This window comes from Pipistrellus kuhlii, unplaced genomic scaffold (assembly GCF_014108245.1).
Source record: "Pipistrellus kuhlii isolate mPipKuh1 unplaced genomic scaffold, mPipKuh1.p scaffold_m20_p_21, whole genome shotgun sequence".
In the NCBI taxonomy this organism is placed as follows: domain Eukaryota; kingdom Metazoa; phylum Chordata; class Mammalia; order Chiroptera; family Vespertilionidae; genus Pipistrellus; species Pipistrellus kuhlii.
Window position 1 is genome coordinate 12,363,222 of NW_023425520.1, and position 114,174 is coordinate 12,477,395.

A 114,174-nucleotide genomic window follows, 5' to 3' on the forward strand; every position below is an offset into this window, starting at 1 on the left:
AAACCCGGGACCCTTCTGTCTACAGGCCGCTGCTCTGTCTACCAGCCGCGCTGGCCAGACCTGTATTTTATCTTCTTGTCCGAATCTGCCTTTGGCCTCAGTCTTATGAAATTGGCATCAGCAATGCTTACTTTTCCCCATTCTGATGCTTGGAAACAGTAAGGAATAGCGTCTGAGAGTAACAGCCTCCCCCAACCCAGAAGCTCAGTGAGTTTCCCCTTCCTCACAAAACAGGTGAAGGCAAGAACGCCACAGAGAATTCTAAGCCAACAGGGACCTCACAGTCATGTCCCAGCTCCAGGCATCGGCCGAGGGGAATCCTCGGGGCTCCATCAGCTTGCTGGCCTCCGCATTCCCTCAGGTGTTTAGCGGGGCTCGAAGGCTGTCATCCCTATAGGGCACAGTTATCACTCAGGCCAGCTCTCCCCATGCCACGCGCCCTGACAGGCCTGCCCTTTGAAGAAGTGGCTTTTGCAGTTTTTCTCCAGATGTTTGGGCTGCAGGGAGGCCGGCAGCGGTGACTGGGCGCTCTCCAAGGCGCCAGGCAGATTCCTGAGGCAAAGGGAGGGAGCAGGGCCGGGTGTGCAGGGACGCAGACGGCCTAGCAGGCCTGGGCCAGGAGCCATCCCGTTCGCTCAGTCCTCACTCGATCCCCAAGGACAACAGCCATTTCACAGATAGGAAACCACTGCCCAAGGTCAGTGCTGCCCAAGGCTGGGCTCCTGCTCGCAGGCCTGTGCCCTTCTCTAGAGCAGCGTGTCGGTCGCCCTTCTGAAAAGGAAGACTCCGTGGCCCCTCGGTGCAGAGGCCACAATTGTTCCCTGAGACGTGAGACATGAGCGTGGTGTGAGCGCCTGTGCCTCTCTCTCGGGCAGCCACGAACACCAACAAAACGCACATGAACACAAACACACTTCGTATGAAGGCAATTCCATCCAAACGGATATGACCTCAAGGGGTAGGTCATACACACACGCAGGCACATCTGTTCTAAATATCTGAGACACTCATGGCTGGGCCCCGCACGTCACGGCATGGTGTGGCGGCCGCCAGCGCTTTGCTGTCAGATGCTGAGAAATCTAGTGTCACTGGCTGTCATCAAGTGTCAACAAAGGACGTACATACCCTGTTTCCTTCTTACTGGCTTTTAAGTCACCACTTTCAGTCGTGATCAGAAACGTTAAGTGCACACAGGTCACAAGTACCTCCCGTGACCAGTGGCCACAGAGACCCCATGTCCTCGCAGACTCCTATGCTCAGGCCCAGGGTCCACACACTCTGGGAACGCCCTGAAATGATGGAAATACCTCGCCCGAGTCCAAAGCATCCCAGGAAATGGTTTTCTCCTGACAGGACTGAATGGGGCCCCTCGGAGGACACAGCGAGGTTGAGCCGTCCCTTTCCCTACAGGATGGGCCCAGCTGCCAGTGGGGTGCCTCCCGCTCCCGTCCTGCAGCCAGTTCTGACAATGAGATGGAACAGAAGTGGTCTATGCAATTGCAGTCGTTTTTGTTTGTTTTTAAAATTAACTAGATTAGGGGGACATTGGTTAGTAAAATTATGTAAGTCTTATGTAAACATGTCTATGATACATGCCCTGTATACTGCATGGTGTGCCTCCACCCAGTCAGATCACCTGTCACCATATAGTTGGCCCACAGTCACACACACACACACACACAGTCACACACACCTTCACTTGGGGAAGTAGGACCAGCGTTGTCTGGTCAGAAAGGCCCGCACGGAGAATCAGAGATTAGGAGAGGTGCTCCAGACGCCGCCTCCCTCGTGCTTCAAGAGGAGCTCGGGGTGGCAGAGGCGCTGGGTGGTGCCCCTTCACTTTAGAATGATGGCGAGCTGACCTAAACCAAAGCACAAATACAGTTCACTCAGGACTAGTTACAAAGCAGGCTTCTCAAATCAGCGTGAGCTAACGTTTTTAGAACAGTTATTTAATTTTCAGGATCCAATATCTGTCAAGTAAACCGCCGATTTCCGTTTAGTTCGTGTTGAATGGGAAGATTGGGTCAGCACCAGCTGCTCGCAGCTGCCTTCCGCCGGCGGCAGAGGGCGGCTGTGGTCTCCAGCTAACCTCTGCTCAGACAATGAACTCCCAAGCTTACGTTTTATTATGAGGTTAGGTTCCATCTCGGACTGTAAGCTGATTTTTCACAAGTAACTCCAAAGCTGAAATGCCTGTCCATGAGAAGTTGGCTGAGCTGAGAAACTTATTTCCCAATGGACTGTTGATGTGAAAAGAATCGCCAGCTTAGCTAACACATTTGTTATCAGTTTTTCTCACAATAACTAGCAAACCGGATCTTCTCACAGAAAACGCAGACCTGACCACATCCGAAGGGAAGTCATAATGCTGCTTCTCCAGTGAAGTCCATGGCAGGAAGTGGGGGGGGGGGGGGGGGGTCAGGAACTGAGGACGATGGACAGACAGGCTGGTGGTGAGGGAACGGTGGGAGGCCTGGCGTGGGGCACTGCATGCTCACCTCCAGGTGCAGGTGGCGGGCGAGCTGCCAGCTGCTCTCCTGGCAGGTCAGGTGGGTCTCGCTTCGATGTCTGACCTTGGCCTCATCGGTTATAGCGGGAAAGTGCTGTCCTCCGCTCTCCAGGAGAAGGCCTGGCCCCAACCTCTCTGTCTCCCCCATTCACCCACACACTCGCCTCGGCCTCTCCTGCAGGGCCTATGTGGCCAGCACAGCCGGCATGGCAGCCCAGAGCGATCCTGGCCATCAACGCTGTCCTGTCCATCAGGCCTTAGCACACTGGTACGCTAGAGCTCGCTCGCCATAAATCACACAGCTCACGCCCATGTCACTGCAGCATCCGGTCCGGAGCCTGGCCGGAGTAGGCCAGGTGTCTGCCAATGGGTGAGTGAATTAAGATGTGCATCTGCATCATATTTGTACACACACAACGGACTATCACTCAGCTATAAAACAGAATGAAATCTTGCCATTTGCGACATGGATGAACCGTGAGGGCATTATAAAGTGAAGTAAGTCAGAGGAGACAAACCCGTTTGGCCTCACTTATGTGTGGAATCCAAAACAATAACTAGCAAAACAAGACAAGCACAGACACACACAGAACGGGCTGGTGGTTGCCAGGGCTGGGGTAGAAATGGGTGAAGGGAAGGGATCAAAGGGTAAAAAGAAAAAAACAACACCTGAACATCAACTTATCAAAAAAGAAAAAAAAGATTTTGCCTTAAAGAAAAAATAAGTACGTATTCTAAAAATAGAAAAGTAGTTGTCATAAGACAGAGCCACTCCAGGCCTAAACAGTCTGTCCGCCACCGAGCCTTTCCACGCCACATCGGACCATCCTGTTCTGGGCAGGAGCATCGCTGAGGAGCGAGAGTGCTCTCGGAGGCCAGGCGTCCTATGCGGAGGCGGCCCTCGCACGCCTGCGCACCGGCGATTGTGCGGCTCAGAGCTGGCGCCCGCAAGGCGCCAGGAACCGAGGACAGGCCCCCTGCCCTGTGGGGCCAAAGCCCTCTGGGTGCAGCTGCCTCTCTGGAAACAGGTGGGAGGCTGGGCCCGGCTACTCAGGACACTCGGCAACGTCTGGGACATTTCTAGGTATCACAACGTGGGCAAGTACGATGGCATCTAGTGGGCAGAGGCAGAGGTGCGGAGGCCCAGGGCAGCTGCCCAGAGCTCTCCCGCCCGGTGTCGGACAGGACATAGCACCTCCCCTCGCGGCAGAGAGCACTCTTCTTGGAAACTGGGGCAAGGAGGCCCGTGGGTGAACTGATGCCAGCACACCGGTGTCACCAGACTGGACTCTGTCATCCAGCTGCACCTGAGAAGGGGCTCGAGTGTCATGAGATGTCAGGTGTGGCCAGGGACTCCCAGGGGGCCCTCAGGCTGCTTCCTGTGATGGCGTGCAGACTGAAGGGTCACAGGCTGTGTCCCCGGCCCTGGTCGGGTACATGCAGCAACCAATTGATCTGTCTCTCTCACATCCATGTTTCTTTCGTCTCTCCCCCTCCCTTCCACTCTCCCTAAAAACCAATGGAAAACATATTCTTAGGTGAAGATTAACAGAAAATAAATAAATAATAGCTCTAGCCAGTTTGGCTCCGGGACTGGGTTCGATTCCAGTCAATGGCACGTATCTCAGTTGGGCTCTATGCCTGGCCCTGGTCAGGGTGCATGCAGGAGGCAACCAACCAACGTGGTCTCTCTTGCATTGTTTCTCTCACTCCGTCTCCCTTCCCCTTTCTCTAAAAATCAATGGAGAAATTAATACTCTGGTGAGGATTAACATAAACAATAAATCACGACAAATTGTTTAATTTACTCTCACACACACAAACATAGAACATAGCATAGAAAAAGGATGGAGACATTAAGTTAGCAATGGTTTTCTGTAAGCAGGTGAATTCTAAATTTTTATAATATTAAAAAAAAATCGATTATATACTATTAATATATACACCAATAACTATTGCATTGGGCAAATAAACGCATAGGAAAAGGCCCAAGGCAGGCAGTTCTTCCATCACTGTCCACCAGGGGCCGCCCGGCCCGGCCTGGGCGCTGCCTCTCCACCAGTGAGCTCCATGCTTCTCCTCGGGGCAGGTGGGCCTCAGCGAGAGCCCTGCTTGCTACTGTGGCAGGCGACGGGCCCAAGCTGATGGAGCCACGGCTCGGGAGGCGCCGGCAGAGCCGGGCCCCGCTCACAGGTGAGCTGAGAGACTGGCTCACTTTTGAAGCAAGTGAAAAGCCATAAAGGCTGACCCTGCCCCTAGTGTAAAACCTACTTTTTAAGCAAATTCTTAATTTTTAGAAAAAAATATTTATTATAAGCTTTTATGTCACCATCAACAGCTTATCTCAGTGTAAGTAATGTGGACTCTTGCAGAGAGTTTATGTGCATTTATCTGGTGTGACTGACACAGCACGAGTCTTTTTTGAGAATGGGTCTGGGGTAATAGAAACAGTGAGTGTGAGGGTGCCTGTGCCCCTAACACAGAGGCCCTATTCCAGGCCCATTCGTTTGCGAACGAGACGCATCTTGATGTCTGTCTCTCCCACTGGCTTTCCTCTGCTTTTCTTCGGCGAGCTTCTCGGCGGCGTGCTCCTCCAGGAGCCGCATCAGCTGCGGCTCACACTGGCTGGCCTGCTGCAGTCCGTCCTCTCTCCCTACAAGGCACGCGTGAGGCAGGTTACAGCCGCCCCGGCCTCAGCCACTCCCACGAGGCAGGCGAGCTGCTCTCCCCAAACCCGTCAAGCTCCAACCCCGAGGCCAGATTTCACTCCAAGGGCTCAGGTGACCCGTCCCAGCACCCTGGAGGCGCAGCACCTACCTTGGCAGTGCTGGATCGCGCGGCCCCACAGCCGGTTCCTCCGCAGGCAGGCCAGGTGTCCCACGATCAGCAGGTGCCGCCTCCCTCGGGTCAGGGCCACGTTCACGCGCTGCTCTGAGTCGATGAAGCCCACCTGCCTGGTGCGCACGCAGGACAGCACGACCACCTCCTTCTCGGCCCCCTGGAAGGCGTCCACGGTGGACACCTGCACGGTCGCGAGGTGTGGGCGGTCCAGGTCCACGGCCCCGAGCAGCTGGCACAGCTGTGGGGAGAGACGGGTCTCGCATGTAGGAGCCGTGGGGAAGCGGCCGAGCCCTCACAGCACGTTTTAATCCGAGTGGAAAGTTCACTGTCTTCTGGGGCGCCACGGATCTGCCTGGTTCTAAAGTAAGTACGTAACTAGATGACAACATAAATCAAACAATGAATAATGATTTATCTGTTGCAGGGAGCTCATTTATATATGCTAATTTTGGGTTGATAAAATAATGAAACATGGAAAGTACTAAAAAATTAAAAATTAACAAAAATGTTATAATAATGGACTCATATATACATGAATATCGGGTATCTATCTTTTGTTTACTGGTAAAAGGTAGGGATAGTTTGGGAAACAGAGATCCAATCCCATCTTCTCAAAACACAAAGCACACGCCACATTTCCTTCCAATAATGAGGGATAGTTTGGGAAACAGATCCAATCCCATCTTCTCAAAACACAAAGCACACACCACATTTCCTTCCCTCTAATTTGTTTATTTGCATTTTTGCCCCAACAGCTGTAAATGGAATTTCATTAAACCTTGTTAGGTTTACATTTAATTATACAGAAAAAAGCCAGACAGCCAAAACTCAGAATGCTTTTTTCTGAATGCATTCATTATGGTCCCAAAAGATTTTCAAGCACCAAGTCAAACTCTTACAAATATAATGTCAAACACTGCGATAGAAAACGAGAACGTTTGGTACAGGATGGGACGCAAACCTTGCCCAGCTGGGACTTGTACAGCGTTATCACCCCGATCATGGTGCCTGGGACTCCGCCTGCAACCAGAGCGCGAATCAGCATCAGGGTGAAAGCGGCTTCCGCCTCATTGTGAAAGCTGTTACCTCCTTCCATCTGGAATGAAAAACAGACCCAAAATTACATTTCCCAGAAAGGCAAGCAAGGCTGAGACAGTCACACCACAACCACAGACAACGGGCGGGCTGCGGGCCCGCGGACACACGCGCCTGCTCCTGCCCCGGGACGTTGTAGAAGCACAGCGTGGGCAGCCAGGCGAGCAGCGGGCCCCTCTCGGCCGGCGAGACGCCGTTCCTGAGGCCACCGCCGTAGAACAGGTCGTTAGCCACAGCAGCGATGGCCGGGTGGCAGCGGTACTGGGTTCTCAGCAGGACCGGCTTGTGGCCCTAAGAAGTTTAAATGAAGAAAAGTAAAAACTTAAAACAGCACCTTTTTCTTAAGGGAAAAAATATAATATTTTCAAAGTTAAAAGTATTGCCCTATTGTGCTCTGACTAAATGAATTAGAACCATAATAGAGTAGACCACTGGTCGGCAAACTGCGGCTCGTAATCCACATGCAGCTCTTTGGCCCCTTGAGTGTGGCTCTTCCACAAACACCACGTATAGGCACGCGATTGAAACTTCGTGGCCCATGCGCAGAAGTTGGTTTTCGGCCTGGGTGAGTCTATTTTGAAGAAGTGGCATTAAAAGAATTATAAGTTTAAAAAATTTTGCTCTCAAAAGAAATTTCAATCGTTGTACTGTTGATATTTGGCTCTGTTGACTAATGAGTTTGCCGACCACTGGAGTAGACAGTAAATAAAATTTTTAATTACTAAAAGTATTCTCGTGGTAAATGATTACCATACCACAAAATCATAAAATATAAAACACGTCAAACCTGAGACTCATGATCTAACAAGCAGCGTGAGGAAATCTTCACCTCCGATCTGCCCCGCCCGCCACGAACCAGCCCTTCGCTCAGCGCGTCCCCCTGCGGACACCACCCGCCCACGAGTCACTCAGCCTGTTACCCAATGGGCTGCCACAGTGCATGGGGCTTGTGCTCACGTCACCCCGACTTCCTAATAATGGCCCCAAAGCACTTTTGAAGCAACCAATTGATCATGCTGGCAATCTGCATATGCCACGGAGCCATAAGGTGCATGTGTGCAGGAAAAAACACGGAGTGTGTAGGGCTCGGATCGCAGTGGCAGGCATCCCTGGGGACTTGGGGGGTACCCCCTCGGATAAGGAGACCATAATGTAACAGTACGACGTGTGCTACAATGTGGAGGGGCCTCAAGGACGTGCTGAGTGGAAGCCAGGCACAGGAAGTCACAGGTGCATGGTTCAAGCTGCCTGGTGTGAGCGTGGTGAGCGTGAAACATGAAGCACCCAGAGTGGACAAGCCCACAGACAGAGCAGACTGAAGGGGCTGGGCAGGAGGGAGGGAATGTGTTTGGGATCAGACAGAGGACTGGGAATGTAGTGAATGCCACCTAAGTTAACGTGGCTAATTCTATGTTATGTGAACGTCACCTCAGTTACAAATAGATAAATGATTCATTTGTTAAATTTTTAATGTGAAGTAGAGCTCTAAAACAGAGCATGGGTAATAGAACATAGGTGTTTATTTTTATTTTAGAGCAAAAGCAATATGCTTTCTTGCAACTACTAAAATATACATAAAAACGGTTCATTTTATAAAGGAACACTTAAATTATGGGGTTCTGCTTTTCTTTAGAATGAGTGCTTTATTTTTATTTCTAAAAACTTTTTATTGATTTCAGAGAGGAAGGGAGAGGAAGAGAGAGATAGAAGCATCAATGATGAGAGAGAATCATGGATCGGCTGCCTCCTGCACGCCCCACACTGGGGATCAAGCCTGAAACCCGGGCCTGTGTCCTGACGAGGAATCGAACCCTGACCTCCTGGTTCATAGGTCGACGCTCAACCACTGAGCTATGCCAGCTGGGCGAGATGAGCACTTTCTAAACGACTCCAATCACAACTGTTTTAGGACAGGACTCGGTCTTCTTTCCTACCAGCCTACACAGTTAGACCAGGACGTGATCATGCTGTGAGACTGGCGGCAGTGCCTACCATTAAGCAGAGTCGATCAAACAGAGTTTGCTCCAACCCGTTTTCATGAGCCGCGTCCGATCCCTGGATAGTGGGGGGAAGCTGCTTGGGATCCCCAACGAGAACCAGCTTTTCACACTCAAACCTAAACACAGATCCAAAAGTTAAATGGAGCGACAGAAAGCATGACATATACTGTTTTCTAAAATGCATTTCAAAGAATCTGAGGACTGTTCTGTTCGTGGTGTGAAGTGTATTCCAAGGGCCCGAGGCGATGAGTGAAGAAACCCACATAAGCCCTACGTAGTGTCCACTCCTCTGCACAGAAGCAGCCTTTCCCAGAACGCACTCTGAGAAACAGTGACTTCAGAATTTATAACTGTAGACTTAGGAGCTTGTCCTGGGAAAAATCTAGTTTAAACTACTGCAAGGAGATGTTAGGCACTCAGGCTTAATGTCCTTCCAAATAGGAGCAAAGTGGGGAGACGAGGGAGGGGGGATGCCTGTGTTTGGTGGAAAACCTGAGGATTTGTGAGCACCAGAACTGTATGTGGTCACTCAGATGACCAGTCTGCCGTACGTACTTGGTCTCGCCCACAATTCCTGCTCGCACCCTGGAAACCCTGGAGTTTCCCAAGAGGTGAAAGGGATCAGGTCCTTTGTTCTGTGGAGAAGGCGACCTCAGCACAGCACCCAAGGCGAGCTGGTTGCCAAGGGACTCTGGGATTGAGGGATGGGGCTTCCAGTCCCAGCCCCAACCCCCGACCTCCAGAAAGCTGACTTGGCTCAACAGTGGTCAGCGAGCTAATCCATCACATGCAGGTATGAGCCTCCATGGGAACAGGAGGGTTTGGAGCTGGGGGTGAGGGTGAGGAGTGGGGAGGCAAAAGAGGGTGAACTGGGGATCAGGAGATAACATGTTTCTCCAAGTTCTGCAAATGCTCTGGCAAATTAATGGAACCCAAGAAAATCAAGGGAACCTCTGGTTTATGGCCAGTCTGTCAGAAGTCCAGGTACCAGCCTAGACCTGGCACCGGCACTGAGTTGGAACCTCCGTCTGCACCCAGTAGGTCAGCAGCCTAGGCCTCGCCCTGGCGTCGGAAGTGGGTCTGGAGGACAGCCCTCACCATGCGGCTCTGCGGGTGACCATGTCAGAGCTGAGGGCAGGTTTTGGTCCCTGCTGATGTCGGAGGGCTGCTTGTTGGAGGGGTGGGGAACCCTCCCCCGTCCCACACCAGGAACTGGGTCTGAGAACCCCCATTTCAAACACCTACGTTCACATCCCAGCTCTATGACCCTCTATGAACACGTAGGTTATCTATGTGAGCATGAGCACTCAGCAGTGACCTGGATGTGACCATGCCTGTATGGCCGTGGTGAGGACGTAATAAAGCACACGGACAATGTGTCAGTATGCAATGGGTGCTCCAGAGAGTGACTCCTCTGTCCCTGGCTCCTGGGCGGGGAGACTAATCCTCCTCCTCCTCCGTCCAGGATAGGAACCTGCCATCCTGACCAAGTGCGACAACTGGGACCAACGCCCCTTCACCTGGGGACAGGCCTCCTCCCGCCACCTCGGGATTCATGAGTGAGAGGTGCTTTAAAAGCACCATGTTTCAGTGGCGGAGATAGCTTAGAAAATGTCAGTCTTCTACATTTTACGACAAATTGTCATTTTTATTTATTTTTATCTCCTTGATATCCTTTCATAATCTAAAAGCTATTTTTAGAAGTTGAGCAGGGGAATGAGATGCAGGGAGGTAACTGAAGCAGAGCCTAGAGCTGGGTCCTCAGATGGCGGCTAGAGGCACCTTCCACAGTGAGCAGCCCGGAAGTGCAGGGCCACCTGCTCGAGGGCCATCCTCCGGGGGCCTACATGGCCCCTAACAAAACACTGGTACATTAGCCCTCCAAATCCCTCCCCCCCGCCCTGGGGTTCTTTAAGACATCAGTGTAGCACTTGAATTGCCAAGGATTTCCACCAGAGCTGAGCGTGCCTGCGGTTACCTGGCGATGGGGAGGAGGGAGGCAGGCTCTGTCATCTGGCTGCTCTCATCCAGCACCACCACGGGGAACCGCAGGCCGGCCATGCAGGGGAACAGGCAGGCTGCGCAGGTGGCGCCCACCACGCGGACCTGGGCACAGGGATGTGAGCGTCAGCAGCTACTTAGAAAACAAGAGGGCATATCTACCAAAGAGCCTGCAGGTGGGATCAGAACTGCAGGTGGGAATCCCTGCACTCAGGGACACAGCCTCTCTGTCCACTGCCCTCTGTGCCACCTGAGAAATGGGAACAGGCACAGCTCCCAAAGCACCGCCTACTGGCAGGACACAGGCACTCAGACACTCAGGGAATCTGTTACAATCCAGGGTGTTACATGTCAGGGTCCACACACACTTCATCCTCCAGCTGAGGCTGAACACTCAGCACAGCCGCGTTCTCCGCGGACGCACTGGACACGCAGGCGGACGGGCCTGCTCACAGTCAAGCACACCCCTAACCTGACTCGCTAAGAAGGAATTCCAACAAAACATTCCACGCACTGGAAGTTCTAAGTATATTTGCATCTCACAGACTTAGACATTACACAGAATACCATTATTCCCAAGGCAAAATGCCCAGTAAAAGCTGATACTTAATCTCTGGATTTAAATATAAAAAAGAGGAAAATCAATGAATTTTCTAATTGGATGTGGTCACTGGCCTTCATCAGCAGGAATACGAGGAACCTGAGATTTCTGTAAACTCAAGACCAAAGTGAGGCAGCAGTTCCCTCCCCTCCGCCCAGTAGTCATGTCCACCCCCTCCTCCCCCAGCAGTTCCCTAACCTGCCCCAAGAGGGTCCTGTTGGTCCCCAGTTTATGCTGCTCGATGCTTCTTCTCACATAGACTCTTTCCATGGGGGTCAGGTCTTCTTTCATCAGTGCGTGAAGTTCCTTCAATTGCTCACTGGCATTTTCTGAGCCAGCATGCAAGCTAAGAAAGAATAAAATACCCTTCTTCATTCCATTTCCAAAACATTACAAAAAAGTGAAAAACAGATTTCCTAAGTTAACCAAGAAAAAGATAAAGCTCTCTCTCTTCTTCCTCAAAAGACATTTAAGGTAAGAGTTATATAAAATGACTGTGTTTCTGTGAGCACGCTGTGACTTTGGAATTATGATTTCTTACCTGTAAGGTAGGACCGGCTTGGCTATCTTCCTAACACACCCCACTCTGACAAACTTTTCAAATCCGAGACTGAGAAGCCTTTAAACAAAACAGTAAAAGAGAATCTGGTTATTTAAAAAGCAGAGTACAAAACAAAGTTCCATGTAATATTTATTAAAATTAGTTGGTGTAACAGCATCTTTTAGTTTTGTAGTCAATGTGAAATGCTTAAGCTCAATGTGAATGCAATATGGCTGAACAAGTTTTAATATAACACATTCTACAGAGGACTTAAAACATGTACTCTTACCTTTACTCAGAAAGTCTGGATAAAGTGTAAGCTTACACAGTATATTCCTATCTTTTATTCTAGGCTGAGGACTTTTTCCAAAGAGAAAATCAGAATAGGAGAAAAAAACTTATGTTTGAGGATCTTTGTCACCATGATATGTATAACTAGAGGCCCAGTGCACAAAATTCGTGCATGGTGTGTATCCCTCAGCCCAGCCTACACCCTCTCCAATCTGGGACCCCTTGAGGGATGTCTGACTGCCAGAGCCTAAACGGGAAGTCAGATATCCCTCTCACAATCCAGGACTGCTATCTCTCAACCACTTACCTGCCTGCCTGACTTCCCTAACCACTTTTGCCTGCCAGCCTGATCACCTACTAACCACTCCCCTGCCAGCCTGATCGACACCTAACTGCTCCCCTGCCAGCCCAATTGCCCCTAACTGCCCTCCTCTGCCAGCCTGGTTGCCTACAACTGCCCTTCCATGCTGGCCATCTTGTGACAGTCAATTTGCACATTACCTCTTTATTATATAGGAGGATGGGGAACACTTGGAAAGAAGGGCTGACTTAAAGTGTGATATAAGCAAATCACTGCATATACTAGAGCTATCAAAAGTATGTTTTCTAAGAATTAAAAGCAAGACACAAACATATACTGATCATACCAAGTTGGAAAACAAAGTATATGTATAAAACATTTGTGAAGAAATATAATATCTGTACAGATGGTATATTTTCACCATAAAGTTGAGTTTTTTTAAGTCTACATCCTACCTAATAAAAGAATGATATGCAAATTAACCACCACTCTGCTCAAGCCACACCCACCAGCCAATCAGAGTGAGTATGCAAATTAACCCCAACCAATATGGCTACAGCCACAGAGAGCAGTTGAGAGGCTTGGGTTTCCCTGGTAACAGAAGCCAAGCTTTCCACACACCCTGGCCAGCCTAGGCCTCGACTCAAGGATACAAAGTTTTAATTATAAAAGATACATAAAACCAAACAAAATGGCAGCAGCTGGAGCGAGCAGGTTTGGCTCCGCTCCAGGCTACAGTTTCAATTGTAGAAGGTAAATAAATTCCAGATATCAGGGCCTCGGCTTGGGTCGCCAGGGGGCGTGGCTGGCCTGCAAACCACCACAGGCCCCTCGCCCAGGCAATCCCATGCCCCGAGGGAACCCCCACCCTGATCTGGGACACCCTTCAGGGCAAACCAACTGACCTCCATCCACGTACCAGGCCTCTATCCTGTTCAACAAGAGTAACATACAATATGGCTGCCCCCATGTGGACACAAGGTGGCCAGCAGAGGAGGGCAGTTGGGAGGCACCTAGCCTGCAAGGGAGGGCAGTTGAGAGGGACCAGGTCTACAAGGGAAGGCAGTTGGAGGCAATCAACCCTATAGGGGAGGGCAGTTAGAGGTGGCCAGGCTGGCAGAGGAAGGAAGTTGGGGGCAAACAGGCTGGCAGGGGAGCAGTTAGGTGTCGATCAGGCTGGCATGGGAGTGATTAGGGGGTTATCAGGCTGGCAGGCAGAAGCGGTTAGAGGCAATCAGGAAGGCAGGCAGGTGAGCAGTTTGGGAGCCAGCAATCATGAATTGTGAGAGAGATGTCCGACTGCCCATTTTAACATCCCTCAAGGGGTCCCAGATTGGAGAGGGTGCAGGCTGGGCTGCGGGACACCCCCACCCCCACCCCATGCACAAATTTCATGCACCGGGCCTCTAGTTTATACATAAAGATTTCTCCTAATCAAATTTTTCATTTATGTTGAAATTCAGATCATTAAACATGGGTGAATGCGTATGTAATCTTTGTTTGGGTTTGCAATAGAATCTTAAACAACCACAAGCACTTTGCATAACAGGCCGTGCTATTGCTTCCTCAGAGCCTCTCACTGAGTCAGAGGCGCAACTCAAGCTGTTCACCTCTGCACTGTGCAGTTCCTGCACCTGCACTTCAGCTCCTTCCGGGCATAGACCCCACGGCACAGGCACGGCCTCCGAGTCGTCCAAAGGGAGCCCGCACATGCAACAGCCTGGGCGGCCAGAGGAACAGGAGCGTGGGGACCCAGGAGTTTAGATGTGACAAGCAGTGGGCAGACTCTCTGTCCTGGAGGAAGGCTCCAGCTCCTCTGTGGGCGGCTGCCACGACCCTGAGCAGAGGCCTATCTGGGGTTAGGAGATCAGGGCCCCGAGTCCATCTCTCAGCCCATGTGCTTCCTGCTATATTCAACTTTTGTCACGGGCGGACAGCCTATCCTTGTGCCACGGCTGTCAGGTCTTAAATCTGATTTCCTACGACTTACAAACGAGCAAGTAGCCTGTTACTATCTCATGGATATGGCTCAAGTCAGAGACAGAGGTATCACATCTGGGCCCAAGGTAGATGGCCCCTCTCAACAACAGACCTCCACCACCAGCTCCTCACGCTCACTTGACATACCCACCCGAGGAGCACTCTGTCCACAGCTACGTTAGTGGAAGAAGAAATCAGCACTTTCCACGGCTGTGCACTTCCCACGGTGGGAGCGTCACTCTTTTCAAACAGCTGCACCAAAAACAGAATCACCACTGCCAGCAAGTAGCTCTTTCCTGCTCCAAAAACTCCTACTTGTTTGGAAGGAAGAGGAAAATAAAGGCAGAATCATAAGTAATTTTTGAAAGCACAAGAAATAATGTCCCCATCTCCCTCTCCTTCATTTAACTAATTCATTAAGAAAAACATGAACAGCTGAAACCAGTTTGGCTCAATGGATAGAGCATCGGCCTTGGGATTGAAAAGTCCCAGGTTCAACTCTGGTCAAGGGCATGTACCTTGGTTGCAGGCACACCCTCAGTCCCATTTCAACCAATAGGATTGAGGCTCTCCCTATCCAATCAGAGCCAGTAGGGGGTGTGCAAGAGGCAACTGATCGATGCTTCTCTCTTATCAATGTTTCTAACTCTCTATCACTCTCTCTTCCTCTCTGTAAAAAAAAAATCAATAAAATATATATTTTTAAAAACCATAAACTTAATAATATAAATAAAAAAGTAGAGTTTAAATTTGCCTCAGAAAAAATCTAGAGGACAGAATTGAAACTCTAAATTGATTATGTCTTGTATTTTTCTTAGAAATATAAAGTGTTATTAATCTAGGAAATGCAAAATATATTTGACTTGCGAGCTTTAAAAGTTCAAAGTGCAAATTAAATGGGGAGAAAATTATATAGTTAAAATGTATTTTCTCCAATAATTAAGAATTCAAAATAAGTTGCTTATTATTGGTCAAATTAAAAAAGAGGATTAATTCTGTGATCTCAACCAAAAATTTTCTATGCAAAAACTAGTCTAAATCTAATTGATATTTTAAGATAATAATAAAAGGGATTATAATATTTAAATCATATATGGATATATTGTAGATTAGTGCTCAGCACCAGGATAAACAGATGAGTAATCCAAAGGCCTCTTAGTGAGACCACAGTGTACTTAGGAAGACAGCCAGGGAAGGAACAGTAATGACATGACATGTGGGGGAAGAAGTGGCCAGAGGGGTCAGATGAGTGTGATGGGAGGAAACTGGACTCGGCACACAGATGTCAAGTGACAACCTGTACACCTGAACCTTATGTCATGCTCTGAGTGTTGTCCCATGTGTTTAATAAAAAGTAGTAACCTGGGAGGTAACACCGTGACTGCATCAGAGCAGGAACACCTTTCTAATCTGGCGGAGATGGGAACGCTTCCCACAAACATGCAGAACTGAGTCGCCCGGAGTAGGACACACAAACCCCGGAAGCCAAGGTCCTTCCAGCAGAGGCTGGAGAAGCTCACAGGCCAGAGGCGAGGCTGAGAGGGAGGTGAGGGGCAAGTCCCAGAGCTCTGCTTGCTGTGGGTAAAAATAAATTTTGTACTGAAGACTGGGGAGTCCCTGAAGCATCTTAAGCAGGAAACTGACTTACTTAGTGTTTAGGTAAAACTAGTTGAGTGGAGATATGAAGTGTGAATCCTGAGAAAGAAAACAGCTACTAAGAAGTGCTCCTGGCGGCTAACTGGTTCAATAAAAGAAAAGGAAGGGAAAAAAAAAGCTTTGCAGCCATTTCTACAGGGGCTTTCCTAAGCACTGCCCTTCAGGGAGCAAGCCCTTATAAAGCACTTCCTGGCGTCCGATTTCAACCAATAGGACTAAGGCTCTCCCCATCCAATCAGAGCTGAGCAGCTCTGACCAACCAGTGTGGCTCTATTCTGACCAATCAGGGCAGTGCCTTTTGGACCAATCACACTTTGAGGATTTGGAGTCCTCATTTGCATGAGAACAAAGCAATTGGGGGCCAGGGGTGGGGGTTCTTTCCACAGAAGTCACTCCCCTCTGGCTCTGGGAGCCCTTGCCCTTTCCAGCCGCACTGACCAGCGGCTCCCTGGCTGAGCCAGGACGGCTCAGGGGGCAGAGCAGAGCTGCTGAGCCAGAGGGCTGGCTAGGGCTGCCCCGAGTCACTGTCCTCACAGCCCTGCTGTCACCATGGAGCTGTTTTCCCTGAAGGAAGTCTCCTCCACCGCGTCCCAGAGTGGGGGTTCCTGTTGGTGTTGGATTGACACCAGTGACCATGAGCTCAATTAGAGCAGTGTGAGGGGATCATGATGATAACACATGCCCACTTTACCAGGTGCCTCCCACGTCAGGACGAACCCAAGCCTTTACCTAAGTCAATACGTCAATCCTCAACTCGAGGAGACAGAAGCTCTTATTAACCTGTGTAACTAGCCACACAATAAAGTAGGAATTAAAGCTACGAGGTGAGTAACCTGCCCAAGATCGCAGCACTAATAGGTGATGGAGCTGGGACGGAGTCCAGGATTCCAGCGCCAGGGCCCAGTCTCACTCACTAGGAATGTGGAGGTAGGTGAAGGCTTGGATTGAGGGGTGCAGGTGACCTGATGGGAATCATCATAAAAGACAGAAACAACACATCTCAGTGACTCATCTGATGGGGAGGGATGAACGGAAAGGAGGGTTGAGAGAAAGTCACTTCATCAGCGAGAGAAAGACTCACTGAGGATGGAAACCTAGTGTCCAGCTTGGTCCACAGGGTGATGTGAAACAAACCTTCAGAACAGGACAGAGTGGGATCACTTTGGGGTGCAGGTCTGAGAGGAAAGGGTTGAGGGGGGACAGAATCCAGCTGGAGTGTTATCTCTGCGGCAGAAAAAGTCAAACTCCTCATGGAGACGAAGCCCAGAGATAAGAATAGGGCAAAGGTAGGTGCGGAGGAGTCTGCTTTGAGCTGCACACCCTGTCTCAGGGCTGGGGCAGGGGCCAGCATGGCCAGGACGGAGGAAGATTTGGGACAGCTGCTGGGAGGATGGGGAGTGAGCTGACTAGGAGTTCATAATGGCTTTGCTCGTCAAAACTGATGCCCCCCATGACAGCCACACGCTGGCATCGCTGTGACCGCTCTAGGCCGATGTCTGGGTCAAACCTGAATACGCCAGTGATGGGCGCAGCACTACTCATGCCCACGCTGCTCTGGCAACTTCTAAAGTGGGTCCAAACATCTCTTAGAGACCTTTGGGATCGCATTTGACTAGGAAGGGGCAAAGGAGCAGACCAAGTCACAGAGACTTATATATGATCAAGTGCTGGTTGCAGGGGGTTCCACACAGCCAGGTATTGCCTGGCACCCTCCACTGACCCTTACCGTGGATGATGGTGATGGGCAGGGTGCTGGCGGGCAGCCCCTTCCCTTCCTCGGCAGGCCCGCGCGATGCCACCATGCCTGCTATCTGGGTGAGAGCTGAAGCTTGGTCCTCGTTCAACTGGTGTGCCTGGATGAACTCCCTGGCTAGCTGCAGGGCTGCTCCTGGGCTGGGCAGCTCACAGTTTGTCTTGGTGTTGGAGAAGGCTGGTGGGACAAATGTTCTTTTATCCACTCTCTTACTGCTAACTGTGGTTGACGAAGGCCTAGTAAAAAGGAGCAATAAAATCAAGGAAAAAGGAGGGGCTTTTGACACTCTTTATAACTTAACTTTCACTTTACCAGCACCTCAGAGAACGTCCTTTTGTGAGCACAAAAGAGAAAAAAGCGAACATTTATTGAATACCTACTACGTGCAGACACTATGGGATCTTCACAACACTAGGAAGCAGTTAATCTACCCAAATAGAGAGACACAAATAGTAAATGTTTCTTGCCACAAGTACCAGCTACCACGTGGTGTGCTGACATGGAGCCCAGGCTTCATTATGCAGGCTGGCTCAGAAATTCATACAGCCTCTCCTTCAAGTAAAACTGTCAGAAATTAGTTGGCTTTAGTACTATAAAGACAGAGTTCATTTCAAAGCAGAAAAATAAAATATTAAAAGTACATGGATTTTTTTTAAACCCAAGACATCACTGTGGTAAGAAGAATGAAACCAAATAGACGATCACATTCCAAATTCAAAACTAGTTTTGTCACTTTAAGTAATTTAATATCACTTCCCATTTTTTTAAAGGCATGATACTTGAGAAATTAAAAATGAGATAAAGATTATGTCAAAGACAAAACTAGTACCAATGTACATGCTAGATTCAAACTGTAAATAATTATTTAAAAGTTTAGTCCAGCTGGTGTAGCTCAGTGGTTGAGTCGATTCCGGGTCAGGGCACAGGCCCTGGTTGTGGGCTCATACCTAGTGTGGGGCGTGCAGAAGGCAGCCAATCTATGTTTCTCTCTCATCATTGATGTTTCTCTCTCTCTCCCACCTCCATCTCCTCTCTGATAATATATATATATATATATTATAAAAGATTTTTTTAAAAATATATTTTATTGATTTTTTTACAGAGAGGGAGGGAGAGAGATAGAGAGCTAGAAACGTCGATGAGAGAGAAACATTGACCAGCTGCCTCTTGCACATGCCCCACAACCAACGTACATGCCCTTGACTGGAATCGAACCCGGGACCTTTCAGTCCGCAGACAGACGCTCTACCGCTGAGCCAAATCGGTTTCAGCATAAAAAAGATTTTTAATTGAATAAATCTGACATATAACATAGTAAATAAATTTAAGGTGTGTAATATGATACTTTGATAATGTAAAATTATTCTTTTAAATGTTACATAATTTATGGAATAAAAATACACAAGAATAAAAAAAAATACTCAAATGATCTTAAGAAGTTATCCTGACATGGGAAAATAATTTGCAGTGGCCTCTATTAGCCCAACCAAAACGGGGCTAGAGGAACGGATGGTGATGGGAACAGTGTGTGCCTCCCGCAGTCCTCTCACACCAGTAGTCTCGGAGAGACGATGACATTTTGTTGCCAAATGTACGGGATGTACTTTTCCTGGAGACCCACGCCCCCAGGAAGAACTTACATGGCCAACAGGTGCTGTGTCAGAGGCAGGGTCGAGGGGTTGAAGTGCTCCCGCATGTTTCTCAGGGTGGTCAGCTCGGTGCTGGCGTTGCAGACCCACAGCGCATGGACGACTGCTGCGGAGAGGGCGTGGAGAGGGGCGTCAGTGCACACAACAAGACCGTCAGCACCTCAGTGTCCACGCAGCTCAGAGCCGTGCTAAACCAGTCCCAGGCTGCAGCAAGCCCTCGGCACACGCGCTCCGTGCTGCCGTCTGCACAGGCACACTGTGGGTGGGTCTGTGACTGTACCCTGAGGGGCGCGGGCCACACACAGCAGTCGATGGACAGACGAACAGATACTGTGGAGTCACATGGTTGACATGCGTAGCTACTCAGCATCCCGCCCTGTCCCTGCAGCATCTGTGTCATTTCTGAGCACTTGGCTGCATTTCTTCAGTTACTTCATAGAGCGATATGGGAAGCAGGAAATTAGTGAGATTGCTAAGGACTCTGAAGTGACCGATGTTCACTTCACTAGACAACTCCAGCTGTCCACTCCGTTCCCACAGGAAATATGGAGTTAGCCTGGCCGACAGCTTAGTGCCTGCGCACCAGAGCATCTTGGGTTCCATTCCCAGGCAAGGGCATGTACCTGGGTTGCAGGTTCCATCACATCCCAGTGGGGTGGGTGCAGGCTGCAACCAATCGATGTGTCCCCTCACATTGATGTTTCTCTCTCACTTTCCATCCCCCCTTCCATTCTCTCCTCGGGTGAGGATTCACACACACTCTCTCACACACACACAAGTTAAAACTTATATGAAATACGTGAATGAGTCACTAAATGTTATGTCTTTAATTAGTCATGGGCCAAATCCTGGACGTCAGAAATCCCAGAGCTGCCAATGCGGGAGACCCAGGTTCACCAACGGTGGCACTGGCCCTCCAGTGAATGCGGCTGATGGCCCGGCCTCACCAGGAGCTCCCAGGGCTAAAGGCAACATCCCTCCACATAAAACACCCTCCACTCACCTGCTCTCCAAATTCCTTGCAAAATCTGAAGACTACTTCCGATGTGAAAGTAAATTATTTGTTTATAATGTGCCTGACTAGAATAAGGAACCAAGGAAATTAAGTATACCAAGAGAATAAAACTTAAAATACAAGAAATTATTTGACAAAATTCTTATTTAAAAATCAGGTATATGCCGGGACTGGTTTGGCTCAGTGGATAGAGCGTCGGCCTGCGGACTGAAAGGTCCCGGGTTTGATTCCGGTCAAGGGCATGTACCTTGTTGCAGGCACATCCCCAGTGGGGGGTGTGCAAGAGGCAGCTGATCGATGATTCTCTCTCATCGATGTTTCTAACTCTCTCTCTCTCTCCCTTCCTCTCTGAACAAAATCAATAAAATATATTTAAAAATAAATAAATAAAAAATAAAAAATAAAAAAATAAAAATCAGGTATATACCCTGTAAATGCAACCTCAACAAAGTACCTCAGCGAGGGTCAGGGGGTTTGGGCGTTGATAGCACTCTGGGGCTTGAACTGCAGGAACATTTACAGCGTCACCTGTCACACACGTTTCTAGGGACACAATACAGGAGGCAGAAGTGGGTGCTTTTTCTCAGCTCTAATCAAAGAACCCCACGATGAGCACTCCAGCTCGCAGCGCCTCACGCCTGTCCTCTCTGGTAAACGAGGCGTGGCCATACTCACTGTCTGTGGGCCACCGGGAGGGGAAGTAGCCTTTCAGAGGAAGCAGCTCCACCTCATTGGCGGACGAGGGTCCGAAGAAAGCGCTGCAGGCAATGAACGTGTCCAGCTGGAAGTCCAAGGTTTTGGAGACCACCCACAGATCGTCTGAAAACAGACATGGAAAGGACTCGGGACTATGCTCAATCCAGAGCTACTTAGATTTCTTAGGTGCCTAGTCCGACACTATTTTCAAAAAACAAAATTGGTATTGTCATCTGCAAGATTCCACCCAAATGAGGACCTGAACATATACCACTTTATGTTTTTAATTAGATTACTTTCATGGTTTTAAAGTTATCATAAAAAAGTGTAATTAAAGCAGACAACATCTGACTCCTCTCTTCTAGAACAGCCTTATAGCTACATCAGACTTTCCCCATGTATACTATTAGTCTAGAGCAGCTATTTTCATCTCATGGCACACAAACTAATTACTAAGATTCGGTGTGGCACACACAAAATATTAAAAAAAAATAGGTTACAATTTTAAATCACTCACACCGGATGGCTATTGTTGGTGGGCTATTGTCAATTTTTATCTGACAATCTGAGGGAAAAGAGGTCAGTGCCCCTGACTCAATAGGCAGGAACTGCAGGTTTTAAACATTCTGCGGCACACAGGTTAAAACCGCTGGTCTAGAGATGCTCTGCGGTATAGTGGTTTCCATGCTCAGAAAAGGTTGGCAGTCCATGGATGGAATGCAGTCTCTTCCCAGACTTCTGCTAGCTGCAGAGAATGAACAGTTTGCCTTCTCTCTGTAGAGCCTGCCCACCCATCCCCAGCGCACACTGTGACCCCGCGGCCAGCAGGCCACTGCACGAACATCTAAGCACAGTTTCTACCACCGCCAGAATTAACGCTTGCAAAGAGTCAACTCTAGCCCTGGCTGGTGGCTCAGTTAGTTAAGCATCACCATGTGCACTGAAAGGGCACCTATTCGATTCCTGGTCTGGGCACACATCCAGGTAGTGGGTTTGATCCACAACTGAAGTGTGCATGAGAAGCAATCAATAAATGTTTCTCTCTCACACTGATGTTTTTTTCCTCGCTCTCTATCTCAAATCAATAAAAACATATTTTTTTTAAAGAAAGTTAAAAAAGAGTCAACTGTATTTGTCTTTTTTAAAACTGTGTTAGTTCTAAAACTTATTTATACCATTTGTTTCTGTTATTATAATCATATAACTTAATCCTGTATTATTTCAGCCATTATGAACATGAAGAAAAAAACTGTTTTAAGAAAATCTAAGCAAACAATTTAGAAAGACTTAATTTAAAGGATTTGCTAAAGAAAGGGACCCAGAGAGAAACCAAGATGGCAGCAAAGGTAAACAACTAATCTGCCACCTCGCACAACGATTTCAAAACTATAACTAAAAGACAAAACGTCATCACCCAGAACCACAGGAAAGCTGGCTGAATGGAAGTCTTACAACTAGAAGGAAAGAGAAAGGAGCACAAGCGCTGAAAAGCTGAGGTACAGAGGCACACAACTCGGGCTGGTGGCGAGCAACTGGGCACACAGCTTTTTTTTAACCTGAAGGGAAACAAGCTCCCCATCACTTTGAAATCCAGTTTCTGGGGACACGCGGGGTATACAGACATCTACGGGGAGAAGCTGGTCTGTCGGCCAGTGGGTCCCAAAGTGAGGGTGACTCTTTTGCAGAGGTGCGTGCAGCAATCATTGTTTACTGCATTGGAGCACCAGGACGCGGGGACTTGGACACGCAGAAAGGCAGAGACAGCTGCTGGCAGCCATTGCTTAGTGACACCCGGAGACCCCACCATGCCCCGCCCTAAGGCCTCACCCCGCACATTCTACAAACTCGCCCAGGCTCCACACAGCGCTTTTGCATATAAATGGCCTGCACTGTGGCAGCTTAAAGAAATAAACTGCAGCTCCAAACCCGCCAAGTCCCAAGCAAAGAGAAGAAAACTGTAGTTCCTGCTGGATGGCCTAGACAGTAACTGACCTGTACCCCATTGGAGACCCAGAAGCTAGTGTATCTAGTGGTCAGTGTGAGACGACACCAGATTTCAACTCCTCTCATAAGGGACACATTCAAGAGGCAGACTCAGTGAGCACAAAGCCCTACTGGAACAAGTCCTGCCCCATAAACATGTCTCCAGCACAGCAATTATTCCATTATAGACACAGCAGGTCCTCACAGCCAATTGGCCTGGAGGTCAATTCCTCCCAGTGACACCAACAGCAATCAAGACTTAACTACAACAAGGCTGTACACACAGTCCACAAAGGAGTGCACCAAGAGTGTCCACATCAGGTAACTGGGAGGCTGACCCATTGAACCATATAGGACACCAAGCACACAAAGCTACCCTACCAACTCAGGGAAGCAGCGAAAATGAGGAGACAAGGAAACAGATCACAAATGAAAGAAATGGAGGATAAGAAATGACTGGACATAGAGTTCAAAACCTATAAGGTTTTTCAAGAATTTCCTAGAAAAGGCCAATAAATTTAGCGAGACCCTCAAGGATTTGAAAGAGACCCTTGAGGAAATGGAAAAGGACCAACTAGAAATTAAGCATACACTGACTGAAATAAAAAATATTATACAGAGACCCAACAGCAGACTAGAAGAATGCAAGAATCAAGTCAAAGATTTGGAATACAAAGAGGCAAAGGACACTTCTCCAGAGAAGCAAGAAGAGAAGAGGATCCAGAAAGTTGAAGATAGTGTAAGAAGCCTCTGGGACAACTTCAAGTGTACCAACATCAGAATTACGAAGGGGGGGGGGGGGGGGGGGCGCTAGAAAAAGAGAGAGAGCAAGGCACTGAAAACCTATTTGAAGAAATAATGACCAAAAACTTCCCCCACCTGGTGAAAGAAATAGACTTAAAGTCCAGGAAGCACACAGAACCCCAAACAAAAGGGATCCAAAGAGGACCACACCAAGACACATCATAATTAAAGTGCCAAGAGCAAAAGACAAAGAGAGAATCTTACAAGCAACAAAAGAAAAACAGTTAGCTATCTACAAGGAGCACCCATACGATTATCAGCTGATTTCTCAACAGAAACTATGCAGGCCAGACAGGAGTGGCAAAAAATATTCAAAGTGATGAATAGCAAGAACCTACAATCAAGATTACTCTACCCAGCAAAGCTATCATTCAGAATTGAAGGAGAGATAAAAAGCTTCACAGATCAGCCGAAACTGGTTTGGCTCAGTGGTAGAGCATCGGTCTGCGGACTGAAAGGTCCCAGGTTCAATTCCGGTCAGGGACATGTACGTTGGTTGCGGGCACATCCCCGGTGGAGGGGGTGTGCAAGAGGCAACTGGTCGGTGTTTCTCTCTCATCGATGTTTCTAGCTCTCTAAATCTCTCCCTTCCTCTCTGTGAAAAATCAATAAAATATATTTTTTTAAAAAAACAATTTTAAAAATTAAAATATATTTAAAAAAAAAAAAAAGCTTCACAGAAAAGCTAAAGGAGTTCATCATCACCAAACAAGTATTATATGAAATGCTAAAAGGTGTTCTTTAAAAAGAGGAAAAAGAAGAAAAAAGTAAAGATAAAAATTATGAACAACAAATATGTATCTATCAATAAGTGAATCTAGAAGTCAAGTGAATTAAAAATCTGAGGAACAGAATAAACTGGTGAATATAATAGAATCAGGGACATAAAATGGAAGGGGATTGATAATTCTCAGGGGGAAAGGGGTGTCTGAGTCTGGGTATGGGAAGAGACTGGACAAAAATCATACACCTATAGATGAGGACAGCGGGGGGAGGTAAGGGCATAGGGTGGAGTAGGGACCGGGTGGAGGGGAGCTATGGGGAGTAAAAAAAGGAGAAACAATTGTAATAATCTGAACAATAAAGATTTATTAAATTAAAAAAGAAAAGAAAGGGACCCAGCCCTAACCGGTTTGGCTCAGTGGATAGAGCATCAGCCTCCAGACTGAAAGGTCCCAGGTTCAATTCCAGTAAAGGGCATGTACCTTGGTTGCCAGCACATCCCTAATAGGAGGTGTGCAGAAGGCAGTTGATCAATGTTTCTCTCTCATCAATGTTTCTAGCTCTCTAACCCTCTCTCTTTCTCTGTAAAAAATCAATAAAATATATTTAAAAAGAAAGGGAACCAAAATACAAAAAAACACTCCTGATTCAACTACAGAGGAGATCAGTGTACAACATGAGAAAAGAGAGTGAGCAAATGGAAATTGCTTTCCACTCAGACTGCTTCCAAGGTGTGTACATGCTTGCCCAGGTCAGAGGGCATGTTCATGGAGGTGCCCTGTGGGGATGGTTTATACAAGAACGATGAATGGCCGAAGCCGGTTTGGCTCAGTGGTAGAGCGTCGGTCTGCGGACTGAAAGGTCCCAGGTTCGATTCCGGTCAAGGGCATGTACATTGGTTGCGGGCACATCCCCGGTAGGGGGTGTGCAAGAGGCAATTGGTCGATGTTTCTCTCTCATCGACATTTCTAGCTCTCTATCTCTCTCCCTTCCTCTCTGTAAAAAATCAATAAAATATATTTTTTAAAAAAATCCTTAAAAAAAAAAAAAAAAGAACGATGAATGGATCTCCAATCAAAAACCCACATTCTGAACAAAAGCCTTGACTCTGTCAAAATCTCATTAAATAAAAATATTCATCCATTTTAAGATAAAATGCTTACTGTACATATGCATTCTTTATAATCCTGATCTAAACAACTTCTACAAATAACTGATCCAGCGAGGCTCATCGGTCTCAGGAAGACGGCTCGCAGGCACAGTGCCACCCAGGGAAGCCCAGAGCACAGCAGCACTGCGAGGCTGGCAGGCCTGGCTGAGCTTGTGTTAACTCAGCCCTTTCCCAGCCCATCCAGCCGCAGGCCCCCTTTTCTTTACGATCACTTATCAGTGCCCCCTGAGAACTGCCATTTCAGTAAATATGTTTAGGAAACTATTTTAGAAAAAGCTGAGCTACCCTACAGTATATTTTACACCGAATTTATTTTAAAGTATTTTCCAATTGAGGTAACATATCAAAACAATTTATTCCCATTTGCTAATATTTACTTTCTTAAACATTTGCCACAATTTGTAGAAAGATGTCTGCTTCACGACAGCTGACAGGAGAAGTGTGTTCCCGCTCCGTTCTCCGACGTCCCACTGCAATGACCGCACAGACCAGGACCGCGCAGGAGACCACCCCCACTTCTAGGAAGGGAGATTCTTATGGAATGATAAAATCTACTAAGCTTGGAAACTACTAATCCCTGCAGATGATGGGAAGGAGATCTGGGAGGAAAGAGAAAAGACAGAGAGAATTTTCTCGGGGGACTTCAGGAAACCCCCAAGCTCGGCAGCCACGGGAAGCTGTGGCTGTGGGTGTAGGAAGTGAGTGGGGCATCACTCCTGAGCCACTGACTCCAGGGTCTGTCCTGAGACTGAAACTGGGCATGTGACCCTCAACATAGAGGCTCGGGGCCAACTCCGGGGCAGTGACCAGGGAGGGATGTGAGTGAGGAGGGGCGGCCATGTGCATGAGTACTGGGCACCATGACCAGCGAGCAGATCAGTCATCTGCAGGTCTCAATAGACGGGATTTGCTGCTAGGAAGACACACTAGCCCACACATGTCAAACACAAGGCCCGCGGGCCAAATCCGGCCCGCCAGGCCTTGCAATGTGGCCCGCACCGCGCTGTCATCACTGCACTCCGCTGCGTTCCATCACAATGACGTGCGGTGACATAGGAGGCTTGTGATCTCGCCGGCCGCCGTACTTGCTATCTATTACGCATGCACATAGATAACAAGTCACGCGAGATTCAGGAGGCGTGACCTATAGTCCGGCATCCGATGTGGTTGTGCGGGTGGCAGAGCAGAGGAGAGAGTGAGTGTGCGGGCATAAAAAATACTCAGCAGAAGCTGCCAGTTCCTGGCATAAAGTGCAGGCATAAAAATCGCAACAGAATCTGCTATCTGTACCAAGCCAGGCATTTATTGACTGACTTTTTTTTTCTCCACTCCATCTGCCAAATCAAGCTATCCCTGTGCAGTTTTCAACTTTTTCCTTCTAACGCAGATTTCCAATAAACTACATCTTTTACTGCCAATATTGATCCCAAAATGTCCAGGAAAAGAAAAGTTGACGGTGAAGGCAGACAATTTAATGACAAATGGGAAAATGAATACATGTTTGTGCTTAGAGAGGGCAAACCAGTGTGTATATTGTGTTATGAGACAGTGTCGGTGATGAAAGAGTACAATATATGTCGTCATTTTGACACCAAACATAATGTTAAGTATGGCAAATATACTTTGGAAGAAAAGCATAAAATTGTTAAAGAACTAAAAGGCAAACTACAATCACAGCAGCAAATGTTTACAAAGGCTACAGCGAAAAATGATGCTGCAGTGAAAGCAAGCTTTATAATGGCTGAAGAAATTGCCCGTACTTCAAGGTGTTTTTCAAAGGGTGCCTTTTTGAAGCAATGCATGCTAAAAGTGTGTGAGCAAGTATGCCCAGACCAGATACAGAGTTTTCAAAATGTCAGTTTGTCAAGAAACACCATTGCAGATAGAGTTCAAGAACTCTCAGGAAATCTATCATCACAGCTGGCCGAACAGGCATGCAGTTATCTTGCTTTTTCACTTGCTATCGATGAAAGCACAGACAACACTGATACAGCGCAGCTGTCCATCTTTATATGTGCTACGAAGACCGACCTCTCTGTCACTGAGGAACTTTTGGACGTAGCTGCCATGCATGGGACGACGACTGGTAGAGATATATTTGAGGCTGTGGAGAAATCTATAAATAATTTTAAATTACCCTGGGAAAAGTTGGTGGGACTAACTACCGATGGCGCACCTTCAATGTGCGGGGAAAAGAAAGGCTTGGTTGGACTAATGAAGGAAAGAATGCAAAAAAGTCACTGCCACACACCCTTGATTACTTATTGCATTATCCACCAAGAGGCTATGTGTGGAAAAGTTCTGGACATGAATGACATAATGACCACAGTCATTAAAACTATTAACTTTATACGGGCACGTGGCCTGAATCATCGCCAGTTCCAGCAGTTTTTACAGGAGGTGGGTGCAGAGCATGGAGACGTGCCATACCACACAGAAGTAAGATGGCTGAGCAAGGGCGCAGTCCTCAAAAGATTTTTTGAGCTCAGAGAACAAATTGCTCTTTTCATGGAAAGTAAAGGAAAGCCCTTGCCTGAACTGGCTATGTGATTTTGCTATGATGTGTGACATATGCGAGCATCTCGCCCAACTGAATCTGAAGCTGCAGGGACGCAAACAAGTCATCACGAAGATGTCTGACATGATCACAGCATTCCAGCGTAAACTTCAACTATGGAAGTCCCAACTGGAACAGGACAATCTTGTCCACTTTCCCGTTTGTTTGAGTATCTCAACCACTATTTCTGGTACTTTTCCTTGCAGTCGGCTGGCTACCAAAGTTAGCCGTTTACTAAGTGAATTTGAGCGGCGCTTCTCTGACTTTAGAACACAGCACTCAGGCTTTGACATCTTTGCCAATCCTTTTACAGTTGATGTCAACAATGTGCCCCATCACCTTCAGATGGAGATAATCGAACTTCAGTCTGACAGTGGCCTGAAATCAAGGTTTCAGGATGTTGAAATTGAGGACTTCTACCCTCTACTGCCCCCTGACTCAATGCCAGAGCTCCGACTTCATGCTGCCCGTATTCTATCCATGTTCAGGAGCACCTATCTTTGTGAACAGATGTTTTCAATAATGAATCTGAACAAAAACAAGCACAGATCACGCATTACCAATGACAACCTCCATGCTGTTTTGCGGGTTGCTACAGCCCAAGAAATAAAACCGAACATTGACTCATTGATCCGGGGAAAACGGTGTCAGACATCTAGCCAGAAAACAAAACAATGAGCATTTTAGGTACATTCCAATATTACTGTTTTGCTTGATACCAATATTACTGTTTTGCTTGATAGCATGTGAGTTGGTTAACAGCACTGTTAAGGAAAAGATTGTTCCACTCATTTTAAATTCACATTTCTGGTTAACATTGTCAGTTTATGACTGTTCAGTAAACCATTCGACCCGCGATTTAGGCTGGATTTTAGATTTTGGCCCCTTCTCTGATTGAGTTCGACACCCCTGCACTAGCCTATGTTATATTCTAGGCCAACAGCACTGTACATGTCAGGTAGGTGTGATTACTATGATTCTCTGGACAGACGTTAAGTAAATTATCCACAGACAGAAGCCATAAATGGAGCCTGGGGCTGAGCCACCTCCCTGAGTCATGGGAGCACTGAGCCCGGCCAGCCTCCCGGACGCACTGCCAGAGAACAGCTGAGATCCCAGGGAACAGGTCACAGGCCAACACAATGACCACTGAAGGGGCACAGGGCCCTGAATAGAAACCCTGGGCCTCGGAGCCCTTCAGAGAAGGAGATAGCAGACAGATGGGCATAGCAGGCAGTGAGCGAGGGGAAGAGGGAAACGAGGGAAGGTGCAGCAATGCAAACAGGAGCAAGAACCCCTGAAAAGGAAAGGAACAACAGTATTCGTATGGAAAAATATGGTAATTAAAGTGTAATCAAGAGGATAAAAAGAGAATGGATACATTAGAAAAGCAAGTAATTTAGAAGAAAGACAACAAAAACCCAGACAATGTAAAAGAAATGTGAAGATATTTAGAGATTAGATTCATAAGTGCTGACATCTGAATAATAAAAGTCCTAGTGAAATAAATATAAAGAAGAGGGAGATTATCTGAAGAAATAATAGAGATCAGCATTTCCCTATACGCAGTGTCGATCAGGCCTCCCATTGCACTTACCATGAAGGCACAGCATGATGTGCCTTGGTGAGAAAAAAGACCAGGGAGCCAAAATATTGCCAAAGAAACCAGGAAGTAATTCAAAAGAAAAATAGGCAGGATGGAGCCTGGACCAGAAGCTGTGACTGTTCCAAATCCCCCCTTAATCCTTGAACAGGACTTTGAGTCCCCTCTGAACCCCAGAAGCCCCTGCTGACCCAAAAACGGAAGTGTGGCTTCACAGGAAGAGAAGAGTCCTTAACGTGGAGAGCTACCTGGAGGGGAGAGCGGGGTGACGCAGCGGGAGGGAAGGCTGAGCAGGCCGCCCTGCCCGAGGACAATGACCTTGGTGACATCTTCCCTGGAAATGCCAAGCAGACTTGAAAAAGGAAAGCAGTTGCCAGTGTTCGGTTTTGGAACAAAAATCCACCTAAAAAGTGTTCCCTGAGGAGACATACTTGAAACCTGTCAGGGTAAAAGAAATGACCGAGGAGAAACCAAAATGGTGGCATAGGTAACCACCTAACTGCAGCCTCACACAACAATTTCAAAAAATACAACTAAAATATAAAGTGGACATTATCCAGAACTACAGGAAAGTTGACTGACTGGAAATTCTACAATGAGAAGGAAAGAGAAAAACAGAAGGAAAATCAGAGGAGCTGTAAAAACCTAAGGTACGAAGACACGTTGCGTGCGCAGAGAGGACTGAGCCGGAGAGAAGGGGCGGCTAAGTGATTGGCTAATGTTCCCTAGCAGGAAGGAGATAAAAGCTCCGTAATGTGCTGAACCCCAGTTCCGACAGCACTGAACCCCAGTTCTGAGTGAGACCCTGGGGACCCAGACACATACAGAGGGAATCTGGGCTGTAAGGCGGGAAGCTCGGGGGAGCGGCGAAAGGCAGAACCCCAGAGTCGCCCACATTGCGCGCAGAGGACTGACTGTTGACTGTGCTGCTACATTGCCGGAGCGGGAAGGAGACAAAAGCTCCGGACTGTGCTGAGTCCCAGTTCCGACAACACAAAACCCCAGTTCTGGGCAAGACCCTCGGGCCCCAGGCTCATACAGAGGGAATCTGGGCTGTAAGGTGGAAGCTCAGGGGAGCGGCAAAAGGCAGAGCCCCTGAGTCGCGCACATTTCACGCAGAGGACAGACTGTTGATTGAGCTGCTGGATTGCCCTAGCGAGAAGGAGACATAAGCTCCGGACTGCTCTTAACCCCACTTCCAACTGCACTGAACCCCAGTTGCAGGCTCGTTGGGGGAGAGACTAGACTGTCTGATAGCAGGCGAAACTCTAGGGCACCTTTTTCTCAGAGGTGCTTGCAGCAAGGACCAAAGGACACTGAGGAACACTGAGACTCAGGAACCTCATAGGGCGGGGCTAACCGGAAACCAAGGCTGTAGGCTCCACCCTGAAACTCCGCCCCATCCAAGCTGAGCACAGAGGCTCTTGCAGTTTTCCAAGTCTAGTCGAATAAGGCTGTCTCCTGGCATAGATACAGCTGATCCTGCCACCCTACCAACTCAGGGAAGCAGCGAAAATGCTGAGACAAGGAAACAGATCACAAACGAAAGAAATGGAGGACAAAAAGCGACTGGATATAGAGTTCAAAACCACGCTTATAAGGTTTTTCAAGAATCTCCTAGAAAAGGCCGATAAAATAAACAAGACCTATGAAGATATGAAAAGGGATCAACTAGAAATAATAAAGATCAACTAGAAATAATAAGGGATCAACAAGAAATAATAAGGGGTCAACAAGAAATAAAGAATACATTCTCTGAATTAAAAAATATTATACAGAGTCCTAAAAACAGAATGGAAGATTGCAAGAATCAAGTCAAAGATTTGGAACACAAAGAGCCAGAGGACACTCCTCTGCAGAAGCAAGAAGACAAGAGAATCCAAAAAGTTGGAGATAGTGTAAGAAACCTCTGGGACAACTTCAAGCGAACCAACATCAGAATTATGGGAATCCCAGAAGTTGACAGAGAGCAAGATACCGAAAACATATTGAAAGAAATAGTGACAGAAAACTTCCCCCACCTGGTGAAAGAAATAGACTTACAAGTCCAGGAAGCACACAGAACCCCAAACAAAAAGAATCCAAAGAGGACCACACCAAGACACATCATAATTAAAATCCCAAGAGCAAAAGACAAAGAGAGAATATTAAAAGCAGCAAGAGAAAAGCAGGTAGTTAGTTGCCTATAAAGGAGCACCCATATGATTATCAACTAATTTCTAAACAGGAAACTATGCAGGCCAGACGGGAATGGCAAGAAATATTCAAGGTGATGAATAACAAGAACCTACAGCCAAAAATACTCTACCCAGCAAAGCTATCTCTCAGAATCAAAGGCCAGATAAAGAGCTTCACAAATAAAATTAAAAAAAAGCTAAAGGAGTTCATCACTGCCAAACCAGAATTATATGAATTGCTGAAGGGGGTTCTTTAGGAAGAGGAAGAAAATAAAGATAAAAATTATGAACAACAAATATGTAACTATCAACAAGTAAATCTAAAAACCAAGGGAATTAAAAAACCCGATGAACAATATTAACTGTTGAAAATAATAGAATCAGAGGTACCGAAAGGGAGTGGACTGACAATTCTCGGGGAAAAGAGGAGAGGGGGGGTGTGGGAAGAGACTGAACATAAACTGAACACCTATGGATGAGGACAAGGGGGGTGGGGAAAGGGAACCTGGTGGAAGAGGAAAAAAATGAGGAACTTTTGTAATAATATGAACAATAAAGATTTATTTTTTTTTTAAATGACCAAAACAAGCCAGGGATGTGGTGAGCACATTTGAATCAGAGCTTTTCCACTCACCTGGATCAAAGAGCTTGGGAAGAAATCAGAGAACAGCCCTCAGCAGTTTGGCTCAGTGGATGGAGCATTGGCCTGTGGACTGAAAGGTCCCAGGTTCGATTTCGGTCAAGGGCACATCCCCAGTGGGGATGTGCAGGAGGCAGCTGATGGATGTTTCTCTCTCATTGATGTTTCTAACTCTCTATCCGTCTCCCTTCCTCTCTGTAAAAAATCAATAAAATATACTTTTTAAAAAGAAAGAAATCAGAGAACAGGCTCTGAAAGCAAAACTCAGGTTTTCAGAAGAAGGAACCTCAATTTAAGCGTCAGCTTGCCAGAAGCACAGAGGACTTGGACACTCAAAACAGACACAGCTGCTGCTGTCCTCCTGGGGCCGGCAGGAGGCTGGAGGGACAGCATCAGAACTTGCTGTGTTCCCAGGGAAAAGCCACATGTGATGACTGAACTTGACCATCTAAAAATTCTTTTTCTGCCTTTGTTTTTTTTAACAAGCCCATTATTTAAACTCCTATTTGAATAAATCTCTTTTGAGGATAGAAATATTTTACTTTTTAAAGCTACTCATGTCTTAAAAATATAATTAATTTTAGAGAGAGAGATAAATCAGTGTGAGAGAGAAACACCTATTGGTTTTGCCTTCTGTACACAACCCACCACTGGGCATTGGGGATCGAACCCACAACCTGGGCATGTGTCCTGACCTGGAATTGAGGCAGTGCATGGGCTGATGCTCAACCAACTGAGCTACCTGGCCAGGCAAGCTTGTTGTCTGTTTCTTTTTTAAGTGTGTTCAAATTAGGCTTATATAAAAAACTACATAAGCTTTTTCCATTTCCCTTTTTATTCATTTTATTGGAGTAGCATCGGTTATATAAATTGATTTTTTAAAATATGCCCCGTCTGTTTCCTTTAGAAATGAAATATGAGGTTATAATTCTGATTTCCTGATCTGTGCTTATCATGAAGTGAATTAGTCTGTTTCTTTGCTTGAAAATAAATGTTGAGATACATATAACATAATGAAATATGAGGAAATTACAGCTATTTAAAATAGATCACCTTTGCTAAAAGTTGTTATTAGCATAACTAAGATTAAGATATAATGTTTATTATGAGTATGCAGATAATAAATTATATAACTAAATATTAATTTTTATTATAGTTATAAATATTTGTGATTTTGTACTTTTTGACTGTTTTAGTTTTCCAGGACAAATTTGGATTTCTGAGTTATATTCCAATTATTTAGGAAACATACATTGTTTAAAGGTAGCAATACAATCAAAAACTGGTTTTATATTTCACTGCATATAAACATTTCTGTTAAATCAGAATGTACAACACCCAATTACTCGGCTACATGCGCTTAAGAGACATTTTGAGGAGCCACAGGTTGGGATTCAGGTGAACCAGCTGTGTGTGGCGGTGGGGTGGGGGGCATGTCCACTGACAGCGGAGGTGGCTCACTGCGGAAGGGACTGCACTAAGCACCCTAGTCCTGCTCCTAAAAGGAACAGGACTTTAATCCCTTCCAGTCACTTCCGCTGCTCTGCGGGAAATTAACGGTTCTTGGTTAATTAAGTAAAAGTAACAAAATTTGAAAGATAAATATAGAGAGTGTACAGAGCCTGAGGCATTGACACGATCAAACCAGCCTACCTTTGCTATAAGTTGAAGAACTTTCCTTCCGACTCAGCTTGAGATACAGTTTGCTTTTAGGTTCATTATACAAGTCAGGATTTACGGTCATAAACTTCTTTAGTTTGCCACACTGTTTTCTTTGAAAATCAAATCCTTTTCTGCAAAATGAGTAAAAAAAACAAAAATGAATTTGAATATTAAGGTACAAATTTTTTGTTGATTGAAATATAACTGGCACATATTTCATATTAGCTTCAGGGGTACAGCGCAATTCTTATAGACAGTGACAAGACTACTGTGGTAAGTCTACATAACATGTGTAGTTACATTTTTTCTTGTGATGAGAACTTTTAAGATTTACCCTCTTAGCAACTTTTAAACAGACTGTATACAGTATTGCTAACCATAGTCAGCATGCTGGACATGACACCCCCAGGACTAATTTATTTTATAACTGAAACCTGAAAGCACAACTGTTTTAAAATACAGTAAGCTAAGAACCAGGATGTATGTATGCTCACGTTCTTTCAGACATACATACAAATAAAAACATGCTGTGTCAAAGGAAGGCGGCAGCAGCCCTCCTGTTTTACAAGAGACTGAGATAGAAAAGGCATCTCAGCGTAAGGAGCGTGTGACTGTCAAATGGAAATAACAAGTCAGCCCCTGATTCCCAGCTTAGAGGTGAGTATGAGGACTGCTAGACACTCAAAGTGCTTAGCAGAGTGCCCAGCACATGGGAGCTCCAGTGCACTCTGTTCTTACTGTGAAAGAAAAGAGCCACATGCTAACCTGACAAGCTCAGGGGAGGCCTGCGTGGCAGTCTTGCAAACTCAGAGATCTAAAATAACCACAAAAGATGGTTTGAAAATAAAATATCTAACTACAAACAGGTTGTAGTGGGTAGTCATGTCCTAGACCGATATTTCACCTGACAAAGATCAACTTTGATCTTCTTTCCAGAGCCCATTTGCCTTTTTGCCTCTAAGATAACACATCTGTGAGATGTCTGGGTAACTTGTAACTTCCTTTTTACCCTGGAACTTTCAGGGCACAACAAATGGCCTCGAGACATTCCCTCGTTGTTATTGTTATCAAGTTAATTGTCAACTGTTATTTACGTTAGAGTATCCTGTATCCATCTCTGTAAAAGAAGCTCATGTTCATCATTTCACCTTTTACCCTATCCCAGAGGTTTCCCCACTTTGCTCTGTCCCACCTCCCTAATCTATCACCAATGAATGTCATGTAACTCACCTACGTCCCCTTCCTTTGATTTCAGTGTATAAATATAGAAATGTAACCCGCCATTCTCCAGAGCATTATCTCAACCCATTGAGGTTCTGCTTCCCAGCATATGTCGACAGTTTGGCTCAAATAAACTCACTAAAATTCTTTACAGGTTTCAGTGGGTTTTTTCTTCCGTTAACATTACTAAATTATCATGCACATGCTCAGTATATAATAGCTCCCTTTTGGGCAGTCCTGGTGCTATGAAACATGTTTCCAAACGCAGCACTTGCTACCTACATGGGCTGTGGCAGGCCACCACCTATGGCCAACCCTGCCCTCATCAAAGCCACGCTGTGGCTGCTTCAGCAGAGTTTCCCTTGGGATTGGGACTATGTATAAGAACGATTAGAAAAATAACATGCCTGCAGTTACCTGGTATCGCTGGATGCAGAGAGGGGCCAGCATGGCGTTAGGGCACTGTTCCCCTCAGCAGGAAGCACGAGATGTGCTTTTAGGCACCTTATCTCCTCAGCCTCCCTCGGAACCTAGGGGACCGCTCTCTGTTAGAGACGCTGTTTGCTATGAGCACACACCTCACAGAAAGCTGGCACTCCTCGTAGAGGGCGATGCTCTGGCTCCGGAGGTACAAGCCAATGCTCTTCACGTCACTGAGCACCAGGGCGGGTGCAGAGTCCTCCTGTGTGATGTGTCCTGGGGTCGCTTCTTCAAACCACTTAAAAAAGTTACACCTGTCAGCTCTGGGTGCATCACAGGTATAAAAGAGACGACCCTAAGGAGAAGATAATACAATTCAGTAAGAAAAAATGTTTCTACTTTATACTGTTTTTTTTAAAAAGGAAAGTCCTTTTTTAAAAAATTATTGATTTGAGGAGAGGGAGGAGGAGAGAGGGAGGGAAGGAAGGAGGAAGGGAGGGAGAAAGAGAGAGAACTGTCAACTTATCTTCCACCTATTTATGCACTCACTGGTTGCTTCCTGCAGGTGCCCTGACCCAGTATGGAACTTGCAGCCTTGGCAAATTGGGACGACGACCTAACCAATGAGCAACCTGGCCAGGGCTCGTACTATGCTTGCTGAGGCTCCTCACAAAGTGTTTGGCATTAATGCACTTCAATATGTTAGTCATCACACAACTCAATCTTTTCATTAGTTTAAATAATAAATTAAAATTTAAAACCAGCTAGTTTTCCACTTGTTTTTTCCCTTATCAAAAAGTTACATGTTACATTATTCTGAGAATATAAGTTTGTTTGAAAAATACAATGTACTTTTTTTCTGATTTAAAGTGATCAGGGCTGCCAAAACCGGTTTGGCTCAGTGGACAGAGCATCAGCCTGCAGACTGAAAGGTCCCAGGTTCGATTCCGGTGAAAGGCATGGACCTTGGTTTTGGGCACATCCCCAGTAGGGGGTGTGCAAGAGGCAGCTGATTGATGTCTCTCTCTCATCGATGTTTCTGACTCTCTATCCCTCTGTCTTCCTCTCTGTAAAAAATCAATAAAATATATTTAAAAAATTAAAAAAATAAAGTGATCACTACCGACAGCCAGCCTGTGAGCTGACCAAGCAGCTGCAGATGTGGGAGCACTTGGCGCCTTTCTCACAGCCTTTCCCGCTCAATGATCTGCACATGTGCACACGATACACGTGTATAGATTGCTCTGCTCTTTAAAATAAAATTCAGACCTAACCATTATACCAACAACATACTACTAGTATGACAACTATGTCATCAAATAATATTTTAAAAATTAGTGGCTCCATAACATTTTATTCCATGGTTCTAATATTGTTTATGAACTCTCAGTTTTGACAACTATATTTAAACCAAGTTTACATGCTCAGCATGCAGACAAGGGAGGAAAACTTGTTACTGTTCGAGTTGGGTCCTATAAAGAGAACGCACCACACACTGACACAGACATTTCACTGTCTCCCATTGCTGTGCGTATTTAGCAAAATAAACAAGTCGGGGTGTGTTCTGTCCTCTGCCCTGGGGAGTCCCTTCCTCCTGACCTTCAGGCTCTCCCTGGGGCTGTGCGTGTTCCTCCTGCCTTACCTGCCACGGTGTAACCTTCCTTCCGTCCCTCTCCACCCACCACTGAGCTTTCAGTTCCTAAGCGATCTGAAGGTGGGCCTTCATTCATAGTTTTGTATCCCTGAGCACAGATCATCCTTCGATGCTACTATCGTTTGGGTTAGTTACTAAAGCCCAAGTAGAGGCTCCTGCACCTTTAAGGAGACAATGTTCTTGACAACAGGAGGGAAGAGGGAGCGAGACCTTGTTGGGACCCTCCTTCTTCACCATGACGAGCTTCGCGGGCCGCTGATGGCGGCAGGACGGCACACTGTTTCCCACAGTGCTCCCTCCCTCTCCGTGTGACGACGTGTAAAATGATATGTCGACTGCAGAAAGAGCTTTGTGCAGCCTCTGTGCCAACCCGCACAGCAGTATGTTCAGATGTTCTACGAAAAGCAAGGTGGAAATTAATCACAAAACAATGGCATGTCTGCATCCCATGGCGCTGCTTGTTAACCTGGAAAGAGCCTGTGAGCAGAGAACTATAAGCTAACACTGAGCTTAAGGGCACGGCTTGCCCATGGACAGTAGAACGAGCATCCAATCAGGCATCAGACTTAAACTCCCTCCTAACAGAACCACCTGTAACACTCAGAGTTTAAGAGAAAATAAAAAACTATAACTTAAAACACAGAATACTTTTCCCATTTTTAAAACAATCTGGATCTGATACTAAGTTACTGTCACGCTCGGGAGTAAATATGGGTGAAAACACACTCCGAGGAGAGTTTGCCACGAAAGCTCACACGGCAGAAACCGGGGCACACCGCCCACCCCGCACAGAACACAGACAGCACAGCCGTACCCACGAGACAGGCGGTGAAGACCTGCTTGTAGTGCGCGGGAGACCGGAAGGAGGCGGGCACGCGGGTCCGCCTTCGGGGAAGGAGAGCAGACCACATCTCCCGCCCACTGGGGAAGCACAGCTCAGAGACGTTTATCTCCTGCAACGGGAGTCACTCAGGTTAATACAACAACTAAAAATGCTGATTACTAGTGAGTAAGTTATTTCCTATAGACATGTTCAAGAAAATAAGCAATTTTTAAATTTTTCCAGAAACCTTGAAAATAATTTCCTAAGTTTAAATGAGAAACCAGTAATGGGGAGAATGGCCATGGGAGGTACTGTTACTAATGGGACTTTTTTTTTTTTTTAATATTGATTTTTTACAGAGAGGAAGGGAGAGAGATAGAGAGCTAGAAACATCGATGAGAGAGAAACATCGACCAGCTGTCTCCTGCACACCCCCCACTGGGGATGTGCCCGCAACCAATGTACATGCCCTTGACCGGAATCAAACCTAGGACCTTTCAGTCCGCAGGCCGACGCTCTATCCACTGAGCCAAACCAGTTTCGACAGGACTAACTTTTCTTGTAGGCCCCTCGCTAAGTTTTAAATAGTTTTTGGGAGAAAAAGTTAGTAGATGTGAGTGGATCACTATCTTTGCTACGATTGTAAAAATTGCTGCTTGGCTAGTGTGGCTCAGTGGTTGAGCTTTGACCCATGAACCAGGAGGTCATGATTCCTGAACAGGCAGGCACATGCCCAGGTTTCAGGCTCAGTCCCCAGTAGCGGGCATGCAGGGGGCAGCTGACAGATATCTATCATCATGTATGTGTCTATCTCCCTCTCCCTCTCCCTCTCTCTTCCATCAATAAAGATATCTTAAAAAAAAAAATTGCTCACGTGTGTGAGATGTACCTTTACCTCAATGATAATCTGATCAATGAATGGAGCTGAGAAAAATAAAGTCATAGTATGGCAGTACTGCGGGTGGCGTGGAACAGTCGGATCAATGGTTAAGAACCACTGTGGCCCAGGCGGGTGTAGCTCAGCGGTTGAGCATCGACCCAGGAACCAAGAGGTCACCGGTTCGATTCCTGGTCAGGGCATATGCCCAGGTTGTGGGCTTGGATCCCCAGTTGGGGGGTAGGGTTGCAGGAGGCAGCCAATCAATGATTATCTCTCATCATTAATGTTTCTATCTCTCTCTCCCTCTGGAGAGATAGCATCTGGCTAAATGTTGCACCAGATGCTTCCCAATGTGGAATTTCTCTTAACACTCACAACTACTAGGAAAGACCTTAAATCAAAGCAGATGTTATAGAAAACTCAAAAACATAAAGCCTTGCCAAAACCGGTTTGGTTCAGTGGATAGAGCGTCGGTCTGCAGACTGAGAAGTCCCAGGTTTAATTCTGGTCAAGGGCATGTACCTTGGTTGTGGGCACATCCCCGGTAGGGGGTGTGCAGGAGGCAGCTGGTCCATGTTTCTCTCTCATCGTTTCTAGCTCTCTATCCCTCTCCCTTCTTTTCTGTGGAAAATCAATAAAATATATTTAAAAAATAAATAAATATAAACTGACTCTCTCCATTCCACAATTCATCCTTTAAAAAAACACACATAGCCATCAGCTCCAAGAGTAAATCCTTTCTCTGTTGAAATTCAGACCAGGCCTACTGGGAGCACTAGGACACGTCCTCACCTGTGAGCCGGTGGCACAGGCAGACTCTTCCCACACATCCCGAACGTCCTCGGCCTTGGATGCAGACTGCAGCCGCACAGACAGCGCTTTCCTGCGGCAAACAAGGTCCCGGGCACCCGCGCCCTGCTGCTGCCGCTGCCGGAGCTCGCCCCTCACCCTCTGCAGAGGCGTGGGGCCCGAGGAGCCGGCCCCGGCATCGCTGCGTCTCTCACCTGCGTCACCAAGACACATCCCCATGGCCGTGGCAGGGCAGCCATCCGTGCCACTCGCCTCCGCTGGGCTTGGAGTCGGCAAGGCACACGGGGGCGTGCTTTGGTATTTCAGCCACCTGCTGTGAGCAGACATTCGATGGAGAAGTGAGACACCCCCTGGGGGCGCTTCCATGGACACCTGACACAAAAGGGTTTCACTCTGGTCCTCGGGCCCGGAGCTGGGAGGAAGGACGGCTGGCTCCTCACACAGGCTGAACGGGGGAGATCCAGGAGGCGGCTGCCAGCCCCGGGCGGCACAGGCCCCAGGGTCACGGTCAGGTGGCCCAGCAGCTGGGGGCACAGTAGCGAGGGCAGCGAGGGCTCCACTGACTAAAGGAAGCCTTGGAAGGTGCTGGTCCTCCAGGGAACTGAATCTTCCCATCCCTGGAAAAAAGCCAATTATTTAGAAGTGTATTAAATCATTGTTGAGGCTCTAAAAAATTGTGGGTATCTACACAAAACAGAAAAAAATACTTTAACGTGCCTTTTCAAAATCATTTATTTCTTTTTAAAATAAAATTCTAATGGTTTTAGTCTCAAGGAAAGACTTCAAAGATGAATTAAAAGACTCTGAGCCTGGCAGGTATAGCTCAGTGGCTGAGCACGGACCTATGGCCCAGGGTCTATTCCCAGCCAGGGACCATGCCCAGGCTGTGAGTTCTAGCCCCGGTGTGGGCGAGCAGGAGGCAGCTGAGCTATGATTTTTCTCTCATCATTGGTGTTTCTGTCCTCTCTCCCTTCTTGTCTGAAATCAATAAAAATATATCTTAAAAACATATTTTAAGAAAAGACTAAAACTATTTTAAGGTTGATGAACTTGAAACTTTTTCTTTTTCCCTTCAGCAAACTATTTCCCCCCAATTAGTACATTCTATTTACATGGCACCGACTTTTTCAGAGAACTTTCAGTCAAGAGGGGAATCATCACCCATTTCACGGACGAGATAATCGAGGCCCAAAGGTAACAAGACCAACTGGCACTCAGGATGAAAACCCAGAGAGACTGTCCTCAACTTTACATTCCTTCTCCAGAGACTGAAGTTTGGGGTTCGTTTATCCTTGTCACTGTAACTTCCTTTACATATTTATTACACTCACTAATTAATATGTTGACCGTAAGGGGAAAGATTTTTAGCTTTAGTTTGATCTATTGGTATGTGATACGAGTTTTGGCAAATTTTGGATGAGTGTAATAACAGGTAGAGCGCTGAAAAGGTAGAAGGCAGTGATGTGAATAAACGAATGGTGAGAACATATAAGCTTAAGTTTTACCAGATGGCGCCTTTTCCTGTTTGATAACAATGTGCCTCCTGGGAGGTTTCTGTTTTTTGGAAATAAACTGGAGTTCACTTGGGAAGCTAGAAAAGCGGTACTCTTTCAATAAGCAATCAAGCAACACGATGGAGAAGGTAAGGCCGGGGAAATGCAGCGGCTCCTGGTGCGACTATGGAGACACCCATCACCCTGTCTCAGGTGACTCCTCCGTCTCAGGTGACTCCTCTGCACTGTTTGCTCTACCAGCCACACCCACGAAACCTGCTCCAAACACCCAGGCACATTGCAACGCTTTTTCATATCCACCCCCGACAAAGTCAGCCCATGCCGCCGCCTCACCCAGAACTTCAGGACTAGGAAGATGCACGGAGATCACGGGAGAGGACAGGTGGGGAGGTCCTGCGGAAAGCAGGGTTATCGAGAAGCGAGCGCCACTCTCAGGGAGGTCGGGGTGCGGGAACCAGGCCGGCACGCCAGGGCAGCAGCAGCTGGAGCGCTGGCTGAGCCTGCCAGGACCCCAGAGCAGAGGAGGGAAGCCCGTCATGCGGGTAACTGATGGCGCAGACCAGACACTCCTGCAGAGGGCGGACTCTGGGTTATGCTGGGGTTCTGGGTGCCCAGGAGCTGAGAGGAACCAGCGCCAGAGGAAGGAGAGAGCCACCTGCCACAGGAGAGCCCCGAGGCAGGCAGGCAGGCAGGCGGGGACGGCTTCAGGACGGCATGGGATCTGGTCCAACGTGTTCTTAGCAGGTAGCCATCTCTCAAACAGAAAGCTTCCTTTCACGGCAGACAGACATGAGCTTCTAGAACAACTGTGCAGGCGGAGGAAGGGAAGGCCACCTGGTGAAGGTCTTGCTTGCAGGGCCCCCTCGGGGACTTCTAGCAGGAAGGCCTCATCTTGTGAGCGCAGAGAGAGAGCGGAGGCGGGGCTTGGTGCTGAGCCCTCCTGTGCTGGCGGGGGCACCTGTCCAGAGAGAAACAAGGCTGCAGACCGGAGGCCTGGCTGCACTCCCAGGCTGAGCGAGCCAGGGATCCACGGTGACGCCGCCTCGGCCACACCATGCGGATGGAGTGCAGTGGGCAGACTCTCCCGCAGGACAGGGCAGGAGAAACTCACCCAAATCAGCCAGACCAGGGCCCAGTGATAAAGGCCCCAAGGGCTGGGAACCCTGAAACTGTGGATTACTAGTTCTGCTCTGAGACATGCATTATTACACGGTTTTTCTAGAAGCTCTGCATCTACCACGAGAATGGAACACACTGTATGCAGACCTCAGGCCCGCGGTGGGAAGCAACACAGCACACTTCGCGGTGCCTGGGCCAGCCTGGCTTGCTGGCACCCGCTCCAGCACAGCTGGCGCTCACTGCTCCTGAACACGCACGTGCTGCCGTGGGTGCTGGGCCCTCAGCGGAGCCTACAGTGCCAAACTCAGACGCTATCTGCAGGAAACCTTCGTTGACTTTCTTATGGTATCCAAACAGGTAACACTGTGATCGCAAAGAGCCCAACTGACCCAAAACCACGAATCTGTAAGAGTGGCTGGTTTGGAAGGAGACAAGCCAGAGGGTGCCGGCTGCACAATTCCACAGGCCCACGGGCTATGGTCTCTCCCACGTGCCCTAGAGCAGTGGCCGGCAAACTGCAGCCAGCCGAGGTTTGCCACTCAGTTGACTAATGGGTTTGCCGACCACTGCCTTAGGGAAAAACACTTAAAAAACATTTTAGCTATGTACTAATGTCTTTAACCTGAAGTCAAAACGTCTGGGTAAGGGTAATGCCTTAGCAATGGTCAGCAAACTCATTAGTCAACAGAGCGGCAAACTGCCCTAGAGGCGATTCGACCTGATGAGTGATTTGGCATTTCTTCCATTGGCCCCGAGAAAACAATTCATTTATTTATTTTTTAATATATTTGTATTGATTTCAGAGAAGAAGAGAGAGGAAGATCGATGAGAGGAAATCATGGATTGGCTACCTCCTGCACATCCCCTTCCCCCCAATGTGTCCTGATTGGGAATCGATCAGAGACCTCTTGGTTCATAGGCCAACGTTCAACTATGAGCCATACCTATCAGGCAGAAGGCCCGTTTCTGAGGATTAGCACACATGTATTCTTTTCATTTCATTCCTGTCTCCTGTCCAAGTGAAACGATTGTCACTAAGACCATGTACTTAGTACTTACTAATATACTATTTGTTACTTAAAAACAACACTTGAAAGTGAACTACAGAACCTAAAACCTGTTGGGTTTCCTTGAAACATGACAGACTCTGACTTGAACTGACTGGGTCATGGGGTTTGTTCTGAGGATCCATGTCCAGCCTGAGGGGCTCAGGCCGAGACGGCCTGTCCGGAGCAGGAAGACCAAGGACTGAGCAGCTCCCATGATGTCCTCAGTGCCCTAAACTTCAAGGTACCGCTCCCAAATGAGTGACCTTTTTGGATATGTCACAGAACTCAATAGTCATCTTCTTTAGGAGTCTTTAATTTTGTTGTCGCTTCCAGAGATCAATCATCTTAAAATCTAACATGGCTGATGTATGGCCCCCAAATTCATGTGGAAGCCAAGTGCATGTGCCTGTATTTGGAAATAGGGCCTATAAAAGGTAAAAAGCTAAATGAACTCGCAAGCTAAGTGAGAGGCCCTGATAGGAGAGAATGAGTGCCTCCTCTACCCCCTCCCACACGCCCGCTCCCCGCTCCCATCCACACACACAAGGAATGGTCGTGTGAGTGCACAGAGTGGGCAGCCACCTACGAGCCAGAAGAACTCAAGAGAAAACCAAATTAGCCAGAACCTGGAGCTTGGACTTCAGCCTCAGAAATGTGAGCAATAAATTTATGTAAAACGCGCGGGCTGTGGCCCTCTGTGCAGCAGCCAGAGCTGACCGACATCCCTTCCCTTACTCACCTGGGAACCACCTTGGTCCCCCACCTTCAGAATCAGGAGTCTCTCTCCCTGTCTTCCCCCCCACCCTCCACATCCAATCCAGCAGCATCCACTTCTCCTCCGAATGATACCTGTGTCCCTGTCAAGTCCTCTGCACGCTTCCTGATACAACCTGCACTTCAAGTCGCTGTCACTCGGGCTCCCTGCTCCCCCTGCCCACCCACCAGATCCCCCACGGCATGTAAATCAAGTCTCGGGACTTTGTGCTGACGCCCCTTCAGGGACAACCCCACACTGTTACCCTCACAGGCAGGACTTGGTGTGCCTGGCCCGCTCCTAGTCCCCATCGCCTCCCCTCTCACTGACCGTCAGCTGGGGGCGCCCACCCACCAGTTCTGCAATCTCAGGGAAGCAGGAGGCCTTGTCCCCTAGAAGTGAGACAGGAAATCCTGCTTCTGGATCGTGTGACTAACAGAAGATGCCTTGTGGGCATGTGTTCACGACACCACATGGATGTTCGCAGCAGCATGAGCCATCAGAGGCATAGATGAGCTGGGGGCATACAATGGCCCACGCACCAGCCCAGAGAACGAGTAACCTCACCCACAGGCAACAGCAGCGATGGATTTCAAGACTGCTTGCTACTTATATACAACTTTAAAAGCAAAACGGAGAGGGGACTGCTGGAGGCTGGTCCTGCCGTTTCCTAAGGATGGATTCGCTCTGAGATCATTCCTGTGCTTATTCTGTACATGTGTAGTGGTTAATAAAAAGGAAATTTAAACATCTTCTTAACAGACACTGCTCAAATACACCCAGGCATGACTTCTACGTGGTAGCAATGCGAGGGACTTGGTGTCATACTTGGGGGGGAAATAGAAGGAAAAAAAATCTACCAGCTGCTAAACCACATGTGTCAAACACAAGGCCCGCGGGCCAAATCCAGCCCGCCAGGCCTTGCAATGTGGCCCGCACTGCGCTGTCATCACTGCACTCCGCTGCGTTTCCATCACAATGACAGTTTATGACTGTTCAGTAAACCAATTGGGCCCGCGATTTAGGCTGGATTTTAGATTTTGGCCCCTTCTCTGATTGAGTTCGACACCCCTATGCTAAACAAATGTAACCTGCCTGTACGCTACTGTCATAAATTCCCAGTCTTCTCTGAAGTGAAAAGTGATCTTTTAAATTCCTAATCCTACAAAAGCAATAAATCTTCCACATAAAATGCTTTGCCCTATTTAGTTTGATTTGAGATGTTATGTTTCTTGTCAATTTACTGAATTCCTTTTCAATTTACAACTGTACAAAGATTTAAACACGCTCCCTTTATAAAATTTAGCACTGACATACCGGAAATGATTTTGGGAGATGCAACTAGTATAAAAAGTTTTCTCATGGGGCGAGGGGGGGAGGGCTAGAGGAAAAAGGAGAGCATATGTAATACTTTCAACAATAAAAATTATAAAATAATAAAAACAAAAACCTTTTTACCTGCAAGTAGTCAACTTGCACACGAGTGCGAGGCAGCTTGGTTGCCCAAGCACAGGTGTCGGCCGTGGAGCTGTTGTGCTCGGGGTGACCAGGGAGCTGGCTACACTCCAGCGGCAGGCAGTGCCCTCGGACCATCACAGCACTGGTCGCAGATCCCTGCACTTGATGCCCCTGGAACTCAACAGGCTACAGGGAAGTTAGTAACAATGGGTACAAATGTTTCACAATGTAATTATACCTAAGTCAGCTTTCTGTTAATATTTTTTTTTTTTTAATATTTTATTGATTTTTTTACAGAGAGGAAGGGAGAGAGCGAGCTACAATAGAAACATCGATGAGAAACAGCTGCCTCCTGCATACCCCCTACTGGGGATGTGCCTGCAACCAAGGTACATGCCCTTGACCGGAATAGAACCTGGGACCCTTGTGTCCGCAGTTAGGGCTCTATTAATATTATTAATGTAAATAAGGACGAAGGAACTTATGCTCTTATCCTACGACTTGCTAAAGGTAACTGAAGTGCACTGATTTAACTGGGTTCCAGTTCAACAGCAACAAGTGTGAATTTTATTATGACACAGAAGTGCACTCCTAATGAGCTAACTGAGCCAGGAGCACACGGCTGCCCCTCTCTCTGCCCTTCACCGCCCACTGCAGGACGTCCCACTGAAGACGTGCTGGTCACTGCGGCCAGTTTCTGCTACCGGAACCAGCTCTGCTGGAGCACCCGAGGACAGGCCCTTTGCTTCATTGGTGCCCGTGAATCCTCACACCAAGCTTGGCAGAGGGGGCAGCAAGAAATACGACAACAGAAGGGGAAGGGACACAGGGAGCGCTTTTCCTGAAGTTTTGTAAATAATCAGGCTTCACTCCGAGGATCTGCCTCCCAAAGATTTTATCCCCTGCTTGAGAGCAAAGGCCTGATGTGACCCCAACAGAGGCAGCAGGCTCTCAGGCTGCAGCCTTCTCTGCTGCCCCCCGGAGGGCGCTGGTGTTGTCACACCAGCCCGAGCCTCCCCAGAACTGGAAAAGTACTACCGTGTTTCCCCGAAAATAAGACATCCTCCGAAAATAAGACCTACCACACGGAAAGATAAGACATCTCCTGAAAATAAGACCTTGTGCAACTTTGGGAGAAAAAATTAATATAAGCCGAAACCAGTTTGGCTCAATGAATAGAGAGTCGGCTTGGGGACTGAAGGGTACCAGGTTCGATTCCGGTCAAGGGCATGTACCTTGGTTGCAGGCATGTCCCCAGTAGGGGGTGTGCAAGAGGCAACTGATCGATGACTCTCTCTCATCGATGTTTCTAGCTCTCTATCTCTCTCCCTTCCTCTCTGAACAAAATCAATAAAATATATTTTTTTTAAAATTAATATAAGACACTGCCTTATTTTCGGGGAAACAGGGTAGTAAGAAGGCTAATCGTGCCAAAGAAATGTACCTAGAGGACATATTTATTCCTAACTGACAAATGAACAAAATGACCATGAGGCAAATGAATATTCTTAGTTAAAAATGAATATTCTAAGTCACACATTTGTAAGGAAAACCAAATCTAAAATGTCCCAGGACTTTTGTTGGCAACATTACTCTGAATTTTAAAAACACACATTCCAATGTACAAAGTCTGCTGTGCTGGGCGAAGGCAGTCTCCACTGCACAGAGGCCTTGTTCTCTGTGCCTGCGGCTCCCTCCTCTCCTGGAGTCGCTGGGTGTAGGAGTCATCAGCTGGAGGCCAGGCGGGGTGTGGCTCCCCAGTGCCCCAGTGCTGGGCTATGGGCCCTTGTGTGGGCGCTTCGGTCCCGGCTCTGAAGAGCTGTCATTAACTGCACTTCACAGCCCTTCACGGCCTCCTGTTAGGCCACTAGTGACACAGAGGGCTCAAGACCAAACACAGGTCAGAAGCCTCTCGTTTCTCCTATTCTTAAGCCCAGGGAGGGGTACGCATTATCTCACCAACCTCTGCCTGTGAAAACTCTAAAGACTGTAAAGAACCACAGGAAAACACACTCAGTTAGAAAATCAATGTTCTTCACAGGTTTTACCTGAGGGTCCCAGGTTGTTCTCTCCATCTGTGTAGGAGTAACAGCTGGAAAAATGGTCTCTTCTCCACTTTCCAAGGAAAAGGACTAGAATAAAAGACCAGTAAGTATGTTAAGAGTTTGATGGGAAAATGCTCCAAAACTGGAAGTTAGGTTTGCCCTTTGAAAAACACTTGTCATTTCTATCTCCCTCCTTTCTCTCTAGACATGTAACAAGCCACCACTGACAAAAGGTACCTCTAAAGGAGGCACCATGCTAATTAACCTTAAAACACATGGGAAAATCCTGATTCTAAAACTTTAATTGAACCTTTAACACTAGAAAAAATTACTGGGTACAGTATAAATCAGTCATCAAACCTGAAGCTGATGTTAATGAGAATTATTTAATTCAAAGATTAGTATGAAATTAAAGGAGGAAAAACTGTAAACAGTGTAACAGTTTATTTAAAGGAATCATCTAGCAACCAAAAAACACAAGATATTGACAACATTTTAATTTCAAGACAGCTGTAGTGAGTGTAGTAAGAAAGTAATTACAGAAATAAAGATTAAAATTTTACTTTGGAAGACTGTGAGACCTTTCCCATGACTGTAAGATTACAACAGATTTCTAAAAACATATGGGCTAACGTGGCTTAGTGGTTCAGTGTTGCCACCAGGTCAGGGATGATTCCCAGATAGGGCACATGCCCCGGTTTCTGGCTCGATCTCCAGTAGGAGGAGGCAGCCAAGTGACGTTTCTCTTCTTTCCTTTCCTCTCTCTCTCAAACCAAATATATACATAGATGGCAACTTACTCTGGAGGAAATACAGTGATGGTGTTTATTTGCAGTTTATACTTGGTAATAACTGTCCTTGAAAAAGTTTAAACATATTTTTTCCAGTGGGAAAAGAACAAGAAAGTGATCACTTGTAAGTTATATGATGCAATTGCTGACTGCCAATGATCCTATCATCTACGGTGATAATGCCCAAGTCACCACAGCACGGATTTATTTGTCCTGCTTGGTTTTAGGCAGCAGAGCTGTGAGTGCAGCTGTAACCACCAATGACAACGTGTGGATCAGGTGATGCTTGTGTATTTGCAAAATTAGCTTAATGAAAAAGACTATTTACCTAATCTTATAGACAACATGGAGCATTTACACAAAAGACAGCAGGTTCAGCCAATGAGTATATCTGGTAAATACAAGTAATTTGAAAACTGACAGTGTAAAAAATAACATAAAATTATACGCCATGTCCACATGCACAAATGTAACTTTGGCAACGTTGCGTTTTATAAGTTAACTCGCCTGCAGAGACTGCAGTGGTCCACTTTGGTCAACGTCACTTTCTCTCATCATCATGGAGGCAGAACACTATTATAAGAGAAACCAAAGGCAACAGCAAGTTACAAACAGCATAAAGTTTGTATAAAGTCTCACATATATGTGAGAACACCACAATAATCAAATGAATAAAAACTAAATTTGATTAAAGACTACTTTCACATTGCAAGAATTTGAAAAGACTTCAACAGTACTGATGACTATGAAGTTAAATATTCATATTGTAAATAGAAAGATTTTTAGGTTTGACAATTTATCTCAAGAACCTAGGAAAAGTTGTTCCCAGAATTACACTTCTGGGAATCCAATCTCAGAAAGTAACTTAAATGTAAACAATGATTTGTATATAAAAACCTTTATTAGCCGAAACTGGTTTGGCTCAGTGGTAGAGCGTCAGTCTGCGCACTGAAATGTCCCGGGGTCGATTCTGGTCAAGGGCATGTACCTTGGTTGCGGGCGCATCCCCGGTGGGGGGGTGTGCAAGAGGCAGCTGGTCGATGTTTCTCTCTCATCGACGTTTCTAGCTCTCTATCTCTCTCCCTTCCTCTCTGTAAAAATTCAATAAAATATATTTAAAAAAAAAAAAAAAAAAACCTTTACTAAAGTAATGCTGTACATCAGGCATGTCAAACTCAAAGGCTAACATGAACCAAATAAACAAGATTTAAGTTTGGGCTGCAAAAAAAGCAAAAGCTTCAATTTTCATAGAAACGTAGGTTTATTTCTATAGAGACATGCTGAATACAAAGGGCTAAAATAAATGAGTAGTCGTTAACATAATAGAACATTTTAATAAAAATATTTTTTCTTGAACATTAATTTACCAGATACTGAATAACTGCACAAATTAATAAGTATAACGCAAGTAAACATATTTACTTGTTTCCTGAAAGAAAAATATTTCCTGTTGTGCACACCAAACAAGTCAGTATAAGACTAATGATGTGGCAACTGGCTGCTTAAATATTCGCTGCTGGTATTAGTGGAGAGAAAAATGGTGTGCCTGCGCATAAGACACTTAAGGCAAATGAATGTAACATTATAGTAATCAGTCGTTAGTTCATTAATAATCCTATATAATGAAAGCCTAATATGCTAAGTGTCCATTCATCTGTTCAACCAAAGTATAATATGCTAATGATATGCTAAGGTTACTCAACTGCTTGCTATGACATGCACTGACCATAAGGGGGCAGTCAGCTGGTTGACCAATCACTATGACATGCACTGACCACCAGGGGGCACACACTTAGACTGATAGTTTAGCTTGCTGCTAGGGTATGGCTGATTGGGACTGGGTGAGACGGGCCAGACACACCCTAAAGCCCTCCTGCTGGCCAACCCCCACATCTCTCCCTGGCTCCAATTGTGCATCCGTGGGGTTCCTTAGCCTGGCCTGCGCCCTCTCGTAATCCAGGACCCCTCAGGGGATGTCGGAGAGCCGGTTTCAGCTTGATCCTGCAGGCCAGGCCAAGGGACCCCGCTGGTGCACAAATTTGTACACCGGGCCTCTAGTCCTATATAATAAAAGACTAATATGCAAATTGACCAAACAGCAGACTGAAAACCAGGGGGCAGATGCTCAATGCAGGAGTGGCCTCCCACAGGGGGAGTGCCACTCAGCAAGAAAGCAAGCTCACAGCTGGCAGAGCACATGGCAATGGCGGGAGCCTTTCCTGCCTCTGCGGCAGCACTAAGGATGTCCAACTGCTGGCTTAGGCCCGCTCTCCAAGTCAGTTGGACATCCCCTGAGGGCGCAGACTGCAAGAGGGCAGAGGCCGGGCAGAAGGATCCCCGAGTGCATGAATTTCATGCACTGGGCCTCTTATTTATAACAGGATATTATAAAAATTAAATCATAAAATTTTTATTAAAACATTTCTTCTATACTGTTATATTGGCTGGGCTGCAAAAATATTCAAGGTGGGCCGCATGCGCCCGTGACCTGTGAGTTTGACATACTTGCTATACATAATCAAAATGCTCAAAAATAGTGATCTGGCCGAAGCCGGTTTGGCCAAGTGGATAGAGTGTCGGTCTGTGGACTGAAAAGTCCCAGGTTCGATTCCAGTCAAGGGCAGGTACCTTGGTTGCGAGCACATCCCCAGTAGGGGGTGTGCAAGAGGCAGCTGGTCGATGTTTCTCTTCTCATCGATGTTTTTAGCTCTCTATCTCTCTCCCTTTCTCTCTATTAAAAATCAATAAAATATATATATTTTTTAAAATAGTGATCTTTTTGTCCAAAGCATAGGGTAACCACAGGATGAGATACTAAATAACCTGTGAAAGATATTTATGGCCCTGGCCAGGTACCTCAGTTTTTTAAAGGATTGTCCCAACATGCCTAGGTTTCAGGTTCAATCTCCAGTCAGGACACATATAGGAAGCAACCAGTGAGTGAATGGGTAAGTGGAACAAATCATTTCTCTCAAAAATAAATCAATTAAAAATAAAATAAAAATTCTCTTTAAAGGAAGAAAGATATTTTTAATGTTTTTAGTAATGTGAGGAATGACAGGTCTGACCATATTTTTTTAAATTTCCCAAAAGCTGGAAATGTTAATAATTAACTCTGTATTTAAAAAAGGGAGGGAAATCCAGATGCAGAGAAAAAAGACCAACAACTGAAAACTAGAGTAAAATACAAAACCGGGACAAGTGGAACATTTAGCCTTTTTCTCAATGTCTGCTCGGAAGAGCAGTGCCATGCACTGAAAGAACTGTCCTCCAAAGGTGCTGAGGGTCCACTGAGCGCTGATCTAGATGACCAATTCCAGAGCTTCGATTCATCCTGGCAGAGCAGGTACTATGTTACTGCCATGGTTCCCCGAATAGCACTTTGGGCTTCTGCAGATATTTTACATCTGAGCCAAGTACAGTGTCACCCAACATGTCAGACACTGAGAAAACTAAGTCAAGGTCAGATCTCACGTTATTTCTTTCAATGACAGCATACCCATGTGAAGCTGGGTTTTAGGAAATTGCTATAAGAATCAGTTCCCATGCAGGAATCAATGTGATGCAAGAAATCTAACCTGGTCCCAGGTTTGAGCAGCTGTGCAGTGCCCAAGTGCACACATACCATTAGAAACTGTGTCTATGCAAAAATAAAACGCTTATGGTAATCAGTTCACAATGTACATATGTACCACTTTACCTTGCATTCCTCCTACTAATGCAATGGTACATGTCAATCATATCTCAATAAAACATGGAAAAAGAAAAAAAAATGCCTACTAAGTTACTAGGACACCAACTATACAATAAGTGAACTGCTGGGTATTTCTTTTGGCCGAGGGATGAAAACATTATTACAACATAAGATACAAGGTGAGGTTATGAACCTAGATTAGCTTGGGATTCTCTATATATTATAATCTCATTATAACTACAGAACATTCTATATCAAAATAAAAGATGGTGATAGAAGAAGTAATGTACCAGTTGAGACTCCTGGTTCAGACGAGGAAACTGTAGAACGGCTGGCAAAATTGGAACCAATGGCTTCCCAGCTATAACAGACAATGCCCAATGATTTTACTCAACATACATACAGCAGTGCTTTAACATTTTACTTAAAATGTTATTTCTAAAACTAAATGAAACAAGAAATAAAATTTAAATTTTAAGATGTGGCAAAGTCTTGATAACTGTTAAAAAAATCTTCAGCCCTAACCGGTTTGGCTCAGTGGATAGAGCGTCAGCCAGTGGACTGAAGGGTCCCAGGTTTGATTCCAGTCAAGAGCATGTACCTTGCTTGCGGGCACATCCCAGGATGGAGTGTGCAGGAGGCAGCTGATCGATGTTTCTCTCATCGATGTTTCTCTCTATACCTCTCCCTTCCTCTCTGTAAAAAAAAAAAAAAAAAAAAAAAAAAAAAAATCGCCGAAACCGGTTTGGCTCAGTGGTAGAGCGTCGGTCTGTGGACTGAAAGGTCCCAGGTTCGATTCCGGTCAAGGGCATATACATTGGTTGCGGGCACATCCCCGGTAGGGGGTGTGCAAGAGGCAGCTGGTCGATGTTTCTCTCTCATCGACGTTTCTAGCTCTCTATCTCTCTCCCTTCCTCCTCTCTATAAAATATCAATAAAATATATTTAAAAAAAAAAAAAAAAAAAAAATCAATGGAATATATTTTTTTAAATAAAATAAAATAAAAAGGAACTGGACATCCCAATAGTGTTGCTTAGTTGGTTGAATGCCGTCCTGTGCACCATAAGGTTGCCAGTTCCATTCCCAGTCAGGGCACATGTTTTAGGGTTTGATCATGGTCATGGCCATACAGAAAGGTAACCGATTAATGTTTCTCTCTCCCACTCATATCTCCCTCTCTCCCTCTCTCTCAGCATGTCCTCAGGTGAGGGTTTTTACTAGTAAAAAGGCACTGGATAAAAACTGTTTTTCCTTTACCATTTTCACCCAGGGGAAAAATTCTAAATTATTAATAGCTTGTTTCAGCTCTTCTACTGTAAACAGTGTCTTTCTCCTAGTCTATTTTCCGATTTTTATCATAGTGCTGTTGGCTGACTTCGCTGTTAATGAATCAACAATTACAGGACTAACACGGGACTTTTGTTAATGGGCTCATGACAACGTTCTGACCTGAGGTCTGAAGGAACCTAATTCTGTATTTCCCCTGAAAGTTATGGCTCATCCGTCACTAAGTGTTTGCAGTGACTTTATGTAACAACTACTGCGGGTAAAGAGAATGACTGGGACCCTCCTTTCCACCTTGATGAGGAAAAGAGATTTCTCAAAATTAAATTCTAAAATTCTTAAATCTTCATAGTAAGAATGTATATCCTTATGGCATTATATAATTACATCTAGCCATATTTATTTTCCAGGCTTTTTCCTGATTTTTAATTTTTTAGAAAACAAACTGTAATGATCATCATCAAATTTAACTACATTTTAAAGAAACATTTCGCAGTTATAATAATTTATTCCTATGTTCTCATCAATTTCTTAAACTAGCCAACTAAAAGATCAATTTTAACTTTTCTTTGAGTATCGTAAAGTACACCATTCACATTCAGGTGTACATAATATTTACTGTCTTACCAATGTTCTGTATTATTTCTTTTTAAAAATACTATTGTTGGCAACATACCATAAGCAAAGTAAAAAGACCAATGATATACTAAAAGAAAATATTTACAACATAGGTGTATCACAGGTAATGGGCTAATACATAATATATAAAGAACATGTATAAATCAATAAGAAAAATCACCATTAAAAATCTGACAAGGGGTGTAAGACATGAAAAAAATATATATACAAATGCTGCTTACATATATGAAAAGTGGGTCTATTTCCTTTGTAGTAATAGAAACACAAATGTAAATGCACTGAAATACCACTTTTCATCCATTAGACTGGCAAGGCTGTGGAGAAACAGGCACTGCCATACATGCCAAAAGGGAGGGCAGGGGGCGGGGCAAGTAGAAATGGTGTGATTGTGAAGTACTTATAGACATTTCCACCCAGCAATCCCAACAATATGCAGAAATCCCACATACTTATATGGACACATAAGGTAACTTATTGTCACATGATTTGTGACAGAAAACACCAGAGACTGGCTGCACAAATGATGGCCATCCACACAGGAGCCTCCTCAGAGCTGTAAACAAAACGATGAGGCCTATGGAGGGGTGACTCCCAGGAGGCACTGCCAGGTGAGAAGCAAGGTGCTAAGGAATAGAGAGCACGGTGCCTCCGTAGAACAAGGGACAATAAGATGCTGTGGAGCTGTTTGTTTGCAAAAGGGGGCTCGGGTATGACACAGAGACTACCTACACACACACACACACACACACGTTTGCTTACGTGTCTTCAGACATGCGGAGGACCCTTCTGGCGGGAACCGCACTGAGCGGGCTGGGGGAGTGTTCTCCTCTCAGCCTATACTACCCTCCATTGGAATGGTTTCCAAGGACATGTAGTACCTATTTGAATGCCATGTGATTCCTTAGTGTAGCCTCCAAAGCCAGGGTCTCCTCACCCTTTAAACTCTAAAGAGAACAATCCAAAGCAGACATGCCATTCTGACCTTCAGGGCTGCTCTCCAGCAGTGTCTCCAGTGTTCCTTGTTTAAAGGCAGAATTTTTCTTTTTCAACACTTCCAAGCCTTCTAAGGCTGTACTGTGTTCAGACAATGACTTTAAAAGGGAAATACTATTTACTAATCCAGAAAGTTCTGAAGAATTCCTAGGAGGATTCCAGTACTGTCCGCTTGCTCCAGCAGTATCTACTTCAACATGGTCAAGGGGTAAACTTGGAATCCCTCCCAAATCTTCAGATTCAGGGTTATGTGCTCCTGTGTCTTTGGAAATAGGACGCTTTATTCCCAGAGGGTAAAACAAAGAATTGGAAACTTGGGGGTTTGATTTATCAAGAGTAATACATTCATCAAAGTGACTCTGACTGGCATTTAATCGTGGGCTACTGCCATCACTGCCAGAGGTTGACATTAAAACCTGTTCATCATTTGGATCTAAGTCACATCCCATAAAAAAAGGCTGAGATTGAGTCTGTTCTGAAAATAGGTTGCTTTCGGGAGTTTGATTAGTGTCTATGCTTAAAAAATGAGGACTATATAAATATGAATTTATACCTTTAAATTTATTCGGGAGTGAAGCAAAATCACAGTGACTTCTGACTTTTTGGATAGGGCTACTAACAGCTGCATTACCTGAACACACATCACCGGTCCACCCTACCGTGGAGTCACCACACCCGGCCACTTCATCTCTAGTGGGTCCAGCTGCACCACAAGGCTGTGCCGGCAGGGTTGCTGGGGTAGGAAACGGCTCTGTAGGTTTGCCTGCAGTAGGCATTAAGAGAGGCCAGGATGCACCGTCATGCTCCTCACAGCGCACACCCTCACATCTCCTCTGAACTCCTGAACCACAGGCATCGGCCAAGGCCTCCCTTTCCCAATCCTCTGGGTCCTGAGACATTTTGTTGCTTTGTTGGGATTCCTCTTCTGTGTCACTGGTTTCAAAATTGTTCAGATTAAAATTTACCTCCAAAACTGGCTGTGTTACATGACTCCCGGGTGCATGAATACTGAGACTTTTACTGTCAGTATTAGCCCTAGAAGACGTGTCAGAAATGGCTTCAGAGATCTCAGAGCTGTCACTCAGGGAAGATTCAGGTTGGAGACGTTCGGATTCTGGCAGGTGAGATAATGCTTGTTTATACTCCCTTGCTGGCGTCCCACACGTATCTATCTCCTGAACATTTTCTCTGGTAAGAAAGAATCTTTTCACGCACACCTGGTCATTTTGATTAACAGGCATTGGAATATTTCCTTGCATGTCAGATTCTGACACTAAGCTATCCTTTCCCAAATTGCCACAGGTAACAGATAAGCTTTCACTGAATGAGGGAATTTCCAATTTTACTTCCTGATCCCAGGATGAATCAGCGTCGTCTATCAGCTTGCCTCCATTAAACTGTTCGACGTTTTCAGCACCTATTTCGAATAACTGGATCCTTTTTTGTCCCAAAAAGTCTCTCAGATTTAAACTGACGTCACCTCCCTGAGCCTGGGCCTGCCTTTCTAGCTCATCTCCAGCTACAGCGGAACGAGCAGGTGAAGGCCGTGAGGATAAGCACTCAGCCCAGCGGCTGTCACTGCTCCCAGTGCTTTCCGGTGGTGGCTGGCACTGCAAGCTTTCTGTTCTCCCCGCAGCACCTGCTCCCTGTTCTGTGAAGCACTCTGGGTTAGCAGGGACTTGTAAGCTTTCCTGTGGTTGTACTTTAGGGACAAGACCTGACATCTCAGCGTCCACTTCCTCAGACAGACTGGCTGGCTTGGACTTCAGAAGAGCTAGGATCTGTGCTTTGCTCCTGATGTTTTGTGTGACTCCTAAACAGCGAGGTGCCAAGCGATGTCCTTTCGTGGGCTCATCAGGCAGTAAAGAAACGGTGGCCTTGACTGCAGAACTGACAGGAGAGCAAAGATGACCCTCCTCCCTCAGCCCCTTGGAGGGGGCAGAGCCAACGGGAGAAACCGGCAGGCCACTCCTCCCGCTGTCCTTGCAGACGACGAGGCTCCTGAGGTCTGCTGGCACGCTGTTTACTTCTTTCCTGCCAGCAGCAGAAAACAGAGGTGCGCTCGAGAACAGAGAGGGAAGAGCAGGGCCAGGGGCTGCAGCCTCAAGTGACACGGCTGATTCACCATTATCCATAGTAACCATTTTCTTTGGCTCTTGTCGTGGACCTTGAAAACCCTAAAAATATTAAAACAGTTATTAGCTGTTCTATTGCCTACAAAGAAAACATGCAATGTACCAGCTGGGAGAAAAAAAAAAAGAAGAAAAATGAATATGTATGTTTTGTAAGGTAAAGTAATAATATATAAAATTCACAAAGTTGAAATGTAAACTCATTTTTATTAAGATTTCTCCTAATTAGGGTTTACTTTCTACCTATGCATACACTATAAAGTACCATATTAATGAGATTACAACAACTTCAAAATTCACGACTTCTTGAAATGACTTTCGGGTACATACTGATTCGTTATTTTCACAGAGAAACTTACAGTAAACTTCCTTTTCAAACCTGCAGGCTGACACCCGAGGGACCAGCCGCAGGGCATGGGCCGCAGCGGACGGGGCCCTCGTGCTTCCTGAATGTCCTCCTGGCTAACAGCTGTGCTCCCAGCAGCTCTCGCCTCCTCCACTGTGATCAAGTATCGCTCACTTTCTAAGTCGTCTCCAGGTTTTACCTAGATGTTAAAGAATAAAAGTCAAAATCGCACACACCTAATTATTTGACGGTCTATGAATTCTTGTAAACTTATAGCACTAGTAAGACACAATGGATACTTAATAAAGTTATTGGGTGACTCAATCAATAACAAGTTCTTTACGTATTATTATGTACTAGTTAAGTACCAACACGCACAAAAAAGAACAATAATACAGCAAAAGTTTAACTAATTCATTTATTCAACAAACATATGAGGGACCTAGGTGAGGTCCTTTGTTACTTGCTGGGGATTCGGACAGGAGCAAGAAAAATATGCCTCCAAGGACCTCTTTTAGAATCCATACAACTAAATGCAATTTTTAAAAATTAGAGCTATTAAATATCAACTATGTATCTTTAAATATCACAAGTTAAATACTACTATAAATTAGTAGTTGCTTAAACAATTGTATTCCAAAAAAAGAATCTTAATCACCTAAGTATAGCACTTGCCACATCTGACTGCAGTATAAAAATAATCAACCTACTTGATAAAAATCTGTGTATTTTCACAGATAATATGCTTAATTAGTGAAATTATCTAAATGAAATAATAACAATAGTTACCACCACTCAGTTACATATTAAAACAGTGCTTTTAGACCCTCTTTAGATAAATATAAATACCACAAGCACTATTAGTGTCATATAAAATTTAAACGTAGATTGAATACCAAGGCCCGAACCAGCACAATGACAAGATGCATCATAGCACTTCAGAATCATTGCACTAACGGCTGGGCACCTTACAAGAGCTCTTCCCAGCACACAGCCAGCCCAGCCCAGCGTCTGCCCACGCCTGTGCGTCACAGCAGAGTCAGGTGCCAGCTGAGCTGCAGGAGTATCTGAAAGTGGGAAATGACCTGGAATGCACAATCTGTTATCCTTACTCATTGCACTAAAAATGCTTTTAGTTGCTCTCCTTTTTCCTCCAACAGGGAAAAACACGGGATCAATGCATGAAACAAGATTTTACATAGGAATAATTCCACAAAACAGTTCCCTCTGTTGTTCTCTGCCTATCAAAACCACATAATAGAGTCGGACTAGAGTCACGCCTAGGCTCACCGCAGGCCCGCCAGAGCCCCGCTAATGTGGGCAAGCTACCTAAACTTCAGAGCGGTACTCCTAACCTGCAATCACAGGGCTATATAAACATCAAATCAGACATATAAAAGCTTTTAGCACAGAATCTGGCTAATAATAAATGCTCAGTAAACACTAGCTATAATTATTAGTATTAGTATCTTGATTATACTTTTTAATATTCTTAAAAAAATATTTAAAGAGATACCTTAAAACATAACTTAAAACTAAGTAGACAACCATGGCCAGGTAGCTCAGTTGGTTAGAGCATTATTCTGATACACCAAGGCTTTGGGTTCGATTCCCCATCAGGGCATATATAAGAATCAACTAAAGAATGCATGAATGGTGGAACAATGATCAACATTCTCTCTCCCTCTCTCACTCCTTCCTCTCTCTAAAATCAATAAGAAAAAGTTAAGAAAAATAAGATAAACACATTAAAATACCTTAAGCCGCGTCAAAAATAAACTCTCCAAGCATTCTCCTTTGTCATCATATAAAATTGCCTATATTAAAACAAAATAAACATTAAAATGGGGCACAACGTAATTCTGCTTTTCATAAATATCTTCAATAGAAAATCTAAGACTGTTCTGTAAGTAAACCATGTAAGGAAAGGATCACCCAGCCAATGTGGCTCAGTGATTGTCAACATGTGACCCAGGAGGTCATGGTTCGATTCTGGGTCAGGGCACATGCCCGGGTTGCAGGCTCCCACCCTAGTGTGGGGCGTGCAGGAAGCAGCAGGAAAGGACCACCCACTTTGTTAGTTGGGTAACACAGTGTGTCTGTCTGAAATGTCCCCTCCTCTGTGAAGAGAGCTTCAAAGGCACACACAAGAAACTAAAAAGTTAGTCCCTACCCAGATCTTGGGGTGGAACTGGGAAGCGCCAGAAGAGGAATGTGAGACACTGCTGCAGTCTGGGGGAGAGCAGGATGGAGACAAGGGCTCGCAGGAAGTCCCTGTGTGTGAGGTACTCATAGAACTTGTGCTTGGGGACAAGGAGAAAAGGAAGCCAATGAGATTTCTCCTTGTGTCTCTGTAGCCATTCACAGCAGTTTCTCACTAGCCCTTTAAATATTGCTGTTCCCATCACTTTGGGAGTTTGACAGTTCTTTAAACAATTAAACACAGAGCAATCCCACAGCTGGGTAGGTAGAGAAATGAAAACATGTTTCCAAATAACTTGCACACAGATGTTCACACTAGCATTATTCCTAAAAGCCAAAAAGTGGAAACAACTCAAATGTATGTCATATGATGAATGGATAAGGAAAATCCATACAATAGAACAGTGTTTCCCAAAGTGTGGTACGTGTACCCCCAGGGGTATGGGAAGAGTTTGGTGGGGGTATGTGTTGCACCGGAGTTTGGTGGGGATATGCACTGCACCATGCTTAGCTGCGCCTAATTCTACATTCTCATGAGTATGAGAGGTACTCAGCGTTACGAAAATTATAGAAGGGGTACACATATGTCAAAAGTTTGGGAAACACTGCAATAGAACATTACTCAGCATTAAAAAGGAATAAAGCATTGATACAGTCAACATGGACGAACACTGAAGCATGACAACAAAAGAAGCTCGCAAAGGTCCTCAAGGTCTGTGACTGCAGTCACGTGACAGGCCCAGAACAGACAAAGCTGCCGGTAGTGAGCAGATCAGTGGTTGGCTAGGCTGGAGTCACATACTGAATACTGACTACCAATGGGTATGGGATTTCTTTTGAGTGAGTGACAAAAATGCCCTAAAATTATATCGTGATTGCAAAGCTCTCTGAATATACTTAGACTCATTGAACTGTCTACTCTAAATGGGAATTGAAAAGTGTGTATCCCGGCTGGTGTGGCTCAATGGCTGTCAACCTATAAACCAGGAAGTCACAGTTTGATTCCCAGTCGGGACAGGTGCCAGGTTGTGGGGCTTGATCCCCAGAGCCGATCAATGATTCTCTCTCTCATTCTTCCTATCTCACTCTCTACCTCTCCTTCCTTTCTGAAATCAATAAAAAATCTTTAAAAAGCAAAGTGTGTGAATTGTATGTCAGTAAAGCTGTTAAAAAAAAACTGGTGTTTCCAAGGATTCTCTCCTCTCCCCTTTCCATGCTATCCCCGCCCTGAACATCATCACCCACAAACATCAGTTGCTGTCACGTTTCTGCTCCATCCTCCCCGAGTCACCATAGCCCCACAGAATGAGAGCACAAGTCCTCAATGGCCAGGAAAGCCCCCGGAGTTCCAATCACATGTCCATTCTCACCCTTGCTCCCCTACTCCTGGTGGTTTGCTTAACCCACTGGACATGTGGTCTGTGTCCTCCATGTGACTTCCACAAAGTCAGGGGTTTGTCTCTGCTCCCTGCGGCATCCCTCAGAACGGTGTGTAACTCAGAACAGAAGCTCAAACACTGTTGAGCAAATGAACCAATGAATCCACTCCAGGAGCTGCAAGCATCACCAAAAGCCACACACTCCTCCAGCTGCCAGGACTCTCCTGAGTCCCAGGCTTCCAGGCCAATTACCTGAATGTTCCCATGACCGTGAAATTCAGTACGTTCAAAACAGAACTCAACATCTTCTGAGTTCCCGCCAACCTGGCGCTCTTTTTGGAGACACCCTACCTAGTATATTAATCATACAGAAACTGGAAACTAATTTTGGAGTCTCCTTACCTTCCGTATCGAGACCTTAAGACTATGATCGTTTCCTAACTTCTCGCTAGTCATCCCCCTCTCACTGTCACCGCTTAGTCAGTCCCCATCACTTTTTGTCTGTATTACTGCTGTCCCTTCACTACAACTGTTTCCCAAAGTCCAGTCTGACTTTCATCCTTCGGAACTTAAAAGTTCTGTTTGACATTGTTGCCAAAATAATTTCCTAAAATAGAACATGGTTGTCGCTCTTCTGCTGTTCTTCCCTGCTCCTCGAGCTGCGCTCTCCGTCCATCATGATGTGGCGGCTGCCACTGCCCAGCAAGGGCCTCACTCCAGCCACAACCTTCGCCTGTAGCCCCCACACTGCCTGCTGGTCTGTACCTCTGTGTTGTAGCTACAGCATCATTTTCAGCCCCTCTTCCCTCAACCTATCAATTTGGTGTACAAGGCAAACCCTTCATCTGGGAAGACTCCTAAACCAGAGTCAGATTTTGATGTTTCTCCTTTGTAATCAGAGCCCTAAACATGTATGTGTACATGGTATGATCTGTATGCTCTTAGATAAATTCCCCCAAAGACAAAAACTACAAAAGTTACCATCCAATGCATGCTCACAACGGGCCACTTTGTTTAGGTTTACATGTTTTCTCATTTAACCCTCTGGACAAGTTCACAAGGTATCACTGTCCCCATTTAGAAAGACACTGGAAGCCTGAGAAGCTAAGTAACTTGCCAAGGTTACGCACCCACCAGGTGAAGAGCCAGGCCGCCAGCGACGTCTGCCTGGCATGACAGCTCTTTACGCTGACTCCATGGCTGACCTCTTTCCCCACCGCCGACCAGCAACATGCTTGCTGGGCGATGACGCCATTAACGGGAGAGAGAAAGGTTTGGATATACAGACAAAAGGCATTATGACAGCAAGAGAAGCACTGCAAGTAGTGGCTGAGGACAGACTGATGTTATTACCTCTCCTGGGTCAGAGAATCTCTGGTGCTACCTTGAATTCATCTTATTTTCTTATAACCTACCAGTATGAGATGCACAATGAACACAATAAACACATGTGACAACTGAAGATAAAGTTAGAGCCAAAACCAGTTTGGCTCAGTGGATAGAGCGTCGGCCTGCGGACTGAAAGGTCCCAGGTTCGATTTTGGTCAAGGGCATGTACCTTGGTTGAGGGCACATCCCCAGTAGGGAGTGTGCAAGAGGCAGCTGATCGATGATTCTCTCTCATCGATGTTTCTAACTCTCTATCCCTCTCTCTTCCTCTCTGTAAAAAAATCAATAAAATATATTATTAAAAAAAAAGATACCCCTAACCTGACCTAGTATGATTTTGTATCACAAGAAGACATGATGGATATTCAGAATCCAATTACATGTATATAAAAGGCTAAGCTCCAACCAACCTATCGGCCGGTACATATGACACGCACTGGCAATTTAAAAATAAACACTGACTCACGCATGGTGCCAATCACATGTGTATGCTTCGATCTGTCATTGTCAATGGTGAATTTGGTTGACACTTCTATTATAGAGAAAGGGCAAATAGCTATATTAAAATATTTCTTCTAATTAATTTCCTTTCAATGTGCATGAATCTGTGCACCAGGCCACTAGTTTTAACTATAATATAAGACTAAATCTATAGTATTTTGAAGACTTGATCCTAACCAAAAAGAAACTATTACACAGAAAAACATCAAACAGTGAATGAATGTATTAGTTTAAGATAAATGAATAAAAAAAATTTAGGAGGGAGAAGGCTAAACATTCATCTGTTTAAATGAGAAGAATTAATCAATGTTACTCCAATAAATTCAATTTTAAAAAGGATAGTAACATTACTTGAACGTGGAGATGTCCAGTATGGGACTGACCCTCTCCACATGGCATGGCCTCCTCGTACAGACTGCTGTTACTGAAACTAAACACAGCTTTGGATTCTGTCTTTGGTTGCTTTGCACTTACTTTGTTTCCTAGGTGAGCGATCTTCAAAATCCCATCTTGCCACACTTTTGACTTCTTAGTCTTCTGATGAGTATACAGTACCTATTTCCAAATACAAAGTGAAGAAATGATTTCTATCCTATATAATTCCTATGTAATAAAGAGCTAATATGCAAATGGTCATCACGCCCTCACGCCATCACACCATAACGGCTCAGACACTCAACACTGGGGAGAGATGAATGGGAACCAGACAGACACAAATGAGCTCACAATAGAGTAAGGGGGACTAGCCAGGCTGTGGCCTGTGGCGCGGTTCTGGGCACCAACAGCTGCGCCTGCGGCCAAGGGAAAGCTGCACGCCTACGGTCCACTGCGGCTGCAGCCAGCCAGAGGGAGGGAAGCCCGAGTCCCAGGTGTGGGATGAGGCAGAGGTGGTTAGGGGCGATCAAGCCAGTAGGGGAGCAGTTAGGGGCAATCAGGCAGGCAGGCAGGCAGGCAGGCAGAGGTGGTTGGGGATGATCAGGCAGGTGAGCAGTTAGGAGCCAGCGATCCTGGATTGTTGAGAGGCAGTCAGATATCCCCCAAGGGGTCCTGGATTGGAAAGGGTATAGGCCAGGCTGAGGGCACCCACCCACCCACCCCCGCCCTGTGTATGAATTTCATGCACCGGACCTCTAGTGTATACATATTAAACATTTCATATTTTATACCCTTCTACCAAAAAATATATTTAGGATATCTTTTACCAATATAAAAGCACAAACAGCATAACAATAACAAAAAAAAAAAATCCAATGAAAAAACAAACTAGGAAATAAAGGCAAGTGGGTGGAGAAAGGAGAAGTAAATTCTAAATAAAAACTGAAGGTAACTGGTAATAAAAGTAATTTGGAGCTTCTCAGTCATCAGTGGGAAAGGGAAAATGTGTTGGGTTCACAGCACTCATGGTCTGTGCAGTTCTCCAAGGGCAGTCCAGAGACGCCTGCAGGTCCCCAAGACGCCTCACGGGTCTGTGAGGGCAGAACTATGTTTACGAATCTACTTGCCTTCTCTCTCATTCCTTCAGGGAAGCACGGTGGAATTAAGTGCAGGTTATTTATGTGCAAGAATGTAAGATTCAATTTCAGATTTCATGCAGAAGCAGAGAATTAAATCCAATGTTAAAAGGACATGCAAAAAAATGTACATCGATGCTACTCTTGTCAATGTTTCTTGATTATTGTTTTGGAAAATATAGCTATTTTCTTTAAAAAATGTAATTTATGTTAAATCTAATGAGTTTATTATTTTTAGTATATGAGTACCGTATTTTTTAAACTTCCTGTTATAATTTCTAATATGAAAGACAGTGACATTAATCCCTATAACAAAAAATTATTTTATATAATCGCCATAATCAAAAGTCCACAATAATTTTCAAGAGTAGAAAAAAGACCAAATAATTTGAGACTACTGATGCACATGTGGCCTGTCAGTTCGTCAAAAGAAAAGATTATTTCCTGGTCTCATGCTTCCTGAGATTTTATTCCAAAGGACTTTGTGTAACAAATGTGAATAGGTGACAAGAGAGAGGGCTGCCAGTTAAAATACAGGGCAACACTTGAGACATACACACTTATACTAAAAAACTTTCAGTTTATCTAAAGTCCACATTTAACTGATTGTCCTGCTTTTAGGTTTTGAGTTTTTGGAGGGTTTGTTTGTTTGAAAGATTTTTGTGTCTTGTTTTGTTTTTTTCTCCATCTGGCAACTCTAGCAACATTTGTAAAATGTGGAAGAAAAAAAATAGTGGTAAGACTTACAATAAATTCTTGGCTTTCCATTGTTTCTTCTGAAGTTATAAACCAGTCAGGTCCAGAAATAATCAGTGGTTATTCAACTATTTATAACACCTAAACTGAAAAATGACAAAGAATATTCAACTCTGACAAAATAAGTATCAAATACAATTTCCTCACAAAGAGAAATCCGAGTTCTAACTCTCAAGGGAAACAGGTGCAGTCACATTACCTGCCACTGAGGACACGTGAAAGGAATGTGTCAGTCAGAGGAACGAAGTAGAAATGAAGTAAGTGCTGAGGAGTCGACACCAGTTCTCCCCAGGGCCTTGGATGTATCAGAGAGGATTCCCCTGCCCCACTGGGTTCCTGATAGAACGAGCTTGGGTTTTTAGTTTCTGGATTGCTATGGTCACCACAAGAGGGCCCCCTTGTTTTTTACATGTTTCCTTTTACATCTTTTTTTTTTTTTTAATAGAACCTGGGACCCTTCAGTCCGCAGACGCTCTACCACTGAGCCAAACCGGTTTCGGCTCCTTTTACATCTTACAGTCAACATACCAGTACCCAAGACCAGATATATGTAATTCCTCTGCAAGGAAAAGGGTCTTTTCAATGCTGTGGCAATGAGTTCTGTAATTATTCCATGCCACGGGATAAAATTATTGTGGGAAAATTTGGAAATCTAAAATCATTGCTGGCAAAGAAGTGAATAGAGAGGATAAAAGAAAATTATTTTTTTTCCCCTAAAGCCTTGGTTGCAAAGCCATGACCTCTGGACCGACAGCATCGGCATCAGCTGTAAACTAGAAATTCAAATTCTTGGTTTCCACTGACTTACTAAACAGGAAGTGTGGGGTCAGGCCCCGCAATGTCTCAAGTGCTAGTGAAGCACGCTTGAGTTTGGACACCGGCCCTAAAAGCCCTAGGAGGGGTTCCATAAAGCTTCGACCTGCGGTTCCGGGTTCCATTTCTCATTTACACATGATAACAGATCACCTACACATTACTTACAAATTTATTTGGCTCTTACTAGGTGTCAAGAGTAAAATGTGGGGCATGCAGGAGGCAGCCAATGAATAATTTTCTCTCACCGTTGATGTTTCTCCCTTCCTGTCTGACATCAATAAAAAACAAACTTTTTTTTTAATGTGACAGGCAGGCAACCCTCTTGGGTCCCCTGCGCAGGAAGCTTTTCTGTAGTAAAACTGCTTTTGTTTAAAAAAATAAATAAATAAATAAATAAATAAATAAATAAATAAATAAATAAATAAAAGGTGGCCCTGGCCGGTGTTGCTCAGTGGTTAGAGCTCAGCCTGTGGTTCTGGGTTCGAGTCCCGGTCAAGAGCACTTGCTCCATGGCCTCCTCCAGACAGATGCAGGCCTTTCAGAGCTATAACCCCATATCCTGCATTCTAGGCAGGGCGGTGCAGGACCGTCCCCCAGCCCCCGGCTACCCACACCTACCAGCCAGCAACTTCAAGGCCGCCCCCCGCCCCGCTAATGGGCTTCCCACGGGCTAGGGGACCCCTTTCCCGGAGGACCACGGAAGTGAGGCGCCCGGCACGCCCACGTGACTGTGCCCTCAGGACATGGCGGCCTCTGTTCCCGGGTTTGTGGTCTTCCTCCCCAACCTATCAACTGCCAGAGCCACGAACCCAATGTCCTGCCCAGAAACCACATCCCGCGCCAGTGTGGCGCCTCGGTTGAACTTCGACCCTTGAACCGCAAGGTCGCGGGTGGATTCCGGTCAGGGCACTTGCAGGAGGCAGCCCATCCATGGTCTCTCTCATCACTGATGTTTCTCTCTCTCCCTTCGTCTCTGAAATCAATAAGGAATATTTATTTCAAAAACCCAAAAACTACAATTTTTTTAAAAAGCCACATCACAATAAGGAGAAGCCCTATCTCATTGGCCGAGACCTGTGTAACCGGTGACGGTGAAGACGGACCCTCCCACCTCAAACATCGGGGGCTGCGACCCGGGACCACCGGCTGCAGGGCGTCCTCACCGGCCGCTCGGGGCGGCTCTCTCGTCCCTTCCCCAGAGCAGGAACGCCGCCTCGGCTCCGCGCCCTCAGTCCCGGGAGCCGGGAACCGTCCGCCTTTTCCAAGCCTCACGCAAACCCGCTTCCAATTCTCCCGCCAAACGTCGTGACGTCGCTACCGGGCCACCAATAGCGCCAGCCCAACGCTCCGCTCGCGCCGCCGACTCCGCCCGCCAATCAAGCTCCTCATTGGCCACATGCCCCGAGGCCCCGCCCCGCGGGCCGCACGCCAGAGACGTAGCGGCGCACGCACCTCGGAGCGTCTAGGAGGCGCCCGGAGACCCGTGTCGCGCGTCCTATGACGCTTCACATCCTCGACCGTGAATTTCGGGAGACGGAAAGGGCTGGAGGACGCAGGCTCTGGCCTGTGTTTTGGAGACTGAACGGAGTAAGTTCCGAGGGGACTCTGGGGCTGCCGAGGGGAGCTGAGGTCCGTGCGCCCTGCCGTCTGTCTCCCTCGTGCTCCGCCCCTTCCCGCCGCCCTCGAGCCCGTCAGTGCGCACGCGCGGAGTTGCGCGAAGGGGCGGCCTCTGTGGGGGGGGGAGGGACGCGGAAGTTACGTTGCGTCACGGACTTGCGCTTTGGCGCTAGGGTCACGGAGGAAGACCCGTGTCCTCTAATCCAGTCCTTTTTTCCTAGGACCCGGGCCCTCGACCTCATGAGCGCTGCGTGCGGGCTTGGGGCCTCGCGCACCTGCTTGGGGGCCGAAACGGGTCCGAGGGCGGCGCCCCGCGCGGCAGCCGCAGCCCGGGGATGGGTCCAGGCCTTGGAAGTTGAGCCGAGAGTGAGGAGGCGGGCCCCCCCGGCTTGGGGTTCTCGGCCTTTGAGCGCACCATCACCCTTAAAAACCATCAGGCCATGGATGGGCCTCCCAGGGGGAATGCTTACAGGTCTAAACACTGTGCACACAACTTGTCAGCAAAAATTGTGAGCCTTCGGAATGGCCTGGAGAGGAAGACGCTGGCTGGCTGGTCCAGTGCTCTTCCCAGGCCTGGGTGCCTCGGGGCCGCTGCGCTGGGTGACTCGTGGAAGATGGTAGCCGCGAGTGGGCCTTGAGTTCATTCTGCAGTTATTGCCCTGACCAGTTTTGCATCAATTAACGAACTTATTTCCGCCTTCAGATACATTGCTTATATTCGTGCGTCTGGTTTTTTAATTTTCCTTTGAACTGGTTTTAGTTCCCAGGTTAAATATAATACTTGAAAATCGTGGACATGTGTTCATTTTGTATATGTACAAGACTAGTGACTACCTTTTCATTAAAATGTATCATGTAAGAAGTTCATGGGATCCCCAAGAATTCCTAAAGGCCTCCAATTCCAGCCAGAACACACTGAGGCGTGGGGGCAGGTCCCCCAGCTCCCTGTGCTGTGTCCTGTCTCGGCCTCCAGCCTCTGTATCAAGAAGTTGAAAGAAAACCGCTTGTGGGATTGTAAGGAGTTAAAAATAATCTGTGTGAACTGATTGGCGCTGTCAAGTTTTATTCCTTGTTTAAATCCTGTGTAGAAGCCAGTTAGCTGTCACCGCTTCATTTAACAGTTTTTGGAAAATGCGAATTCTGCTATAAGATGGTGTTAAGGAATTTGGAGTGAATGTTTTAACATCCAAGTCACCCAGAGAAGTGCGTTTTAGTTGCACGGCTCCTGGGAAGAACGGACGCCGTTCGGACAGTTTATAAACAGTTCCGTGTTACAGTGACCGTGGTTGCAGAGAACACTGGATGCACATGAGAGCCGTTCCCCGGACGATGCTAGGACATGGGGACAGATTGCTAAACGATAATGGTTCCATGTTACTGAGTGTGTGCTATGTAGCAGCTATTTGAAGTGCTTTATGCACACTTTTTAATATATTTTTATTGATTTCAGAAAGGAAGAGGGGGAGAGAGAAACATCAGTTGTGAGAGGATCATTGATCAGATGCCTCCTGCATGCCCCCACTGGGGATGAGTCCAAAACCCAGGCATGTGCCCTTGACCAAAACTGAACCCGGGATCCTTCATTCCCCAGGCCCATGCTCTATCTACTGAGCCATACCGGCTAGGGCACATATACATTATTTTGATTAATCTTCATGAAACCCTACTACATAGGCATGGTTTTTATCCACATTTTATACAGCTCATAGAGAGATAGTGAGATAATTTGCTCAGAACCCACATGGCTAGTGAATAGTTTGGCTGATTAACTCAGCAGACATGGATCCTTCAGTAAGAAGAACAGGCCTGAGTAGGAAAGATGATGATTTGGAATGGGATGGTTGTGTCAGCACACCTACCCTGTTTCCCCGAAAATAAGACAGTATCTTATATTAATTTTTGCTCCCAAAGATGCGCTAGGTCTTATTTTCAGGGATGACTTATCTTTCTATGCGCTAGATCAGGGGTCTTCAAACTTCTCTCATTATGAGAATCACCTGGTGGAGTTGTTAAAACACAGATTCCCAGATCCCAACTATAAGAAGTGCTATCAGGAATCTGTGTTTTAACACCTCCACCAGGTGATTCTCATAATGAGAGAAGTTTGAAGACCCCTGCGCTAGATCTTATTTTCGGAGAATGTCTTATTTTCAGGGAAACACAGTATTTGTTATCCCAGGATGGTGGCAAGTAGGCGTTGAGGATCAAGCAAGTCTGTGTAGCTTCGGGTCTTTCCCAGCTGCTGTGTAGGGACGGTAAATTGTGCCAGGTTGTTGCCTTCTGTTTAATCCATGGCTTCCTCTAAAGTAGGGGTGTCGAACTCAATCAGAGAAGGGGCCAAAATCTAAAATCCAGCCTAAATTGTGGGCCGAATGGTTTACTGAACAGTCATAAACTGTCATTGTGATGGAAACGCAGCGGAGTGCAGTGATGACAGCGCGGTGCGGGCCACATTGCAAGGCCTGGCGGGACGGATTTGGCCCGCGGGCCTTGTGTTTGACACATGTGCTCTAAAGTGAAGGCATGTTTGTTTGTCTACAGAGTACAATTGCAGGCATGTACTGTGTACCCAGGCGAGAGTTTCTGACTTGATTCTCCAAGCCCAATATGGATCCTTAGGAGAAGGAATGAAGAAGGTTCCCTGGCTGAGATGCCAGGACGGTGGGAAGAGTCTGGTGTCTGGGAGAATTGGACTTTCTGTGCTTGTGCAGATCTGCTGCTGCTTCCTCAGAGGGCGGCTTTCAGCGGAGGAATTGGAGAGCTGTTGACCTGCCCTTTGTAATTTCTAGTTTGTTCTGGAAGGGAAGTGAGCCCTGAATCCTGCTTAGTAATAAGCATTTAATTAAAATTCATTTCAATTCTACCCCACCCCTTACGAAAAGTATTTGTAATGCTTAATACTTGACAGTTTGTAAAATCCTTTAAAATACATTGTTTAATTATTCAACAGACGCATAGGTTATGGCCAAGCTCAAGTCCCTGCGCTGACAGTATTTTCAGTCTGTGGGAGACAGACAGGATTAAAAGTGGTGACAGGGGTTGTGTTAGGGTTAAGGTTAGAAGGAAGGGAATATATTCGATTTGGTCAGAGAGAAAGCCTCTGAGCAGGTGACCTTTGCAGGGGCCTGAATGAACTGAGAAGCAATACCTGTGGATGTGCAGGCCTTGAGGTGGGAATGGCCTTCGCCTTTAAGCCCCATGTCCTGGTGGCCATGAGCCTGGAAGCAGTTGTAAGAGATAAAGTTAGACACCCCAGGGCAGATGGACTGGGGCCTTGTAGGCCTCCGTAGGGCTGTGGGTTTTATTCTGTGTGATCTGAAGCCGAGGGGTTGTTTTTTTTTTTTTTTTTTTCTGATTGGGATTGCATTTAATAGATAAGTTTGAGAAGAATTGACATCCTAAACACATTGACTTTTCCAATCAATGAATATGGGATAGCCCTTATCTTGGTTGAAGCCAAGGGTTTTGTGCCACAGGCGGACATGCCCTGCTCTACATTCTTAGATGCTTGTCCTGGCTGTCGTCCGGTGGAGGAGGCGGAAGCAGGCCTTTGCTTGGGCCCTCTGGGCACGTGCTCGCTTGGCCCTCATGGTCCTGATGCTGAGGAGTTGCCTGTTTGCTGTGAGGAAAGGATTAGGACATTCAAGGGCTTTGCGCTCTTGCTGTTCTTACTTGGGTTTCTGAGGTGTGGGACACTAGACAAAACCTAAGTTTGTTAATACTTGAGTTCAACTTTTCCCATTGTAAACTTGAGATGTAGTTCAGATAAACAAGTAGAGACATCGCCCAGACAGTTGAATGTTAGAATGGGGAGCTCAGGGGAGAAGTAAGGGCTGGAGAATTCAGGTGTAAACTAAATTGTAAGCATAGAGTCAAGCAGCTTAAAGCCGGGGCCCTCGGAAAGGATTCGTGTGAGTCAGAGGGAGCCCAACTGAGCCCAGGGGGCAGGGAGAGGGGCCAGAAAAGGGACCCTCCTCAAGCTGCAGGAGGAAGCGGCCTCAGGGAATCCACTCCAGCTGCTGAGGGTCAGAGCGGATCTGATGTGTCTCAGGTCACCTGAATGGCCCCTAGGACACCTGATTGTTTCTGATGACTAGCTCTGACCTGGAGCGCCATCTGTGTGTGATGTAAATTAATACACGCCTGCATTAAAACCCACACCAAGAAGCCTGTGCTAAGAGTGCGAGTTCTCTCTTGCTGACCTTGGAGAATGAAGGGGCTCTGCCCACTGTCCCTGCATCTGCTGCCCTCAAGGACAGGTCCTTGCTGAGACTGAGGTGCAAATGGGCCTCTTTACTGAGCTTTTCAGGAGGGCACAGGCAGCACAGAGAGCAGGGCACGTTCTCCTGCCTCAGGGCGGCCTGCCCGTCCCAGCACTTCCCAGGCCGCACTGCCCCCACATCCACTGCCTCACCTGCCACTGGCCTGTGGCGTCCACTGAAAAAGGCCAAAGTGTTGAGGTCACTCTGGTACGTGAAAGCTTTAGCCCCCCTTTACCTTCCAGTCTGTTATGTCATTCTGGTCATGCATGCCAGCCAAGAGGGGCTAAAGAGACGTGTGCCTTAACTCTCCTGTTTCCAAGAAAAGCATTTTACGTGAAACTGGTTATTTTCAGGCAGGCTGCATCATCCCAGACCCAGGTAAGCCTTTGCTTGTGTGATCATTTGTGTGCAAGTACCTCTAGTGACCTCCTTAAGAAGACAAAATTCAATCAATGAACGTTTGAGTGACTATGTGCCAGGGACTGGGGATGGATGCATCAGTAACTAATACAAAAAGCACTGATTCCCTCCATCCCACACTCTAGGGAGGGTACAGGACAAACAAGTAAACTGAGTGGGTGCAATGGGCAGGAAGGGTGGGGAGACAAACTGTCCAGAAATGTGTGGTTTTAAATACAGTTGTGAGGTCTAAAGACCTCACTGGAGAGGCGTTTGAACAAGACTTCAGCAAGGGAGGGAGCAAGCCATGTTGCCTGGGAAGTGTTTCAGATCAGAATCCAGAGCAGCCAGAGCAGTTATTTTTAATAACCCCCAGCTGGAGCCCAGGGGCAGAAGAGATGGGGGGCGGGGAGCGCGCATAACTTGAAAGGAGGGGGTTGGGAATTGGTACCTAAGAAGTAAATTCTGGATGGGATGGTCACCTGAAAAGGGCTGATTCTACAGCTTACCTGTTAACTAAGTGACAAAGATTTTATATAGAATAATCTAGTGTTGCAGTTTAAAAGGCCTAAAAAGTAAAGCTGATTTAGCAAGGTATTCTAAAGCTTAAAATTTTTAAATGAACTGCCAGCCAATGAAAGTTTATTCAACTGATTAACTTCTATTACCAGACTTACACATTTACTTCTAATTCACAGGAATGGAAACTGAAAGAGGAAAACCAGAGAAGGCGATGGAAGCGGAAAGTGCTGAAAACAAAAAAGAGGTAGAGAAAAAGAAGCGGTCCCGAGTGAAACAGGTGCTCGCAGACATCACCAAGCAGGTTGACTTCTGGTTTGGAGATGCAAATCTTCACAAGGATAGATTTCTTCGAGAACAGATAGAAAAATCTAGAGATGGATGTAAGTTTGCTCAGTATATAATGGAACCAATTTTCAGCTGCACTGCCATTGATTTGCTTACTTGTTTGCTTCTGAAATAGTATGTTTCTATTAATTGGTGTACCTGTGTAGTGTCTTAACACTATTCTTTATTATTACTGTTTTTATACTGTGCTATATACACTATATTATATATATTTTAAACTGTGCACACTAGACTTGATTAAAAGGTGGAGATGGGGAGGTAGAGGGTGCGGACATACATGGACAGGAATTGTGCTCCTATGAAAAGACTTTTTAAAAAACCCAATTAATTCACCCACCCACTAGAGGCCTGTCCCAAGAAAGCATTTTACAAATTACAAAATCATAAACTTTTATTAGTTTTAAAGGAGGCATGTAAGAATTCGAGTGGGATAGGGATTTTCAACCATGACTGTAACAGGAACAGTTTGAAATTTCATTTATTCTCACTTTTACATTTTTATTAGATGTTGATATATCACTTCTGGTGTCTTTTAACAAAATGAAAAAATTGACCACTGACAAAAAGTTAATAGCCAGAGCACTGAAGAGTTCAGCTGTTGTAGAGGTAAGAGGTGGTTTTCTATCCCATAAATCCCCGCAGTCACACAAGCTTCAGCCCACTGACTGTGTGTGCTTTGCAGCTGGACTTGGAAGGCACCAGGATCAGGAGGAAGCAGCCTCTGGGGGAGAGACCCAAGGATGAGGACGAGCGGACCGTGTACGTGGTAAGCCTGTCCTGGAATACAAGTAAGCACATGATGACCGTGAGTACGAAACAGAAGCATTAACAACGTAACTAATTTATTGTAGGAGTTACTTCCCAAAAATGTGAATCACAGCTGGATTGAGAGAGTGTTTGGGAAATGTGGCAATGTCGTTTACGTGAGTATCCCGCACTACAAGTCTACGGGAGACCCGAAGGGATTTGCCTTTGTGGAATTTGAGACAAAAGAACAGGCAGCAAAAGCTATTGAGGTAGGTCCAGAACCTAAAAAGAAAAGAATTAGCAAAAGAAAATTATCACGCGTTTTAATTAGACAAAATTTTTGCCGATTTCATTTCAGTTTCTTAACAACCCACCCGAGGAAGCACCAAGGAAACCTGGGATATTTCCTAAAACAGTAAAAAATAAGCCCATTCCTGCCCTGGGAGCAGCTGGTGAGTGTGTAAGTAAACATACTGTAAGTGGATGCACATGCAGCCAGGGGGAAGCTGATGGCAGCATTGTTACAGAAGAAAAGAAAAAGAGGAAGAAGAAGAAAGGCCGGGCAAAGAAGGAAGACAGCAGCCAGGCCAAGGAGGCCCGCTTGGACACAGGCAAGGAGAGCAGCACCGCGGAGGCGAAGGAGCCCAGGGCCACGTCGGACGGCTCCGAAGGGGAGGGTGCTGAGCCCCAAAAGCCACCCTCAAAGAAGAAGAAAAAGCGGGCCAGAGCAGAGGCGGCCGGCGTTCCTCCAGTGCGAGCAGAGAAGAGGAAGCGAAGCAGCTCGCAGGACGCAGGGTGCCCGGCTCCCGCGTCCAAAGTCCGGAAGACGGCCCAGAAGGCCGGCCTGAAGGCCCCCCAGGCGGCCGGAGAACACAAAGGTGCGCTGGCTCTTACCGGGGGGCCCGGCAAACACAGCTGGTGTGGCCCCTGATTTCCGTGTTCTCCTTACAGAGGTAGAGGTCTCCACGGAAGAGGAAAAGGAAGCGGGAGACATGAAAGACGGGTCGCTCCTAAAAGCCAAGCGGAAGCACAAGAAGAAGCACAAGGAGCGGCACAAGATGGGGGAGGAGGTCATCCCCCTGCGCGTGCTGTCCAAGTGAGTGGCGGCGGCGCCGGCCGGCACCATTGCTAAAGTGCAATTCCAGCTTGTCTACAGAGTTGCATGTTAGCAACAGTCACGGCCTGCGCCCAGGTCTGCGCACGGCGGGACTGATGGGTACCAAGCAACAACCACACTAAAACATGGAAGCACTTACTTCCGTCTGTCAAGCAAATGCCTCCATGTTAAAGGGGTGGGTGTTGTTAGGAGACGAAAGAGTTCCGCTCAGATACACCCAGCTGCAGGTGAGGCTGGGCGCCTGGGGAAATGCACAGCGAGACTTACCATCACTGAAACATGGAAGCACTTACTTGTCTTATTCCAAAGCAAGTACATCCACGTTTAAGTGGTGGGGAGCCCAGTCCTGGAGAGCCTTGCACGGCGGACCTGGCTTTAACCTGTTAGTAAAGGGCCCCAAACGCTGTGGGTTTGGAGACGCCTCCACTGAAACATGGAAGCACTTACTTTTCCGTGACACAGCAGGTGCCTCCAGGTTAAAGCAGAGGAGTCCCCGTGGCCTCTGGAGACAGACTGAGTTCCTGTGTGGCAGCAGGGGGATCACTGGACTCACTTCTACTAAAACATGGAAGCACTTACTACGCAGGCCACAGAGAGCATTTCCATGTTAAAGTGGAAGGGAGCCCGCGGACGCTGGGTGGGAGCCTAGGAGGACGAAGCAAACGGCATACCTTTCGGAAGAAAGTTGTTCCCGAAGTGCAGTCCTCCTGGGAAAGCTAAGAGGACGTGTGGCTCCTGTATTTATAGGATCCTTAGCTCTGCATTCCTCCTGCCTTTATCTTAGGGAATCATTAAGGGCCTTTTGTTATTCTAATGACTCATCTTGGGAAGGTAGGATCCTGGGTGGGTCGGATTTTTTTTTTTTTTTTGAAGTCTACAAATGCCACTGCTAACAGCTAAACCCATCACCAGCAGATCTCCTCCTCCTCAAACTCTGCTATCTGCGAGTTTGATGGCCTAGATTAGGGCCGACAATGAGCGCTGCCCGGAGCCCAGAGGGCCATTGTGTTCCTCTCCGGAGGAGCTCAAGCTGTTCGGGGAAGCTTCCACACGTTAAATGCATGTAAATAGGTTGCTTCCAGGGGGTGTTTTTCCCCTCTTAGAAATTCCTTTTCATTCTAGTAAATACTAAGGAATGTTATCTCTGAAATTGGGAACAGTTTAACAAGTAATCCAAGTCATCTTTAAATTTCAGTCCATCCTTTTCTCCCAGAGACAACTGTTTTAGTAAATGTTACCAGTTAATTAACTCAAAACCTTCATTTCCAAAAGTCAAATCATTGACGTATACTCAGGAACTGACGTGGCAAATTGAAGCCGGTTCATCTGGGTGCTGCTTGCTGCGTGATGTGAACTCAGAATCATTGTGAGGGGACATCCTTAATCATCTGTTGTTTCTAATGTATTTTTCTTTTATTACAGGAGTGAATGGATGGATTTGAAAAAAGAGTATTTAGCCCTGCAAAAAGCCAGTATGGCTTCTTTAAAAAAAACAATATCCCAAATAAAATCGGAGTCAGAAATGGAAATAGACCGTGGAGTAACTAATAAATCTGGACTGAAAAATGAAAAAAGTAAAGTTATAGTTTTTTTACCTTATATTATACACTAAAATACTATTTCAGAGTTATAGGATGAACTTTAATTTTTAGAAACTTAATTATACAATAATCATTACAGAAATTACTCATTTGGCAAGTTATTCAAATGTGAGACTTATTCTTGATATAAGAACATTTGAAGGGCTCATTTAAACAGTATGTTTTCTAATTAGTTATTTAAATTTTCTCTAGTTCTCATTGTTAGATTTAGTAATGAATGTCTACTTTATGAATTAAGTTTGTAATTTAATTACAAAGATTGTAATTTCACACTTGTAAATTTATTTCATAGTATTGACCACCAGCAGAAATAACACAAAATAAGATTCTTAGGAAATTTATATTGGGATATATGTTAAATTCCTATAATGAAAATTAATTTTCACATCTGAATTATAGAATATTTTATAGCACTTCATGCCTGTTTATCTACTTTTATTAGGTACTTTTTGTTTTTTGGTTCAGGGAAAATGGGCATTTTGGGGGGAAGATGTTACAAGTGTTATAAAAGTGACAGTTTGCATTTACAGTAATTACAGTTGTATATTTTATTTCATGGTAATTTGCTATTAAGCAGTGTGATTTTTGACTGGGAGGCCCAATGATCTACAATGTATAACTTCCTTAATTACACAAATTAGGTTACAATAAGTTTTAAACTAAGTAAATTACTTTTAAGTAACCTAAGAAACAATGTTGTCGGTGTTAAGGGCCCAAGTGTTAAGTGACTAAGTGTGATGGTTCTTTCTGGTCTTTTTCTGCCCGATGAGCAGTGAGCAGTGAGGGGGCCCGTCCCCCGGAGAAGGCCCAGGCGGCGGGGCCGCAGTTCACGGCGGGCGTGATTGTGAAGATCGTCAGCCCGGAGCCTCTGCCCGGCAGGAAGCTCATCAGGGTGAGCCTGGGGTCCCGGCTGCTTGTACTCTCCTCCTCAGGGACGACGGGTGGCGTTTGGAAAACACAGCCAACCCAGTTAGAGCCTGTTCCTCTGTGGTCAAGTCCTTGCACGGTGTGATTCCAGAGAGACTGAAATGTGACCGAAGCAGAATCCAAAGACTGACTTCTTGGGGATGGCAGTGCTGTGTGCACATCCTCCTGCAGGCGGTCTGCAGTGTCTGTCTGTCTGTCCGTCCGTCCACGGCGCCTCTGGCGGGTGGCTGTGGACTGACTCTGTCCTCCTTAACGGAGGCGGGAGGCAGCGGAGCACCTCCCTGCGCTCTCCCCGGGGCTTCTGTTCTGAGAGCGGGTTTAGAAGAGGAATGAATGCCACGTGCGCTGATTCCCTCAGCAGTATCGGGTCTGAAATTATCCTAAGATCCAAGCAGCTGCTGTCAGGTTTTGGAACAAGCTAGACTCTAGAGAACTGGTGATTTGTTTTCATTGGCACTCAGCTTTTAACAGACCCCCTCAATATTCTGTTGCCTGAAGACAAAATTGTTTTGGAATAAAAGAGATAATATGTATATTTTTTTTCTTTGCATGAATTTAGTTTATTTTTGTCTGCTAATGAATTAAAATAGAACATTTTTTTCTGAGAGAGAAATGTAGGGTGTTTTGAAAAAAAGCCTTAATTTTATGTTTAACTTTTTAATATTTTCAATTCATGCCAATTGTTTAAGAAATTTGAAACAATTACAGAAAAGTGTAAAGTATTGAAAAACTACAGAAGTTTTGCATGCATGTGCAAATATACTCAGTTCTATGTAATTTACATTGCAAATACTGTTTGACAGTCTGTCTCCTTATTTCACTTTCTCTGATTGACGAACAGCCTTTGTGCACCAGCACAGCAGTATTCTCTCTTGTTCATGTGTTCTGTAGGGGGCAGTGCCAGGTATTATTTACCCTTCGTCAGCCTGCCGCCCAGATAGGTGAGACACTGTCTTCAAACGACGCAGACCTTCTGTGACATAGCCCATGTGTTTACATTTTGACCCTGGCTTTCCTCCTCATACCAGTCACATTTCACCGCACCGCCTTTGAGATTGCTCACTGTGATCAGGTGGAATGCTTTCCTGCAATTCCGCAGCTCACTGACACCTAGGTGAGCTCTCCCAGCTGTGGGTGAGGGTGAGGGCCGAGCTGTGGCAGGGAGAACTCCACACACGGATGAGCGTGGAGATGCTGCTGTGATTGGTGTGGCTGGTTGAGTTGGTTGGTTGGTTTTTCCATTAAGATTTAATAGAAAAATTATTTGGTTTGTTATTTGGAATGCATAGCATAAATTTATATCGATTGAAAAATCTGCATTTATGATCATTGAAATCATAAAATAACTATTAATCAAATTCCTAGTTACTTACAATTTGCTGGAACAAACCTGAACGAGGAGGGTGTTGGTGGAGGTTTGTGCCTTCCCAGTATGATTGCCAGGCTAATTGTCATTCTGAGGTCACCCTGACATAATGGTGGCTGTTTAGTAAATGTCTTTTGAAAGGTACGGAAATTAAATACTGTAAACAGCCACATAAACCAATCATGTAGCTATGCTGCCATTGAAGAGTCAAACTTCTTCAACTTGAAACTGTTTTTCTTGCTTAGTCTCTAAACTTAGTACCGTTAACTAAAGAAATAGGAAGAATGACAAGTAAATTGCTTCTCTCTTTAATTGAATTAGCAAACTTTAGGTACCTCTAGTGTGATAGGCAAGATGATGGGGATGGGATGAGTTAAGACTTAGTTCCTGTTTCTACACACTCACAGGTTTTACATATGTAAGCTTCATTATTAACTAAAAAACTTTTCTCTTATTCTATGATGAAGTAATATTTCCGTGTGTTTCTCAGTTCTGTGTAAATCAGACTTTAAAAATCCAACATCTAAAAGTAACCTGAAATTACTTATGGCTTGAATCTTTGGGTCAAAACTGAAGGGGACGAGATGGATAAGGCCCTGTTTTGGGCTGAGAATCCTTAGTTATTTGTTTAGCTTCAAGAACGGAGACTGATAAATTAAGACCTGGTATAACATTCCTGCATAATCGCCTGTGTTTGCTGAGGGGCCTGCTGTGAATGCAGGAATCTTGTTAATTTGCCCTCCCAGCAGGGGAGGTGGGGAACTTCCCCTGGGTTTGGGTGACAGGACTTGTTAGCAGAGGTTGTTTAGGTATTTCATCAAACAGGAAGAGCTTGTGAGCTATATTTTCAAAGACCCACTCAGGGACCTAGGATTTGTGTAGGTTCAGTGAAACTTTTTTTTGCATGATTTGTTATAAGAAGTTGAATGTTTTCATATATGTTTTAGGTCAGAAGTCATAAGTGTACAGGTGAGGGGTAACACACCTCTTCCCCAGTCCATGGAGGCGCTTTCTATTTTGTTTTTAATCCCAGCCCTTATTCTGACTGCTCCCGGACGGGATGCCCCTCTTGTTGATGGCCGGAGGGTGGGGTGCGCTCTGTGCTCCCCAGACAGGCCTCCCCTCTGGGAGCTGTGAAGGGTGTGGCGGGTAAGGGAAGATATGGTTAGAGGTGGTGCTGAGTGGGTTCTCAGATGTGTCCGTATTAGATTTTAAGAGCATCTGCATGTATTTCAGAAGAAATGGTTAATGGAGGGTAGTTCTCATTTAAGCTTCTGGTGGGATAACATTCTGACATAGCCAGGGGGCGACGTTCTATTCCTATTCCCTCTCTTCTGTGTGGCAGGACACGCTGGCCGCTGTCTCAGAAGTTGTGTATGTGGATTTGCTGGAAGGAGATACCGAGTGCCATGCGAGGTTTAAGTCTCCTGAGGATGCTCAAGCCGTCATGCACGCATGTGCGGAAATAAAAAAGAAGCACTGCTGGAAACTCGAGATTCTCTCTGGTAAAACTTCATGGACCTTCCTTTTCACCAAGCCGATTGGGGGTGTCTGTGTTGCTGTCTGAGCTTGGCTAATGAAACTAGACCCTTTTGTGCTCTTAGCATGTATCAAATTTAAAGCATTAAACTAGGGGTGTCGAACTCAATCAGAGAAGGGGCCAAAATCTAAAATCCAGCCTAAATCGCGGGCCGAATGGTTTACTGAACAGTCATAAACTGTCATGATGGAAACGCAGCGGAGTGCAGTGATGACAGCACGGTGCGGGCCACGTTGCAAGGCCTGGCGGGACGGATTTGGCCCGCGGGCCTTGTGTTTGATACATGTGCATTAAACTTTAGTTCTGTGGAGAGCGTAGTGCCCTGAGTGTGTTTCTCCTATGTGCCTTGTATGCAGAGCTCCATGTTCTGTTTTCCAGGTGACCATGAACAGAGGTACTGGCAGAAGATTCTGGTAGACAGGCAGGCCAAACTGAACCAGCCTCGCGAGAAGAAAAGAGGCACTGAGAAGGTAGCTGGTTGATTTTATTTAGTTTCGTTACTCTTTGCTTGGTCTGGAGGGCTCTGGGGAGCAGCCTAATCCTTTCCGAAGGCTGACTCGCCTCTGAAAGTCACGTGCAGGTGTAAAATAGGATGGTTCGGTAGGAGGGGGCCGGTTTACGTGGCGGGCACTGAGCTTTAGGTGGGGAGGGAACACTTATTCTCTAGATGTTGAGTTACACAAAATTAGAATTATTTTCCCCACGAGGGTGCATGGTTTTCATTTGGAGTTTTCCCTTTGGCCTTTTTCTTTTTTTAACTTGAGTGCTGATGTAAAGCAGTCCTGCTTTCTGGCCGCTGGGTTTTCAGCTGGGTGGCAGGTGATTCTTGAAACATTCTCTAAAGGTAAAAAACACCATGTCTGTGGAATGTGGTCTGTGAGGACAGGAGCCTCCAGAGATAAGAGTGAGAGCCTCCCTAAAATGTGATAAGCTGTGTTACTTTCTCTGAATAGTCAAGTGATATAAACAACTTTAAATACGTTAAGTAATTTAAAGCAAGCTTCTTATTCGTTAATTTTATTTTAAATGACACTGAGTAACTTATTAAACCATTGTTGTTTCTAGTGAGATGTCAAATTTATTATTTTAAACCAAATTATTATACATGTAAAGGATAGTGCATCTTAAAATGCTTAGAAAGAACAGGGCACATAATAACTAAATTACTATTATCAAAATTTTGAATGTATATTGTAAAAATCAGAAAAACCTACTGAGATGTACGTTCTTTGGTCATTGAATGGCACTTGAAAAGTCCTGCTTTCTGTATTCCAGGGGTGATGGCTTGGATTCCTATTTACAAAGTTCTTTTTCCTTAACCTTCCCTCAGCCCAGCCTCGCGGCACCCATTGGAATGTAGATGATGGGGGAGGTGTCCCTGGTCTTTGTGAATCTGTCTCTGAAGGCTGAAGCTGCTGGGGGGCCTCCTTCCGCCCTGGGCCAGGCTCTGGGAGGCGCTAATTGGAAAGCCTGCTGGAGGCCATTGAAATGTTAAAGTCACTAATCCTGAGCTCGGCCCTGAATGAAACCACTTTGTTAAATGATATTTATCTTCCAATTGGTGTGTCATTTCATTTAAATTTTATGTTTGTAGAACTAGAATTAGTGGTTTTTTTCCCCCAGAAAGACCTCATTTTCCTAAGTTTGAGGCGAGGAAAAGGTTCACTCGGGCGTTTTGTGAATGGGCTTGGACCCAGCGAGGGCAGCGGCTCTTTTCCCACACCCTGCCTGCTGCCCCTCGGCCCTCCGCTCCAGCCAGTGGGCTCTGCCTCAGCGAAACAGCAGCCACACAGCCTCGGTCCCGAGGAGTGGCTACACCGGGACTAGTTTGCAGCCACCTTTTTGGTCGTTCATTTTGTTAATGTTTCCCACTGCCCGTTGGCGTTAGCCACTCTTGAGGACCCAGCACGACGGCGCGTAGTGGTGGTAACAGCGCTGTGCGGAGTAGACGAGGGCCCGGGGGCTTCTCACCCACTGGGCTGGTCCTGCGTCTTACGGCCGTCTCTACGGCCTCGGCAAAGGGAGCGGGAGGCCCGGGGGCGGGGCGGTGCCGCTGGGGAGCTGGAGCAGGCCTCGGTCAGGGGAGCTGCGGGTTCCCAGAAGGTTTGCCAGACCGTGAGACAGACCTACTGACTCGCAGGGTCTGCAAGAGAGAAAAGCGCTACCGTGAACCCTGGTCTTCATTTCCCGTCACGGTGCAGCCAGTGGGACTGTGTCCTCAGTCCTGGTGGGCATAGGCAAAGAGGGAAGGAAGCGGCAAAGGCACGCTACTGCTCCACGTGGAGCCCTCGAACAGGAGCCGAGAGCGGGAGGTGGGATGCAGAGCCCTGGCAGGGCAGCGAGAGGTCGGAGAGAGCTGCCACTCGGCCTCCGCGTTCCTCCAGACAGGCATGTGGCCATCACTTGGAGCACATGGTACAAAATGAGGTTCTCTCCTTCCCCTTCAGCTTTTAGGGTATCTCTTAGTATTTTTTAACCTTCATTGTTCAAAGTATTACCTTTGTCCCCTTTTCCCCCCATTAACCCTCTCCAACATGCCCCCACCCCACTCCAGGCTCACCACCTAATCGTCCCTGCCCATGGCTATGGACATACACATAAGAGGTCTTTGGTTGGTTCCCTCCCACCCGCTCACCCTCCCTCTTTTAATTTTGTGTTGCTTTTTATCAAAATGGGTTTTTTCCTTACACACAACTGATAGGGAGAAAGACAAGTGTGAGAAAGAAACTTCAATTGGTTGCCCAGCTCTGACCAAGGATCAAACTCGCAGCCTGACTGGGAATTGAACCTGCAACCTTTGGGGGTGTGGAGTAACATTCCAACCAACTGAGCCTCCCAGCCAGGCCTGTGTTTGAGATTTTGGTTTCAAATTTGTAAGCAAACTCTTGAGTGAGCGCTCTGCCTGCAGTAGCACATGATTCTCGAGCTCAGAGTCTTGATGACCACAGGGCCTGCAAGGAGTGACTTGGTGGCCAGGACTGACACGGGGTAGGAAGCAGCAGCCAGTAGGGTGGTCCTGACCCACAGGTAACAAAAGTGGCCTGCATGGAGTGTGGCTCCTTTTAATTGAAAAGTGGTTCTTAATCTGGAACCAAAGTGGGAGGGTTTTGGATAATTGAAAAGTGAGTACCTATCCTATCTAATAAAAGAGTAATATGCAAATTAACCATCACTCCGTGACAAAAATGGCAGCCCCCATAGCCACAAGATGGTGGAGCCAAGTCCCCTCAGCCTCACTGCTGCAATATCTGGGCCTGTCAGCCCTGCCGGGATTCCTGGGGCCAAGCAAAGAGGCTAGATCTGCCCCCAGACACTGCAGGCAGTGTCCAGACAGCAGGGCTTGGGGCTTCCTTGGCATGGTGGCAACGGGGAAGGCCCAGGCCCGGCAGACAGAATCCGGACAGCAGGGCTTGGGGGCTTCCCAAGAGTGGCAATGGCGGGGAAGTCCCAGACATGGCAGGCAGAGCCCAGGCAGCAGGGCATGGGGGCTTCCTTAGCACAGAGGCGGCAGGAGCACCCCCAGACCGGCAGACAGCCCAGACCGCAGGGCTTGAGGGCTCCTTAGTGTCTCGGTGTCAGGGAAGCCCCAGGCCTGGCAGACAGAGCACCCTGCAGGGCTTCCTTTGAATGGCACATGGCAGCAGGCAGAGAGCAGACAGGAGGGCATGGGGCTTCATCTCCATGGCTGCAGCAAGACCCCAGGCTCACAGAGAGCAGAGAACCATGGGTAGTGGGCCTGAGCCAGCAGTAGGACATCCCCTGAGAGCTCCTGGGTTGTAGAGGGTGCAGGCTGGGCTGAGGGACCATGTGCACAAATTTCATGCACCGGGCCTCTAGTTATGTATAAACCATACCTGATAATTATTTCTGTGATTGATTTGGCCTAAGCCTAATTTTCTCATTTGTCTTCCTCTCGCCCTTTTGGAAATATTTTATTCAAGCTGATGATAGTTGTGAAATTTTTTAGACATAATTATATTTTATTTGTTTTTAGGTATCCAATACATTCTAATCTCTCATTTTTTTTCTCCATAGTTAATCACCAAAGCTGAAAAGATTAGACTCGAAAAGACTCAACAAGCAAGTAAACATATTAGATTTTCTCAATATAATTGAAAAAAACTTTGGTTCACCTCTTAAGATTTCACTGGATGCTGGAGCTGTTGAAGAAATCCATTTTTATTATGCTAGTAATGCCTAATGAACGTTTTTATTAAACCCACATATACTTAAAATAACTTGTTAAGATTTTATCTTTAGAGACAAGGACATTGTATACTAGCATTTTTTCATTAAACATTTTATTTGTTGAAATGCTTACATAAATCTCATTGATTTAGTGAGTGCTTTGAACATTATCATTAATTTCTTTTATATTACTAAAACAATAATGTGCGGAAAAAATCAGTACTACGTTAAGATGTAGTTTAGCCGAAACCGATTTGGCTCAGTGGATGGAGCGTCAGCCTGTGGACTGAAGGGTCCCAGGTTCGATTCTGGTCAAGAGCATGTACCTTGGTTGCAGGCACATCCCCTGTGGGGGGGTGCAGGAGGCGGCTGATCGATGTTACTCTCTCATCAATGTTTCTAGCTCTTTATTCTCCCTTTCTCTCTGTAAAAAATCAATAAAATATATTTAAAAAGAAAAACTGATCCCACGATTTAAAAAAAAAAAAAAAAAGATGTAGTTTAGATAAATGTGTAGGCTCTCACTGTTCTTACCATCTTGTAGCTTTTTCCACTTCCAGTGTCCTGTCAGGCTGATGTGTGCAGACAGATGTGTAATCTTTTTGTTCTGTGCACTGTTCTCTGCCCCTCCGTGTTACCGCTGCTGAGCAGGCCACATGAACTGTTTCCAGTTAAAATGTTAAATTTAAAAAGTACTGAGTTTGTATTCCATAAATGAAGACAAAAATAAAATGCTCAAACGCTATTAATTAACCAGTTAACTACCACACATCCAAAATGGAAACCATCCCCACACACCAAGATATTTTGAATTTAATTGCGTCTATACATACCAATGGCGTTCAAAGGGTTGTTAACGGAAAAAAAAAACATTGAAACCTGTAAAGAATTTTTATGAGTTTATCTGAGCCAAACTGTCGACATATGCCAGGAAGCAGAACCTCAGTGGTTGAGATGATGCTCCAGAGACTGCAGGGTTACATCTATATTTATACATTGCAATCAGAGGAAAGGGACATGGGTGACATGAAATTCATTGGTGATAGATTAGGGAGGTCAGCCAAAGGGAAGCGGGGAAACCTCTGGGATAGGGTAAAAGGTGAAATGATGGACATGAGCTTCTTTCACAGAGATGGATACAGGATACTCAACAGTTGATCAACTTAACAATAACCCACAACCTTCAGACCAACTAACATAATTAACAGTTGACAATTAACTTGATCACAGCAATAATGAGAGAATGTCTCAGTGCCATTTATTGTGCCCTGAGGGATCCAAAAAGGAAGTTACAAGTTACCCAGACATCTCACAGATGTGTTATCTTAGAGGCAAAAAGGCAAATGGGCTCAGGAAAGAAGATCTAAGGTGATCTTTGTCAGAGAAAATATCGGCCTAGGACATGACTACCCACTATAACCTGTTTATAGTTAAATATTTAATTTTAAAACCATCTTTTGTGGTTATTTTAGGTCTCTGAGTTTGCAAGACTGCCACGCAGGCCTCCCCTAAGCTTGTCAGGTTAGCATGTGGCTCCTTATGTCCACAGGGTTATAAACACGGGGGAGAAAATAGAGTAATCCACGTGAGGCCGTCCAGCAGTGGCCCTCCATCCGGCTGCCTCTTCCCACCTCACAGGAGCCTGTGGTGAGAGCTCTGAGGGGGCCACCCCTTGTTGGGGTGATATTAGTTTTACTACCGCAGAGAGGTGTCCTGAGAACTCATCCACTTGCCTCTCCATGAAGGAAAGCCAGCAGACACTGCTGGAGGCTGAGAGACCTGAAGTAGTTACTGATAGAGCACATGTGTCAAACACAAGGCCCGCGGGCCAAATCCGTCCCGCCAGGGCTTGCAATGTGGCCCACACCGCGCTGTCATCACTGCACTCCGCTGCGTTTCCATCACAATGACAGTTTATGACTGTTCAGTAAACCATTCGGCCCATGATTTAGGCTGGATTTTAGATTTTGGCCCCTTCTCTGATGGAGTTCGACACCCCTATGATAGAGCCTTCCTTCCCCCAGCTGGAGGGCGGCATATGACGGAACCTGCACCTGCAGCCCGAACATTCCTGAGCACCTAACCAGGCACCTTATATGGATTGTACATTGAACCACCATCAGCACCTGCCAAACACCCTAAGTCCCCGATTCCTAAGTCCCTAGGTCCCTAATCATGTGCCTTATATGAAGCCACCAATCAGCGTGTGCTGAGTATCCTAAGCCCCATCATCCTCTCGGATAGAATAAAAAGTGAAATGATGGACATGTGCTGCTTTTACAGAGATGGATACAGGATACTTTAACGTAATTAACAGTTGACAATTAACTTGATAACAATAACATGTGGCTCTCCCACAAAATACCACAAGTCTTTTTTGGTATTTGGACGAGTCTATTTTGAAGAAGTGGCACTAGAAATTTAAATTTAAAAAATTTGGCTCTCAAAAGGAATTTCAATCATTGTACTGTTGATATTTGGCTCTGTCGACCACTAGCCTAGCTCATCACTGAGCTGCATAAAGCGTCAGGGTTTAAGTCCTCAAACAGCAGCGGTGCTAACAGCTACCATCCAGTGTCTTCCTGAAGCCCGTGTGACTGACCACTGGACTTCACAAAAGCAACACACGTGGGTGGCAGCACCCCCGACAAGCAGCACGTGACTCCTGGCAGGTAGCTCAGCTGGCGAGAGCATTGTCCCGATGCAACAAGATTGGGGGTTGAGCATTGACCTATGAGCCAGGAGGTCCCAGATCAATTCCCAGGTCGAGGCACAAGCCCACACTGCAGGCTCGATCCCCAGTGCGGGGCATACAGAAGGCAGCCCATCGATGATATTCTCTGTCATAACTCATCCTTGATGTTTCTATTTCTCATTCCTTCCTCTCTGAAGTCAATAAAAATATATTTTAAAAAATAATTAAAAATGAATAAGTAGATAAAAGCATGTGTCCTGTGTGTGCCGCAATAACATTGAATACGTGTTAGAATGACACAGGAAGTTGATCCCAAGGACACAGTTGGTGAAGAGCTAGAGTAAAGGTAGACACTTTCATGTCTTTTTGTCCTGCTTCCATGTTTTCCTGAACGTGCATCTCTGTTTGATTTTAAAAACGTGAACAGGCAGGTGAAGAAGCCTTCAAATGCACTCTCCGCTTCCTGGCTCCCCAGCTGACCTGGCACTTACATTGCAGTTTTGAACAGTTCTACGCATTCCAGTAGGAACCGGTGACCCACTTAAATGTGTTGGATTAAGCTGTTAAAATTGTTGGTGTGGCTCAGTGGATAGAGCGTCAGCCTGTGGGCTGAAGGGTCCCGGGTTCGATTCCGGCCAGGGCACATGTTTTGGACTCCATCTCCAGTGGGGGGCATGCAGGAGGCAGCTGCTCAATGATTCTCTCTCATCCTTGATGTTTCTATCTCTCCCCCTCTCCCTTCCTCTCTGAAATCAATAAAAATACATTTTTAAGAAATAGAATAAAATTGTGGGCTTTGGATCCGGTGGTTTTCACGGTCCTCATGTTAAGCTCGTAGGACGGAGCGAGCTCGTTGGTATGCACTGCTCTTAGGCAGGAAGCCCGGCTCCGGGGGTGATGAACAGAGCAGAGCGGAGAGGATGTTTGGGAGCTGCCGCCGCTGTCACCGAGGAAACTAGCTCTGTCTGCCCTCTCTGGACTTGTTTAAAAAGCCAAAACGTCTGATAAGTAAGGAAGTAAGTAAATAAAGGAACGAATTTAAATTATCTGAAGTACTGAAAAACAACTGAAATTTCTATTTAAAAATTGTTCCCATTGTTACATTTCTTTACATAACAGGTTTTTAAGGAAAAAATTAGAAAATTCGTAAGGACAAGAAAGAAAAGGAAGGCAGCAAATTTCTACGCATTCCACTATTTCATAACTTTGTTCACTGAACAGTGTGCTATAAAGATTTTCTGTTAGTAATTCCTGTCTTCAGTCAGGTGCTTACTGTGCACGAGAGGTATGCTGGCTTCTGCCTAGGACGCGTGTGCGTCTGTACTCTCTCGCCCAGCGTCTCCCCCAAACAGCTCCATTGCTTTTAACAGCCTTGGTGTTGCCTGCTACCTTATCAATCGGTCCATGGCTCAACACTGAACTTCCTGCTTGTGATCACGGTAAATATCTGTGTGCTTAGGATAAACTCCCAGGAGTGTTCCGGCAGCACACGGGAAGGCCGAGCATTCTGAGGGAGGCCTGCGCAGTGTTCTGAGAGCTGTGCTGTGCTGTGACTGTCCCTGTGCCGTCGCTGTAGTGGGTGCCAGGCTCGCCCAGAGCCTCCCCTGCTCTCAGGACCATGGCTGCCGAGGCTGGTGCCAAAGGCAGAGGTGCGTGGGCCGGACGGGGGTCCGGTCCCTGGGGAGGGGGAGCCCAGGCCCTCAGTGGGCGTCACTGCCCCCGGCAGGCTGACCTCTGCAGTGAGCTGTGGTCGCATAGAGCGGCCTCCGACACCTGCAAAGTGCAAGGGAGAAGCCGGAGGAAGGAGTGCCACCCGGTTTTACTTTGTTCCTGATGTTTTTTATTGTTTTGATAGATTTTAGAGAGGGGACTGTTAGGTGAAGGCAGGGGGGAAGCCCAGAGCTGATGCAAGCATCTGCAAGGTAGATGGTGACACAGATAGCTGGCGCCTTCCTAGACCCCTGGCCCGAGGCAGGAATTCCACCCCTCTCTTGGCCTCGCCCTCCCCTCAGAAACAGCTGTATGAAAGAAGTACCTGGGCCGCCTTTTGGCGAGACCTTCCCTGGCCCGCCCACCCTCGCACCAGCGAGCTTCGCCCGGAGCGCAGATTGAAACCTCCCTCTTTCAGTCGCCTGGACTCGGTGTCTTGCTTCTGTGTCGCAAAACTTTCAGGGACGGGAGAGAGAGAGAGAGAGAGAGAGAGGGACATCAACGATGAGAGAGAATTGTGGATGGGCTGCCTCCTGCACATCCCCACTGGGGATCAATCCCACAACCCGGTGTGTGCCCTGACCAGGAACCAACGTGGCTCCTGGTTCATAGGCCAACGCTCAACCCCTGAGCCACGCCAGCTGGGCAGGAGCTCAGTGTTTCTGAGCTCTGAAACGTGTCCAGGCTGCAGCCCAGCTCCTGCAGCCCCCCAGCGTGGGCTGTCCTTGTCCCCGCTCCACACGCACCCCCGCAGCCCCCAGGCCTTGGGCCTGCTCTCTGCCCCGGGTCACAGTTCGGCTGGATGTCCGGGCATCAGTCAGTTTCATCTGTCATCTGATTCTCCTAGAAGACTCTAAAGAAGAGCAGCCTCCGTAAGGCCAGTGAGGCACTAGATTCACCATCTCTCCCGTGACCATCGTCTCTATGGCCTTCTCCCCACGCAGACGCACTGGGCCTGGCTCTGCAGGCGCCTGCCCTCATCGCCTCGTCCTCCCGCAGGAGAGTGCCTGGGGTGGGGCTTAACTTGGCCTCCTGGGAGGCCCCCGGACACGAGAGTGAAATATGGTGGAAATCATACTCGGGTAAAAACTGCTGTTTGAATTTTAACCTTGCTATCTGACTTCGAGGGTAGTTACAGGAGATTGACTCCCACTGACTCAGTAGCTTCAGGGGTAGAAACTGTAGATAACCTTTAGTTCTGCTTTTGTATTATGGGCAAGATAGGGCCACATTCCAATGTCCAGCAGGGTGTGACTGGGAACCCACCCTGCCGGCTGTCCCCAGTCTTTAGAATTTAGTCTTTAGGATTTAGGAACAGATAACTGATTGGCCAATTCTTTGTCCTGAGGGGCCAGTCAGGGTTAGCCGAGGCAGTGACATCACCACCGACTTGAGTAAAACCCCTGGACTGGGCGATATTCGCTCTCTTCCGCCATGCTGCCGGCGTGGGTGGGGAAGCCCATGCTAGCCTGGAGTTGGCTCTTTTGTTTATTGCATCGGACTTGGCTCCCTGGTGGTCCTTGGGGATCACGAATTCGTCTGGGATCCCCAGCCAGGACCATGAGGGACCCAATCCGGAGAGCCTGACTGGCCGCGGTAGGTGTGTGTTTGTCTGTGTTTTTGTGTGAGCGCTCGGGAGGGACTGCCCCTCCATCGGGGCTCTCACCTGGGTGTTTGCCGGCTGCTGCGTCAGCCAAGGTTTGAGCCCGGATTCGAATCTGTAATAAATTCTAGCATGCTTCATCAAATGGGCTCCGGTGGTCCATCTCCTGGGGACTCGCTCCGTAACAGAGAGGGACTATGAACCAGGAGGCCACGTTGGTTCCTGGTCAGGGCACATGCCAGGTTGTGGGATTGATCCCCAGAGGGGATGTGCAGGAGAGAGAATCATCTATCAGCTGCCTGCAGGGGACGTGTCCGCAACCAAGGTACATGCCCTTGACCGGAATCGAACCCGGGACCTTTCAGTCCGCAGGCTGACGCTCTATCCACTGAGCCAAACCAGTTTCGGCAGAGTAAGCCTATTTTAATTACCTCAGGAATAAACTAGTTTTGATTACTTAAAAAACATCCATTTGGAGATTTTTATGCTATAAGTGAAATAGGCCAGTCAGAGAAAGAAAGACAAATTCCACATGATCTCACTCAGATGTGGAATCTAATGAACAAAATAAACTGAGGAACAAAATAGAACTAGAGGCATGGGTACATGGGACAGACTGACAGAGGTCAGAGGGGAGGGGTGGGGGACTGGATGAAAGAAGGTGGAGGGATTAGCCAAAGAACATACATGCAGAATCCATGGACACAGACAACAGTGGCCAGAGAGGGAGGGGGTCGGGGCGGCTGGGGAGAGGTGGGTAAAGGGGGGAGTTGGGGGGCATCTGTAATGTCAACAATAAAAAGAAATAAATATGCATTTACATACCGTGTGATATTGATTTCAGAGCGAACCTCCTAGTGACAGCCTCGCACACTGTCACTGTCCTGAAGCACTGCCAAGGAGCGTGTGCCCGAATAGAGACTAATGCTCCGCTGCCTCGAAGGCAGATGCTGGCCAATTCAAACATCGTTCCCACCGACCTACCCGGTGGGCCACCCAGTGCAGTCCCAGGCCAGCATGTTGACTGTAGACCTGGGGTCTTCTGGATATCTCTCCCCTTAGGCAGCGAGCTCGGCAGCCTAATCAGGGAACATTACGTGAAGTTTCTGATCTGGACTGCAATCCCTGTCCTGCTCTTGGTAGCTAAATGATTTTGGTCAGGCTGGCCGGTGTGGCTCAGCGGTTAAGCATCAACCTAGGAACCAGAAGGTCAGGGTTTGATTCCTGGTCAGGGCACATGCCCAGGTTTCAGGCTCAGTCCTCAGTGTGGGGTGTGCAGGAAGCAGCTGATCCATGATTCTCTCTCATCATGGGTGATTCTCTCACTTCCTCTCTAAAATCAATTTTAAAAAATGTTTTTTTAAACAACAAAAAACACCCATATTTCTAAGGGCTGCTCCAGTGACAGAGGGAGGATGTGGGGTTGGTGGGGGTGAGGGCTCAGCGAGGAGGGGGTCCCAGCTGGTGCCCGCAGAGCCCAGGAAACCGGGACTGGCTGCCTGCGAGGGCTGCTCAGACACAGCTCTGCCCGGCACCGCGGGGACAGGGCGCGCGCAGGGACAGTGTCCGCGCGGGGACAGTGTCCGCGTGGGGACAGGGCGCGCGCAGGGACAGTGTCTGCGCGGGGACAGTGTCTGCGCGGGGACAGGGCACGTGGGGACAAGGTGCGCGCGGGGACAGTGTCTGCGGGTTGCGGTCGGAGGCCCGGGCGGGCGGCACTGAGGTCGGGCGGGAGGAGCAGGAGCCATGCTGTCCGGCTCCTCACAGCCGCTCTCCCTTCACGCGCTCGAGGGCAGCAGCACCCCCGCGGTGCCCCTCCTTCTGCGCTCCCCCGGCCGCCACCCTCACTGCTCTCAGACCGTCACCGCCTGGGGTGTGTCCCGACCCGGAATCGAACCCGGAGCTCCTGGCTCCTAGGTCAACGCCAACCACGGAGCCTCGCCAGCCGGGATAAAACTAGAAGGCTGTCGGAGGGGAGCTGCCCGGCCAGGCTGAGGGCCTGGTGGGGGCGCCCCGTGTCCCGTGAGGACAGCACGTCAGCACCGCCATGTGTCCCCGCGGCAGCAGTCACCACCACGGTCACGGTGGCCTGCCTGTGACTCCAGCTGCACTTGGAAAGCGGGGTCAAGGCCACTTTAAATTCTCTCCTGTGGCGGCTCTGAGTCTGTAACCTCCCCGGCAAGGTGGCCGGGATGCCGCCTGAGCCCGGAGCGGGCGCTATATTTAGCCGGTCACTCTCTCTGCCTGCCAGTCCTTTCCCCCTCTCTGCTGCCCTGCGAGGCAGAGGGCGGCATGGTGGCATGAGTGGACAGAGGCCACAGAAGGGGGCAGTGCGGCTGGAAACGGATCGGGTAGTCCCCTAGGAGCCCCGAGGCAGTGGCCTGGACCGTGTGGGGGAAGGAGCTGTTCTGGACCCGCAGGCGGCACCTGTGCCGCCCCCTGTCCCCCCCGGGCTGGCCTCTCCGACTCCAGGCTCTGTCCAGATGCCCTGCGTGGTGTGTGCTTTTCTTAAACACTTCCCGCCCTGGCTGGGCATCGACCTAGGAACCAGGAGGTCAGGGTTCGATTCCTGGTCAGGGCACAGGCCCGGGTTGCGGGCTCCATCCCCAGTGTGGGGCGTGCAGGAGGCAGCCGATCCTTGATTCTCTCTTATCACCGATGTTTCTCTCTCCCTCTCCCTTCCTCTCTGAAATCAGTAAAAATAGATTTTAAAAATGCTTGCCTGGATCCTCCATCACCGACGGTGACAGGAGGATGTGTGTGGCCAGCACTCTCCGTGCAGCTCGGGGCTGCATGTCAGTGACAACGGCACACGCCTGTCCTTGCTGAGCTCACACTCTTCTAGTGAGGGAGGCGTGTGAGCACATGTAACCGCCTGGGTGTGTGAACACATGAACCATGTTGGGTCAGGATACAGTCTGTGGAGAAAAAGAAAGCCCAGAAGGGAGAAGGAGCTGGAGGGAGTAGGGTGTGTGCACATATTTTATTTTTTTACTTTATTTAATATATTTTTATTGATGTCAGAGAGGAAGGGAGAGGGAGAGAGAGAAACATCAGTGATGAGAGAGAATCATGGATCAGCTGCCTCCTGCACGCCCCTCATGGGGATGGACCCCCTAAACCAGGCATGTGCCCTGACCGGGAATCAAGCCATGACCTCCTGGGTCATAGGTTGATGCTCACCCACTGAGTCATGCCAGTTGGGAGGCTGCACATATTTTTTTCATTATTTATTTATTTATATTTTATTGATTTTTTTTTTAAAGAGAGGAGGGAGAGGGAGTTAGAAATATTGATGAGAGAGAATCATTAATCAGCTGCTTCCTGTACACCCCCCACTGGGGATGGAGCCCCCAACCCAGGCTTGTGTCTTGATGGGAATCGAACCTGGGACCCCTGAGTCCGCAGGCCATGCTCTATCCACTGAGCAAACCTGTTAGGGCGGCTGCACATATTTTAAGTCGGGCGCTTGGGGTTGGGCTCCCTGAGAAGAGCGCACGTGAGCCCAAGGGCCTGAGCAGGGAGCTGCCGTCAAGCCCAGGAACAGCAGGTGCCAAGGCCCCGGACGCTGAGGTGCAAGCATGCCGCACAGCTGGGGGGCAGGAGCGTGGGGAGAGAGGCAGGACAGGAGCCCGGTGCCACTGACGGTCCAAGGGGGGCCTGGGGTCACCCTGAGGAATCTATTTTGATTCTGAGGGAGAGGAGAAGCCGCCCCGGAGGTGACCAGGCTCTGGGCGCCGAAGGCGGAGAGGAGTCATCCTCTTGGGCACCTGCCCGGCGAGCTCCGCTGAGACCGCTGAGCTGGGTGGGGCATGTCAGCCCAGGAATCTTTGGGGTCTGAGAAAATGTCTCTTCTATTGTATTTGTTTGTTTGTTTGTTTATAGATCTTTTTTATTGACTTCAGAGAGGAAGGAGAGAGAGAGAGACAGAAACATCACTGATGAGAGAGAAGCCCGGACCGCCGGCCTCCTGCACGCCCCCACTGGGGCTGGAGCCGTCCTTGGGTGTGGAGTCCCGGTCCGGCAGCGGCCTGAGAAAGCTCCGCCCGCCCTCCCGCTCCGGCTCTCCGCAGGGGCTCCCCTTTCCGCATCAGCCTCGCTGGGAATCGCCCCGGCCCCCTCGGCCCCCAGGTTAGGGCTCAGCACAAACATTAGAGGAGGTAACCGAGATGTAGGTGCGACTCAGCGTGTGGATGTCTAAGTGTTCAAAGACACACACGGAGGCAATGACGAACCGTGGGCTTTCCCTTCGCTTTGGAAATGGGCGATCGAAAGCACTTCCAGCCTAGCACTGACGGGGCCCAGCGAGAAGCTGCTGTCGGCAGGCACATCACTGAGTTGTCAAGAGAAATGTTCAATTTCTCGAAGAGCTTTCAAGAGAAATTATTCAAGAGAAATGTTTTCTTTGGCCTAGATGCTCCATTTCTAGATTTTTTTCCTTCCAAAGAAAATAATCAGGTGTGTGGGCGTCGCCGTGGGGTCGTCCGTTCTCAGAATGAAGCAGCGGGTTCCTGCGGGGCCAGGCGCGAACTGCCAGCCGCTGCTGCGGGGCGAGAGGGGAGCACCCGGACGGCCGCCTGGACCTGCCGGAAACCAGAGGGGACGGCAGGAAGCTGTGCACACGTGTTCAGCCGCCAGGCTTTAATTTCGTGGTGGGGACATCACTTTTTCACCATATTTTCTTCATCCTCTCAAAAGAAATCAAATGCATGTTAGTTGTATAATCAGAAAACACACTCCGGAGAACTGTGCTGTGACATCCACAAGACGGAAGGCTGTCTCCCGTCTCTGTCAGCCTGGGGGGTGCGCAGGGAAGGGGTGGAGGGAGGAGACCCAGGCAGCCTGGCCAGCGTGCTTCAGAGGTTTCGTGTCCACCTTGAATCAGGGTTCTATTCCCGGTCAAGGGCACACACCCAGGGGGCGGCTTGATCCCCAGTGTGAGGCGTGCAGGAGGCAGCCGATCCATGATTCCCTCTCATCATTGATGTTTCTCTCTCTCTCTCTCTCCCTCTCTTATCCTCTCTTCCCCCAAAAAATCAATTTAAAAAATATTTAAAAATAAAAGAAAGAGACCAAGTCCTGGCTCTCGGGCCACTGTCACGCCCAGGCCCTCTCAGACCCCTCCTCCCTCCCCACTGTGTGACCTGGGACTCCCCTGGTCTGAGCTCCGCGAGGGACAGCAGCCCTCGGGTCCCCACTTCCACTCCTGCCACTGCTGACCCTCCCAGAGCAGACTGCCCCTCCGCCAGAGGTCCTCCCGTGGCCTGAGGTGCCCGGCCCGCCCCACCTCCTCCTCTGCCCGGGCTGGCCCTGCGGGCACACGCGTGGGTCATGTGCGCCTCCCTCTGCTGGACACCCTCCCCAGTGACTGCCAGGCTGCGTGTCCTTCCGTCCCCATCACCTGTCAGCCCAGGAACCATCCCAGGTCCTCGGGTTAAAAATAGCAGCACCTCCATCCGTCACTCTGTCATTCTGTGTGTCTGTCCACTCATCTTTCCTCATAGCCCCTGACCCCTGAGATCGCATGTCCGTGCCACGTCCCCCTACCCTCCGACTGCAGCGGGACCTGAAAGCAGCCTGTGGTCTGTGCATCCGGACACAAAGGATGCTCTGAAAGTCAAACACATTCTTCCGAAAGATTACCGCTGTGCTCTCCCCTCCGAGCTGCCTCACCTCTAGAGGGAAGGGCGCCTTCACTCCGTTTCCACTGGAACTCCCCGTGCGGTGCCCGGAGAACGACAGACCCTGGCCCCTGGCGCGCAGGCAGCTTGTATGGGGCCAGAAGAGGAAGTTTTAAAATCCATTTCTACCATTTCAGAGAGGACAGAGAAGGAGAGAGAGAAACATCAGTGATGAGAGGGCACCATGGATCGGCTGCCTCCTGCACGCCCTGCACCGGGGCCTGTGCCAGGATGGGGATCGAACCGTGGCCCCCTGGCTCATAGGTCGAAGCCACTGAGCCACGCCGGCCGGGCCACAATAGAGCTCTTAGACAGGCCGCTCCCACACACTGGGCTGCACCGGCTAACACCGGCTCCTGGACTGGGGCAGCGTGGGAGGAGGTGCGGCTGAGGGCCTTTGCTGCCTCTTCCCTGGCTGCGGCTCCGATGGAGCCCTGTGGGCCACCAGCTGCCTCGGGGGCCGGGGGACCCGCTGTCACAGCCGGCCACTGTGCCCCTTCCGATGGCTCGGCTCCTCACTGCTGTCATCTCTGCCGAACCTCAGCGGCCTTGTCTGCAAAACGGGGACAATGGAGGCAGGTGACTCTCATGTGGAGACTGGTCACAGGAGACCTGTCACGTGCTGAGCGCAGCCCGGAACTGCGCGCACACAGTCCCTGTGCTGCTCTCACCGAGCCTCGGCCCAGAGGAGGCGTGCCCGGGGTGCCCAGCAGAGCCGGCAGGAAGAGCGGGCTCCCTGGCAGCCAGGAAGGACTCCCCCGCTAACGCGGGCAAGGCCTGTTAAAGATCACGCAGGCTTTCTGAAGTGGCTGGAAAGTGGCTCATGCACACCCTCGCTGCTGGGGGAATATGGTTTTGTAAAAGGGAGGGGGGAGAGAAAGAGACAGACAGACAGAGAGAGAGAGAGAGGAAGAGAAAGAGAGAGAGAGAGAAACATCAATGATGAGAGAGAGCCATGGATCGGCTGCCGCCTGCACACTCCACACTGGGGATGGAGCCCACAGCCCGGGCCTGTGCCCTGACCTGTGACCACCAGGTTCATAGGCTGATGCTCAACCATTGAGCCACGCTGGCCGGGCTGCAGTTAACTCTTGAACAACATCGGAGCCAGAAGCACTGAACCCCTCCCCCTGACACACAAAAATCCGTGTGACTCCCCCAAAACTAAACTACCAAGAGCCCCTGCTAACCACAAGACCTGCCGATGGCAGCCGATGAGCACACTCTGCACTCTGTACGACTGTGTGCCGTATTTTATGAGCAGGAGGGAGGGAGCACGCCAGGCAGGGGAGGGTGGCGGCTCAGGCTCAGGAACCGAGTGAGCGGCCACTGGCTGGAGTCTGTAGGAGGTGGAGCCAACAGGACTTGGTTTGGATCAAACCCGAGACACAGCAAAGATGTAGAGTGTCCCGCCCGGCGGCGTGGCTCCGTGGCTGAGCATCGACCTCTGAGCCAGGAGGTCACAGTTCCACTCTCAGTCAGGCACCTGCCCAGGTCCCTGAAGGGGCAGCTAATCGATGATTTTCTCTCATCATTGACTTTTCTCTCTCTCCCCCAGCCATGGTCTCCCTACCTGCACCCAGAGACCTAGCGGCGCCCACAGGCTCACCCTGGCCCATCGATCCTCACACAGACCTGGGTGACAAGGCCTGGCTCTGCCCCCTGAGTGCTCATGGGCACAGAGGACACTGCCCGGTGCCACTTTGTCACGTGCAGAGTGTGGGAGGGGCTCTCCAAGCACCAAAGCCCTGACACCGCCAGCTGGACAGGGCCTAGGTCCCCGTGCGGTTCACACCACACTCACAGAATAACCAATCCCAAGGCTGCCTCTGAGGGTGTGCAAGGAGGAGTGAGTGTGCACAGGAGTGAGTGTGCATGGAGGAGTGAGTGTGCACAGGAGTGAGTGTGCATGGAGGAGTGAGTGTGCACAGGAGTGAGTGTGCATGGAGGAGTGAATGTGCACAGGAGTGAGTGTGCAGAGGAGTGAGTGTGCATGTAGGAATGAGTGTGCATGGAGGAGTGAGTGTGGATTGAGGAGTGAGTGGGTGGAGGGGACAGTGTGCAGGGAAGGGACAGTGTCCCGGGAGGGGCAGTGCGCAGGGAGGGGGCAGTGTCCCGGGAGAGGCTGTGTGCCCGGAGGGGCAGTGTGCAGAGAGGGACAGTGTGCAGGGAGGGGCAGTGAGCAGGGAGGGGGCAGTGTCCCGGGAGGGACAGTGTGCAGGGAGGGGCAGTGTGCAGGGAGGGGCAGTGTGCAGGGATGGGCAGTGTGCAGGGAGGGGCAGTGCGCAGGGAGGGGCAGTGTGCAGGGAGGGACAGTGTGCAGGGAGGGGCAGTGTGCAGGGAGGGGCAGTGTGCAGGGAGGGGGTAGTGTGCAGGGAGGGGGCAGTGTCCCGGGAGGGGCTGTGTGCCCGGAGGGGCAGTGCCCGGGAGGGGGGTAGTGTGCAGGGAGGGGCAGTGTCCCGGGAGGGACAGTGTGCAGGGAGGGGCAGTGCGCAGGGAGGGGCAGTGCGCAGGGAGGGGCAGTGCGCAGGGAGGGCCAGTTGCCCGGAGCGGTGGGAGCCCCCTCCCGCGGCGCCGGGAGCGGTGGGAGGGCGGGCGGGGCGGGCTGGAGCGCGGGGAGCGGCGGCCAGCGGGGTGACAGCGGGGGTGACCCAGAGCCGGTGGCCGGCGGCCGCTCCGCGGGAGGCTGAGCTCGGGCGCCGGAGGCGGCGCAGAGGATGGCGGCGCCCCCCGGCCCGGCCCGCGCGCCGAGCCCCCCGCGGCTGTGTCAGGTGGGTGCGCGGTGCCCGCGCCGCCCGGGAGGTGGTGCCGGGGCGGAGGGGGCTGTGCGCCGGGGCCGCCCCGCCGCCCGGCCTCCGGCTTAGGGACCCACAGGGCGCGCACTCACACGTGCGCGCTCCCACCGGGCGCGGTCACACCCGGGACACGCGGCGGCGGCGGCAGGTGCACCCGCCGCGCGTGACTCTGCGTTCCCCGGGGCCGGGTTCCCGGGGACCCGCACCCCCAGCCGCACCGGGCGGGAGGGCGGCACCACCGCAGCGCCCCCTGCCGGGGGCTCCCCGCCGCGGGGTCTCTGAGCGGGACGTGGCCGCGGAGACGCTGCGCTGCGGCGGGCCCGGCGGCGCCCTGGCCGTTAGGTCCCCGGGGGGTGGGGGCGCCCCGGGCGCCGCGGGTGCTGAGCCCGGCGGGAGGCGGGCGGCCTCGCTCGGTGGGAATCCCGGGTCCGGCCTCCGAGGCCGGGAACGCGGGGCGGGAAGGCGCTCCGGCCGGGCCGCTGCCATGGTTGGGTGTAATATGCAGAGGCCGCGCTTCAGGGACAGCCTGGCCGAGGCGCGCTTTCACGCAGACTGGAATTGGATGTGCACGTGAAAACAGGCCCTTTGTGTCCCAGAGTGAGGGCTTAGGGTTTTATTCTCCAAGTCCAGGACTGACGTTATGACAATGCAGTTTTAGTGGCTCTCAGAGCTGTTTTCCCCGGAGCAGCGTGGCGGCAGGCATCATGCAATCTGTGTCTGTGCTATTTATGCACCTAAGAACGAAGGTGAGATTGTTGCTATTTTCAATGTAAGAGAAATCACATGCTATGCAAAAAAATCAGGTGTAGATCTCATTGGCCATGTAGGTAAGTATGACTGTGTCCGTGGACTTGCTGGAGCGCGGAAGAAGTAGGGAAACTCTGCGGATTTAGATAGAATGCATGCACGGCACACCCAGACACCGCATTCTATATTTAGATGCTGCCATTGATCTCAGGCAGGGTGTGAAATCAGTTACTAGAAAATATTTGCAGGCAGTCACGTTGGCGTGGTGGGGCTGAGAGGTGCTATTTAAAGGCGCGCAGAAATAGCAGCGTCCAATGTGACCCGGCCTCGCTCAGACCGGCTGTGTGCGACCTTCCAGGGCCTCCCTGTGCGGGCCTGCGCATCATTAGACAGAGTGCGGGGATTGCTGGTCCCACTGGTCAGCCCCGTTCATCCCGGGGGGCAGAGCACTGACAGCTCACCTTGCCTGCCAGCGATTTTGAGCAAATTAGAGATGAAAGGAAAAGAGGGGGCGGGTGAGAGCGCGGTGGTGAAGTATTGGGGCCCATCCCCCTGCCTTTTAAAGGGATCCCTGTGCCCAGACCTGCTTCTCCGGCTCTTTCACCATCTTTGTTCAAGTCAATCTGGGCTGACTCAGAATTGAATGAAAATAGGAACTGGTTTTCTCTTTCTTTGTAAAACATGGTGGAGAGGAAAGTATGATTGAAAAAGCGCAGATCCAAAGGAGCGGGAGACTTAATTAAAGGCATTACATGGATTTAACAACAGAAACATTTATTGGTCATAATTTTAATTTTATGTGGAAATTTTTTTTATATATATGTTTTATTGATTTTTTTACAGAGAGGAAAGGAGAGAGAGAGTTAGAAACATCGATGAGAGAGAGTCATTGATCAGCTGCCTCTTGCACACCCCGTACTGGGGATATGCCCACAACCAAGGTACATGCCCTTGTCCGGAATCGAACCCGGGACCCTTCAGTCCCCAAGCCAACGCTCCATCCATTGAGCCAAACCGGTTTCGGCTCTATGTGGAAATTTTTAATATTTTTGTTAATCCTTACCCGAGGATATTTTTTCCATTAATTTTTAGACAGAGTGGAAGGTAATAGGAGAGAGAGAGAGAGAGAGAGAGAGAGAGAGAGAGAGAGACAGACAGACATTGATGTGAGAGATGTGAGTCACATCGATTGGTTGCCTTCCACACATATCCTGACAGGGCAGGGATCCAGCCTGCAACCAAGGATTGAACCCCCTACCCTTCAGTCCGAGGGCCGACGCTCTCTCCACTGAGCCCAACCAACTAGGGCTTTCTATGGAAATTTAGGAATAAAAATGTTAGAAAGGCTTTTGGTGACTATAAATATAATTAGTTGATAAATTAGTATATTTGACTGCTAATTTTCATGAAAAGATGCTATGGGAAGATTAATTTACTCAACTTAAAGTAATATTTCATGCCCTAAAGCAAAGAAATGAAGTGGATAAAGATCTTACCCGTGAGCAGTGCAGATATTTTAATGAGGACAAGTAGTAAAGTATTTGAAGTTTGAATTGTCATAGGGTTATTTCCCCCCAGTATTTATTTCCCAGCTTTATGTTTTGATTATTCCTATAATAACAAGCCTGAAAAGTTTGCATAGACTTAAAAAGTCATTGTGTGACTGAATTTATGTTTGCATCTGTTTGCTATATTTCTGATATATCTGCAACATTATAATTACCTAATATATTATTACAATACGTATCACAAACTATGTATTATTTTTAGACTAGATCTTTTGGACAAAGATTTTTTTAGTAAGCTTTTGGAAAATGCTGATAATACAGCTTACCACGTTAACATAGTCCAGGCCCACTAGGTTTCCAACTCTTTTTAAGAAAAGGTGTATTTCTTTGTTTTCTAACAAAAGATGATGAAGTTCCAGAAGCTTGCTGACATTTTAAAGCTTTAAGTCAAACCAGTTACCAAAGTAGAAGGCACATTTTCAGGGTTTCAGCCTGTGCTATTCATTGTCTGACTTTGTGAAAGAAAATATGAAGAAATGGCAGTTCTGCTCGGCTGGCGTGCGGCTGGCGAGGCTCAGCAGTTGAGTGCCAACCTATGAACCAGGAGGTCACTGTTTGATTTCCAGTCAGGCCAGAGGCCTGGGTTGCAGGCTTGATCCCCAGTGTGGGGTGTGCAGGAGGCAGCCGGTCCATGATTCTCTCTCATCATGGATATTTCTCTTTCTCCCTCTTGCTTCCTCTCTGAAATAAAAAAAGAAGAAGAAGAAGAAGAAAGGATAATTTACGCTGACAGTAAAGGGATGGGAGAAAAAGGCAATAAATGGATGTAACAATTCATCGGCATAATTGGTTTTGATTTTTTAAATTGATGTTTAATTTACAGACCGCACAATTCACTGACACTGTGAAAAATTCCCAAACACCCCCCTTCACCCTACCCTCCCTCCCCCAAACACCCGGGGTAATGCATTGGAGAGAATCATTGATGGGCTGGCTCCTGCACGCCCCACCCGGGGGATGGCTCCTGCAACCCGGGCCTGTGCTCTGACTGGGAATCGAACCCGGGACCCTTCAGTTCGCAGGCCGCCACTCTGTCCACTGAGCCAAACCTGCTAGGGCCAGAATATAACCTTTGGAAGTGGACTTTCCTCACTCAGCATAGTGCCTTCAGTACTCTTCTAGCTCCCACGTGCCAGGATCCCGTCCCTCCGGTGTGAGCCCTGCCTCCATGTGGGCGGACAGACGGAGGCGTCTGGTGACCCCAGGCTGCAGCGGCCGTGACCAAAGCTGCTGTGGAACATGTGCTACGGGTCTCGGGTGGACATGGGTTTTCATTTCTCTGGGACCTGCCCCTGAGCATGGGGGCTGCTGGTCACAGGTAGGTGCGTGGCTCCCATCCTCCGCAGCCTGCCGGTCCCGCTGCGGCCTCGCCTCTCTGGCTGCTGCGGTGGCGGTTCTGGTTTCTGGGCTCCCAGGGGCGCAGAGGCGTCTCCTTGGATTGTGATTTGTATTTCCCTCAGGAACACTTTGTGCGCTTATTTGCCATCCTTACACGTTCTCTGTTCACACGTCCCAATACTTTGTCCACCTTTTATTTTTTTATTTAAAAATGTATTTTTATTGCTGCCAGAGAGGAAGGGAGAGGAAGAGAGAAACAGAAACATCGATGAGAGATACTCACTGATCGCTGCCTCCTGCACACCCCACACTGGGGATCGAGCCCACCACCTGGGCATGTGCCTTGACCCGGAATTGAACCCTGACCTCCTGGTTCATAGATCAACACTCCACCTCTGAGCCACCGGGCCGGCTGTTCTGGCCATCTTTTAAATGGGTTGCTGTGTTCTGATGGTGAGTTCAGAGTGTCTGTGTGTGCCGGTGCAGGCTCTTTGCTAGGTGTGTGACTGAAACGCTTTCTCCGCCCAGTTCCGTCCAGGCTCCTCAGTGGCCGCCTCCGAGCAGAGGGGGGCGCTTTGGGTGGGGTCGGGTCCAGTTACCAGAGTTGTTTCCGTTACAGGTTGTGCTTTTATCCCCTTTCAGAACTGCTTCCCTGAGCCCGAAGTCAGTTCCCATGTCTTCCCTTACTGTCAATCACAGTGCTTTGCCTATTAAATTGTGTTTGAATCTTTATTCAGAAATCAATGCGGGGAAATCAGTGGACATATTGGCACAGGTTTATTTCTGGGCTCTGTTCTCTGGAGTTAGGTATTTGGAATTTTTCAGATTTTAGGGAAGCTATGTGTTATGTAGATTTCAAGACAGTTGTAATGATAGTAATATGCCCTTGGCTTTGTTTAAAAAACATTTACCTAATTTCCAGTGTGAACATCATGCAGAGGTGGAGGGAGGGCCTTTGTGAAAGCGGGATGTGTCCAGGAAAACCAAGAAGACGGGGAGAGACAGAATTCTCTCTCTGCCCCCTGCGCCTGCCCCGCGGCTTCCAGCAGTTTGGGCGGCTGGGCTGGGCCGGGCGGGGCCTCAGCTCCCTCAGGCTCCGGAGGATGCGAGGGCCTGCTCCTGAGGCTGTCCTCGGGGGAGGGGGTTTTCAGCCCCGAGGGAGCAATGAGCTGTGCCCGGTGGCACCTGCGGCCTTGCTTTCAGCAGTCTGTGTGCCTGGCTTGTGTGGCAAGGACGTGTCATATAGTCTCAGGGGCCGGGCAGGAGGTGACCTGGGGCAGGAGGTGACCGGGGGCAGGAGGTGACCTGGGGCAGGAGGTGACCGGGCTGGGCAGGAGGTGACCCGGGGCAGGAGGTTTTCTGGGGCAGGAGGTGACCTGGGGCAGGAGGTGACAGGGTTGGGCAGGAGGTGACCTGGGGCAGGAGGTGACCGGGCCGGGCAGGAGGTGACCTGGGGCAGGAGGTGACTAGGCCGGGCAGGAGGTGACCGGGCTGGGCAGGAGGTGACCAGGCCGGGCAGGAGGTGACCGGGCTGGGCAGGAGGTGACCGGGCTGGGCAGGAGGTGACAGGGCTGGGCAGGAGGTGACTGGGCTGGGCAGGAGGTGACCAGGCCGGGCAGGAGGTGACCTGGGGCAGGAGGTGACCCGGGGCAGGAGGTGACCGGGCTGGGCAGGAGGTGACAGGGCTGGGCAGGAGGTGACTGGGCTGGGCAGGAGGTGACCAGGCCGGGCAGGAGGTGACAGGGCTGGGCAGGAGGTGACCCGGGGCAGGAGGTGACCGGGCTGGGCAGGAGGTGACCGGGCTGGGCAGGAGGTGACCGGGCTGGGCAGGAGGTGACCTGGGGCAGGAGGTGACAGGGCTGGGCAGGAGGTGGCTTGCTGGCTTGCCTCCCAGGGCCCAGATGCCCTCCCTGGGGCGGGGCAGCCGAGCTGAGGCCTGGCGTCTGGGAGGCGGGAGCGGGAAGAGCAGGTGATCCGGCAGAGGTGACAGTGGGCCAGTGCCCTGAGCTCTGGACCAGGAGGCGAGGGAGGCACCCGCGGCGCGCAGAGTGGGGCGTGTGGGCAGTTTCGGGGTGTGGTTTCTGTGCTGCCAGCAGTGCCAGTCGTTGGCCTGAGACCCACCCGTGACCACTCTGACCCACTGAAGGTAATGGGCGCAGGCAGCCCCCCTTTTCCCCCTCTCGCATTCTCCTAAGGGAACATTTCCCCCCAATCCCAAGTCCCAGAAAGGAGGCTTCCGTGGGGCCCGGTTCTCGGAAGGTAAGCGAAGGCGCGGCCATCAGAGCCGGCTTCCTGCCCTGGCCTGGTGGCCGCTGGCAAAGCACGCGGAGCCTTCCCGGCGCTCGGGTTCAGCTGCAGCTCGCGGTGGCCTTGAGCATAACACGGAGCGACACGTGTGAGGCCCCAGCTGTGCTTCTGTGTGACGGGGAAGGGCATCGCACTCAGCCCCCGAGGGGCGCGCCCCGCCTGTCTTCCCTGGGGTCGCACCCAGGACCGGTGCAGGCCGCGCTGAGAGCGGGCGGGGCTCCAGCCAGGGCTGCGAGAGGACAGGAGGCCGGAGGGAGGGCCCATTCCCCCCGCGGTCTCGCACCCACAGCCACGCTCCCGGAGCTCGGGGAGGGTTGGTGGTGAAGGCATCAGGGGCAGAGGACAGGCTGTGTGTTCACGGGGGACCCGGAGGGCGAGGGGGAGAGCGTGGCCCCACCACGCACTCAGTCATTCTGAAACGCACGTGAGCCGTCCGAACCAGAGGACCTGCTGCCGTGTGAGTGTGTGTTTGTGTGTGTGAGTGTGTGAGAGTGTGTGTGAGTGTGTATTTATGTGTGTGTGAGTGTGTGTGAGTGTGTGTGTGTGTGTTTGTGAGTGTGTGTGTATGTGTTTGTGAGTGTGTGTGAGTGTGTGTTTGTGAGTGTGTGTGAGTGTGTGTGTGTGCATGAGTGTGCATGTGACTGTGTGTGTGAGTGTGAGTCTGTGTGAGTGTGAGTTAGTGTGGCAGTGAGTGTGTGTGTGGCAGTGAGTGTGTGTGAATGTGGCAGTGAGTGTGAGTGTGGCAGTGAGTGTGAGTGTGGCAGTGAGTGTGATTGTGGCAGTGAGTGTTAATGAGTGTGGCAGTGAGTGTTAATGAGTGTGGCAGTGAGTGTGAGTGTGGCAGTGAGTGTGAGTGTGGCAGTATGTGTGTGTGTGGCAGTGAGTGTGGTAGTGTGTTTGTGTATGAGGGTGGTAGTGAGTGTGAGGGTGGCAGTGAGTGAGTGTGTGTGAGTATGGCAGTGAATGTGTGTGAGTGTGGCAGGGAGTGTGAGTGTGGCAGTGTGTGTGAGTGTGGCAGTGTGTGTGTGTGTGGCAGTGAGTGTGAGTGTGGCGGTGAGTGTGGCAGTGAGTGTGTGTGAGTGTGGCCGTGAGTGTGAGTGTGGCAGTGTGTGTGAGTGTGGCAGTGAGTGTGGGTGTGGCAGTGAGTGTGAGTGTGGCAGTGAGTGTGGGTGTGGCAGTGAGTGTGGGTGTGGCAGTGAGTGTGAGTGTGGGTGTGAGTGTGGGTGTGGCAGTGAGTGTGGGTGTGGCGGTGAGTGTGGGTGTGGCAGTGAGTGTGAGTGTGGCAGTGAGTGTGAGTGTGGCAGTGAGTGTGGGGTTGGCACTGTGTGTGGGTGTGGCTGTGTGTGTGGGTGTGGCAGTGAGTGTGAGTGTGGCAGTGAGTGTGGGTGTGGCAGTGTGTGTGTGAGTTGTAGTGAGTGTGGGTGTGGCAGTGAGTGTGAGTGTGGCAGTGAGTGTGGGTGTGGCAGTGAGTGTGAGTGTGGCGGTGAGTGTGGGTGTGGCGGTGAGTGTGGGTGTGGCAGTGAGTGTGGGTGTGGTGGTGAGTGTGGGTGTGGCAGTGAGTGTGGGTGTGGTGGTGAGTGTGGGTGTGGCAGTGAGTGTGGGTGTGGCAGTGAGTGTGTGTGTGGCAGTGTGTGTGTGGGTGTGGCAGTGTGTGTGGGTGTGGCAGTGAGTGTGTGTGTGGCAGTGAGTGTGGGTGTGGCGGTGAGTGTGGGTGTGGCAGTGTGTGTGGGTGTGGTGGTGAGTGTGGGTGTGGCAGTGAGTGTCGGTGTGGCAGTGAGTGTGGGTGTGGCAGTGTGTGTGTGAGTTGTAGTGAGTGTGGGTGTGGCAGTGAGTGTGAGTGTGGCAGTGAGTGTGGGTGTGGCAGTGTGTGTGAGTGTGGGTGTGGCAGTGAGTGTGAGTGGCAGTGAGTGTGGGTGTGGCGGTGAGTGTGGGTGTGGCAGCCAGTGTGGGTGTGGCAGTGAGTGTGGGTGTGGCAGTGAGTATGGCAGTGTAGCAGTGAGTGTGGTAGTGAGTGTGGGTGTGGCAGCCAGTGTGGGTGTGGCAGCCAGTGTGGGTGTGGCAGTGAGTGTGGGTGTGGCAGTGAGTGTGGGTGTGGCAGTGAGTGTGGGTGTGGCAGCCAGTGTGGGTGTGGCAGTGAGTGTGGGTGTGGCAGTGAGTGTGGGTGTGGCAGTGAGGTGTGGGGTGCAGGCTGAGCAGAGTCTTAGATGAGGCTGCTACGGCCTGTTTGCCTTGATGGGGGACTGGCTCCCTCTCTTGGACAGCGGTGACCAGTGTCCATGGAGTGGTGACCTGAGCAGATTTTCTTTGTTTGAAGAAAAACAAAGTAAAACTTCAGTTGAATGAAACCCCCCAAATGAAATGCCAGCTGACCCAAGTCACATCACCACAGTCCATAGCAGCGTTAGGGTCCTGATCCCCATCGCCTGAGCTCGGAGAGGCGGGCTGGCGGCACCCCTCAGCCCCTGCCGCCAGCTCAGCAGCTCTGGAGGGGGCTGGCTGGAGGGGGGCTGGCTGGAAGGGGGCTTGGCTGGAGGGGGGCTGGCTGGAGGGGGGCTGGCTGGAGGGGGGCTGGCTGGAGGGGGGCCTGGCTGGAGGGGGGCTGGCTGGAGGGGGGCTGGCTGGAGGGGGGCCTGGCTGGAGGGGCTCCTGGCTGGAGGGGGGCTGGCTGGAGGGGGGCTGGCTGGAGGGGGCTGGCTGGAGGGGGCTGGCTGAAAGGGGGCTGGCTGGAGGGGGGCTTGGCTGGAGGGGGCTGGCTGGAGGGGGGCTGGCTGGAGGGGGGCTGGCTGGAGGGGGCTGGCTGAAAGGGGGCTGGCTGGAGGGGGGCTTGGCTGGAGGGGGGCTGGCTGGAGGGGGGCTGGCTGGAGGGGGGCTGGCTGGAGGGGGGTCTAGCTAGAGGGGAGGCTGGCTGGAGGGGGCCTGGCTGGAGGGGGACTAGCTAGAGGGGAGGCTGGCTGGAGGGGGGGCTGGCTGGAGGGGGACTAGCTAGAGGGGAGGCTGGCTGAAGGGGCTCCTGGCTGGAGGGGGCTTGGCTGGAGGGGGCTTGGCTGGAGGGGGGCTGGCTGGAGGGGGGAAGGCTGGAGGAGGGCTGGCTGGAGGGGGCTTGGCTGGAGGGGGACTGGCTAGAGGGGGGAAGGCTGGAGGGGGGTCTAGCTAGAGGGGAGGCTGGCTGAAGGGGGGCTGGCTGGAGGGGGACTAGCTAGAGGGGAGGCTGGCTGGAGGGGGGGCTGGCTGGAGGGGGGCTGGCTGGAGGGGGTTCTGGCTGGAGGGGGGGCTGGCTGGAGGGGGCTTGGCTGGAGGGGGACTGGCTAGAGGGGAGGCTGGCTGAAGGGGGGCTGGCTGGAGGGGGCTTGGCTGGAGGGGGGGCTGGCTGGAGGGGGGCTGGCTGGAGGGGGCCTGGCTGGAGGGGGCCTATGGCTGCATGGTGGGGGGCTGGCTGGAGGGGGCCTGGTGAACTTGTGGGGACAGGCGTGGAAGGGTGTGGCTCCCACAGGCCCACTTTGTCCGTTACAGTGTCATTTCCCCACTTTCTGTCAGTTCTCAGATGCGTTTCACTGAGAAGGAAGCACAGCGCGGTGTGCCTCCTAGAGTGTCCCCACCGGAGCCTGGACAAGGGGCCGCGGGCCTGGGCGGCTCTGCTCGCGAGACACGGTGCTGCCCCACGCTGCCACTCACCCCGCGCGCTGTGTCTTCTGCTTCTCTCGGAACCTTCGGGACGAAACGGCAGACAGCTGCTCCCTGGCTCCGGAGAACTGACTGCCGTGGTGGCTCATCCAGCTTTTCAGGGTGTCTCCCTCGCCCCCACTCCACGCTCAGGAGGAGAGCCAGGCAGGACTGGGCTGCACTGTGCACCCTGAGTGTCAGCACATGGTGCTGGGTGTCCCCACAGTCAGGCACAGCTCTCACGTCCGCCTGCAGAGCCTGCGACAGAGAGAAACTTCGATGTGAGAGAGACACGTTGATTGGATGCCTCCTGCAGGAGCCCTGAGTGGGCCCCGGCCGAGGAGGAGCCTGCAACCGAGGTCCATGTGCCCTTGACCGGAATCGAACCCGGGACCCTTCGGTCCCTCCACTGAACCAAACCAGCCAGGGCTCACTCGTTTTTGTCTTTGACAATCTGGCGAACGTTTTTGTCTTTGACAATCTGGCGAACGTGTTTTTGTCTTTGACAATCTGGCGTGTACCTTCCCTTGTCACGTGAGCTTCGAGGTTTCCTCTCCTGGCCAGCGAGGCTGCCCGCTCCCCTGCAGGGCCGTCCCTCCCTGGTGACTGGCGAGGTCCCCTGTGTAACCGTGGCCACGCCTTCCTCCGGCTGGAGTGGGACTTCACATCCCACTGAGCATGTTGCTTTACTTTATTGATAAGTTGGTGGTCAAATAAATTATCAGCCTTTCCCTTCCTTCACTGCTTCCTCCTGATTCTTACAAAACGTACAGATAGTCACCTGCCAGGCAGGCCACGACACACGTGCATCAGGAAGGACTTTCTGAAAGGGAGAGTACATTTGCTGTTTGCAAGACAGTATAAATTAGGGGTGTCGAACTCAATCAGAGAAGGGGCCAAAATCTAAAATCCAGCCTAAATCGCGGGCCGAATGGTTTACTGAACAGTCATAAACTGTCATTGTGATGGAAACGCAGCGGAGTGCAGTGATGACAGCGCGGTGCGGGCCACATTGCAAGGCCTGGTGGGACGGATTTGGCCCGCGGGCCTTGTGTTTGACACATGTGGTATAAATCCTGTCCACCCCCCCCCCCCCCCACACACACACTTCAGCTATGTAAAGGAATCTACAACTTTTCATTTCGCAGTGGCTGTGACATCGGAAGTTCCTGGGTAAGATTCCACACGTTTGGAGGTCTGTGTGGCCAGCTTTTGTTGATCAATAAAATGCACCATCCTGGCTAGTTTGGCTCAGTGGATAGAGTGTCAGCCTGCAGACCAAAGGGTCCCGGGTTCGATTCCGGTCAAGGGCACATGGACCTCGTTTGCAGGCTCCCCCTGGGCCTGGGCCTTAGTTGGGGCTCATGCAGGAGGCAACCAATGGATGTGTTCCTCTCACGTCCACGTTTCTCTCCACCTTTCCCTCTCTCTTTCGCTGTCTCTAAACACCAATGGGAAAATATCCTCGGATGAGGGTCTACAACAACAAAAATAAAGTAAAAGTGGAATGTACCAGGACGAATGCTATTGTGTGAAGAGCCGTCTTCTGAGTGTATTCAATCTGACCTCACTCGCTGCGATGGAAGGCCGCGCCCTGTATTTGCCAGGATTGGGGTACCGCACAGCCAACAGCCGTCAGTGTCCGAGCTCGCCCGGCGGCCACGCCCCGGCTCTCCCCACGCGGGCCCCGCGGACACCCCGGTTCCCTCGGCGTCTGTAGCTCCCGGCAGAGCCGCGCTGACTCCGGGCTGCACGCGCCTTTGCGGGCGGGACTGTCCCAGACCCATCTGGACAGAACGGTTCTGGTGCACGCAGCTCCCTGCCACTGTCCACGTTCAGGGTTTAAAACGTCTAATGCTCTGTGTGAATGTCAGAGATTCCTCCACGGACGCCTGCATCCTGTGGAAGATCTTCCGTTTTATCCCGTCTGCTCTCTCAGTTAGTGGGGTCAAACCCTGGGTTCAAAGTAAGACCACCGGAGGCTGATGATGGATTAAAAAAAGCAGGCAAGGGTTTATTGAACTGGCCAGGACGGCCGCGAGCACCACGCGCAGGTGGCCACACTCACCGCGCCGCCTTGTCCCGTTTGGGCAGGTCTTCAGAGAAACCACCCTCTTCAGCGAGGAGCCCACGAGGGGGCGCTCCCCCGCAAACCACAGGAATTTTCCTCTGTTCTGAACTCTAAATTCTACAGGCCGGGAAAGCCCGCAGGGTCCTTCCCGGTCGGAATGTGGCCCTATCTTGCGATAGTAGATAGCACAGAAGCAGTGCTCAGCCGTTAATCTCTAAAGCTTATCTGCAGTTTCTGCTCCTGGAGCTGCTGAGTCAGTGGGAATCAGTCTCCTGTGGTCCTGGCCCCAGGCACAGGAAAACTGCCTTAGCCTCTGGGTCTCCACCTGGAAGCTGAGGCAACTACCCTATGTTCAAGCGAGTCAGCGAGTGCCGGAGCCAGAATAGCGGGTAAAATTCAAACATACTTCATCTCGAGTCCCTTCCTGACTTGGAGCCGCGGCCTCGGCAGAGCGGGGCCGTCAGGTCCCACGACCCACAGGATGCAGCCCCGCCCCACCCCACCCCCACGGCTCAGGCCACATCGTGGGCTGCGTGGTGAGCAGCTGCTCGTTTTCCCTCCCTCCTTCCCAAGAGGTCGGCATTTCATTCTCCTCTCACAGCAGAAACAACAGCCACACACAGATCAGTAGTCGCCCGGGGCCACGGGGACTGCTCCCGCCTGAGCCGGCCGCTGGGAGTCGGGCCTCATGTGCCCACGCGCATGTCTGGTTCTGACCCAAGGCCGTGCTCAGGCCCGGACAAGCCCAGCCGGCTTCTCGTTGCTTCCAGGAGTGACTGTGTTGCTGACAACGGCCATTAAGATGATAATGGGTCGAAAAATCTGTTTTTTGTTTTTCCCCCCAAATCTATCTTAGAAGCCCGTTGTTGTGTTTGACTTTGGCTGAAACTGGCTTTTTGGCTCTTGCCTCTGATACAGATAGAGGGGGGTGTGAGCTGTGGGGAGGCCCCGTGGACGCGGCTTTCCAGGCGCAGTTCCGGGGAGGCTCCTGGGTGCAGCAGGAGCGCCCCCTCGTGGGCTCCTCACTGAAGAAGATGGTTTCTCTGAAGATCTGCCCAAACGGGACAAGCGCCTGGCACCTTGTCCAGGGAAGGACTTCATTTGGGAACTCCTGGCAGCTGGAGGTCCCGCGTTGTACGCTGTACCACTCACAACGGAGGCCGTGCTCACAGCGGAGGGAGGCCGGGCAGCCGATGAAGCCATCTGCTATCTGACCACAGACACAGGATCTGACCACACACACAGGATCTGACCACACACAGGATCTGACACAGGATCTGACCACACACACAGGATCAGACACAGGATCTGACCACACACACAGGATCTGACCACACACACAGGATCTGACCACACACAGGATCTGACACAGGATCTGACCACATACACAGGATCAGACACAGGATCTGACCACAGACACAGGATCTGACCACACACACAGGATCTGACCACACACACAGGATCTGACACAGGATCTGACCACACACACAGGATCTGACCACACACACAGGATCTGACCACACACAGGATCTGACACAGGATCTGACCACACACACAGGATCTGACACAGGATCTGACCACACACACAGGATCTGACCACACACACAGGATCTGACACAGGATCTGACCACACATACAGGATCTGACCACACACAGGATCTGACCACACACAGAGGATCAGACACAGGATCTGACCACACACACAGCATCAGACACAGGATCTGATCACACACACAGGATCTGAGCACACACACAGGATCTGACCACACACACAGGATCAGACACAGGATCAGACCACAGACACAGGATCTGACCACACACACAGGATCTGACCACACACAGAGGATCAGACACAGGATCTGACCACACACACAGGATCTGACCACACACACAGGATCTGAGCACACACACAGGATCTGACCACACACACAGGATCAGACACAGGATCAGACCACAGACACAGGATCTGACCACACACACAGGATCTGAGCACACACACAGGATCTGACCACACACACAGGATCTGACCACACACACAGCATCAGACACAGGATCTGATCACACACACAGGATCTGACCACACACAGAGGATCAGACACAGGATCTGACCACACACACAGGATCTGACCACACACACAGGATCTGACCACACACAGAGGATCAGACACAGGATCTGACCACACACACAGGATCTGATCACACACACAGGATCTGAGCACACACACAGGATCTGACCACACACACAGGATCAGACACAGGATCAGACCACAGACACAGGATCTGAGCACACACACAGGATCTGAGCACACACACAGCATCAGACACAGGATCTGATCACACACACAGGATCTGAGCACACACACAGCATCAGACACAGGATCTGATCACACACACAGGATCTGAGCACACACACAGGATCTGAGCACACACACAGGATCTGAGCACACACACAGGATCAGACACAGGATCAGACCACAGACACAGGATCTGACCACACACACAGGATCTGACCACACACAGAGGATCAGACACAGGATCTGACCACACACACAGGATCTGACCACACACACAGGATCTGACCACACACAGAGGATCAGACACAGGATCTGACCACACACACAGGATCTGATCACACACACAGCATCTGAGCACACACACAGGATCAGACACAGGATCAGACCACAGACACAGGATCTGACCACACACACAGGATCTGACTACACACAGAGGATCAGACACAGGATCTGACCACACACACAGCATCAGACACAGGATCTGACCACAGACACAGGATCTGACCACAGACACGGCTTCTTTCTCTGCACGTGCCTCCGGCAGTGGCCCCGTGCACCCCAGAACCCGCCTGGTGCAGGGTGTGTCTGGTAGAGATGTTCCCACAGGCAGTCCCAGAGCTCAGAGGGCTGCCAGGGGGCGC

General features: G+C 48.7%; 3 protein-coding genes across 12 annotated transcripts; 1 reads left to right on the top strand and 2 right to left on the bottom strand.

Moving 5' to 3' along the window:
- Window positions 1-4,428: 4,428 nt before the first annotated feature.
- On the bottom strand, window positions 4,429-48,366 carry ZGRF1 (zinc finger GRF-type containing 1). Its single transcript, XM_045586023.1, has 20 exons — window positions 48,003-48,366; window positions 45,955-46,140; window positions 42,409-42,532; window positions 40,043-40,677; window positions 38,362-38,500; window positions 37,758-37,942; window positions 36,052-36,248; window positions 34,244-34,383; window positions 20,912-21,055; window positions 19,213-19,327; window positions 17,546-17,808; window positions 14,315-14,474; window positions 11,592-11,669; window positions 11,249-11,396; window positions 10,427-10,554; window positions 8,441-8,564; window positions 6,563-6,739; window positions 6,315-6,449; window positions 5,330-5,591; window positions 4,429-5,165 (listed from the first exon to the last, which is right to left on the bottom strand). Exons 1-20 carry the CDS (start codon window positions 48,027-48,029, stop codon window positions 4,987-4,989), a joined length of 3,546 nt encoding a protein of 1,181 aa, XP_045441979.1. The 5' UTR covers window positions 48,030-48,366; the 3' UTR covers window positions 4,429-4,986.
- A 6,909-nt stretch (window positions 48,367-55,275) lies between these two features.
- On the bottom strand, window positions 55,276-67,733 carry LOC118726163 (protein ZGRF1-like). Of its 3 annotated transcripts, none has more exons than XM_045586027.1 (6): window positions 67,597-67,733; window positions 65,609-65,703; window positions 63,825-63,905; window positions 59,637-59,696; window positions 57,893-58,078; window positions 55,276-57,578 (listed from the first exon to the last, which is right to left on the bottom strand). In XM_045586027.1, the coding sequence occupies exons 2-6, from the start codon at window positions 65,627-65,629 to the stop codon at window positions 55,353-55,355; spliced, it is 2,574 nt and encodes an 857-aa protein (XP_045441983.1). In that variant the 5' UTR covers window positions 65,630-65,703; window positions 67,597-67,733; the 3' UTR covers window positions 55,276-55,352. The 3 variants fall into 3 exon arrangements, with proteins under 3 accessions (XP_045441983.1, XP_045441980.1, XP_045441982.1); XM_045586024.1 differs by having other exon boundaries at window positions 65,609-65,698; window positions 67,545-67,733; XM_045586026.1 differs by having other exon boundaries at window positions 67,545-67,733.
- A 125-nt stretch (window positions 67,734-67,858) lies between these two features.
- LARP7 (La ribonucleoprotein 7, transcriptional regulator) lies at window positions 67,859-85,190 on the top strand. Of its 8 annotated transcripts, none has more exons than XM_036450562.2 (13): window positions 67,859-68,020; window positions 73,410-73,613; window positions 74,084-74,184; window positions 74,261-74,344; window positions 74,430-74,594; window positions 74,684-74,777; window positions 74,853-75,203; window positions 75,277-75,421; window positions 76,865-77,016; window positions 77,811-77,935; window positions 80,682-80,841; window positions 81,255-81,346; window positions 84,912-85,190. In XM_036450562.2, exons 2-13 carry the CDS (start codon window positions 73,412-73,414, stop codon window positions 84,990-84,992), a joined length of 1,752 nt encoding a protein of 583 aa, XP_036306455.1. In that variant the 5' UTR covers window positions 67,859-68,020; window positions 73,410-73,411; the 3' UTR covers window positions 84,993-85,190. The 8 variants fall into 8 exon arrangements, with proteins under 8 accessions (XP_036306455.1, XP_036306456.1, XP_045441987.1 ...); XM_036450563.2 differs by having other exon boundaries at window positions 77,814-77,935; XM_045586031.1 differs by having other exon boundaries at window positions 74,856-75,203.
- Window positions 85,191-114,174: the final 28,984 nt, after the last annotated feature.

Coding starts and splice junctions, on each gene's coding strand:
- ZGRF1 (XM_045586023.1), bottom strand. CDS start 48,029: ATGGAGAGAACAACCTGGGACCCTCAG. Junction 46,141..48,002: donor GAACAACCTGGGACCCTCAG/GTAAAACCTGTG, acceptor ACTTCCCTGTAG/CCTGTTGAGTTCCAGGGGCA. Junction 42,533..45,954: donor TGCAAGTTGACTACTTGCAG/GTAAAAAGGTTT, acceptor CTCTCTGGACAG/GTGCCCCCGCCAGCACAGGA.
- LOC118726163 (XM_045586027.1), bottom strand. CDS start 65,629: ATGGAAAGCCAAGAATTTATT. Junction 63,906..65,608: donor TGGAAAGCCAAGAATTTATT/GTAAGTCTTACC, acceptor ATTTGGAAATAG/GTACTGTATACTCATCAGAA. Junction 59,697..63,824: donor TCGCTCACCTAGGAAACAAA/GTAAGTGCAAAG, acceptor GTTTTAATATAG/GCAATTTTATATGATGACAA.
- LARP7 (XM_045586028.1), top strand. CDS start 73,412: ATGGAAACTGAAAGAGGAAAACCAGAGAAGGCGATGGAAGCGGAAAGT. Junction 74,595..74,683: donor AGGCAGCAAAAGCTATTGAG/GTAGGTCCAGAA, acceptor ATTTCATTTCAG/TTTCTTAACAACCCACCCGA. Junction 77,017..77,810: donor TGGACTGAAAAATGAAAAAA/GTAAAGTTATAG, acceptor TTTCTGCCCGAT/GAGCAGTGAGCAGTGAGGGG.